This window comes from Gossypium raimondii, chromosome 12 (genome assembly GCF_025698545.1).
Source record: "Gossypium raimondii isolate GPD5lz chromosome 12, ASM2569854v1, whole genome shotgun sequence".
In the NCBI taxonomy this organism is placed as follows: domain Eukaryota; kingdom Viridiplantae; phylum Streptophyta; class Magnoliopsida; order Malvales; family Malvaceae; genus Gossypium; species Gossypium raimondii.
In genome coordinates, this window is record NC_068576.1 from 6,211,809 (window position 1) to 6,333,774 (window position 121,966).

The 121,966-nt window shown below is 33.7% G+C and overlaps 6 protein-coding genes, 2 long non-coding RNA genes and 2 other non-coding genes across 20 annotated transcripts; 2 read left to right on the forward strand and 8 right to left on the reverse strand.

The window, feature by feature from the left end:
• Positions 1–763: 763 nt before the first annotated feature.
• LOC105762325 (uncharacterized) lies at positions 764–2,160 on the reverse strand. Its single transcript, XR_001123839.2, has 3 exons — positions 1,953–2,160; positions 1,734–1,829; positions 764–900 (listed from the first exon to the last, which is right to left on the reverse strand). It is a non-coding gene; the product is annotated as an uncharacterized LOC105762325 (long non-coding RNA).
• A 35,343-nt stretch (positions 2,161–37,503) lies between these two features.
• On the forward strand, positions 37,504–38,457 carry LOC105761941 (uncharacterized). Its single transcript, XM_012579872.1, has 2 exons — positions 37,504–37,800; positions 37,897–38,457. The coding sequence occupies exons 1-2, from the start codon at positions 37,504–37,506 to the stop codon at positions 38,455–38,457; spliced, it is 858 nt and encodes a 285-aa protein (XP_012435326.1).
• LOC128035656 (small nucleolar RNA R71) lies at positions 37,561–37,667 on the reverse strand. Its single transcript, XR_008192208.1, has one exon. It is a non-coding gene; the product is annotated as a small nucleolar RNA R71 (small nucleolar RNA).
• A 2,785-nt stretch (positions 38,458–41,242) lies between the features above and the next one.
• On the reverse strand, positions 41,243–41,346 carry LOC128035762 (small nucleolar RNA R71). Its single transcript, XR_008192311.1, has one exon. It is a non-coding gene; the product is annotated as a small nucleolar RNA R71 (small nucleolar RNA).
• A 13,572-nt stretch (positions 41,347–54,918) lies between these two features.
• LOC105763036 (shaggy-related protein kinase kappa) lies at positions 54,919–60,022 on the reverse strand. Of its 2 annotated transcripts, none has more exons than XM_012581062.1 (13): positions 59,746–60,022; positions 58,581–58,822; positions 58,319–58,411; positions 58,157–58,216; positions 57,793–58,065; positions 57,371–57,445; positions 56,983–57,039; positions 56,763–56,903; positions 56,632–56,682; positions 56,051–56,146; positions 55,878–55,961; positions 55,657–55,759; positions 54,919–55,420 (listed from the first exon to the last, which is right to left on the reverse strand). In XM_012581062.1, exons 2-13 carry the CDS (start codon positions 58,725–58,727, stop codon positions 55,332–55,334), a joined length of 1,269 nt encoding a protein of 422 aa, XP_012436516.1. In that variant the 5' UTR covers positions 58,728–58,822; positions 59,746–60,022; the 3' UTR covers positions 54,919–55,331. The 2 variants fall into 2 exon arrangements, with proteins under 2 accessions (XP_012436516.1, XP_012436517.1); XM_012581063.2 differs by having other exon boundaries at positions 58,581–58,854; positions 59,746–59,982.
• Positions 60,023–62,554: 2,532 nt separating this feature from the next.
• LOC105763037 (regulator of nonsense transcripts UPF3) lies at positions 62,555–68,788 on the reverse strand. 4 transcript variants are annotated; one of them, XM_052625426.1, is made up of 14 exons: positions 68,602–68,788; positions 68,347–68,505; positions 67,666–67,772; positions 67,228–67,323; positions 67,016–67,114; positions 66,785–66,864; positions 65,941–66,054; positions 65,550–65,697; positions 65,292–65,365; positions 64,599–65,028; positions 64,282–64,374; positions 64,089–64,198; positions 63,959–64,012; positions 62,555–63,105 (listed from the first exon to the last, which is right to left on the reverse strand). In XM_052625426.1, coding segments are annotated over exons 1-13 (1,551 nt in total). In that variant the 5' UTR covers positions 68,604–68,788; the 3' UTR covers positions 62,555–63,105; positions 63,959–63,973. The 4 variants fall into 4 exon arrangements, with proteins under 4 accessions (XP_052481386.1, XP_052481385.1, XP_012436522.1 ...); XM_052625425.1 differs by having other exon boundaries at positions 62,555–63,152; XM_012581068.2 differs by having other exon boundaries at positions 62,555–63,155; positions 68,602–68,787.
• A 10,816-nt stretch (positions 68,789–79,604) lies between these two features.
• LOC105763038 (KH domain-containing protein At1g09660/At1g09670) lies at positions 79,605–82,888 on the forward strand. Its single transcript, XM_012581071.2, is given in 8 exon segments — positions 79,605–79,634; positions 79,637–79,746; positions 80,100–80,185; positions 80,691–80,830; positions 81,026–81,160; positions 81,237–81,353; positions 82,037–82,180; positions 82,284–82,888. Coding segments are annotated over 8 exon segments (933 nt in total). The 3' UTR covers positions 82,455–82,888.
• A 118-nt stretch (positions 82,889–83,006) lies between these two features.
• On the reverse strand, positions 83,007–86,198 carry LOC105763039 (elongation factor 1-gamma). Its single transcript, XM_012581073.2, has 8 exons — positions 86,079–86,198; positions 85,915–85,963; positions 85,230–85,379; positions 85,060–85,120; positions 84,927–84,979; positions 84,721–84,822; positions 83,660–84,170; positions 83,007–83,577 (listed from the first exon to the last, which is right to left on the reverse strand). The coding sequence occupies exons 2-8, from the start codon at positions 85,921–85,923 to the stop codon at positions 83,198–83,200; spliced, it is 1,266 nt and encodes a 421-aa protein (XP_012436527.1). The 5' UTR covers positions 85,924–85,963; positions 86,079–86,198; the 3' UTR covers positions 83,007–83,197.
• Positions 86,199–93,936: 7,738 nt separating this feature from the next.
• LOC128035574 (uncharacterized) lies at positions 93,937–98,063 on the reverse strand. 7 transcript variants are annotated; one of them, XR_008192048.1, is made up of 8 exons: positions 97,045–98,060; positions 96,903–96,958; positions 96,255–96,309; positions 95,537–95,604; positions 94,735–94,838; positions 94,576–94,659; positions 94,342–94,448; positions 93,937–94,221 (listed from the first exon to the last, which is right to left on the reverse strand). It is a non-coding gene; the product is annotated as an uncharacterized LOC128035574 (long non-coding RNA). The 7 variants fall into 7 exon arrangements; XR_008192046.1 differs by having other exon boundaries at positions 95,537–95,615; positions 96,903–96,921; positions 97,045–98,058; XR_008192043.1 differs by having other exon boundaries at positions 95,537–95,615; positions 97,045–98,058.
• A 17,531-nt stretch (positions 98,064–115,594) lies between these two features.
• Positions 115,595–118,810, reverse strand: LOC105763040 (elongation factor 1-gamma). The gene is made up of 8 exons (XM_012581075.2): positions 118,701–118,810; positions 118,548–118,596; positions 117,861–118,010; positions 117,693–117,753; positions 117,560–117,612; positions 117,354–117,455; positions 116,290–116,800; positions 115,595–116,207 (listed from the first exon to the last, which is right to left on the reverse strand). The coding sequence occupies exons 2-8, from the start codon at positions 118,554–118,556 to the stop codon at positions 115,828–115,830; spliced, it is 1,266 nt and encodes a 421-aa protein (XP_012436529.1). The 5' UTR covers positions 118,557–118,596; positions 118,701–118,810; the 3' UTR covers positions 115,595–115,827.
• Between the last annotated feature and the right edge of the window lie 3,156 nt (positions 118,811–121,966).

Here is a 121,966-nt window from a genome sequence, read left to right on the forward strand (position 1 = left end):
GCGTTTAGGGTATGTTTGGTTCACTGAATCCTAGATTACATTTTGTAATAAGATTACGGATGAAATGTAATATTACTTGTTTGATTCATTTGGCTGGAAATAATACTCAAGTGTTTGGTTGATAAAATGTAAGATTACCTAAAAATACATTGTAATATTGTCATTGTTATAGAATTTTTATTTTTACAAGTTCATTTTACATTTGTTAATATCAAAATTTTCTTAAAATTATAATAAATTAATAAATTCATTTTATTACACCTTGATTCAATTGAATCACCCTAAACCTAATTATGATAACTTATTTATATGGTTTATTATAGAGGATTTGGTTGCTTTTAATATGAAAAGAGAAATGAAACTAAATTTTTCACAAAGTAATTATCATATATATATATATATATATATATATATATAAATGTAACACCCCTTACTTGGAGTGAACCGATTTCTCACAAGTAAGGAATGTCACATTAATACACCAAGTTACTCAAGTCGATCATTAATACACTGAGCTAATGTCGCGACATTGAGTACTAGATGGTCGCGACACTGGAGACAGATTGTCTAGAACATGTTTGAAACACTTAAAACAAAATCTAAACATTCTTAATTCATTCCACAACACTTCCTAAACATTATCAAACATGGTTCCCATCAAGACATCATATAATGCCACTTAAAACTAAATTAAACAAGTCCAAGTTTACAAAATCTGCATGGAGAATCAAATACTATCAAATGTTTCCATGAAAGTTCATTCACAACATTGTTAACATGACCTTATGTACATGCCATAAACTATTGCCAAAAATCGAAACGTACTCTCTTCCAAGCCTTGGTTTGTAATGAGATGAGTCAGAATTGATCTTCACTCTAAAGTTTCAAAACAATCTTCACCTATGCGTTAAAGAAACAATGCGTTAAGCTCATGTAAGTATATCAAGAATTAAACTTTGCATTTTAAATTAATCCATTACTATATATATATATATATATATATATATATATATATATATATACACCTTACAAATCAATATCATCACACATGAATTCAATTCATTAATAACTATAATGAGGTACTAAGTTAACAACTTTGTGAATTACTTACCATTATCATCATTGTAATCACTTACCTTAAAAATCTATTGCCCAATTGTAGATTCCATAGAACCTATAGGATAAAAGTCAATAGATCGCACGGAAGTGCCATTGTCAATTGCACAAGTGTGCTACTGTCACTTGCATCATAGTGCCACTATCATTTGTGTGTATAAAAATTTTCCTAATGGCATACCACTTATATCCTACTAGTTCTCATTTTATTTACTTGGGCATTTAAACTATACAATTTATTTACATTTTCTCAACAAATAAAATATTTCAAACTTTACTATTTTTACAATTTAGTCCTTATCCATATAAAATCAACAATCATCAAATTTCACTTGACGTCTATTTTTCAACATTTAATATTTCACTTAAATACTTCATATCATCATCTATTTCACCAATCTAACTTTTACACTCTTTTCAATTTAGTCCTTTTCACCAATTTCACTACACATACACTTTTCAATTCATAATAAGAATACAATTTCACATTCAAATAAATTCCATAAAACAAATCATCATTTTCATATGCAAATATTTCTCATGTATAATACTAAACCAATTTATCAACTTTTCCATTTAGGGTTTAATTAAACAAGTAAAATTATTGATATACTTACAATCTAATACTTGGATGAGTCATTTTCTTCTTCTTCACTCTTTTGCAACTCCCTTACCTTTATCCCTAATCTGTGCTTCACTTCTCATCTCTTTCTCTTCAATAACATAAAACACATTCACAATATTTAATACCAAAACAACAATTACATACTATTCCCATGCATTTAGATGAGATAGACATGAAATCCTAAATAAATAAAAAAACTTCATCATCTTACCTTCCTTCTCAAATCCCTAACTTTTCTTTTCTCTCTCCACAAATATGTATTCTAGCTAACTTCACAAACGACTTAACTTGCCATGAAGTTGTTCTTGGGATTTCACTAAAAATCCATGGAGGAAATTGGAAGTTAAAGCTTGAAAGGGTTGGTAATGAAGAAGAAGGGACCAAAATGGAAGAAATTGAAAACTTGTTAAAAATGGACGTGGGAGAGAAGGTAAAAAGATGATGATGGTTGACTTTCTTTTTCTACATCTTTCCAATAAAAAATCTATCAAAATTCTTTTTTTGTATATTTAATTAAAGAAAATGTAACCATAATCATTTCAAACAAATGGTCCCAATTCACTTTCAATCTCATTCACGTTCCCATGTACTTTTCATTATTAAAATTCTGTTCTAGTCATTCCTCGGTTTTTTCATCCATCTAATCTGGTAATTTCTTATTTTAATTTTTACACTATTACCCAACATTTCTTATACTTAAATTAATTTCTCTAAATTCAAAAGTCTTATAATATCCAATTACCTTCTTCACTAATTTAAAAAATTCTAACATGTACAAACTCCAAATCACATTTCAAAGGGTGTTAAGAATGTTTATTTAAAATGCAACGTTCTTCCATAAATACTAATGATTTTTGTTTCTTGTTTGCTTAAGTTCATCCAATATGTAATCGCAACTTGAAAATCGGCTATTTGCTAAGTTTATGATCCAATGGTGTGTACAACTTTGTTTGCTTAGTTTTTTTTATTCTTTCATTTACCTTTGAATTTTTTGATGAGATTTGGGAACATGATTCTTTGATTCACTATTGATTTTTTTATTATTATAAAATATGGTAAATTCGGGAGCCCTTTGCCTTTAACTTGTTCTAGTTGTGCTATCCTATATAAGAAAGAAAGAAAGAAATCCTCATGTTGTCATATGTTTTGCAAGGAAATAGTAGTGAAAATATTCACTTGAAGATATATCATCATCATCATCATCATTATCATATAATGTTAAAATATAATCATACGATTAAGGCATAATAACTTATTTGGCCCTTCAATTTTATAAACATAAAAGGTTGTTTTAGTTTCCATTTAAATTTTCACCTTTTAGCCCTTAAATTTACGTTATTTATTAAATCACCCCAAAATAGATGGAAAAGTTAATGTTTACTAATTTTGCTAATATGTCATACAAACCCTAAACTCTACTTATTTTTTAATAAGATATAAAGATGTTAATTACATAAAGAGATGACTTTGTACAAAAACAATAAAAGTAGGACGAAATACAATTTACTTCTAAAATATATAGGGACTTCTTTAGAAACTTCCCTTTTCTTCCTCCATTCTCTTGCTTTGCCCTTCATATAAGTTGTTTTACATCTCTATCTTTTGCTACAAATTAGCAAATTTTTAAATGATGGCATTCCATTAAAAATCTGGAATAAAATTTATATGAAGTCAAATATTTAAAAAATTTAAATGCACAAAATGGTAAAATAAATTATTTAAAAACATAGTGGATTTTTTAATAAAAAACAAATTATGTAATAACTAAATTAATTAAAAGATAAAAAAGTATTTAACAATAATAATCCAAACAATCAAATATACCACCTTTAATTCTCATTTGTGTGATCTATGTGATGAAAATTTCTTCTTTGCCCACGTACTTCGCACTATATATGAAAAAAAATCTGCAAAAAAAGCATGAGTGAAAATTTTGTTAATATAGGAGCATGTAAACTAATTCGGAATATTGAAAATTTTAAGCAAACATTGCAAACTCCAATATTTTCATTTAGTGTTATGTGTCAAGTAGAGTTGATCATGGGTTGAGTCGGACTGATGTTAAATTTTAGGCTCATTTCTTAAGCCCGGGTTTAGTCTAAAAAATAGACCTAAAATATTGACCAAGCCCGACCCAAATAAAGAAAATATTAAACTCGAGTTCGACTTGTATTAAATTTTTTATATAAAAATAAATTTTAAAAAAATAATACATCAAATATATATATTAAAAACATTAAACTAAATGCTTCCCAACAAATTAAAAATTCACTAATATAATTGCAACTTAGCAGGTAAATACCTCTAAACTAGAGTAAAGTTAACAAGAAAAATAAGAGTTATACAATATCCAAATAATAACAACAAAAATAGTAGCAATATGATAGCAAAATGACAGCAAAAAAACAAGAAATAGTAGCAGGAAAAAAATTTAGACAGATTCGGGTGAGCCGGGCCTAGGCTAAAAAATCTTACCCGAGACCCGACCTATTTAGAAAACATACCTTATTTTATGTTCAAGTCCATTTTTTAGGTCTATATTTTTACTCAAATTCTTCCACTTTTCGAATAAACCTTCATACATAAACGAATGACTCGATTCAAGATCAATTCTAATGGAAAAGTCGAATTTTATTCTCTCTACATCCAAAATCGGCTATTGCATTCGGAATGAGATTTGCAATATTTATAGTGTAAAATAGGATTAATTGGAACCTAGAAGAATTTGCATTAATTAGTATTTTGACTACATTAATTTATAGAAATAGGTAATATATAAAACTGATTGTTGTAAAGTACGTTAAAATGAGCAATACATTACATAATAGATTAGTCAACATCATAAAATTTAGAGAAATTAATATAATATATGAATATGGAAATGATTGTAGTCAAATATATGGAATTGATTAACTAACAACACAAATTATGGAGAAATTAATTAGTACAAATTACGAAATGATATATTAATGGAAGGTAATTATTATGCGGGTGAATTAATAGAAAATGTCAAATTTTTTAATATTTATTGGATTAGATTTTTTTAATATTTGTAGGATTAGGTCAATTTTCTCATTCTCCCTTAAACCGGTTTAGGGTTTCTCTTTTAAGTTTTTAGGAGGCATATTAGAGTTTGTGGGATAAATGTTTAGGCTTTAAGTCATTTTAATGATATTCGAGTTTAAGGGTTAAAACCCTCGAGTTTTTGAATTTAGCAATTCAACTCCAAATCTTAACACCAATAAATTTTTTATTAAATTTGCTGGAGTGATATTTTAATTTTTGTGTTAAACATATGGTGATCATGTAACAAAAAAAACATTCCAATAGACGTAAATTTATTAGATAATTTTGTAGCTAATATGGAATTTAAAAATAAAAGTTTATTCCAACACATCATGCAAAAGAAAATTTTTGTTAGAAAATATTTTGTTTAAAAATTCAGATAAATTTTTTATCAAAGTAATCAACAATAATAACTATTTGAAGTAAACATTATAATAAAAAATAAAAATAAAAATAGGACCAAATAAATCAGTCTATGTATCAATATTATAGCTTTACTTTTATGTACACATTCTCTAATTATAATTGTATTCAAATGAATTGTACAATTGATTGAATTCTTAATTGTGTTCGTGTTTGAGGTAGACATTGCGAAAGGGGGGTTGACAATGGGAATAAATAAATATGTAAAACCTACTTGCATGCCCTAAAAATATTATCCGGGAATCCCTGGATATCTAAAGGATTCTCGCGTGAGGAAAACTTTTCACAATATGCAAACCTTTTGCCTTAGAAGCATGGCCCGCAAAAATATCATTTGAAGGATTCCTGGGTGAGGAAAACTTAGCTTTACAATTAAGATTTACATGAGAAGTACAGAAAAAATCATCGGCCTGGTTAGACCAAATGTGTGCCAGACTAGATAGGCGTCAGTTGCGAGACAAATTTCTTCTTCGTACAAGTTGTGGTTTCGACTCTTCATCCTATTCTTCATCTTCGTCGATTGTGGGACGGGTTTCTTCTTCGTGTTCATCTTTATCTCCTTCATCCGTTGTTGAGTGAGGTGTGCTCCTACTTTGCCATTGTCTCTCCTCCGTTCTAGGAACAAGTGCTTGCGAAGATTATCCACCTTGGTAGAACAATGATGCCCGGGGTGTTTGTGACACTAACGACGTATAAATGTATGGTGTCCCAAAGACTAGTGGCATAAAATATGGTGGAAATGTTGTTGGTGGCACAAATATCACCGACGAATACATCAACGACAACGGATACATCATCGTCGGTGGATACGTTGAAGTCATCAGACTGTAATATGCTAGGGACGGAGGTGGTGTAAAAAACCTTATACCTGCAGAAGGTGTAGAAACATGGAACAAATGTGGTGTAAATAACATACATGAACCAAAATAAGTAGAGCCATACTGACTGGGAGAAGGTGCGGACGGTGGTGTCTCTTGTTGTGTTGGTGCCGATGATGGACCCGCTTCGGCACCTGCTTTAGACCTTGGATTCCTAGGTGGTCGTCGTGGCCTCCTCAAATGAAGTTGGCTACGCCTCGCCTCCTCCAATAGTAGATATGACTTTTCATGGTGTCTAAACCATGGCATGTATGATGGATTGACAACTAATTCATGAGCAATAATGCGTTTGCGATTAGGCAAAAAGGCAAACCTATGGTCCCAAATGTTGATATATTGCTTGTGGAATTTAGCCTAATCTTTCTAGGTTCTCCCCTGCAAGTCAACCTTGTGCAGGTCTCCAATGTCTTGGGGTGGCGGCAAATTCATTTCCCTAAATCCAAACTGCTGCATAACTTGATCAAATTCATGCATCTCCATCGTAGCATAAACTATTAATGACACCTTCACGTGCCAGATGTTGGGATTCACTAAGAATTCAGATGGGATGCATGCTTGAGTTCTCGAATTGGAGCATGACGTCCATTCAAACTACAGTAAAAAATAATAATTTCAATTATATACTTACTAATAATTTTTAAATCCTTACATCAATATTATATAATTAATTTAGAAATTCTAACATTCACTTCTAATCATTGATGTAATAAGAGTCGTATATCTTGAAGCTTCTCCGGTAGTCCTACATAACTCGACCCATGGTTCCACCTATTGAAATAATATGTTAACTTTAAAAGTTAAAAATTTTAAAAAATTATTATGGTAAATATATTATCTAATAAATTTTACCTTGTTATGAGTGATAATGTATAAGGGTAGTCAACTCGAGGACGTAAAAATAGCAATCGATACCATGTGCATGATTGCAGTAGGAGTATGCAATCACCGATTTTAATTTTCTATGGTTGCATCACCTGTCACATCTCTCGGTACAATGTTACCAACACAGTTGATCCCCAACTAAGTTGACCCACTTCTTTTAAGTCCACGAGTTGTAGCAACCACCTTCAATGTACAAGATTTCATGTCAGGCATTAGAAGACCCCTGATTATCTTAAGGATGCATGCCTAAGCATATTGTTCCCTTTCAAGTGGACTCGACTGGTGTGTCGTTGAAAACACAAAAAATAACCTATCCCTAAGAAATAATGAAAATAATAGTATAAGGGAAGTAGGGTCAAATCCTCAGGGACTGGATTGCTATAACTTCTTGTTCTTCAAAATCTCGAGCAAAGTCGTGCCCAAGAAAAACGACATTCCTGGAAAAAATTAAAAAAAAGGACAAAATTAAAAATATGGACGAATTGAAATTGTAAAAAGAAACAAAATTGAGGAAAATGATTTTTCGATTTAAGGGATTCCAGGCTCCGGTTGTCTTGATCCTCATTGGGTTCAATCCTAGGCTTTTAGGTGATCCTTCTCATAACAGAATAAGCCAGTTATAGTGGAAGAGGACGCCTACGATCACCAGCTCCAATTAGATTTTAGACTTACAATTTAAAGGAACCCGACTCTAGCCAATCGTCACTTTTATGGGACCGTCTTACATTAGATCATCACTTCTCAATGGCGAATGCCACGCTATTTTGTCTCTTGGGCTCAACAACCACCGACGCAGTAAGCTAACGAACTGATTGTGCAACCTTCCCAAAACATACAAACTGGCCGCTTTTGCACAAGATGAAACGATCACTTTTGGAAGGACATGGATGGAAGCGTCAGTCCTATAATGCAAAGAAACGATGATTACTCGTTGAGAAGGCTAAATGCGAATTCTAAGCCTCATGAACCTCTTTTTGGGGAATGTCGACAACCTTTGGCTAGATGAGTTTAGTGACTCATGCTTTTTTGGGAAAAAAAGAAATAAGTTTAATCAAATGGAATTTAATTGAATAATAAAAGGAACAAAAAGCTAGGGCTTTTTGAAGAGGGAGCTTTTACAGAAAAGATGAGTGTCAATTTGTGTCACTCCATCCCTTATTTATAGTACATAGAAAACTTAGTTTGTTCCTATTTAAACTCTAAAGGATAAATGAAGATAAAAGCTGAAATTAAATCTAAATAATAATCTTAACAATAATCCTAATAAAATTCAAATTTAAATAGAGTCTTATGTTTATAAATCTCTTCTTTGAATTTTTGCCCCAAGTCTTCCACACATTATATTTTCGGCATCACTTCTTTCCTATTTCGCATGCTGACCCATTTTGTCTTCAAATTCACGCTTTTTGCCCCCAAATTTCCTTTTGCCTCAATTTGGTCCCTACAAGATAAAAAACCATAAATAGCACAATTTAGTAGAATCATACTCAAAATATATTTGCAATTAACACATAAAAGTATGTCATTTTAGAGTATTATCATATTCCCCGTACTTAGCCCATGCTTGCCCTCAAGTATGGTTCCTATCCACTGTGTAATTTAGATTTTATCATAAAAGAAGTATCACTCCAAAGTTTTATAAAAATTAGGCATAATGCATACGAAAAATAAAGGGAAAATTTAGCTTGCTTTAAGTAAAACTTGAAAAAGTATCCAACTTAAACACACAAAAATTAAATCGTCTTGGATTATTTCATGAAAATTAGGTAATTTACTAAACTTACCAAGACACCCTATTTGTTTCCACCCTTAGTTCCCAAATACAAATCTTTATTATTATTATTATTATTTCTTGTTTTTCCTTATTTTTTTCTTTTTCTTTTTCGTTTTTCTTTTCTTAAGAATATATTAAACCTTTTGAAGCGAAGAGAGATGACAACCAAGTACCCCACACTGGTTATTCAGCCCAACATACTCCTAATTTATTATATTTATATATGTTTTCTTTTCTTAAGAATATATTGAACCTTTTGACGCAAAAAGAGATGAAAACCAAGCACCCCACCCCGGTTACTCATCCCAACACATTCTTAATTTTTTTGTTTAATTCCTATTAGCGGAGTTTTACCTAACACGTCACACAAACTTTTGAAGCGAAGTAGGATGACAACTCAAACACCCTACCCCGGTTACTCAGTCAGTCACGTTTTAAGCTGCGCTTATAACCACGGAGGCATTAAAATTTATTATTATCATGAAACATAATTTTAATTTTGGAGGACTAGGAAAAAAACAATCAAGTGCCAAAAATAAATTTCGGCAGCTACCTAACAGTCATGAAAATAAATTTAGCATACAATTGTATTAAGTGTCCTCTTTGCATTAAACTTAATCGATTTTACTTAGCTGTGCTTTTTGCATTCGATAAATTTAGACCATGTTTGATATTATATAAAGTTGTTGTTTACACTGACCATTCAACTCTTCATTATCTCCTAACTAAATCAGATGCAAAACCTCGAATTATAAGATGGATTTGATTATTGCAAGAGTTCGATTTGGAAATCCAAGATAAGAAGGGAGCTAAAAATCTTGCAACAGATCACCTTTCCAGACTAGAGAATTCACATCTTAGGAGCTTAATGAGAATGAGATAAATGACTCGTTCTTTGAGGAATAACTCTTGGTTATAATCGATTTTAAATCCCCTTGGTTTGCGGATATCGCAAATTACTTAGCTGCTAACATCTTACTAAAAAGGTGGACACATCATCAAAAGAAGCGATTCTTTGTTGATGTGAAAAATTATTTTTGGGATGATTCTTTTCTTTTTCGTGTATGTGCAGATCAAGTAATTCGGAGGTGTGTTACAAAATCAGAAGCGAGTAAAATCTTGGAACACTGCCACTCAGGACCAATAGGAGGACATTACAGTGGGACTAGGATAACACATAAAACACTTGAATCAGGTTTGTATTGGCCTACACTGTTCAAGGACGCTAACAGGTATGTTTCTTATTGTGATAAATTCCAAAGAATAACTTTACCTACCAACGATGCTAGAGTGGTAGTTCGATTTCTTAAGAAACTTTTTTCTCGATTTGGAACACCTAAAGCGATTATTAGTGATAGGGGTACGCATTTTTGTAACACCCAATTTGATAAAATATTAAGAAGTATGGGGTGCATCATAGAACAGCTACCCATCATCACCCTCAAACTAGTGGACAAGTTGAATTTGCGAATCGAGAACTCAAATGTATCCTAGAAAAAACTGTAGAGTCAAATAGAAAGGATTGGGCGATAAAAATAGATGATGCTTTATGGGCTTATAGGACTGCTTAGGAACATCTCCTCACAAACTTTTATATGGAAAAAGTTATCATTTACCATTTGAACTAGAGCACAAAGCATTTTGGGCAATAAAATTCCTAAACTATGATCTTAAACTTGCAAGTGAGAAGAGATTGATGCAGCTGAACGTGTTAGATGAGTGGCGATCGAATGCTTACGAAAACTTGTGACTATATAAAGTGACACCACGATGCTCGTTTCAAGCATCCCAAACAATTCACAGTTAGAGTTCTTGTCCTTTTATACAATTCAAAGCTCAAGTTGTTTCCCAGAAAGCTGAAATCAAGATAGTCAGGACCATTCGTAGTACAAGCCATTTTTTCATACGGTACGATAGAGGTAACCCATCTAGCATATGGCACATTCAAGGTGACGAATTTAGAAATGATAGAGAGGAGCTTCAGCTCTGCAAACCTTCGTAATTGTGCGCACAGGTTGGTCGAGCTTAGACTTTAAATAAGCGCTTTTCAGGAGGCAACCCGAGTGTTAACACTGCTAATTTTCTAAATTTTATTTCATAGTATTTTTAAAATTAATTAAATAAAAAATTGTGTTTTTTGACCCACATGGCCTGGACACACGGGCGTGTCCTAGGCCGTGTGCACTAAAAGAGGTTCGACAGTGTAACAGCCCGATTTTTGACCCTAATCAGAATAGTGGTTTCGGGACCACAAATCCGAGTTTGAAAAATATTTTAATATTATTTTGTGTGTTTATGATGTGTAAATTTACATGTGTGAAAGTTTCATGAATTAATTTCATTGTTTGTGTGCTTAATTTGAGAAAATGGCTTAGTCGCGTAAAATGAAAATTTGAGGGTTAAATATAAAAGTGTTCAATTGTTATTGTTTATATAAATTGGAGGTTTTATATGGTAATTAAACTATTTTCCAAGTTAGTGGACAGCATTAGGTATAATATATAGTTTTCTTATATTATTATTATAATATATAAATGTTATAATAAGTATATTATATTAATATGTTATAATAAACATTAAAAGAAAGCCATTATCATTATTTTGGATTTTTACTCCATCTTCTACACGAAACAAAAAAAGAAAGAAAATAAAGAAACAAAGCTAAGGTTCGGCCATTGTTAAGCTTGATTCAAGGTGAGTTCTAGCTCGGTTTTTAATAATTTTTATGTTTTTGAGATCGTTGCTTTGAATACTTCAAAACTCATGTCTTAATTTTGTGAATTGTGGATGATTTTTAAATGTGCCATTGATGAATGTTTGAGTTTCATGATGTTAGTTGATAAAATATGAAATATAAGTGTTAGATTAACATGTTTTGTCTTTGAATTTTTCGTGAATTTGAGTAATTAGGGCTAAATTGAGAAAATAAATTTTTGAGGGACTAAAATGTGAAATAAATGAAATGCATGAATTTGTATGAATACAAGGAAGATTCGGTCTAACTATGCTGTTGTGAAATTTTGTGTATTTTGTGTTTTATGCAATAAGAACTAAATTGTAAAAAGCGTAAAATGTTAGGGGCAAAATGGTAATTTGCCCATTTATGTGTTTTTGGATTAAATTGAGTGAATTGTGTGTTAAATTAGTTAATTTTGAACTTATTTAGATCATGAACTGAAGAAAACAGAATTAGATTGAGAGAAGTCGAAAGTAGTCGAGTAGTTGATTTCGTCCGTCGATATCCGAGGTAAGTCGATGAGCATTTAAATGTTGTTAAATTCAAGAATATATAAATGATAAGTGATAAATTAAATTATTTTATTTGTTATATGTTTTGGCCGAATGGGATTATTGAGATAGGAATTTTGTTTCGAGTTTGATTCAATCGATAATCAACGCCTCAAAGCCTCGTACGAACCCTAGGAATGGATAGGATACTTATGTCATGACATAGGACTCTGATATGTGTTTTCGTGTAAGACCACGTCTGGGACGTCGGCATCGACTTGTGTTTACGTGTAAGACCCTGTCTGGGACAGTGGCATCAGTATGTGATTACATGTAAGACCACTGATTATCCGTGTATCCTTTTTAATTCCGAACGGTTCAACAGGCAATGTTAAGTGAAGACCGAATGTGAAATCGAAATAATAATAGTGTTCAGGTATGTATTTATATCATGCTATGGAATTAAGGTAAATTGTATATTGAATTGATGATACAAAGTTATTTGATATATGAACAATATGTGAGCATGTTCGTGCTTATAAGTGATTCGGTAGTATAAGGAGATTTGGCCTATTATTATAGTTTTTGAATTATAAATTGTTAAGTATACAAGTATTTGAGTATTTGTGCAATAAGCTTTATAAAGTTAAATGTTTACTTTTATTTGATTTGATTGGCTTGGTAAAGTGGTTTGATATTAATGTTAAAATGAATAATGTTTGCTTACGACTTACTAAGCTGCAAAAGCTTACTGTGCACGTGTTCTTGTTTACCTTTGTTTTATAGATTTAGAAGTCATGATATGAGCTCGAGGATCGTCAGCAAAGTCTATCACACTATCGGCATCTTTTGGGTATTTTGATAAATTTTTGAACTCGATATTATGGCATGTATAGGCTTGCTTATGTTTTTGGTTAGTTTTGGAACATGTATATAAATGGCCATGCGAAAATGGCTCATCTACTTTTGATCGAATTTGGTGTTTATGTATATGGTCTTTATGGTCATTGAAATGGAGTTTATAATTATGCATATTTGATTATGGTATAAGCTTGTGATATGAAAATAAATGTGATATATATATAGTTTGGACATATTAAATTTGGTTAAGTGATTAGTACATGTATAATTGTTATGCATTGGACGATAGATTGATTGGTTATGAGTTGAACTAAATTACCAAATGTATATATATATTTTTGCTAAATAAAATATATGTGTGGATGATACTAGCAAGTATATTATACTTGTATGGTGTAATTTGGCTTTTGGTATTATATAGATTCGGTTATGATTTATAAGTATAGAGCTATGTTTAATCCATAAACCTTTGATAATTAGTTTGAAATGATATTATTAATTATGTGTATTCGACTATGGTATGAGTTTTTATATATGTGCATATTGAATTCGGTTTAAGAATTTAGCCTTAGCTTGTTATACATGTAATATAATTGCCGTGTTTATGTTTGTGTGTATAATTTTGGTTAAGTAAGTTTATGTTTAACTTGTTATTATGTTTTGATAGTGGGTGATGAATTAAGTTACAAGTATAGTAAGTATAAATCTTACATGGAACTATGAAAGTGTTAAGCCATTAGCTAAATTATTTGATTTGTAATGGATGGTATATTATATGTATATGTATATAATAGCCAAGCTTCATTAGGTTAAGTTTAAGTTTGAATATATTTATATATATATTTGGCCTCATAGGTATTTGCCAAATTCGCTATTATGTGCTTGTATATTTGGTTAAGTGAGCTATTAACTCGTTAATTTTATAACTTGGTTATGTAGCATATTCAGTTATAGTATTTGATTAAAATAAGTTCGATTATATTTTTTATATAATGTTCTAAGGATTAAATAATTTATATGCAATGACCTAATAAGCTTATGTTGACTATATGAGGATTGTGAAATATGGATGGCTGAATATGTCTAGGTTATTTGAGTTAGGTTGAAATGGTAAAATGTGCACTTTTAATTTTCTTGAATGATTAGTATATGTACTTGAATTAATTATTAAGCATGCAAATTTGTTATACTTGATTTGTTTCATTTTTGTTTATGCTATATAAAAACATATTTTATATATAGTGCATTATTCGGTTGTGTATAAAAAAAATCATAAGTTAACTAAAATTTAAAATAAGCTTTGTGTCCAGTAATGCCTCGTAACCCCAATCTGGCGACGGACACGGGTTAGGGGTGTTACAGACAGTGAGTTACACGGCCTGGCGACATGGCCGTGTGACCCACACGGCTAGGGCACACGGGCGTGTCCTTGGCCGTGTGGATCCTAAGACTTAGTTTTAATTTTTTTTAAAAATCCACAGTGAGTTACATAGCTTGGCGACACGTGCGTGTGACCTACACGGCTTGGAAACACGGGCATGTCCTTCATCGTGTGAATCCTAGGACTCATTTTTTCAAAAAATTGATAAAGACACGGCCTAAAATAGTCCACACGACCGTGCGATACAGCCATGTGGAACACACGGTCTGGACACACGGGTGTGTCATAGGCCATGTGAAACTTGGAGCTAACTTTTTCATTTTCAAATCAAGTCAGAGAGTTACACGGGCAAGGCACAAGGTCGTGTGCGAGACCCGGTCGAGTCACACAGTCATGTGGGGTGTTACATGGGCGTAGGAGAAGCGAAGGAGGTTGCACACAGCTGTGCAACACGGCCATGTGTGCCACACGGCTTGGACACACGGGCGTGTCCAAGGACGTGTAAAGACTAGGCCTAAATTTTTAAAATACACATGGGCATGTGACACGGCCGTATGGCCCAACACGACCGTCTCACCCCTTTTAAAGTAAACCCTAATTTATTTTTCCAAGTTTGTCTTCTCCCTCCCCTTTTCAACCCTAGCTGCTAACTTCCCTTGACTCAAATCCACTCCTTTTCGGCCACCGTTGCCGTTCCATTTCCCTTTCTTTCCCTTTCTCCCCACTTCGACGGCCACCCTCACCCAAGAAGCCTTTCCTTTTCCCTTTTTCCCCTTCCCACCAAGCCTCGACCGACCCCCGCCTGCCCCACACTCCTGCACGACCCCAATAGCCCCCTCGCCCTTTCCCTTCCTCCCCACTCCAACGCCTACCACACCTCTCCTCTCTCTAGGCTTTTTTCTGGCTCGTCGAGCGCAAGCCGTCCGCCCTACACACCTCCACAGCCATTCTTTCCTCATCCCTTCCGTCACCCTCCCCTCCCCTCTCCTTTCTTTTTTTTTCTTATTCCTTCTCACCATCCGCCCTACACCCTGCCAAAACCTTTACGCCTCCTTCCGCTCTGACCGTCCACCTACACCTGTCGACCGCCGTACATACCACCGCCATCACAGTCCGTTTCCTCTTTTTCCCAATTTTCTTTTTTTCTTTTTTCTTTTATTTTAGTTACTTCTTTTCTTGTGGTTCACTTTGCTTATTATTTTGTTTTAGTATTTTTATTATTTTTCTTGTTCTTATTTTTTTCATTTTCCTGCTTCTGATTTTGTTTTTTATAGTAGTTTAGTATTATTCTTCTTATTAGTTTTCTTTCTATTTGTCTTTTTATTATTAGTAGTTTTAATTGTCCCTTTTATTTTTCGTTTTTCTTATTCTGCTTTTGTATCTTTTTGTTCTTATTCATGTTGATATTCCTTCTATTCTTATTTTTAGTAATGTTTTATTATAATTCTTATTTTTTCTTGGTTGCTTTGATTTTCTTAGCTTTATTATCATTATCTTAGTATTCTTATTTATTACGATTGTTCTTCTAAGTCTTATTTGTCTCATAGGTTTTCATTCTTTAACAACTTAGATTTTGGTTTGTCAACCATCTATTTAAGCATTTGATGATGCTTTATTTATCGATTTTTTAATAATATTGTATTCTTTTATTTCAAGTACTCCATGACGAAGATTTGCAGCAAGTCTAAAGTCGCCGTCCCCGCTTCGAAAAAGTGGAGGACCCTTGGCGCGACCTCCTCCTCGAGTGCCTCTACCGAGGCCAGCCACCCTTATCTCTGATTTCCAGTGGGTCCCCAGGCGGACTTATTTCAGCTATTTCGAGTGCGACCACTCGACTTAGGCTGATGTATTAATTGGGCCGCTTTGGAGCAGGTCCACCTCGCTAATCTTTTTCGAGCCTTTATTGCCACAGCCCCGTTGGACCGATTCTTCTCTATCATCGAGCCCACATACATAGAACTGACGTTGGAGTTCTGCTCGACATTTTCTCTCCAGCATGCGATGATGACTCATGATGAGCCGGGCACCATCACTTTCAGATTCGGTGGCCTAGTGCGCCATATGAGTGTCCCTGAGTTCGGCGCTGCTTTGGGACTATACATTAAGGAGTTTATGAGTGTCAAGAACTTTCTCCGCCTACATAGGCACATCCACTACTCGCCAGCTAGTTGTTGGACATATCTTACAAAAAGTATGACACCTTATGACGTGAGTCACTCGAAGGCGACTTCTCTCCCTCCAGCTTTACGGTATATTCATGCCCTTTTAGCTCATATTTTGACTAGTAGGAGAGAGAGCACTAGAGTCGTCAGTACTACCGATGCGTATTTTTTATGGAACATGGCCACCAGACATTTTTTTATTTAGGTTACTTCATCACCCTCACTTTCCTCCATCAGATAGACCGCAACAGGAAGGGTCCTATCTGTTTAGGCCCTTATGTGACTCGACTTGCTCGACACTTCGATTTCCTCGACACACTGGAGTAGTCCTCTACACTTACACTTGTCGGCCAGATGTCCCTATAGGGAATATCGAGCATGACCCATATGAGGATGATCGAACGGCTTCATAGAGTAGATCCTCCTCATTACCGATTAGTTCATTTTGACTCTCAGAATGAACCCGGGGACTTTACTAATGATGTCCCTTTGCATCACGAGGACCCACCTCATCCTCCATCTTCGAGTCACCATCTTGTTTCTTCTGCTGCTACTTTAGAGGACCTCTCCAAGCGGTTCACTCGCTTCGAGCAGCACTATTTTCAGAGGTTCGACAGTATTGGCGCAACATTGCAGCAAATCTGACAGTATTGGCGCAACATTGCAGCAAATCTGTCAGCATCTCTATATCTCCTCCTTAGCACCGACGACTCACGACACCGACGCTTCTGATGATGAGGACCATTAAGTTTATTTGTTTTATTTTTATTTTTCTCCTTATGTTTATTGTTACTTTCTCGATTTATTTCGGTTTTATCTTTTGAACTATATTTTTATTTTTTATGGTTGTTTCTAATCAAGTTAGTAACTCCTTAATTTTCTTCACTATTTGTATTTATTTTCTTATTAGTTAACTCGGAATTGTGCTCTACATTTAGATTTGACTACAATTCTGCTTTTCACTATTCTAAGGATTTCATCCAATATTCAGGACAGTTTCAGTTTTCTCCCTCTCTTATGATATTCTGTTTATACTTTGATTATATCTATTTGTACATTGAGGACAATGTACATCTTAAGTGTGGGAGGTTATTTATATAATTATTAGAAAATCCTGAATTATGTCTTGTGTTTAAGTAATTTTCTCATACTTCTATTAGAATGAATTTTATTGATTTGTGAATTTTATTGATGTGTTTTGGATTAAATTCATAGATATTTGTGCATTGGTTGTTTTAAACTTTAAGACATGAGATAATTAAGCATGATAAGTTTATTTTAGAATTAAAACTTTTAGGTTTTTTCCCTAAATTGAGGTATTATCTTGAAGTTTTAAATTTACAAGTTTGAAATAAAAAACCATGATTTTTTTTTTGTGATTTTGAGCCTTTAGAGCATACATTTTTCTTGCTTGTTTTATTATTGGTTATGAGAGTGTCAATTTGATTTGTCATTCTAGAACTTGCATCGATTATACATGTCGAGACCACACCTTGGATTTGATATACTGAGATGATAAAGGCACTTAGGTTTTAACCCACTTATCCCATAAAAAGCTTACCTACATAATTAACCCTTTGTGAACCCCATTGAGCCTAACACATTGTTTCTTGATTTACATATTAATGTTAACCCATAACTCATTTTTTTTGCTCGTTAAGAATTTTTCCCGTTTTATTAATTCCCTTTTTATCGAGATTTGATTTGGTTAATTTCCTAATTAAGCCATTTTTTTATTTTGCTGAATTATTTCTTATTGTAAAAAAATAGAAGAAAAAATATTGATTATTATTTAGTTCTATGTTAATTGAGCTTGAACAGTTAAATTCATAGTTTGAGAATAAGCTCGTGTTATTCTTGAACAGTTTTCGATTAATGTAATTGTTTTTAATTTAGCATTTATTTATTTTTCTAATTTGGTAATTTATCAATTCAATCTCGATTTTAACTATCTTTTTCGGCCTTTCTTTCTCCACACCCTTAACCTAAGCCCCATTACAACCTCTTAAAGAACTTTTGATTTGTGTATCATATCATTTTATAGTGGTGGAGATTTGATTTTCATGCAAGCCTATGGTAATGACTTTTCATGTTTGACTATTGAGTACTTATTCTTAAACCTTAAACACTTTGATTGATTTGATTGAATCTTTAGTGAGGATGTCGATTCTTGTCGATTTTGAATTAAAGGTAATTACTTAGATAAGGGGAAATACCTATGTTTTCATGCTTTAAAAATGTTTGACTTGGATTGTTTGAATCTTTAGTGCTCTTTTAGTTGAATTATCAATGTATGATTATTTGTGAATTATGACAAAACAACATTGATGAGAATTATGAGTTGAGAAAGATTAATTTTAATTGTGATTTGAGGATTTTGCTTGAGGACAAGCAAACGCTTAAGTGTGGGGATATTTGATAAGTCATAAAAGTAACATATTTTAATTCCATTCTTAATACGTTTTTGGATGATTAATTATGTAAATTAGTGAATTTGATGCTCCTAATCCTTTAAATTCATGTTTCTATACTTAGGAGAGCATTTGGGAGCGAAAAGAGTGAAAAACGAGCCAAAATCGAATAAATAAAGTTGTTTTCAGGATCCACACAGCCTGGGCATTTCCACACGGTCTGGCCACACGCCCGTGTGAGCAACACTGGCTGGCCACACGCCCATGTGCTAGCCCGTGTCAATATCACACCATGCTTCCCAGATACGTGGAAAAACATAATTTTTAGGCTTTCTGAGCATTCTAAAGTCTATAAATATTAATTAGAAGAAGATCTAAGGGAGCACTCAGCAAAGATTGAAGAAATCACTCGAAGAACGCCATTGGAATCAACTCAAAAGCAGATCTCCTTCAAGATTGAAGATCTCCATTTAATCTCCCTCGAAATTTTATTGAGTTTCTTTATGTCTTGTTGTTGTCCTAACTTTGAGATGTTTTAATTCCAGATTATGAACTAAATTCCCTAGATACCTAGGGAAGATGAAACCTATGATGAATCTTATTATTTGATTTCTGATTTACATGACAAATACTTGATTCTTGTTCTCACTTATGTATGTTTATTTCGCGTTTTAATATTTTTGGGATATTAATTCATGTTTAATGTACTTATTTCAGTGGAGCAAAAATCCCTGTTTAAGAGTAGATCTAGCATAATTGAGTGGAGTTGCATGCAATCCTAGAAATAAGACAATATAAATCTATCGGATTAGAGTCAAATTTAATAGGGGAAACCATAGATTCAGTTAATGTGACGATAGGGGTTTTAGTTAGAAAGAGATTTTAATTAATCAACTTAGAGTCAGTTGTTTTTTCTCTTGAAACAGATATTAACATAATTTAGGGATTTTTGCGAATCAAGACACAAGTGAATTCTTTCCCGGGTATTGTCTTTCTCATTAGTTATATTCGATTAATTTCCCACTTCATTCTCTGTTGTGTTCGTAGTTAGAATAGTTTAGTAATTTTAGATGTAAAAACAATCACTCTAATTTGTTGGCTAAATAATAGAAAAACGGTAATTACTAGTACTTTTAGTCCTCATGGATATGATATTCCCTACTCACCATAACTATACTATCGTTTGATAGGTACGCTTGCCTTAGTCGTATTTATAGTTAGTTTAGTGACCATCATCCCCTTTCACCGAAATGGCAAGGCGCGGCTCCGCAGCGTCGTTAACCTTGCCATGGATACCTGTCAAGAAAAAGAAACGAGATAGATGACAGAGATACCAGAAACAACCAAAAAATAAAACAAAAAAAATGTAATCGGCTATAAAAGCTGTAACATTGATATGTATTTTTTTATGAGATTTTGAAATAACAGAGAACAAAGAAAACGAAAGGTAGATTATTTTTCTTCTTTTTTTATTTTTTTAAAAAAATCATAATAAATAAAAATATATATAAGACCCTTTTACCTGTCATTTCGCCTTCTACCACCGTCGAAGACCATCTCCGGCCCCGAATACCTCAGAGCCCACTAAGGTTTTGTCGAGGGTTCGATGAGCGTGCAAGGCTGAGAGTTTTTTTTCCGCTTCTTTCTGATTTTTAGAAGGCATTAGCCTTCAAATCTGGCTCCTAGGGGGTTAAATAGGGCTAAAAATCAATTTTTTTTTGTAACTTCGGCCACCAGAGGCGACAGTCACCGTCACTGATGACCGGTGGCCATGGCGGGGAGACGATGACCCTATGGTCGAACTCAGAGACACGTTCAGAGAAACAAAAAAAGGAAAGAAGAGAATTTTTTTTAAAACGCAAGAGAGAAGTGAAACTTTTCAAAAAATTTTGGCTTATATAGGGCCTCGGTGCGACATCGTTTTGGCCTGGCTTTAGAAGCCCCAAAATGGCATCGTTTTGAAGTACGACCCGAATCTCCCCTAGGATCTGCATGTTTTTGCATAGAGAGGATAATTTCTATTTTGGTCCCTTTGCTTTTTTGCTTCTTTTTAATTTTGTCCTATTTCATCTTTATTTGTTTTATTTTTATCATTTTATTTTATTCTTGTGCAATTTAGTCCCTTGACCCACTGTTGACCTTCTGAGGGAAGGACACATTTAATATGGGTGGGTTAATACCCTTTTCGGTCTCTTTTCATTTTCTCATTTCAATTTAGTCCTTTATATCCCTTTTTTTATTTAGACATCAAATTTTGTTGGACTTTCAATTTAGTCCTTTATTCTCATTTCTTTATTTATTTTGCGATTTATGCTTTAAGTTTCGCTTAAATTTCAATTTAATCCCTTATTTGGTTAGCTTTGCCTCTTTATTTACTAGATCATTTATTTAGCACTTAAAATTTATGCATTTTATTTTTATTTATTTATACATTTTATTTTATCAATTTACTATATCATTTATTTATACATTTTATTTTTATTTTATCCTTGTTATTATTGTTATTATTTTATTTATTCATATTAGTACTATGATAGTAATCATGACATGAGTATCGCTATTACTACTATAAATTGATTTTTTTTATCATTATAGTTGCATTGATATTATTCACTAGCATAGCATTTCTTTTGTTTTTATCTTCTTATTTTTCTTCATCTATTTATTTATTCATTTGTTTATTTATCATTTTAACGTCATCATTTCATCTTTACCCACTACCATTTTACTTCATTTTGCTAATCACCATGCCATGTATCGTGTTAAAATATATTTATCCATTTTACTACTATGCCTAAACATATTAAAAAATATATCGTTTTAAAAAAGTTTCATTCATTCTACCAACGTATAGGAAATATTGAAAACCAAGACAATGTTCATTATTTTTGGGATTCGAAGAGTCGAGCTTCTAACTTACGGAGCATGACATCTTCTTAGAACTGAAATAACCGAATATCCTATTTAAAATAAAAATGAGATTTAAGTAAGGATCAAATGGTTATTATTCTTGTTTTCGAGGATTAAAAGCATCATGTCCTAACTTACGGGGTATGATCTTTTCTTCTCGACTAACTCGAAATAGGACCTTTTCGTAAAATTTAGTTTAGTTAAGTGATTGTAATTAAAAAGAACATCATACAAAGAAGGGTCGTGTTTTAATTCGAAATATCAATTTTCGACATCAAAACATCAAGTAATCAACTAGGTACCAATTTTGGGCATTATAAGGGTGCTAATCCTTCCTCATACGTAACTAATTCCCGAACCAATTTTCTGGGTTTTGTAGACCGAAAGTTACCGTTTTAGTAAATCTAACGTTTTATTAAAATGAACGAATTTTGAGGTAATCTGATCACACCTAAATAAAAAAAGATTGGTGGTGACTCCATTTTCGTTTTTAAAATAAAAGTCGATTTCAAAAAAAGGTTTCGACAATGCAATCCACTGATGCATGATAAAACGTGACTTAATCAATGACCAACCGAACATCAAATACACAAAGCGCAACAATGACAATACTCTTGGACGCTTAAGGCAGTACGCACAAATAGGAAATGATGGAAAACCCTTCACTCTACGGCATGTTGACTATATCTGAAGAATGTCTCACTAGTTTTATCAAGCATTTTTATTATTTAATAAAAATAGCAATTAAAATAGAGCTTCACTTAATCATCGAAGAAAAATAGCATTAAATCAATTACTTCGCAAAATAAATTTAGAATGCAAAGAGGCATAAAATAATTTTAAAATATCAAGCAATTAAATTAACCACAATAAGGCAATCGAAATTCAAAGGCAACAAATTGAATTTTCTAAGCGTTTAATGCTTGGATGCGAGAAATCCTCGATAACCTTTACTTTCAATAATTCGTCTAACTTTTTCGCTTCAATATAGAAAAACATACGAATTCATTAAAAACAATTATGAGTTATCAATTCCATGGCTATTAGTGAGGTTTTAATACTTAAACAAAATTTAATTATTCTAAGTCAAATTGAAAAAAACAAAAGGGTCACACGGTTTGGGGTGCTCCACACGGCCTGGACACATGGACGCGTCCTAGGCCGTGTGTATACTAGAGCTAATGTTTTTCAATTCTCTGTCGACACACACAACAATAGAAAGTTACATGATTTAGAGACATGGTCGTGTGAGACACACAACCTCTCACACGAGCATGGGAGAAGCGAAGGATCATCGCACACAGGCGTGTCCTAAGCCGTGTGGATACTGAGCATATTTTTATTTTCTTTTCGAAGAAGCACACAGGCTAAGGTGACCCACAGGGCCGTGTGTGGCACACGTCCTGGACACACGGGCGTGTCATGGGCCGTGTGATACCTGAAGCTTAATTGTCTTAAATTTTGAAGTTACACATGGACTCAGACTGCACACACAGGTGAGAGGCACAGCCGTGTGGCTCAACACAGGCCCTATACAAGACCGTGTCCTCTCTTTAAAACTAGGTTTTTTTTAAATTTTGTTTTGTCTTCCTCTAGTCGCGCCGTGTGCTTCCTCTGTCCTTCGTTTCTTTTAGGCCTTTCACAGTCCCTTCACCGCCGTCCACCTCCGTTGCCATTCGTCATCCCCAACCACCATTCGGCTCCCCCTTTTCATTGTATTTTATTTTATTTTATACTATATTTTTTTATTATTTCATTTATTATTATGATGATGATGTTCACTATGTTTATGTTTAATGTTATTGTGCTAGTTTAGTATTATTATTATTTTTACTGTGTTGATTATGTCTTATTTATTTATTGTTTTTATTATTCCTGTTGTTAGCTTTAGGTTGTTAGTTTAGTATTGATTGTATGTCGTATTAGGAATAGGTTTTAGTCATAGTAGTTAAGTGATCTAGCTGTCACCTTGAGATGAATATGCCAATTTATCTATTTGCTTGATTAATTGCTTGTGATACTGCTTTTTCTGGTTATCTGATATTTGATTTTATCTTTTATTTCAGGTACATCATGACTAATACTCGAGGTAAATCTAAGGTCGCAGTTCCCACTTCAAAAAAGCGGAAGACTCCGAACTCGACCTCATCCTCGAGCCCCACCTCCGGCGCACGCCATCCATGTCTCCAGTTTCCATCAGGTCCTCACAAGAGCCAATATTAGCATCTCCGACAGCGGCCCTTGGGATTGGGGCATTGTATCGACTGGACAGCTCTAAAGGAGATTCACTTAGTCGAAAGAGTGCGAGCACCGATCGAGACAGCTCTATGGGATCGACTTTTCTCCATCGTCAAGCCTAACTACTCAGAGGTTACATTGGAGTTCTGCTCGACATTTTTTCTGCACCACGCGATGTCGAGATATGATGAGCCACGCACCGTCTCTTTCCGGTTGGTATTAATTAATTAATCTAAATTTAACTCAAATCAAGTCATCTTCGTCTACGCCAAATTCTATTTAATTATGTAATTAATCTAAATTTAACTCAAATCAAGTTCAGTTTAATTATTTATGTTTAGCCCAATTAGTATCCATAGGCTTGTACCGGGGCTATACGCATAGTAAATGGCTAGTAATCAAACGAATTTAACTGTTATTGTTTGGGTTAGGATTAAAATTTCAACTAAAATTGACCAATTAGAAAAAAAAAGACTAAATCTAAAAATTTGGTAAAATACAGGGACTAATTGAGAAATACAACCGAATAAATATTAAGTCAAACTAAATTAGTTCAAAATTATTATGTTCAAGATAAGGCTAAGTCTTCCTTTCTTACAAATTTTAGCTTATCCAAAGCTATTTAATCTTGTGAATATCTTGCTTGTTTTTAAATCTACACTCGGTAAATATAACTTACTTAGTGTATAACTGGGATTTTTTTGTTTTATTTGAGTTTAATATGTTTAAAATTTAGTTGCAAGATTTACTAGGTCGTAACATTATATGTCCTAGTATATCGCCCCGGGGAGCTCAAGTATTGTTCGTTAAAAAGAAAGAAAGGTCGATGTGGCTCTGCATTGATTATCGGTAGTTGAATGAGCTGACGATCAAGATCAAGAATCGATATATGTTTCCACATATTGACGATTTGTCCGATCAATTAAAAGGTGCCTTATATTCCTCTAGGATCGATTCAAGGTCAGAATATTATCAGCTGAAGGTGAAGAATAGTGACGTGCCAAAAAAAGAGTTAAACGCAAAGATGGTCACTATGAATTTCTTGTAATGCCATTCGGGTTGATGAATGCGCCTGCGACGTTTATGGATCTCTTGTATCGTATTTTCAAACTCTATCTCAATCAGTTCGTGGTTGTGTTTATCGATGATATATTGATATACTCGAGGTCAGAGGCTGAACATGATAAGTATCTGAGGATCGTGTTGCAAGTGTTCCGCAAAAAGCAACTATATGGGAAACTCAGTAAATGTGAGTTCAGGTTATCTGAAATGGACATATGGATAAATTTAGAATGCAAAGAATCACAAAATAATTTTAAAATATCAAGCAATTAAATTGACCACAATATAAGGCTATCAAAATTCAATGGTCACAAATCGAATTTTCTAAGCGTTTAATGCTTAGATGCGAGGAATCCTCAACGACCTTCACTTTCAACAATTTGCCTAACTCTTTGGCTTCAATAGAGAAAAACATACGAATTCATTAGAAACAATTATGAGTTATCAACTCCATGGCTATTAGTATCGTTTTAATCTTTAAACAAAATTTAATTATTCCAATTAGTCAAATTAATTTGATTGTATATCTAGTTTAAACATATTTTCAATTTAATAATTATTCGAGCACTAATTATCCTACACCATGTCTACATGTATCGACTCAAATAAATTAGCTTTAATATATGCAAATTAATCTAGACATAACTCCATTGAATCAATCTACCGAATCAATTTATAGCAATTCAATTAAATAAACTTTAATATAAGCAAACTAATGTAAAATTTCCACCACATTTACCTTAGCCTCTCACAATTAATTAATTAATCTAAATTTAAATCAACTCAAGTTATCTACAGCTGCACCAAATTCAATTTAATTATTTAATTAATCTAAATTTAACTCAAATCAAGTTTAATTTAATTATTTCTATTTAGCCCAATTAATATCCATAGGCTTGTACCGAGGCTACATGCATAGTAAATGACTAGTAATTGAAAAGATTTAACTATTATTGTTTGGGTTAGGAGTACAATTTCAACTAAAATTGACCAATTAGAAAAATACAAGGACTAAATCTAAAATTTTGGTAAAGTACAGGGACTAATTGAGAAATTTAACCGAATAAATATAAAGTCAAACTGAATTAGTTCAAAATTATTACGTTGAAGATAAGGCTAAGTCTTCCGTTATTACAAATTTCAGCTTATACTGAACTATTTAATCTCGTAAATATCTTGCTTTTTTTTTAAATCTACATTAGTAAATATAACATAGTTAGTGTATAAGTGGGACTTTTATTTTATTTTATTTTTATTATAAGTTGAAAAACAATCTGAGAATCCTTGTAGGTATAGGAAAACTTAATTTTCAAACTCCAAAAGAAATAGGAATTCTCATGTTGATGAGAATTGATATGATCTAAGTCGGTTTATTTCACTTTTTATAGAGCTTCTGCTTCTTCTTCTTCTCTGCCCTTTTCACTGCATTGTACGTACTCGAGAAAAGAAGAAACGATGGGTTTAAAGGAAAATGATGAAGATCGGAGTCCCTTCCACTGCTTGCTAGATGCGGCCGCCTTGGTAGAGAGGCTGGACGAAGAAACGATGAGACTGAAACTGAAACAAGGGTTGAACAAAATTGACGACAACAACTCGTCTGGCGTTGATACCCAACCCACAAACTCTACAACTGTGAGAATATTTGGAACTGATATTATAATTGCTGCCATTGACGAAGACGTGATTACGAACCAGCCTCCAGCTGGTTCTTCAAAGAAACGAAAAGAAATGGTTGAGTCAAGTAGAGCAAAGAAGCCGATGCCGAAACAGCAAAGGAAAAAGCACAAGCACAAGGCTACTTTTGGGGCTGAACCCTGTTTGCCCCAAAGGTTCAAAGAGATGATCAAATGCATGGATGGAAGCGAGGAGAAACTAATTATACAGAAGGCACTTTACAAAACTGATTTGAGCAAGCACCACGGACGTCTCTCCATACCCATGAATCAAGTCGAGGTCGAGTTTCTTACAGATGAAGAGCTGAAACAATGATATATCAAACTAACGCGTTGAGGGGACGCTGCTTTCTGGATCTTCGCTTAAAAGTGATGATCAACCAACACATAAACAAAGGAATCAAACAAAAACAAATAGGAAACTGATTCTTGGCAAAAATAAAAAAAGTAACAATTAACCGAATTCTAAGCTAGAACTTACAATATTAACCTTACCATTGGAAGAAGTAACGAGACTCGCCAACAAAATTCCCAAACAATGAGTAAAAGAAGGGAAACAAAACGGTAGGAAACAAAAAGAAAGAAAGGAAAAGAAATAAAGAAGAGGGAGGAAAAAAAACATAGAAAGAGAGGGAATTTTAGGAAATTTAAAATAATAATAAAATCAAACAAAATTTTCTAAAATAGCAAAAATATATCCTCGCTTCACTTACACAAAGACTCAAACACAGAACTAAAGACACACAGAAGCTTATCCATTGAACCAACAGGCTCACTCTTGACACAGATTAACGCACAGGCTCATTCTTGACACAGAACCAACAGACTCATTCTTGACACAGATTAACGCATAAATAAACTTAAGTCGTCAATTCATTGATAGGGCGTTATAATCAAACAATTAATCAAATTTAAGGGCGTTATAATAAATATTAAGTCAAAGTGAATTAGTTCGAATTAAGAAAATTACTACGTTGAAGCCCGACCCAAAATAAGGCTAAGTCTTCCTTTATTAAGTCAAAGTGACTCACACAGCCATGTGACGTCGACTGTCATTTTCTATTTCACACGATTTCACTAATTTTTTTCAGGTTTTGAGTCACACACCTAACTGTTTTTTTCACGATGATGACACTCCAGTAGCAATTCTAACTCTACACATGACGACAGAACTAAACCAATTAGCAAAATCACCCAAATTAATCTCAAAGTGTTCAGCCTTTGCTCAAATCGAGCATTTGACCCAAAAAATTAGGGCATTCGAACCAAAACATTAGGGCATTCAACCCTTGCATATCAACAGCCAGCTCCTAAATCGAGCATTCGGTTACTTACCCAAAGATGAAACAATTTACAAAGCTCTCAATTCGAATGAGGGTTATGCGTCTCACGATCGTCACCTATCAGATTCACAAATGATTAGATCATCATACAATAGGCCGCCAACAAATATCCTCTTAACTATAAACCAATCTGAAACATCCTTTTTAAAGAAGAAATAACAAACTATACTTACATGAAAACTTACCACTATCTCTGGAAACACCAAATCACACACACCAAACAACAAAAACCAAAGAATAGCAACGACACAAAGAGAAGTTGATTTCTGAATGACAACAATACAAGAATTGGAACAATAAAAGAGGAATAACAAGTGAGTGTTTTCGAGTAATCAAGGAAGGAACTAAAATTATTTTTTAATAGCAAATTGCATTTTTTTTTCAATTTCAATAAACAAATTATTTAATGCATTTTAAACATTTCGAGTATAACATAACTAGCTTTAGAAACAATCTAAATATTTCATATAGCATTTCACAATAAACATCATTAACAATTTATCAATTTTCTATGAGGCATCGATACAAATTCATATTTTAAAATTACCCAAGTAATACAAGATAGAAATACATTCAGACACGCAAGTGCCATAGCAAAGACCAAATGGTCGATAAAAATGGCACAAGCATCAATAATGACAATACACCGATGCACGATAAACGTGACTTAATCAATAACCAACCAAACATCAAATGCACAAAGCGAAACAATGACAATACCCCCAGACGCTCAAGGCAGTACGCACAAATAAGCAACGATGGAAACCCTCTACACTCTACGACACGCCGACTATATCCGAAGAATTTCTCACTAGTTTTTTATCAGGCATTTCTATCATATAATAAAAATAGCAATTTAAATAGAGCTTCACCTTAATCATTGAAGAAAAATAGCATTAAATCAGCAACTTTGCAAAATAAATTTAGAATGCAAAGAATCAGAAAAATAATTTTAAAATATCAAGCAATTAAATTATCCACAATATAAGGAGATCGAAATTCAATGGTCACAAATCGAACTTTCTAAGCGTTTAATGCTTAGATGCGAGGAATCCTCGACGACCTTCACTTTCAACAATTTTTTTTTAATCTTTAAAAAAAATTAATTATTCCAATTAGTCAAATTAATTTGATTGTATAACATATTTTCAATTTAATCATTATTCAATCACTAATGATCCTACACCATGTCTACATGTATCAACTCAAATAAATTAGCTTTAATATATGCAAATTAATCTAAACATAAGTCCAACTAAATCAATTTATAATGATTCAATTGAATAAACTTTAATATAAGTAAACTAATGTAAAAATTCCACCACATTTACCTTAGCCTCTCACAGTTAATTAATTAATCTAAATTTAAATCAAATCAAGTTATGTTCGGCTACACCAAGTTCAATTTAATTATGTAATTAATCTAAAATTAACTCAAATCAAGTTCAATTTTAATTATTTCTATTTAGCCCAATTAGTATCGTAGGCTTGTACTGAGACTATATGTATATTAAAAATGGCTAGTAATCGAATGGATTTAACTGTTATTGTTTGGGTTAGAATTAAAATTTCAACTAAAATTGACCAATTAGAAAAATACAAGGACTAAATTTAAAACTCTGGTTAAGTACAGGGACTAACATGAGAATTTAACAGAATAAATTTTAAGTCAAAGTGAATTAGTTCAAAATTATTACGTTTTCCATTATTACAAATTTCAGCTTATCCAAAACTATTTAATCTTCTAAACACTCAGTAAATAAGTGGGACTTCTATTTTATTTTATTTGGGTTTTCCAATTTTATTATAAGTTGAAAAACAATCTGAGAATCCTTGTAGGTATAGGAAAACTTAATTTTCAAACTCCAAAAGAAATAGGAATTCTCATGTTGATGAGAATTGATATGATCTAAGTCGGTTTATTTCACTTTTTATAGAGCTTCTGCTTCTCTGCCCTTTTCACTGCATTGTACGTACTCAAGAAAAGAAGAAACGATGGGTTTAAAGGAAAATGATGAAGACCGGATTCCCTTCCAGTGCTTGCTAGATGCGGCAGCCTTGATAGAGAGGTTAGACGAAGAAACGATGAGACTGAAACAAGGGTTGAACAAAATTGACGACAACAACTCGTCTGGCGTTGATACCCAACCCATAAACTATACAACTGTGAGAATATTTGGAACTGATATTATAGTTGCTGCCATTGAAGAAGACATGATTACGAACCAGCCTCCAGCTGGTTCTTCAAAGAAACGAAAAGAAAGGGTTGAGTCAAGTAGAGCAAAGAAGCCGATGCCGAAACAGAAAATGAAAAAGCACAAGCACAAGGCTACTTTTGGGGCTCAACCCTGTTTGCCCCAAAGGTTCAAAGAGATGATCAAATGCATGGATGGAAGCGAGGAGAAACTAATTATACAAAAGGCACTCTACAAAACTGATTTGAGCAAGCACCATGGACGTCTCTCCATACCCATGAATCGAGTCGAGGTCGAGTTTCTTACAGATGAAGAGCTGAAACAAAGCAGCAAGGAGGGGATAGAAGCATTGGTGATTGAGCCATGTTTGAAAACCAGGGACATGAGTTTGAGAATATGGGACATGCCAAAGCCAACAGGCCGTTTCAGCTCCCTCTACGTCTTAGTAACTGGGTGGAAATCAGTGGTAGAAAGTAATGACTTGAAGGTAGGTGATGTGATTCAAGTGTGGTCATTTCGGGTCAATTCCAAACTATGTTTTGCACTCGTAATTGTTCCTTGAACAAGGAAGACGAAGCTGGATTTCAGATTGGACTGGAGTTGTTCCAAAATCAAGGCGGTTGTAATTTTATTTGCCATTATTTCTTAATTTTTAGAATTTCTAGTATTGGAAACATCTATCAATCCATGCAACTCTTCTCTTTTTTTTTCTTTTTTTTTTTTGTCAATCTAATTTACCTAGAAATATACTGCTGCAGTTGTTTGTTGACAAAAAAAAATCAATAAAACAAAATATTTCTTTAACAATATTTGGCATGTAAAATGTGTTGATTTAGGGATGTATAGGCATATGTCTCATTATTTTGTACATGATACAAATAGGAAATATATATACATATGTAATTCAATGGCACAACGCAAAGATAATTCAATGTCCCTTTGTACGCCGTCCCAATCGTTGAAGAATCAATTAGGTTGCTGAAATCTTGGCAGGCTGTTGGTCTCTTCAGCTCTGGTACACCTGAAATGCCATTTTGCTGCAGCTATCAATAGATAACAATTAATATTTTTAAGTTTTATGAAATTAAGGAGCAGGAACTCCTACTCCTTATTTGGAACTTTTAGGATTTTTACACTTGAATGTTAAAATCTGCAAACTAAACATAATGTATCTGAACAAGAGATTGAATATCGAAAGATGAACCATTTTTTTGTGGATCATTTCTCATGCATACACATCAAAACATCCGTAGTCAGGAAAGGTGCAATCGAGATATCAGGAAGCACTACAAAGCTCAATGATACTTGAGGCCACTGGTCATAGCCAATAAAATGCCATTGCTGCTTCAGCATCTTCAGCTTTTTTTCTTCTTTGTTTTTTTTTTTTTGGTCTTTTAGAGGTCAACGATTGTTGACTTTTAGGATCCCTTGGATTGGATCTATGGCTTCAGAGATGATCCTCGGATTCATAATACAAGAGCTTGATTTATCCAGGCTAACAACGCTGAGCAATGGTGCCTTTTGTTTGGTCAAATTATATAGATGGCCTTGTACTATTGCATTTTTAGGGTAAAATTAGGTGAATATGCCAATTTTGAAAAAAAAAATTTAAGGAGTTGGGCCATTTTTCAGAAAATTTGGGATACACGCCGATTTCGCAGAGTGACGTTGCCACGTAACCAAACCAGAACCCTAGATCGTCTTTTGCCTCTTTGTCGTTGGTGGTTTGCGAAGCCATGACTTGAGCAAGTCGTTGACCGGTGGCTTTTGCAGCAGCGTTTTTAAGAAACCATTGGTTTCACTATGTTTAACACGCGGTTGAGGACGTGTCAAAGATGATGATCTCGTTTCACCAAATCTTGAACACATTGGTGATCAAGTTGTATTTCTTTTTAGTTCAACACTAATTATACTGCACCATCTCTACATGTGTATCGACTCAAATAAAGTAGCTTTAATATATGCAAATTAATCTAAACATAACTCAAATTAAATTAATCTATCAAATCAATTTACAATTATTCGAATGAAATAAACTTTAATATAACCAAACTAATGTAAAAATTCGCCCACTACATTTATCTTAACCTCTCACAATTAATTAATCTAAATTTAACTCAAACCAAAATATCTTTAGTTACACCAAATTCAATTTAATTATTTCTGTTTAGCCCAATTATTATCGATAGGCTTATACCAATTTATCTAAACTAATTTAAAATTAAGCTACATGAATTCTAGTTACTCTTAACATAAAAACAATCCAATTTAATTTAATCAATTAATTCTAAACAAATTTTAGCTATTTAATTAATTTTAACAATCTTCCGATACATCAAATTTTAATCAAATTAACTGATCAAACAAAGCTTCATAATTCCACCACTAACCAGTTAATCCGAGTCACAATAACATCAAAAATTGCAGCAACCAAACCGATTTTAATGAAATAGGCCGGAGTAATGATCGGCAATTGGCAGCATCTTAGAGCAGCAATTTTGGAGATAATTAACCGCAATAACTGAGGTGGTGAAGGCAGCAATATTAATGAAATAGCAAGCAAAAATGGCAGCAACTTGAAGCACGACACATAAGCAAAATTGAGGCGATAAGCAGCATATCGAATCAGTAAAATTGGAGCACCAAACGGAATCAAAGATCGAGCGAAAGAGCATTGAAGGAAAGCAGCTTACTGGATTGCATAAAGAGCTGCTACTTGGGTGAAATTACAGCAGAGGTTTCGATTTTTGCAGTAGCAAATTTCCTAATTCGTACAATTCCATAAAGTTATTTTTAATAGCAAATTGCAAATTTTTTTCAATTTCAATAAACAAAATCTTTAATTCATTTTAAACATTTCGAATATAACATAACTAGCTTTAGAAACAATCTAAATGTTTCATATAACATTTCACAATAAACATCATTAACAATTAATCAATTTCCTAGAACACATCAATAAAAATTCATATGTTAAAATTACCCGAGTAACACAAGATGGATATACATTCGGACACACAAGTGCCCAAGCAAACACTAAATGGTCGAAGCAAATGGTGCTAGCGTCAATAATGACAATCCACCGATGCGTGATAAAACATGACTTAATCAATGACCAACCGAACATCAAATACGCAAAGCGCAACAATGACAATACTCTCGGACGCTCAAGGCAGTATGCACAAATAAGCAATGATGGAAAACCCTTCACTCTACGGCATGCCGACTATATCTCAAGAATTTCTCACTAGTTTTATTAGACATTTTTATCATTTAATAAAAATAGCAATTCAATTAGAGCTTCACTTAATCATCGAAGAAAAATAGCATTAAATCAATTACTTTGCAAAATAAATTTAGAATGCAAAGAGTCACAAAATAATTTTAGAACTGAAGTTGGTAACGGAGGGTCAGCTGGTAACGATAAACGCTGAAGAGAATATCATTGCATCCGTAACTAGTGACGCACCATACATAGGAGCGGATGACGAGGCAATAGAATGTTCGTTTCGATCACTGGAATTTGTTAATGCAACTTTCATTGTTGAAGAAAATAAGATCCCAGTGCCAAAAATATCCAAAACCACGAGGATGGGTCTACAGTTGACGGTCGAGAAAGGAGCCTTGCCTGGAAGAGGACTCGAAAAATATCTTCAAGGAAGAGTCGATGCACCAACGCTGATGGACAAACAAGACCGCTTTGGCTTAGGGTACAAGCCAGATGCGAGACTGAAGAAGAAGGAACTGAAAAAGAAGCAAGAAAGAATAAGAGCACGACTAAGTGGGGGAGAGGTCAAATGGGAACTGATGATCTTTCCCCATATATCTAAAACATTCGTGTCAGGAGAAATCATTTATTCTGAACAAAAAATGGTAGAAAAAGAGAGCCCGTTAACCAAAACTGCGGAAGGAATGTTGGGAAACTTGAGCATCAATGTCATATCCGAAGAAGAAATTGGGGAAGAAAGCCTATCAGACATTTTCCTTATATCCCTGGAAGTGTTCTAAACAATTGGACTACAGAAGAGATCCCTGTAATTTTTAGAACTACTTCTGAGTAATGTTCAAAACACACTTATTTATCTAAGCCTGGGAGCAATAAGAATCCTTTTGTGAAAAATGCACATGTCCACTATTTTTATTTCAATAAAATAATATTCTTCTATTTTTTCATTTCATTCATACTCATACCACACAGATCTTTTTTTTAATAGAAAATTGCAATTTTTTTTCAATTTCAATAAACAAAATCTTTAATTCATTTTAAACATTTCGAGTACAACATAACTAGCTTTAGAAACAATCTAAATATTTCATATAGCATTTCACAATAAACATCATTAACAATTTACCAATTTTCTAGAACACATCAATAAAAATTCATATGTTAAAATAAATTTAGAATGCAAAGAGTCACAAAATAATTTTAAAATATCAAGCAATTAAATTAACCACAATATAAGGCAATCGAAATTCAAAAGTCACAAATTGAATTTTCTAAGCGTTTAATGCTTGGATGCTAGAAATTCTCGACGACCTTCACTTTCAACAATTTGCCTAACTCTTTCGCTTCAATATAGAAAAACATACGAATCCATTAAAAACAATTATGAGTTATCAATTCCATGGCTATTATTGTGGTTTTAATGTTTTATAAAAATTAATTATTCTATGTCAAATTGAAAAGAAAAAAAAGGTCACACGGTCTAGGGTGGTCCACAGAGCCTGGACACACGGGCGTATCCTAGGCCGTGTGCATTCTGGAGCTAATGTTTTTCAATTCTCTTTCGACATACACGGCAACCGAAAGTTACACCATTTAAAGACATGGTCGTGTGAGACACACGGCCTCTCACAAGGGCATGGGAGAAGTGAAGGATCATCGCACACGGCCTGGACATACGGGCATTTCCTACGCCGTGTGGATACTGGGCATATTTTTATTTTCTTTTCGAAGAAGCACATGAGCTAAGATGACCCACACGGCCAGGCGACACGACCGTGTGTGGCACACGGCCTAGACACATAGGCTTGTCGCGGACCTTGTGATACCTAGAGCTTAATTGCCTTGAATTTCGAAGTTACAAACAGTCTCAGAGTGCACATACGGGTGAGAGGCACGATCTTGTGGCTCAAGATGAGCCCTATAAACGACCATGTCCTCTATTTAAAACAAGGTTTTATTTTTTAAAATTTTATTTTGTCTTCCTCTAGTTACGCCGTGTGCTTTCCCTATCCTTCATTTCTTCAGCGTCCCTTCTCCGCCGTCCACCTCCGCTGCCATTCGTCGTCCCCCACCACCATTTGACTCCTCCTTTTTGTTGTATTTTATTTTATTTAATACTATATTTGTTTTATTATTTTATTTATTACGATGATGATGTTCACTATGTTTATGTTTAATGGTTGATAAATGATAAAACTAACATATTTTAATCTCATTCTTAAAGCATTTTTGGATGATTATTTACGCAAATTGGTGAATTTGATGCTTCTAATCCATTTACTTCATGTTCTTATACTTAGGTGAGCATTTCAGAGCAAAAGGTGAAAAAATTGGAGAAAAAAAGCAGATTCAGGGGTCACACGGGCTGGGCACTTACCCATGTGCCAACCCGTGTCGATTTTGCACCTTGCTTCCCAAACACGTAGAAAAACAAAAATTTTAGGCTTTATGAGAATTCTAAAGTCTATAAATACCAAATAGAAGAAGAGATATGGAGCCATTAGAGAAGATCGAAGAAAACACTCAAGGAACAGCATTAGAGCCAGTTCCGAAGCAGATTTCCATCAAGATCGAAGATCTCCTTTTAATTTCTTCTGAAGTTTTTATGAGTTTCTTTGTTTCTTGTGCTTTTTCTGACTTTAAGATGTTTTTATTTAGAATTATGAACTAATTCCCTAGATACCTAGGGAAGATGAAATATATGACGAATTCTATTATTTAATTTCTGTTTTAAATGATAAATACTTTATTCTTGTCCTCAATAATGTGTGCTTATTTCTTGTTCTAATATTTTTGGGATATTAATTCATGTTTAATGTGCTTAATTCAGTGGAGCAAAAGTCCTTGTTTAAGAGTAGATCTAATATAATTGAGTGGAGTTGCATGCAATCCTAGAAATAGGACGACATAAATCTACCAAATTAGAGCCAAATCTAATAGGGAAATCCATAGATCGAGTTAATGCGACAATAAGGTTTTAATTAGAAAGATATTCCAATTAATCAACCAAGAGTCAATTGCTTCTACTCTCGAAAGAGATATTAGCATAATTTAGGGATTTCTACGGATCAAGACAACAAGTGAATAAATCGTTTAAATCAGATTAATAATAATAGGAGTCTAAGTGGATTCTTTCTTGGGTATTGTCTTGCTCATTGGTTATCTTTCGGTTATTTTCCTAATTCGTTCTCTATTGCGATTTTAGTTAAATTAGTTTAGTAATTTTAGATTAAAACTCATCACTCCAAATTGTCGGGTAAATAATAAGAAAACGGTAATTCCTAATACTTTTAGTTCTTATGGATACAATATCTCTACTCACCTTAGCTATACTATTTTTCGATAGGTACGCTTGCCTTTGTCACAAATTTTAGTTAGTACGAAAAACACACATCAAGTTTTTTGCGTCGTTGTCGGGCACTAAAATATTAGGAACACTTTATTTTTATTAATTTGGTCATTTTTATTTTATTTTATTTTATTGTTTTTAGTTTAATTTTTACATTCTCATTTTTCTTTTATTTGCTTCTAGAAGGTTCTTTTGGTTTATGACTAGAAGAAACTCGTCAGGACCATCACTTTTCGATACTAAAATTGAAAGTACAGCTCACAGAAATCGTAGAGAAGCAAGGCAGAGCCAATAAATTATAGTAGACGGATAAGAGGACCTCATTATTACTGAGGAGATGGACGATAATAAGAATATTCAGCTACCCCCTGCAACTGCATAGCTCCTATTCCTCGAATTATATACGATTATGCCAACCCCACTCTGACTGGGGCTGAATCGAGTATTCTGCGACCCACCATTACTGCAAATAATTTTGAACTGAAGCTAAACACTATTCAGATGGTACAGTAGTTTGTTCAATTTGATGTTTACAAGACAAATATCCAAATTTTCATTTGGCCAATTTCCTGGAAATCTGCTATACTTTCAAGATTAATGGTGCCACTAATGACGCCATTCACTTACAGTTATTCCCTTTCTCGTTAAGAAACAAAGCAAAACAGTGGTTAAACTCTTTACCACAAGATTCCATCACTACATGGGCTCAGGTGACCGAGAAATTCTACTTAAGTACTTCCCACCGACTAAGACAGCCAAGTTGAGGAACGACATCTCTTCCTTTGTACAAATCGATTTAGACACTTTATATGATGCATGGGAGAGATACAATGACTTATTGAGAAGGTGTCCTCATCATGGGTTACCCTTATGGTTACAAATTCAAACCTTCTACAACGGTTTGAATCCCCCAACTAGACAGTTAATCGATGCAGTAGCCGGTGGAACACTTAACAATAAAACACCCAAAGCAGCTTATGAATTTATTGAAGAGATGGTATTGAATAATTATCAGTGGTAAGTCATGAGGACAAAGCCGATGAAAGTTGTCGGTATTTTTAACTTAGATGCGGTCACCATGTTATCAAACCAGGTAGAGGTATTAAATAAGAAAACTGATGGTTTATATCTTTCTACGCAAGTACACCCGGTGATGCAATGCGATACAAATAGAGGTGAAATAAATAATCCAAAATGCTTACCCTTCACTCCTAGCACAGAGAATGAACAAATCAATTATATGGGTAATAATTCTAGGCCTCAAAATAACCCTTATAGTAATAATTATAATGCAGGTTGGAGGAACTATCCTAATTTCTCTTGGGGTGGTCAAGGAAATCAGAGAGCACAACCCTATCCAGGCTTCCAACAACCACCTTATCAGCAAGGGAAAAAGTCGAACCTTAAGGAGATGTTGACAAAGTTTATCTTGGTGTCAGAAACTCGTTTTCAAAACACTGAGGCAACACTAAAAAATCAGCAAGCATCGATTCAAGGGCTCGAGAATCTAATAGGACAACTTGCTAAGATAATTTGGGAAAGATCACAAGGTAACTTGCCTAGCAATACTGAAACTAACCCAATGGAGCAGTTTCATGCAATTACTGTTCAAGACAAAGAAAGGTTAGTTGAATCTGAACAAGAATCGAGGTAAGAAATTGTGGTGAATATTAATAAGGTTGAGGAAGATAAGAAAGAACAAAAGCCGACTGTCAAAGAATATACACATCGAGTGCCATATCCTAACGCGACGAAAAGAGACCACACAAATGAACAATTTGGTAAACTCCTCAAGTTCTTAAAAGAATTACATATTAACTTACCGTTTGTTGAATCTCTTTCGCAGATGTCAAATTACGTTAAATTTTTAAAGGAGTTATGGGCAAACAAGAGGAAATTAGACGATTCATCAACTGTGGAGCTCAATGTAGTTTGCTCGACCATCTTACAAAATAAACTACCTGGGAAACTCAAAGATCCAGGGAGTTTTACTATTCCTTGTCTCATTGGTAGTTTAAATATCGATAATGATTTGGCTGATTTAGGGGCTAGTATTAATGTTATGCCCTATAAAATATTTAAACAACTAGGTCTTGGGAAACCCAAACACACTAGGATGAGTATTCAATTAGCAGATAGAACCATAAGATATCCTAGGGGTGTTACTGATGATGTACTTGTTAAAATAGATAAATTTATGTTCCCTGTTGACTTTGTTGTGTTGGATATGGATGAGGGTAGTGAGGTACCTTTAATTTTAGATCGCCCCTTTTTAGCCACTGCCAAGACTATTATTGATGTTGCTACGGGTGAATTAGTACTTCGTGTAAGTGACGAAATGATTACTCTCCAAGCTCGTGATTCTGTGAGAACATCTAGTGATCGAGATGATATTGAAAGTTCTGTTAATGTGAGTGATAAGCTGTAAAAGTAAAATATTTTAATCTCATTCTTAATGTGTTTTTGGATGATTAATTATGCAATTTAGTGAATTTGATGCTCCTAATCCTTTAAATTCATGTTTTTATACTTAGAAGAGCATTTTGGAGCGAAAGGAGTGAAAAATGAGCGAAAATAGAATAAATAAATTTGTTTTTAGGATTCACATAGACTGGGCATTTCCAAACGGTCTGACCACACGCTCGTGTGAGCCACACTGGTTGGCCACACGCCCATGTGCCAATCCGTGTCGATATTGCACCCTACTTCCCAGATACGCAGAAAGACTCAATTTTTAGGCTTTCTGAGTATTCTAAAGTTTATAAATACCAATTAGAATAAAACTTAAAGGGGCAACCAGAGAAGATAAATGAAAACACTCGAAAAACACCATCGGAATCAACTCGGAAGCGGATCCCCATCAAGATCGAAGATCTCCTTTTAATTTCTTTCGAAGTTTTATTGAGTTTCTTTATGTCTTGTGGTTATCCTAAATTTGAGATGTTTTTATTCAGGATTATGAACTAAACTCCCTATATACCTAGGGAAGATGAAACCTATGATGAATCTTATTATTTGATTTCTGAATTACATGATAAATACTTGATTCTTGTTCTTAATTATGTATGCTTATTTTTGTTTTAATATTCTGAAATATTAATTCATGTTTAATGTGCTTATTTCAGTGGAGCAAAAGTCCCTGTTTAAGAGTAGATCTAGCATAATTGAGTGGAGTTGCATGCAATCCTAGAAATAGGACGACATAAATCTACCGGATTAGAGTCAAATCTAATAGGGGAATTCATAAATCGAGTTAATGCGACAATAGGGGTTTTAATTAGAAAGAGATTTCAATTAATCAACCTAGAGTTAGTTGTTCTTACTCTCGAAAGAGATATTAATATAATTTAGGGATTTCTGCGGATCAAGACAAAAGTGAATAAATTGTTTAATTCATATTCATAATAATAGGTGGAGTCTAGGTGGATTCTTTCCTGGGTATTGTCTGTCTCATTGGTTATGTTCAATTATTTTCCTATTTCATTCTCTGTTGCGTTCTTAGTTAGATTAGTTTAGTAATTTTAGATTATTAAAACAATCTCTCCAATTTGTCAGATAAATAATAGAAAAACGATAATTACTAGTACTTTTACTCATCATGGATAGGATATTCCCTACTTACCATAACTATACTATTGTTCGATAGGTACGCTTGCCTTAGTCATATTTATAGCTAGTTTAGTGACCATCAAGTTTTTTGCACCGTTTCCGGGGACTAAAATATTAGGAACACTCGATTTTTGTTAATTTAGCCATTTTTATTTCTATTATAATTTTTATTTCTAGTATAAATTTTATTTTGTTTTTAGTTTAATTTTTACATTCTAATCTTTCTTTTATTTGCTTCTGGCAGGTTCCTTTAGTTTATGACTAGAAGAAACTCGTCGAGGCCATTATTATTTGACAGTGAAATTGAAAGTATAGCTCGCAGAAACCGTAGATAACTAAGGCAAAGTCGATAGAATATAGTAGATGAACAAGAGGACGTTATTATTATTGAGGAGATGTGTGATAATCAAAATAATCAACTACCTCCTGCAAATCCTGCAAATTCAGATCTTATTCCTTGTACTATGTATGATTATGCCAAGCCCACTCTAAATGTGGCTGAATCGAGTATTGTGAGACCCACCATTGTTGTGAATAATTTCGAATTGAAGCCGAACACTATTCAGATGGTACAACAATTTGTTTGGTTCGATGGTTTGTAAGACGAAGATCCAAATGCTCATTTGGCTAATTTTCTGGAAGTCTGTGATACTTTCAAGATAAATGGCATTTCTGACGATGCCATTCGCCCACAGTTATTCCCTTTCTCGTTGAGGAACAAAGCTAAACAGTGATTGAATTCTTTACTACGAGGTTCCATCACTATATGGGATCAAAAGACCGAGAAATTCCTACGGAAATACTTCCCATCTACTAAGATAGCCAAATTGAGGATTAATGATATCACTTCCTTCATTCAGATCGACTTAGAGACCTTATATGATGCATGGAAGAGGTATAAGGACTTATTGAGATGGTGCCCTCGCCATGGGTTACCTTTATGGTTACAAGTTCAAACATTCTACAACGGTTTGAATCCCTCAATTAGACAGTTGATCGATGCAGCAGCCAATAGAACACTTAACAATAAAACACCTGAAGCAGCTTATGAGTTTATAGAAGAGATGACACTGAATAATTATCAGTGGCAAGTCATGAGAATGAAGCCGATGAAAGAAGCCGGTGTTTTCAACTTAGACGCAATCACCATGTTATCGAATCAGGTAGAACAATTAAGTAAGAAAATTGATGGTTTATATGTTTCTACGCAGGTACATCCGGTGATGCAATGCAATACAAATGGAGGAAGAATGAACAATCCAGAATGTTCACCCTACGGTCCTAGCACAGAGAACGAACAAATCAATTATATGGGTAATAATTTTAGGCCTCAAAATAACCCTTATAGTAACACCTATAATACAGGTTGAAGGAACCATCCCAATTTCTCTTGGGGTGGTCAAGGAAATCAGATAGCACAACCTCCTCCAGGCTTCCAACAGTAACCTTACTAGTAAGAGAAGAAGCCAAACCTTAAGGAGATGTTGACAAAGTTTATCTCGGTGTCAAAAACTCACTTTCAAAACACTGAAGTAGCACAGAAAAACCAGCAAGCATCGATTCAAGGACTTAAGATTCAAATGGGCCAACTTGCTAAGTTAATTTCAGAACGACCACAAGGTAGTTTGCCTAGCAATACTGAAACTAACCCAAGGGAAAAACTTTATACAATTACTGTGCGAGATGAAGAAGGGGTAGTTGAATCTAAACTAGAATCGAGGCAAGAAATTGTGGTAAGTAACGGTAAGGTCGAGGTAAGCCAAAATGAGCAAAAACTGGTTGGTAAAAAATATAAACCTCAACTGCCATATCTTAACACGGCGAAGAGAGACCACACGGATGTAAAAGAAGCGAAGGAGATCGCACACGGCCTGGCATACAATCGTGTGAAGACTGGGCTTGATTTTTAAAATACACACGGGCTGAAGATGCCCCACACAAGTGTATGACACGACCGTGTGGCCCAACACGGGCCTTTATACGACCGTGTCACCCATTTAAACCCTAGCCCTCTTCTTTTTCTCTTCATCTTCCTCCTAACACTCCAACTAACCCTAGTTGCCGATCTACCCACGTCGACCTCCCATTTTCTGGCAACTGTCACCCCCACCCTATTGCTATTTGTCCATTCTTCTTTCCCTTCCCTTTGACGACACATCCCCACTCCCTCACCACCACGCACCTTTACCCACCCCCTAGCCTCTCCCCCCTCCGTGACCAAACTTTCCCCCATCGTCCCCTATACCATGCACCACCACAAACAACCTTACCCTCACCCCTCACAATACCGTGACTTCTTCCCCAATCCCTTACGCGCCGCAACTGACCATTTCCCCCCTCTCCTCCTTTCTTTTCTCTTTCACTGTCGACCAACGCCACCCCCATTCTTCCCCTTTCCTTTTTCTTCCCTCTACAACCCCTCACCGTCTACCCTTCTTCCCAATTTCCTCCCCCTACACCGATCATTGCCAACCCTTCTCTGTCGTGTGCGCCACTCACCATAGCCGTCCAACTTACCCATTGTTTGCTCCTTCCTCTACCCTTTCCATTTCATTAATTAATTATTTTTATTTAATTAATTTTTAATTACTGATTGTTTTATTACTATTATTTGTTTTAATTATTTTTTTGTTTTCTTATGCCTTTACTTACTATTTTGTTTATTTTCTTTTGAATTGTTTTTACTCTTTACATTTAGTATTTCATTATATTTATTATTATTGTTAGTTTTTATTCATGTTATTATCCTTTTAGGTTTAATTTTATTATTGTGCTTAGTTAAATTTGTTCTTTTTATTATTGTTTTATTTTGCTTAGTATTTATTCCACTTGTTATCTTGGGAGTAGTATCTTGCTATATTGGTATTTTGTTTTGGTTTTCGTACTGTGCTTATCCATTATCGATGTAATTTAAATTGTATGATTTTTCTATTCTTTTTTCTTGCATAATTGGTGGTGTTTTATTTATTATTTTTCTAATATTGGATTCTTTTATTTTCAGGCACACCATAACGAACAAACACAGTAAATCTAAGGTCGCCGTCCTAGCTTTGAAAAAATGAAAAACTCTGGGTGCGACCACCTCCTCGGGCACTTCCGCTGATGTTCCCATCCATTCTTCTGATTTTCACAGAGTCCCCAGGAGGACTTATATCAGCATCTTCGACAAAGGTCAACATCTTCGACAAAGGCCATTTGAATTAAGCTGATGTATTGATTGGGCCGCTTTGGAGCAGGTTCAGTTAGTTGATCGAGTCCGCACCATCATTGCTACAGCTTCTTAGGACCGATTCTTCTCCATCATCGAGGCCACCTATTTGGAGCTGACCTTAGAGTTTTGTTCGACATTTCTCCTATAGTAAGTGATGTCGACTCATGACGAGCCGCGCACTATTACATTCCGACTCGGTGGTACGGCGCATCATATGAGTGTTCCAGAGTTCAGAGCTACCTTAGGACTATACACTAAGGAGTTCATAGGTGGCGAGGGGTTTCTCCGATTATACCGACACATCCACTACTCGCTATCTCTTTACTGGGTAGACCTTACAGCTAGTACGACACCTTATGACTCGAGTTGTTTGAAGGCGACTTCTCTTCCTCTAACCTTGCGCTACATTCATGTCATCTTGGCTCACACATTGGCCGGTAGGAGAGAGAGCAAAGGAGTTTTCGGTACAACCGACGCATATTTTTGTGGAGCATGGCCATAGGGCACACCTTTGATCTTGCTTATTTCATCGTCCTAACTGTCCACCATCAGACAAAGCATAGTAGGAAGGGTCCTATCTGCTTAGGTCCTTACGTGACTCGCCTCGCACAACACTTCAGTCTCCTCGACACACCGGAGCAGTCTTCCTCCTTTACACTAGTTGGACAGATGTCCCCGTAAGGATTATCTAGTATAAGTCAAATGAGGATGATCAAGAGACTGCGTGGAGTGGATCCTCCTTATACCGATTGTCTCATTCTGACCCTCAAGATGAGGATGCGGACTTCACTGATGATGTCCCCTTCCACCATGAGATCCACCACATTTTCCATCTCAGAGTCACCTCCACATTTTCTCTTCAGGGCCAACGACTCATGATACCGATGCCTCTGACAATAAGGATTATTTATTTTATTTGTTTTCTTTTTAGTTTTAGTTTTATTTTATGTCTATGATTATTTTTATTTTTAGTTTTAGTTTTAGTTTTAGTTGTTTTATTTTTATTTTCTTAGACTTATTTTGTTTATTATCTTTTAAATTATATTTTTCTTTTGATGGTTGTTTCAAATTGAGTTGTAACCTTTTAATCTTCTTCACTATTTGTGTTTATTTTCTTATTTGTTTGCTCGGAATCATGCACTACATTTAGATTTGCCTACAATTCCTATAACAACCTGTTTTCAATGAAATCAGAATAGTGGTTTCGGGACCACAAATTTGAGTCCTAAAGAAATTTTATTTTAATATTATTTTATGGTCTATAGTACGAAAGAAATATTGTATGAAAATTTCATTAAAAAATTTCACTGTTTACATGCCTAACTCGATAAAAGGACCAAATTGTATAAAGTGCAAAAATTGAATTCTAGTAGCTAAAAGGATTAAATAGCTATGCAATTCAAAATTTGAGGTCCTTATATGGCAAATAGACCATTAAGAGGAGTTATTAGATAAGTGTAATGATTCATCCGTGGAAAATTAAATAAAGAAAATGATGAAATTGGAAAGATGAAATAATTAAAGATGATAAATAATAGAAATCTAATATATCATCATCTTTTCCAAATAAAAACATGGAAACCCTGGCCATTAGAGCTTGAGCTCTAGCAAGCTTATTTTTCCAAATTAGGCATGTGTTCTTGTCTCGTTTTTAGTAATTTTTATATTTCTAAGATCGTAATAGCTTAATCTAGCTATCTCGTGGATTAATTTGTAAACTTATCAAAGTACTAGGATTTTCCATGGATGAATATAGTTGAATTATGAATTTTATGGTAGAAATTGAAAGGTTGTTGATAGATAAACAACTTTTATAAAGGGAATTTTGATGAAATCATATTTAGGGACTACATTGAAAATATTTAAAATTCATGGAAAAATTCTGATTTTATGAAATATATGAGCTTCTAATGTTATATGTAAAAATCGGCTAGGCTTGGAATAAGGATTAAATTGCATGAATTTCATTTTTCGAGTCTAAGGACGAAATCATAATTAATTAAAAGTATAAGGGCAAAATGGTAATTTTTCAAAAGATTTGAATTGAATTTAAATGAATAAAAATTGATTTTAAATTCATTTGTATAGATCCAACTAGATCAAATACGAAGTCAGATTGTGGAAAAGAAAAAGTGTCAAATTAGTAGATTTTTCGTACACAAACACTTGTCGAGATAAGTTCGTGTAACTAAATGGTATATTTATATGATTGAATTGAATATTGTGTATGTGAATTGTATAACTGTCATACATATGAAATGGATCGGATATCCGACAATGCCCGATAAATGTTATGTCCCGTTTAAATAAATAAATTTCGCTGGCTATAGGGTTCCCGCATTAGTTGTAGTCCTGCATATGTTGCAGACACACCACAGCTCGAAAGAGCGTCCCATTATTAGCCCTCTCGAGCTTCCCGTTATATGATTCCTGCGAGCTTCCTGTTAATAGCTCTTCAGAGCATCCCAATCGGTTGTGGTCCTACATGTGTTGTGGACACACCGCAGCTCTTATGAGCATCCCAATAAATGGCCTTCGGAGCTTCCCGATTAAAGGATCTTTATGAACTTCCTAATGAATGGCTCTCCGAGCTTCCCGATATGGCTCGCTTGAACTTCCCGATATATGGCTATCTGGAGCTTCCTGATTAATGGCTCTTCGAAGCTACCCGTTATTGGCTTGCATGAGCTTCTTGAATATGGCTCTTATGAGCTTCCCGTTATACAGCCCGGATAAGCTTCCCGTTAAACAGCTCACATGAGGTTCCTGTTATATGGCTTGAGAGTGAGCATCTCATTTATGTGCTCGTATAAGCATTCCCGAATATGAATTGACGGATTACAATTTTGTACACTCTAAGTGTACTACCTATGTATCCATCGATATTTCAAATAAATTTAACGGGCAAAGTTTTGACATGGGATAATCTGAACTTGAGATGAATTATTACAGAAATGTACATGTTATATGGATATATGATGTGGAAAGCATATGTACATGAAAATTGTTATATGATGAGCTCATCCTTGTTTCTTGATATTCAAATGAAGTACATAAACTAACATGTTTCTTGAGGTTATATGTGTTTAGGCAAATTGCTAAATTTCTTTGGATGAATTTTGTGTGCATATCTTAAATCTAAATGAATGGTAAGTTAATATCCCGTTATACGAACTTACTAAGCATTAAATGTTTAATCTATGTTAATTTCCTCTGTTTTATAGTATTCAGAAGCTCCTTGGGCTGGAAGCTTGGCGGAGATATCTTACACTATCCATCAACCCATTTTGGTATATATATAGTAAATCAACTTTGGTTATAATGGCATGTATAGACTAAATTAGGCCAAATGATGGTATATATGTGTTTGGTTGTGATTAGCCATTGGTATGGCTTATGTTGGACATATTATGATGTATATATGTGTGTGTGGTTTAATCATGCTTGATATATGTTTGGTATAAGTAAGCAAATATGTGTCTTTATCATCATGGTAAATGTGAATACTAAGATACATGTGATAAAACGACTTGTTTAAGACTTGGTTTTGGATTGATTTGAATGTTTTATATTGGCTTGCACATGTGTTAAAGTATTAATGTAGGTGGATGACAAATGGGGTAAGAAATGTGGCATTGGAAATGGCTTATTTTCGTCCACACGGGCAGAGACACGGGCGTGTGTCTCAGCCATGTGTGACACATGGCCTAGCACATGGGCGTGTGATCTGGCCTTGTGTCCCCTGCATCTTTAAAATTCAAAACAGAATGTTCAGGTATTTTCACACGACCTAGCACACAGGAGTGTGACTTGGCCATGTGACCTCTGCACATTAATCATGCAAGTTAGTATGCTCACACAGCCTAGCACACGGGCGTGTGGCTTGGCCGTGTGACCTAAGTCAGTAACCAGCCCAATTTGGACACGGGCTGGGACACGGTCGTGTGTCCCTACTTCGAATACCCATACGGCCTGAGACACGGGCGTGTCTCTTGACCGTGTGAGACACACGACCTGGCCACACGGGTGTGTGTCCCCTGTATTTTAGAAAAATTTTGATATTTTGTGCAAAATTCTCTGAGTACCCGGTTCAGTCTCGACTTGTTTTTAATGTACATTTTGGACCTCAATAGCTCATATAAGGGACTATATGATTGATTTTGATTGGTTTATGAAATGAATGTCAAATGATATGAAATGTCTGAAATTGATCTGTATATTCCGGTAATGCTTCGAAACCCTATTCCAGTAACGAATATGGATTAGAAGTGTTACAATTTCACTTTTCACCATTTTGGTAATTTAATCCAATATTCAGGGCAGTTTCAGTTTTTTCCCTCTCTTATGATATTCTGCTTATACTGTGCTTATTTCTATTTGAACATTGAGGATAATGTACATCTTGAGTGTGGGGAGATTATTCATGTAATTATTAGAAAATCCCATTACAATGAATTTTTATTGATTTAGGATTTTTGTGGATGTGTTTTCGATTAATTTGTTGATATTTGTGCATTGATTGATTTAAACTTTAAGACATGAAAGAATCAAGCATGATAAGTTATTTTTCAAAATTAAAAAATTTTAGGCTATTTCCCTAAATTGAGGTATTATCTTGAAGTTTTAAATTTGCAAGTTTGACATCAAAAACCATGTTTTTTTTGTGAGATTTTAAGCCTTTAGAGCATACATTTTTCATGCTCATTCTATTATTGGTTATGAGTGTGTCAACTTGATTTGTTATTCTAGAACTTGCTTCGATTATGCATGTCGAGACCACACCTTTGATTTGATATACTAAGATGATAAAGGCACTGAGGTTTTAACCCACTTATCCCATAAAAGCCTCCCTTTTTAATTAACCCTTAGTGAACCCCATTGAGTCTAGCATCTAGTTTCTTGATTAACCTGTTAATGTTAACCCATAACCCATTTTTTCGTTGCGACTCTTTCCCGTTTTATTGACTCCCTTTTTGTCGAGATTTGATTTGGTTAGTTGCCTAACTATGCTCTTCTATTTGATTTGCTGAATTATTTATGATTGTTCTAAATAAAAGAATAAAAAGAAAAAAATCGAAAAAAATATTTATTTATCAATTTTTATTTAGTTCTTTGTTGATTGAGCTTGAACAATTAAATTCATATTTTGAGAAGAAGCTCGTTTTTATTCTTGAATAGTTCTTGATTGATGTACTTGTTTTTAATTTAGCATTTGTTTATTTTTTTCTAATTTGGTAATTTATCAACTCGATCTCGATCATAACCAACTTTCCTGGCCTTTTCCCACACCATTAACCTAAGTCCCATTACAACCTCTTAAAGACTTTTTGATTGGTGTGTCATATCATTTTATAGTGGTGGAGATTTGATTTTGAAGCAAGCTTATGGAAATGACATTTCATATTCGACTGTTGAGTGCTTATTTATTGAACCTTAAACACTTTGAGTGATTTGAGTGAATCTTTAGTGAGGATGTCAATTCTTGTCGATTTTGAATTAAAGGTAATTACTTAGATAAGGGGAGATACATATGTTTTTGTGCTTTAAAATTTTCGACTTGGATTGTTTGAATCTTTAGTGCCATTTTAGTTTAATTGCCAATGCATGATTACTTGCGAAATATTTTGAGACATTATTGATGAGAATCATAAGTTCAGAAATATTAACTTTAATGAGAGTTGAGGATTTAGCTTAAGGGCAAGCAAACGCTTAAGTGTGGGGATATTTGATAAATGATAAAACTAACATATTTTAATCTCATTCTTAATGCATTTTTGGATGATTATTTATGCAAATTGGTGAATTTGATGCTCCTAATCCCTTTAATCCATGTTCTTATACTTAAGTGAGCATTTGGGAGCAAAATGAACGAAAATTGGAGAAAAAGAGCAGCTTCAGGGGCCACACGGGTTGGGCACATGCCCATGTGAGCCACACGGGCTGGCCATACGCCCATGTGAGCCACACGGGCTGGCCACATGCCCATGTGCTAGCCCGTTTCAATTTCACACATTGCTTCCCAAACACGCGGAAAAACATAATTTTTAGGCTTTCTAAGAATGCTAAAGTCTATAAATACCAAATAGAAGAAGAGATATGGAGCCATCAGAGAAGATCGAAGAAAACACTCAAGGAACAGCATTAGAGCCACTTTCGAAGCAGATTTCTATCAAGATCGAAGATCTCCTTTTAATTTCTTCTAAAGTTTTTATGAGTTTCTTTGTTTCTTGTGGTTTTTCTGACTTTGAGATGTTTTTATTCAGAATTATGAACTAATTCCCTAGATATCTAGGGAAGATGAAACCTATGACAAATTTTATTATTTAATTTATGTTTTACATGATAAATACTTTATTCTTATTCTCAATTATGTGTACTTATTTCTTGTTTTAATATTTCTGGGATATTAATTCATGTTTAATATGCTTAATTCAGTGGAGCAAAAGTCTCTGTTTAAAAGTAGATCTAGCATAATTGAGTGGAGTTGCATGCAATCCTAGAAATAGGATGACATAAATCTACCGGATTAGAGTCAAATCTAATAGAGGAATCCATAGATCGATTTAATGCGACAATAGGGATTTTAATTAGAAAGGGATTTCAATTAATCAACCTAGAGTCAGTTGCTTTTACTCTCGAAAGGGATATTAGAATAAGTTAGGGATTTCTACGGATCAAGACACCAAGTGAATAAATTGTTTAAATCAGATTAACAATAATAGGAGTCTAGGTGGATTCTTTCCTAGGTATTGTCTCGCTCATTGGTTATCTTTCGATTATTTTCCAAATTCGTTTATTTGTTGCGTTCTTAGTTAAATTAATTTAGTAATTTTAGATTAAAACTCATCACTCCAAATTATCGGCTAGATAATAAGAAAACAGTAATTACTAATACTTTTAGTCCTCGTGGATACGATATCTCTATTCACCGTAGCTATACTATTGTTCGATAGATGCGCTTGCCTTTGTCGTAAATTTTAGTTAGTACGGAAAACACACATCAATGGTATTATGCTAGTTTAGTATTTTTATTAGTCTTATTATTATTGATGTGTTGATTATGTCTTATTTATTGTTTTTATTATTCCTGTTGTTAGCTTTAGGTTGTTAGTTTAGTATTGGTTGTATGTCGTATTAGGAATAGATTTTAATCATAGTAGTTAAGTGATCCGGTTGTCGTGTTGAGATGAATTGCATGCTGATTTGTGTTATTTAATATGCCAATTTATCTATTTGCTCGAGTAATTGTTAGCAATACTGCTTTTTTTGGTTAACTGATATTTGATTTTATCTTTTATTTCACGTACATCATGACTAATACCCCCTGTAAATCTAAGGTCGTAGTTCCGGCTTCGAAAAAGCGGAAGACTCCGAGCGCGACCTCATCTTCGGGCCCTACCTCTAGTGCATGCCATCCATGTCTCCAGTTTCCATCGGGTCCTCACGAGGACCAATATCAGCATCTCCAACAGCGACCCTTGGGATCGGGCCGTTGTATTGACTGGGCAGCTCTACAAGAGATTCACTTAGCCGACAAAGTGCAAGCACTGATCGAGACAGCTCCATGGGATCGACTTTTCTCCATCGTCGATCCTACCTACTCAGAGGTTACATTGGAGTTCTGCTCGACATCTTTTTTGCAGCACGCGGTGTCGAGATATGATGAGCCATGCACCGTCTCTTTCCGGTTGGTATTAATTAATTAATCTAAATTTAACTCAAATCAAGTCATCTTTAGCTACACCAAATTCTATTTAATTATTTCTATTTAGCCCAATCATTATCGATAGGATTATACCAATTTATCTAAACCGACAAATTAAAAGTTAGACTAATTTAAAATTAAGCTACATAAATTCTAGTTATTCATAACTTAAAAACCGTCCAAGTTAATCTAGTCAATTAATTCTAAACACATTTCAACTATTTAATTAATTTTAACAATCTTCGGATACATCAAATTTTAATCAAATTAACTGATCAAACAAAGCTTTATAACTCCACCACTAACCAGTTAATCCAAAGCAAGAATTAACCTTAAATCTAGTAGCGACTCACAATAACATTAAAAACTGCGGCAACTAAACCAAATTTTAATGGCCGCTTACTTGTAACGACTAACAACAACAATATATAGGAGTAATGATCTGCAATTGGAAGCATCTTAGAGCAGCAATTTTGGAGATAATTAACCGCAATAACTGAGGTGGTGAAAGCAGCAAAATTTATGAAATAGCAAGCACAATTGGCAGCAATTTGAAGCACGACACAGCAGCAAAATTGAGGCGACAAGCAGCATATCGAATCAGTAAAATGGGAGCACCAAACGGAATCAAAGATCAAGCCAAAGAGCATTGAAGGAAAGCTACTTGGTGCTGCAAATTAAAGGATCAAGTAGCAGATTACTGGATGGCACAAAGAGCTGCTATTTGGGTGAAATTACAGCAGAGATTTTGATGTTTTGCAGTAGCAAATTGACGACAAAGACAACAGCAAAAAACAATGGTTTGAAGGAGCTGGCAATATTTAAGGCGATTTCTGTTGAAGTTTTATTATGTATTTAAGAAAATTACACAATCCCATATTCTTGAAATAAACCTACCAAGGTAATGTTGAAATAAACCTATTAATAGAAGTATTTGTTAAATCGTGACAATATCTTTAGAGTGATCCTTACACCTCAAGCAACAGTTTCAAATTTCTAACCCTCGGAGTTCTAACAATTTGATGGCTATTTTGGAGTAGCTGAAGCAAATAGCAACAGTAAATTGAAGGATGGTCGGCACCAATTCGCAGCAAACTGAGGCAATTTTGGTCGGCAAACAAGCAAGAAGATGGCCAACAATTTGGAAGCAATAAAACCCCAACGGTGGTGAAAGCAAAAAGTGACAAGGCAGCGGTGGAATTTAGAAAGAATAATGGCAGAGGTTCAAAACAACGAATTTCTAACCCTAAATTTTATGATGGAGATCTTAACAAACGGTAGTAGGGTTTTGAAGCTAATTAAATTAGCATGGACGGCTCAGATAAAATAGAAAGGGAGAGAAACTAAATGGAAAATTATGAATTGAGGACTTCTAGTTTTAAAAGACTTTTAATTATCTTAATATACCTAACAAAAATTCTTAAGAAGATCCAAACTAAATTCTTAATCTAATGTAAACAACAATAACACGACACAACAGACGCCGCTAATATATTGAAAATGAAAAAAAAACTTAATTCTAACTTTAATCTCCTACTAAATTTTGAAAATTTTTGAGGCAATATGAGCTAATTATTGATGAGTGACATTTGATAATGCCAACAGCAAATTATCACTAAAGTAGTTTATTATTTACCTTATTTGATTTGGCTATTTAATGAAGAAAACTTTGGGCCTATTCATGTATTGTTTTATGAAAATACCATAATCCATTTATGGTAACCAATCCATGACTTTTGAAGATTGAATTAGATACAAGTGAATCAATTCAACCCTTAAAATACGTAGATTTGATCGATATTGTATTGTTGATTTTGGAGACCATATCTTCGATTGATTCTGCTTTGATTGTTAATGATGTAATAGTTATTTTAAGGAGTTACTTTATATTCACTTGGATTCTATGTCAGCAAATCGAAATCGATATACGCTTTTGAGACATGTCTAGGTATGTATGAGAGTTTATTGACTGCGTTCTAATCTATTCATTGAGGAAATGTTTTGTGAGAGTGCAAATTGTTATTGTAAACATTATTGAGTGTTTACTGCCAAGTTCTTAGGGGGAGGATTTGGAGGTGAGTATTCTAATATTTAGGTATAAAGGTGAGATCTCTATACTTAGAGAGTGATAAAGTTTGAATCACGTGTAGTATTTGTGAACATAGATGGTGAAATTACTCACTAAGCTAAGTTACGTAGATGTATGAAAATCGAACTGTGTAAACAAATTCTTTATGTTATTTGTTATTTTGTTTGCACAGTTTTCTTAGTGCCAAGCTGTAATGGCCACTGCAATCTAACACTTCCATTGTAGATATCATTTTAAGCAGACAAGTAACTTATGGTAGTAACAAAATTTAATTTAATCCTTAAAACAAAATCGAATGTCAATTTAGTCATGAAATCAAGCTAAAATTTCAAATAGGTTCATAAAAATACTGAAAATCTAAATTTGATAATTTTGTACAAAATTGTTTAATAATTTATTATAAAAGAGTTTTATTGATTTTATATCGATTCGGTACAAAATTTGATACCAAAAATTTCGAGGCGTTATATTCATGTTTTTGGTATTTCCTTAAAATTTTATGTATTCCCTCATAATTTTGACACTCTCTCATGTTTATTGGTGTTCTCTAATTATTTTTGGTACACGCCTCATAATTTTTTGTACTCCTTATGTATTTTGGTGTGCTTTTATAATTTTTGAGTCTCTTCATAATTTTTATAAACCTTCATAATTTTTAATACGCTTTCGCAATAATTGGAAATATAATTTTCTTTAGTGAAAATATTATTTTCATATTAAAATTTTAATGGGATTTTATTGAAGGAAAAATTGGTCATTTTAATTATTAATTTTGCATACTAATATTCAATACTAAAATATTATATATAAGGATAAAATTTTAAAAATAAATAAATAAATAAAACTAATATTTGATAATCCATTATAATTTTTATACTTCTTCAATTTTTTAAAACCCAACTCTCATACTTATTGCTACTTTTTTATAATTTTTGTATTCTCTTATAATGTATTTTGGTATTTCGTCATTATTTTTGCACTCTCTCGTGTTTTTTATATGCTCTCATAGTTTTTTATGTAAACCTTCATAATTTTTATATGCTTTGGAAAAGAGGATTTGGGATCAAAAATATATATATTTAGTTAAAAATAATATTATTTTGCATGTTAATAGGATTTTGTTGACGAAAAGCTTTAAAATTATTAATTTTACATAGTGTAAAAGAAAGAGAAGCCTTCTTTCTGGATGCGGTTGAGTCTGTGATGTCAGTCTATTCAGCAGGGGAAGTTGAGGTTTTAATCGATCGTTTATTTTGAAAATGGCAATGGAACCTCCAAGACTATGCCTTCTCAACCTACTTATCTAGGAGTGGGTTAAAAGGCCTACTCTAGTGGGACTGCCCACTGCTCCTTCCTTGCCACATCGGAAATTCACTTCGAAGCGCAACAAAAGGGAACCTTCTCTCTAATAAAATGAACCACCATCAGCTCACTACATCCTTCCCCCATCCTCTCTTTCTTTTTATTTCCTTTTCAATCTACCTAGATAAATATATACATATTGAAAAACAAATAGATCAACATCATATATAATAAGGGATAATTTCTTAATCCATAAGCCAAACTTGGATCTTACTGAAGAAGAAAGCTGAGATACAGGACGAAAACTTACCAGCAGATGGTAAAATACATATATAGCTTCTCACCATTCTAATATTACTATGGATCACCAATGCATATACATTAAGAACACAAGTTGATACTACTTATAATAATTGCATCCACAAAATGAACAGCAAAACAGCTTCACCAGCATTCAAAGCCTTGCCTCTCCTCCCTTCTACTCACTTGTTCTCTAACACTTCTTTCACTACATCGATGCTGCAAGTCGGGTCAGGGATCTTTTGCTTATGTTGATACAGATCAAATGGCCTCAGATTTGCTAGTAGGAACCCAAGAAACTTGGAATGGTTGCTAAGTGTGCAGTGCCATGAATAAATTCTGCTTGCAAGCATGCTCCGGAATAAGTTTCTTGACAACTTCAGGAGGGATACCAGAGAGCTCTGCCGTTTAAGAGGAAAAAGAGAGCAAGAGGTTAAGACCACTCAGCAGGTTGGAAAGTCATCAGGATATGATTAACCAATTGAACAACGTAGTTACTAGATAGATTTTATCATAGTTCTTTTTTTTTCTTTTATGCTATGATGATTTGTCAATGAGATTTCTCAGCAAAATAATGCAACAACGCATCTAAATGACATAAGATGCTAAGTGTATTTAAGTACCAAGCGGAACTGACCTTGAGGCTTGAAATTGAAGAGTGGTGGTAGCGGACGGCCATTGGGAAGGCGAACATTTGGGTCCCTCAATTCATCAAAGAAAGAGTGAATGCAAGCCTCCAACTAAAGAAGTACCATTACAAGGAGATACACATGGAAACGGGAGAAGAAGAGGCTGATTATTGAATTATATTTTTACCATTACTTATCAAGGAAGCAAACTTAAGAATGTCACACTTACAGCAGTGCATCGCAAATTAGGAGAGTACTGAAAAAACCTACAGACAAGGTCTACTGCTTCTGGAGGTAAACGCTTTTGGAAGACCTGTTGCAAAAATGTAATATGAATTTTGAAAAAGAAAATATTATGACAAAGGCACAAAAAATGGAGAAGAAAAAAGAACATGCATATACCTTGTGCCATGGATGTGGTTTTATCTGGGGAAACTTGAATTCGGTGTAGTTTGGGTTCATGCACTTGATCTCCTCCCTTGTTGGAGTCCCCAAAACCTAAACAACAATTGAAAATATATAGAAGCTTTCTTAGGGCCATCCAAAAGGCACCAACCAAATAGTTATGGTGCAGACTGTATCTGGCAGTACTTTTAACATATTCAAATCCCCAAATACTGAATTTATTTGGTTCAACATTTTTTTTCTCTATTCATCAAAAGGAAGAGTGACACCATAGAAACTCATTTCTAACTTCTGTGAAACATGTCAACTTATATTCGGAGTTTATAAACCAACCCAAGAGTACATTTAGTTTCATTCTTAACTGAGTTTAAGAAAAAGTTAGTCTACACTGATTATAAAAGTTTATGGTTTATTTTATTAGTATCCTTTTGGTCAATCTATAATCTGAGAGTTGTGTTGGGATGTCATAAACTTCAACTGATTTGTCCAATTCTAGCCAATGGTCAAAATTAACAGATTAATCATGCCTCAAGAGCATATACTCCAAAAAATTTATGAGAATTGGTAGAAGCAATCACCTTAATGATTTCAACTAATTGGTCGACCCCGCTCTCACCAGGAAACAGTGGCTGCATGGTAAGTTAGAAGTCAGAAACAACTGACTTATTAAACCAACAGTAACTTATAACAGTATTCTGATTATACAAACCTGTCCAAGAAGCAACTCAGCCATCACACAACCAGTGGACCATATATCTATAGCAGTTGTGTACTCAGTAGCACCAAATATGAGTTCAGGAGCACGATAATATCTCGAGCAGATGTAAGAAACATTCGGCTCTCCCTTTACCTGAAAAGGTTGGAAAGGAACCATGCTGAGGTGATGAAAACAGAACCGGCCACAAAAATTACTATTGTATCAAGCTTACCAGCATTTTAGCACTCCCAAAATCACAAATTTTCAGCTGATGTGTATGTGGATTCACCTGGGCATGAACCATAGCAGTTCTCATCAAATGGAGGACAATTTGAAACCAAATATGAAGCCAGTTTAACATTTTCTTTTTTCCTCATATAAAAAGAAAAAACTAATAAATCCTGAAGCTACCTAATTTATATCAGGGTAGCTCCACATAACTACTATATGTCTAGCAAAGATAAAAAGAATGAAGCCAATAATTCAAATGTCTTTTTAAGGTCAAGAGACTTTACCACCAAGAGTAACAAACAATACATTTATGAGCAAAGAGTACACTATTACATGAAAAATATCTCTTTCTGCGGCAAATACATGATTCCTGAGAAGAAGAGTCTTACAAGTAAGTTTTGAGGTTTAATATCACGGTGACATATACCAATGCAGTTGTGTATATAGGCAAGTGCTCTGCAAATCTGCAAGCCAAAAGAAGACAATTAACTACAGCTTTCTTCTATTCAATTAAAATCTTTTTGCATATAAACTAGACAGAAGAAAGGTATAAAGAAAAGCAAATTTATCTCAAAAGAAATTAAAATATTTGACCAACCTTATGGGAAAGCAATAGTTTGAATTTAAAATTGAAGGATGACTTCTCATTATATTACCATATGAGATAATAACAATACCGGAGAAGTTAGACCACAAATCATTTTTCAAACAATTTTGAACTACCCAATTACCTAAGAAACATATTCCAACTCCATCAGTCCATAAATCAACAAAACATATAAGGATATGCTTCCATAAAACAGGGACGCACCTGATAGGTATAGAGTTTAACATATATTAAAGGCATTCGCGTGTTGATCCGGCTGTAGCTTCTTGCTGTGCGATTAACAGTCTCAGGAACATACTCAAGAACAAGATTGAGGTAGAGTTCCTCCTTGTCTGTTTTTGAGAAAAAATAATGCTTAAGGGAAACTATATTTGGATGGTCCAGCATTTGCATAATCTGTAACTCCCTGTTCTTGTAACGCTTGTCTTGTAGAACCTTCTTGATGGCAACAATTTCTCCAGTTTCACGACATTTTGCCTGCAGCAATCAGCCGACTCACTTCAAGGTTATAATCTATTTGCATAAAGTCAAGAACATATACAGACAGGAGTATAATAGAAGTACATACTTGGAAAACAACACCAAAAGAACCAGTTCCAACCACGTGCTCAGCAATATAACTGACATTCTGTCAATCAAAACAAAAAGTAAAATAATGCGTGTCAGTAACAAAACCAAATAAATTGAATTTCAAAAGAAAATTTGCAAGCTAATTCATTTTTCTTCCAACCTGCTTTGAATGACCATTTCGGCCACCAATGGTTGTTCTAATCACATGCCCTGTTTCAGCACCCACTCCATCAACTACATCAGGTTCACTATCCTGCATGGACAACAAAAGGGGTCACTTACAAAGTATAAAAGCATTTTGCAAAGATTGTGAACTTCTACTTAAGGTTTCAACAGGCAAACTACCATATTTTCAATTAGATATTTTGGCACGTCCAATCCCCCACCCCAACCCCTCTCTATATATAAATTGAGCTGCTTACTCTGTCTTCGTCATGGTCCACTTTGTCTCTCAATCTCATTTCAAGCATTTCTCTCCCCAGCCAATCAACAGAACTAGAAGAACTTTTGAAACTGTTGACAGACCTTGAACTACCTGCTCCACCATTTCCTAGGCTTGCAGAAGCCATAATTCAGCCAGGAAACCTTAATAGATTCTCTAGTATTTGCTATCCACCATATACTCTGCAGTGCAGCTGCCCATCCCGTCCAAGCACCAATCTTCCTAACAGATTCCCGAAATTAAGAGTCAGAAACCTTAACAAAGATAAATATAGAATGATTAGTTAACATAAATGGCCACCAACTGAGATAAAAAGATCTGATAAGAAGAAAAAGAAATGCATCAAGAAAATAGCTTCCTAGACAACATCACAAGAATAAACTCCTCAAATAGAAACAATTATATGCTTCTAGCAGAGGTGAACTTAATCGTTTACATATTAGAACAAATAACAACAAGATAGATAAAATGGAATATTGAAAACATGTTGGAATTAAAATTATCAGTTCTTTGCGTAGGATATAATTTTAGGAATTTGTGTCAAAAGAAATGCAACGAAACAAGGAAACTGGGAAACAAAGAAGAAATATATTCTCAGTCAAGAAACGAACTGTTAAGACAAACAGACCAGAGCTTGACTTCAAAATAGTGAGATCAGCTATATAAATTCATTTCCATGTAAAAGTTAAAGTCTAATGTCGTACTCTCTGAAAGATGCCCTAGATTTACTGTTTTGCTTAATCTTCAGTCAATTATTTTACCTTAAAAAATGAACCTTCTTTCTATTAAAAAAAAGCTTACTTCTTAGCAATTAGTTTCCATAAAATAATCATTGTGATCTCAAAATAATGTAAAAGAAAAATCGAGGACAAAATAGTAACAAAATTAGCAAAAAGTGAAGAAAATTTCACAGTGACTCACAATCACAACGTGAAATCATCCGTCTAACTGGTAACGAGCTTCGATCAGATCCAACCCTAATCTAACCAGTCGAAACACAAGAAACCACACCTATGTCCACTCTAAGGACAAATTTATAGAAGAAAATCCTTAAAAAAGCACTTCTGCTTATAATTAAACCTAAACTATTTCACTTTAAAAAAAAAACAGATCGTGAAAACATTGTTAGCGTTTCGGATACTTACTGGGAAGAGTTGGAAATGAAACTTGGAACAGATCAAGCGCATCTTTCTCTTCCAATCTCCGGCGTCCACTTACGAATTCAAAGCAGCTCTTGCAAAAAAAAAAAAAAAGGAAACTAAGAACAGTTTCTGATCTGATCAAGTATTCTATTTTCTTGATTTTCCTTTTTTTTATTTTTTGTAATTTACATTTTTCTATGTTCTTTTGAGTGGAGAGAGAGATGGGGATATATATATGGAGAGAGAAAGTGAATGTTTGGAGTTTTATGGATGTTTTTGGGAATGAAATTGAGAACTGAAAATTACCTGACAACCTTCATTTAACCTAATAATTATAATCATCATTGCTATTCTTTTAAACAAATCCCTTCACTGTTGCTTCTATTCCGCTTCCATTCATTCTAAATTATTTTTGTTAATCAGTTTAAATCAACTTCTTCAATCCCTCAGAATATATTTGTTTTCCTTTTCAAACTACATAACCACGTAAATTTATACCTAATTTAAAATAACATTTTATCCCTAACGAATCCAACATTATTATCCAATTTAATTACAAATTTCATTCGTCCAACCCTACAAAAATTGGAAATTTATTTTTTATATTTTAATTTATTAGTTTTTTTAAGTAGTGATTTAATAGCAAATTTTAAAAGTATTATCCAATTACATTAAATCTTCAATTTTATAAAGTAGAGAGGTAGAAATTTAGAATCTGACGTGTGCCTAATTACTTTACCAGTTCAATTATTTTGATTTGGAATAAAAATAAGAATAATCATATATTACGCCACCTATTTCTTTAACTAATTTTGTTTATTTCTTACTCTTCATATTATATATAATTAATCATAATACAACTTTTATTTGTTTAAAACGACGAGGAGAATTGTTAGTGAAGCTTTTTGCATTGTTGATCAAAGCTTAGTATCTACAATTTTCTTTTATTTTAGAGGACGAGATAAGATTAAAAGAATTGGAGGCATCAAAGTGTTAAATTGACTTTTTGAAGGCCAAATTTTCATTTAATTAAGGGTAAACTACACCCATGGTCACTTTTGTTTACCTTAGGTTACATTTCAGTCACTTATGTTTGAAATGTTACGTTTTAGTCACTTACGTTATTGTGTTGTAACATTTTAGTCACTGAGCCGTTAATTGTCGTTAATGGTGTAATGGTAAGCTGGCGTGGCACGTTAAATTATCATTTAAAACAAAAATTTTAGGTTAAATTATACAATTGGTCCCCATAATTTTTCGTTTTGAGCAATTCAATTCTTTTATGTTCTTTTAACTTTCATTCTTTATTTTCTTTATTTTCCATTCTCTTCTGCTTCTCCCTCTGTTTTCCTACCTTCTTTATTTATTTTAACATACCAGAAAGTCGAATTGGTAGTGAAGAAAGAAGCATGGTATGGGTTTATGGGTTTTGGTTATAGGTTTTGGTTTATAGGCAAATGATGATAGTCGACTTCCTACTTCTTTTTTCACTGCCAATTCGACTTTCTAATATGTTAAAAGAAATGGGAAAGATATGAAAACAGAGGGAGAAACAAAAGAGAATGGAAAAAAAGAGGAAAGTTTAAAGAACATAAAATAAAAAAAAATTAAATTACTTAAAACGAAAAAATATGGGATCAATTGTATAATTTAACCTAAAATTTTGTTTGAAATGATGATTTAACGTACACGTCACCACTGCTACACCATTAACGCATTTATTAATGGCTCAATGACTAAAATGTTACAACATGATAACATAAATGACTAAAACGTGACATGTCAAACATAAGTGACTAAAACGTAACCAAAGGTAAACAAAAGTGACCTTGGGTGTAGTTTACCCTTTAATTAAAGAGCTACAAGAGATTAAATTAAAATATAAAATTCAAGAAGGTTTGAAAAGGCAATTATACCATTACCTGCTTCCATTGGTAAACCCAGTTATCATGCGATTCTTAATTCGTTTATATTTCATATATGATACTTGTGATTGTATTGAATTTGAATGAGAATTAGGAAGAATTCCATGCAGTTGTTATAGATAACTGGATGGTAAATCTGATTTATTATTATAGACTGGAAATTATCAAATCATATACCTTCTGAATTTAAAATTAGTTGATATGATTAAAATTTGCTATAATAAACTCAAATCAGTGCTTATATAATTGTTTTTTTTTTTAAATTCGTAAGATATTGCATAAAATGATAAAAACAGGAAGGGAGAGTAGCCAAGGCCCAAGTGTCATAGTCATGGGTAAGAAAGGGCAATTATATAAATGTCGAGTTAAGGTGTCCTCCTCCTCCACTGCACATACATATACATACCCTCTGTAACGATATAAAAGTGGTTTGTTTATCTATAAGAAAAAGAAAGAAAAGAAAAACACTAGTTATGGTCCACTACATAATTAAAGAAAAAGAGTATACATATGGACATGTTCTGACCCAACTTGTCTCTAAAATTCTATCTAATTTACATCTCTCTCTTTTTTATTTTCTAAAATTATTTCATTTTTAGATATACGAACGTTGAATGATCAAGATCCAACAAAACATGATCTACAAAAGGAACAGTATTCTGAGGAGCCATTCTGGACTCCTCTGATAGTGCATGAATACGAAGGGTAACGTCTAAACCTAACAATCTATGAATGTACTACTAAATTTACATAATACAGAAATGTGGCGCTCGTTTCGCTTCAAAGGATACTCGTCTTTTTTGTTGAAATACCTTACTCAAATTCTTGTTTTTTTACTATTATTATTATTTTGGCCAGAAAGTATAATTTATTCGAAGGAGAAACACTTGTCCAATTTTCAACCAGCACTTTATTAAGAGAAAAAGAAAAGAAAGAAATCTCGTTGGGCAATCACATCAAATGGCATCATCAATTTGAGTAACATGGGAGGTGGGTTCCCAACGACATTTAAATTTACCATATTCCTCCAAAACACTCAAAAAGTATCAACGAAGTCAAAGAAATAAAGATCCAAAACAAGCTGCGAAGGAGGGAGACTTTCCTTCTCTTGCACAAAACCCACCTGAAAACTTGTGGGGCTGGCTGGCTGCCTTTTATACACAAAGTGCTAACCCTAAACTAAAGTCCAGCAAACAAGACCACACCGCTGCATTTATATTTACAGTTCCAGTTGAGTCCTCAACTGGATAATATCTGCAGGGACCAAGAAAACAGTGGTATCGTGTGATTAGAAAATCATAACCTTCTTCTATTCTCAACCATCTTTCACAAAGATGGAGATTTCTTCACCCTCCCGTGTGTTAATTACAGTGATACCATCTGCAACCTCTGTAGGTCACCCAACCTTCTGCGATAAGATCATGGGTACCAAGACAACCTACAGCAATTGCAACTGCATGCTCAAAATTCAAGTGACCATGCACTCTGCTGCATAAATAATGATACAAAGTGAGAATGACTACAATACCTTGAAATAAAAATAAATGTATGTTGCATCCGACAACACAAATGAAATAGTATGAACCATGCAATGAGGCAACACCCTACCTACACTGGAATTTTCTTTCATGTGGCAAAATGGAAGATGACAGTCCCACTCCTCAAGACAACAATCCAATTCAATAAACCAATTTGTTTCACAGCCACGACAAACAAATTTTACTCGGATGGATGAATTCAAGCAGATTTTAATATTCCATACTCTAGATGAGATTTATGATCAATGTCTCATTCATAATATATTATCAGTAACACAGATTAACATTTCAAGGCACGGCTTCCGAACTTTTTCTTTTATATCACCACTTTTCATAATTTGTAAAACTTCCGTGACAAAAGAATTAATCACAAGCTAATAACAGGAACACACTAATGGTTGCATTAGACCAACTTCAAACAAGTTAGCTATGGTTTGACAGATGTTTCGAGTCTTAAGTTAACTTGGCAACCACCTAACTAATTCAAGGTGAACATTTGAGGCATTACCTGGCAAACGGTTTAGACCTTCAACTAGACTCAAAAAAACAGACTGATTATGATCTAACTGGCCATTCCCTGAATTTCAATACAGCACTCCAACAGGCTGAGAAATCAGTCCAACTACATACTTCCTTTACAAGAACAAATAGTTCACATCATGCTCTAAACTGTGTAACTTTCAAGCTGGTAAAGAAGTGGCCAACAAATTCAAATCATTACAATAAATGCGTTCACAAGAATTAAGTGCTTACCATTTTAAAAATTCACTAAGAACCTGAACTAGATTTCTGTACCCAGACTTGCTTCTGCAAATTTGGAGAATAAACATTAACAGAATAACACTATTAAACATATCAGATATTACAGCACAAATATAATCACCTCATGAGAACCATAGGCAGAAGCATTGCCTCTCTTCCCTGGTTTCCCATCACTCACAACAGATGATCCATCAGCAACTGCTCCGCATCGGCTACCATGTTTAGAGGATCCTGCATAAATTTACAAGAAATATTGATGAAATGCAAACAAACACAAAACAGACAGTTAATCAGCTTCCGAACACAAAGCTAACCACCATCAAAAGAACTGTTACGGCCACTTCTGACAGTTTTAGGTTGCATGCTCCGAACATTAGATAAATCAACTTTAGTATCACCATAAGCCCCTGCCAATTGTATATGGAAAAAGAAACATCAAGTTCTCCCTAAGGAAAATTATGTTTTATGCAGTTCTGGTTTGCTGCTGCTACTCACAGAGCACATAATGCAAAATCCCAAGTGCAAACATATGCAAGTTCAATGTGTCATGATAGCAATCAACTACATTTAGTAGAAAATCCCCAGGATAATGATTATCCCAAGTAACAATAATAGCTGAGATTTAACATACCTTCTGAAGAATCTAAAGGCATCTGTGCAGATTGAGAAGCAGATGATGACAAGGACTCATCACTTGCATATGATCCATCAGAACGGCGAAGGGTCCATACACCACGGTCTGGCCTGTCTTTGTTTCTCCTACGCCTCTCTGGCTTCTCACTACCATGCAAGTCACTCCCGACCTTATCGTCTGAACTGTTAGTATCCTTCAACACTAATTGTGCATGTGAATGCCGAGAAGGTCGTCTGTCCTTTTCCAAATTTGGGGCCTGAAGCTGCTGCTCTGACTGGACCCGAGAAGACTCACGAGCATCCTTGTTTAAAAGTACACCTCTGATAATTCTGCCTTCACGCCCAACATTTTGTTTGATAGGAGTTGAGCCAAGTATTTTTGTAATTGGCGATGCAATATCCTGTTGACGTAACATGCTTCCAGCCACCTGTGCAAAGAATTATAATCATAAGGAATGCAAAATCGCAAAACATGGTGATTGAGAACTATAATTCCTTCCAGTATCCATGTGAAAACAACAATCTTATTAGCAACAATATCACATATAGAATGAGAGTAGCATTGTTCCTTTCTCCCCCAATTTAACCTACACCCCCACCAAAAAATAATAATAAAATAAAATCCTTACCCATTCCCCAAGTATGCATAAATGCACTCTAGAACATGACAAAAAAGGAACAAGAGGCTCACATGAGAAAATTCTCTCTCTTTCCCTTTAAGAAGCAGAACTTTCTTTTTACCAGCATCAGTAATTCCAGAAACTCCTGGAAAAACAAGAATGAGAAATTTAAACTGGAAACATGAAACGTGAGAATGCAACCACAAAATGAAAATTTCTGACTGATTACAATGCCAAATAAAACATACATAAAGCAAAGAATAATAGCTCATTAAACAAAGGAAAATTAGAATAATATATATTAGGCATTTATCCATTATCACCCATACCACTTTCCTCTTCAGATATTTGAGTTCCCACAGGTGTAGCTAAGGTAGCATGCTTATCAGAAAGTTGCTTATCATCCCTTTTGGAAACCAGAATGTAAGCGGACTTGTCTTTGCCACTTGCATTTTTCAAGCTATCCCTTAGAACATACTGCCACCAAAAGGACAAGGAATTAATGATAAAGAAACTTCCAATATCCGACCAGGAAATCCATCAAAACAACTAGATTTATTATTAAAAGGGGAAAAATCAAAAGCAAATGTATCGAAAAATACCCAAATCTACACATCTTTACAACATGAAATTACAACTCCATTACTATGCAAGAGAGAAAGATATCAACTCAAAAAATATTATATAGTTTTTCCCTAAATTAACCAAATATACACATACCACCGTAGTACTACCCCTTCGCTTTTCAGAACCTCTTCTGGATGATGCTGAACTTGGACTCCCACCAGATAACCCACCAGCTCTTTTGCTCACTTTCCCATTAGACAGTGACCTCTGTGATAAAAACACTATTAGAACCAGTAAGTTGCATATGATGAATTGCTGGCACAAATAGCTCACAGAAAAGCACTGAAAGAAAATCAGAAACAAATTAAAAGCATAAATAAAAGGTCCGAACTTCGACAAGTCTGAGATTCAGGCTCTGTAATTAAAAAAGTTAAAAATGAAATCCTCATACTTTATAGATTTAAAAATTCAAGTCTATTTGGGGAAACCGTTAGCATTTTCTATCAAAATTTGCTTGCTATCAAATATGCCTCTGAAGTTTGTAGGGTTGTATGAGTGTATTGATGGTAAATTTGGAAGGAAGTCAACAATTGGACCACAATTTGACATCTAAAAAAAGATTTATTCTTAAAATTTTGAAGTATAGGGACTAAATCTCAAACTCCATTCAAGTAAAGGGACTAGCGGCATATTTTGACCTGAATAACATAAAATAAAACCAGGAAAGGAAAAGTTGGGGAAAAAAAAAAGACAGCTTACTTCAGTCCATTTATCAATATGTCAAAAGGTTGGAGGAGAAAAGTATTGAATCCTTGGATAACATTTTATCATTCTTCAGTAATGATGTCAATGATTGATTTTAAGATCGTATTTCCCTATCAAATCACATTATAGTGAACGAAAGAAAAGCCTATTTGACTGTAAAGGCAAAGCTTGGTACAGCAAACACAACACAGCTCCTAACTTTTGTCAACTATAATAGGGTTGCAAATATTACCCGAGATGCACCCTTAGCAGCTCTTTTCTGTCTAACAAAATCCATTAAAGGTGTAACTATCGGACTATCCTTTGATACACCTGAAAAAAGCCATTGTGGCATAACAGAAAAATAGCAATACATAAAGATAATTTTTAGTCAGTCAATATAACTACAAAAACTTTCTTCTTGTTTTTCCAAAAGGATCAAAATAACAACTTCAGAGATATGAATAAGATTCATCTAACTAACCAGCTCTTTCTGCCTCCCTTCTCTCTAATTGTATCTCGGCACTAGGAAGATTCTCAACTGGCTTTGCAAGGAATTCAAGGAACTCCAAATACTCAGGATCTAGATGTTTATCAAGAAAAACTTGAATTCAAGAAGAGGAAAATAGTGGCATAGATAAGCTTTCACAAATTCCACTTCTTTTCAACTATGATTAAATAAAATCAGCTTATTACCTTTGGATATGGTCCCTTCACGACCATCCTTATTAGAGAACTGCTTTGGAACACGTTGAGAAGGTGCATACTCAACAACAGCTTTGAACTGAGCCCCTGAAAAAGAGAACAGATATTTTACTTTGAAATCTACATGTAGAATCACTTTATTGCAAATAGAGGCTAAGATAAACGGGGTATTAAAGAAAATGAGATATTCTACATAAGCTTGTCAAAAATATCTTTTCCATTAGGCAATCAAGGTGCTCTAACATCCCCAAACAACTCGTAGTTTTCTGAGGTGTGGATTAAAGACAGATTCAGATCATATGCCTATTTGAGACTTAAAAGAGGATTAAGTTTCACCCTGCTGCAATAAAAACTAAAATAGTATAGCTTATAACAAATGAAAGCTACACTACATCAATTTCTAAGAAGTTAAAGGTTCAAGAAGCATACCCTTCTCACTAACAAATACATGACCATTAAAGAACTCTGCAAACTCTAAAACATCCTCTGGCCTCTTGAAGTCCACGTATGCTCTTGAATAAGACAAATTCTTCTGACTACAAATAATTTTGAAAAGTAAAACCATAATAAGATAATCTTTTGCTGTAAGCAACCCCTAGAATTTCCGTTATGAAAAAAAATACAACGTGATAATGCAAGACCAGCTGGATTAATTAGCCTCTCAGCAGTATCTAAACGATTTATTCATATTTGATCGGAAGAATCAAGAACATGGCAAAAACTAGTACAAGACAAGATAAACACTCCTACTAAAGAAAGACACTGAGACTCTGAGTAAGCAAAGCAAGGCCAAACATGTCCCTTTACAAGAGACCCGCAATTAACCCCACAATGGCATAATCTCCACATAAGACACATTGGATATATATATATATATATCGAATCAACCTTTATGAGGGCTGAAAGCAGTAATTTACTGAAAATGCAAAGGAAAACACCCATGCAATTCACTAAAGGAAAATACGGCCAAAGTTAAAGAAATAGAGACCGAGAGGGACTCCATTAACAAAAAGAAAAAATAAGGATAAGAAAATACTAAAAAAGTCCAATGAAGAATATGATCCAACCCACCCCCAAAAAAAACAAAAACGAAAGAAAGAAAGGACCAACCTACTCTTCCCGGGACGAAAGGAGAGCCAGTTGTAACGGCCAGAAAAGGCACTATCGACTTGTTCGAGAAGCATGGACTCCGTGATGGACGGAGGTAAGTGGCGGAGAATCACCTTGGTTCGATCTAAAGTCCCCTTCATGCCTTCAAAAACCCTAACCCTAAAAATCACAAACCACAACAAAATCCCCCTCAAAAACCCTTTAACGAGTTTGAAATTTAAGAAGGAAAAAACGCGAGTGTCGCTGTGAGATCACATCTTCAATGAACGGAATTGGGAATCGACCGATTAGCACATCGGAGCCCTAATTTTTGCGATTTGAAGCCCAAATCGCCATGCAGGAGTGCTTAACACTAAATGAAGAAACATAATAAAAAAAAGGATTCCTAGGAAGAACTTGTAAATTCTTTATTTATAATTTATGATATTTCGGTTATGTCTTCATTCTATTTTAGGCTATTTTAGTTTCAATCTTTTATTTTATTTTAAAAAGTGCCCGGACTTTTGAGTAAAATTTATATATATATATATATATATATGGTTTTAGAAAACAATTAGGGATGATTTTTTTATATTTAGGGTAAAAAGTTCATAATTTTTTTCCAAACGATTAATTTATTTGGTGCATAAATTTAAGCAATTGTTTTCCTTTTGCATCCAGATCTTATTCTCTTATTTTCTCAATTGATTCATTTTATCCTTTCTCAATTTTTCATTCAATTTCTCTTAATTTTATATTTCGTAAATTTTTTTGTTTTTAACTGATTTTTATAATAACAATTCCGTATATTTATTTCTATAACAATTACATTTCCGACATCCAATTGTAAATAGTAAAAAATATTATTAAAATTTTTAATTTTAAGTAAGTTTATTAATAAGTTGTTAACATTATTAATTTTATAATTTTTTTATGTTCATATAATCAAGCCAAAGATCGAATTTCAGATACATACATACACAATTTAATTGTTCGTGTTATTGAATAACACTTGCAAGAGGGGAGATTTTTGCACATGTCTCGTATGCTCGAGGGGACTAAATTAGATCCCACATTTATCAGCGCTTTGGCGGAAAGATGGAGACTTAAGACACACACATTTCATCTTCCGTGCAGCGAGTGTACAATTACACTCAAGGACGTAGCTTTACAACTCAGTTTACCATTGGATGGGTCAGTCATTACAAGGGCAACGGTCGTTGGCAACTGGAGCGCAATTTGCGAGCAACTATTAGATAAGGTGTCGGACAAGTTTTTTGGTAGTCGGATAGAGATGAAGTGGTTGGAAGAAAATTTCAATTATGTCGACAACTCCGCGAGTGCCATTTGAAAGAGAACAATACGCCCAAGCATTCATCTTGAAGTTAATCGGAGGTCTTCTAATGTCTGATAAATCTCAAAATCTAGTACATTTAATGTGGCTACTACAACTTATTGACTTGAAAGAAGCGGGGTGACTTAATTAGGGATCAGCTATATTGACCATATTGTAACAAGAGATGTGTTAGGCGACGCAACCACAAAAAATTAAAATTGGTAGTTGCATACTCATTCTGCTGTCATGGGCATGGTATTGACTATCATTTTTACGTCATTGAGTGAACACCTATTATTCTTTCCCACTCGTAATAAGGTAAAATTCATTTGATAATATAGTTATCATAATATTTTTCATTACTATATTTTTGAAATAACATATTATTTAAATAGGTAGAACAATAAGGCGAGTCATGTGAGTATAATGAACGAGCTCAAAGATATCCAACTACTGTTAGATCAACAATCAGAAGCCGAACTTAGTTTTTGAATTTTTAAATTATATAATATTTACGTAAGGATTTAAAATTTAATATTCAATAAATAATAAAATTTAGGCTTAAGGGTGTAAAAAGCCCGCAAACTTCTTCAAAAAAAACAATTAAGCTCATTTTTTTTCACTCAATTAGGTACTTGAACTTTCAAAATGCATCAAAAAGACCCTCAAAATTTTTCAAAAAAGTAATTATGCCTCTGCTCTTATTAAAATTAGAAAAAAATTAATAATAAATAATAAACTTTAGAAAAAATTATTAAATTTTAATAAAAATATAAAATAAAATAAATTTATTAAAAAATATATTTTTTTAAAAAAATTGTAAAAAAATAAAAAAATTTAAAATTTTATAAAAATCATAAAAAAAATAACAACCCCTAGTTTTTTTAATTAAAGTCATTACGTATCGCAACACAACTAGAGGTGTCCATGGGACGGGTCGGGCCCAATCAAAGTTTTAGGTCTATTTGCTAGGCCCGACTCGAAAAATGGATCTAAAATTTTGCCCAAGTCCAGCCCGGATAAAAATGATAAAAACCGGGCCCAACCCATATTAATTTTTTATATGATTTTTTATTATAAATTTTTAAAATATATATAATACATCAAAAAACTAAAAACATTAAAATAAATGTTTCCGAACAAATTGAAAATAATTTTTTTAAAAATATGTATACTTAAATAACACTATATGTGCAAGTTAACAAGCAATTTCCTCTAAAATAATAACAAAATTAACAATAAAATAAGAGTTATACAATATCCAAACAATAACAATAAAATAGTACCAACATAATAGTGAAAAGGTAGCAAAATAGTGAAAAAAAATAACAAGAAAATAGTAAAAAAAATAGCAAGGAAAAGCAGCAGTTTTTTTTTTTGCATATTCGAGCCGGGATGAGCCCGGGCCAAAAAAGCCTTACCCGAGGCCCAACCCGTTTTCTAAAACGTGCTTTATTTTTTTCCCAAACCCATTTTTCGAGTCTATATTTTTACCCAAACCCTCTCACTTTTCAGGCTGGCCTTCGAGCTGGGTCGGGTGACCTGACCCATGGATAGGTCTAAACACAGCGTGACATGTGGCGAAAAATGATAAAAAAATAAAAATTAATAAAAGTTATAGAAAAATTATAAAATGCTTCTTTTGATACCATAATTTTTATAAAAAAATTTACGAAACTTATATTCTTTACATTTTATAATTTTTTACAATTTTTATGTTTTTTTCTAATTTTTAATAACTTTTTAATAATTGAATTTTTTATTAAAATTTTTAATAATATTTATAGCTTTTATTGATTTTATTTTTTATAATTTTTTTCTAATTTTTAATAAAAGTAGGGGCTTAATTGCTTTTTTTGAAAAGGTTTGAGGGTCTTTTTGATGCATTTTGAAAGATCAAGTGCCTAATTTGAGTGCAAAAAAAAATAAGGGCTTAATTTCTTTTTTTTTTTTAAAGTTTGAGAGCCTTTTTGATGCATTTTGAAAGTTCAAGTACCCAAATGAGTGCAAAAAAAAAAAGCAGGGGCTTAATTGCTTTTTTTGAAAATGTTTGAGTGCTTTTTGCACCCTTAAGTCTAAAATTTACAATTTCATACTATAGTTTGAATGGATGTCATACGTTGATCCGAGAATTCAAGAATGCATCTCGATCGAATTTTTGGTCAACCGCAATATCTGGCACGTCAAGGTGCCATTGATATTTTTTGCGATGACGAAGATGCACGAATCCGATCGGGTGCTGCACCAGTTTATGTTTAGGCAAAGTATTCCGTCGTCACCCTAAGACGTCAAAGAACTACACAAAGTCAACTTGCGAGAGAGAACCGATGAAGATTGGGCAAAATTCCTTGAAAAATATATCTACATTTAGGAGAATATGTACGATTTCATACCTATATGCGAATCAATTCTCGAATTGGAATTGGCGACCTCTATTGATTACATGATATGATTTAGACATCACGGTAAGCCATATCTATTACCGAAAGAGAAAAGGACTAGGCAACTACGTCGTAGGAGGCCAAGACAACCCTATATGAATCTTAGGTCGGAATACATGCCTTGATGGAGTTACCATTAGCTCCAACCCCACACGTGGTACTGATGATTGCCCTACCTCCTAGTCAACATAGTTCAAATTATTTCGGTGTTTTCACTAATCCTATTTTTTATACACAAGCACTGTACCGTATCATGTATCAACACTTTCTGCAGGTGTATTTTTTACACCATCTCCATCCCCAGCACCATATGGAGAGCCAATGCCAGTAACAACACCGATGTATCCGCCATCTTTGACAATTCCAACATTTTATTCGAAACCAGGTTATGCGACATCGTACACTTATCGACTGATAGTGTCGCAAACACCCTGGCGTCATTGTTCTACCAATGTGGTTCATCTTTGCAACCACCTGTTACTCGAAAGGACGATATACGAGGGCAACCTAGGACGACACGATGCTCAAGCACGGAGGAACGACGAGAAGAAGATGATGAAGATAGAGATCGAAGTGAATATGAAGATGAAGAAGGAGTCGAAACCCCAACTACAAAGAAATCTTATTCACAACCGGTATCCATCGGGTTGTGACACACATTCGGTGGACGACAAATTATTTTTTTTTTAAAAATTGTCAGGTAAATCATCATTTACTTTGTTAACTTTTAATTTGTATTGTTAATTTTTTCATGCATAATGTACTTATTCCAATTATATAAAAAAATGTGATATGTTGTATTTTACATCAATAATATACTTATTTACAGTCTAAGAAAAAATTAAAAAATTGGCTATTGTATTTTTCATATCAGTAGTATATATGACAGCCTCCGGCCGTACCAACGTCCAGAGTAGAAATCCTGCACAAAATATATGAAGAAGCGGTGTCCATAAGTATACGAGTCAGGTTGTAATATAGTTACAACGGAGTAGATGAATACTACGAGGATTGTACCCAAGGGAGGCGAATACTAAATTAATTCTAACCTAAGCATAAATAGATCTAATTAGTACTTTAGATGAATTATATTATGATCAAATAATAAATTTATCAAATCTGAGCATGGGTGATTAGCTTGCTTCGGTAATCATAATCAACTGTTGTTTTAGGTTTTCTTGTTCAATCAACTAGCTGATATCCTAGCAGGATCTTTCGATATTTTACTAGAATAATGAGTCGGCAAGAACTACTTATCTCTTGACCTCACAGTCCAGACTAGTTCAGGGTTAAGGTGTTCACGGATAGGTCATACCAATTTTGGATTAATTCCCACCTTAATGACTTCCTAGGGTCGTCAAGCCTAGGGTTTAAGTTATTCATTTCCTGAACAACTGATCCGCTTAAGAGAACCCTACAAAATAGTTAATTAATCATGCCTCCACTCATTAATCCCCCACAAGATGATTAGTTCCTCATGGATCTCATAACAATATAAACTTGATAGAAAGAATAGGCATGAACAATAATTCAATAATTAGAATAGAATGTTGAATCCTAAACTACTTATACAAATTTCAGTCAACTATAACTTACTTTATTACAAATTTGAAACTAAAATACATAAGTAAATACAACGAGTAAATACGGATACAACACAAGGCAATTAAATTATAATGATATCTAAATTAAAACCCTAATTTATTACAGATACTTCAAGTGTGGATTTTTAAGAAGTATTTTAATCTTTGAACATGCCGCCAAGCTTGTTCTGTATTTATAATATCCTAATATGCCCTTTTCTTTGGAGTAATCCTGGCATCATTCCTCCTAGTGCATACTCATAATCAGCCTAAAGCAAAAATATAAACTCATGTAAGCTCATAAGAACTTAGTGAGAAAAATGTCCTTTACCTGCACAATGCTTGCACATTGTTACTGAAGAATTGTTAAGACTTTCTTATTATCCTGGTCTTTCAACTTGTTTCTGACAAATATTTTTCCCAGAATTTCATTCTCCATTCTCTATGGATATCACGCCTTACTCTGAACTCATTACTTACCCATCAACACCTTCAATACACCACTTACCTCTTTCAAGATGATCTTTCATAAGTCTTTACTCATTTCCTTTACAGAGGTCTATATGACCGAAACACCGTTACTCTTGTATTCATAACTTTAAGCCATCGTTTCACCACAATTCATGTTTGATCACATATACAGATAACAAGTGCCTTCAGATATACGATTAGAAAAACCCTTATTTAAAATATGCTTCTTTTATGTTTACTCATCACCTCTTCTACATCTCATCACTTCATTACTCATAGTTGAATCATGGTCTTGCATAACACTTTACCATAGCCCATAAAGACACTGTGCCTTTCTAATCTTTCTAATCACACTTACAAGTCATATTCAATGTGCCAAAACAATTTAAAACAAAATTCGCTACCAGAAATCATTCCTTTAAGGTACACCATTGAAAGCCTTACTATGATATGCCACAAAGGCAATATTTTCAAAATTCACCATATAAGTCGTTCTTTTAGAGTGCGCCACAAGGGTTTGTCTTTTAAATTATTGCTACAAAGGCTATCATTGCAGGTTTCACCATAGAGGCTATCCCTTCATAATTCACCACAAAGGCATTCATTTCATATTGCGCCACAAAGGCTTTCTTTCTTTCCTGACGTGTTTATAATATGGATTTACCTAAACTCATGTTATGTGAGGTTTGCCCGTCATCATCCTGGGACACGCAAAGAACCCCATTGGAAAATCACCGTTCTTTAATTCCTTTCGAAATGTGCCATGAACATAGGTTTTTCCTTCAAGATTAATATCAGAGATTGTGTTTTTAATCCCAACGGACCCCGTTAGACTCCACCGCGGTGAACAGACACAGATTCTATTGACAAGCTCTTCATATTCTGACATTATTTAAGAACGCTTTCATGCATTAACATACACCCAAACTAATTCACATCCCTTCACATTTTTACCAGATGTACTCATACAACCATGCTTCAACATTAGGATACTTATCTCATACTTAAGCTTGACAGATTTCATACGAACTATACATGCCATTCCTAACAAACATTCTTACTATACTTTTCTAGTTTCAATTTCATAGTTCAATAAATTTCCACAAAGGTATCTCATATGAATAGTATACCTACAAGAGTCAACTTAAAGACTCACCTGACAACCACGGACAGTAGTTTGAACTCTAGATCCAACCTTTATCAAGATACTGCAGCAACCACTACTTACAAAATAGGGTAACACAATTAAAGCTCATTCGAGTAACCATACTATCATCTCAAACCCAGATGAACCACATACAAAGCCTTACTTCTTCATTTTACTGTTCATGCACTCATACAGACGTCTCTTTCATAACACAACATGTAGAGCCATAAAACTTACCTTAACATGGAGCAATCACTAATAAAATTCGGGATCTCAACTTCAGCTTAGAGAAATGCCTTTAGTTCTTCAAGCCTTAGATAACCTTACATTAGAAGAAAGAAAAAGAGAATTCCCATTTTCCAAACATAAATATCTATTATTATAATCTAAGTCCTTATTGAAACTTGACAAATGTCACATTATTACTAAATTATCTTATCAAAAGTTTACAACTTCCAAGAAACCTAATTTAATATCCCCTTATCTTTTAACTATATTGGTTCACATTCAGTTGGTTTCTAACCAGCTTACCTTGCAACTTAACTTGCACAATACCACAATTAATGGACGCACTATATCCCTAATGTGAACTCATACTTTCGATACCATTTTACTTGGTCATTGGTTTATTCCAATTAATATAGTAACCTGACAATGAACTTTTATTAACTTAACCACATAATTTTATATGCTCGCTCTATATGCCGAAAGATGTACTTAGGCAAAGCTTATTCGGCCGATCATACTACTTTAGGACTATACGCCAAACCTTGTGCCTGCTAGAATTGGGGTGTTACATAAGAAGCGATTTGTGTGAAGGGAAAAATAAACATATTAGCCTTATAAATTAAGAATTTGGTGAGCTAGTAACCTTTCTAACTCTTTTGTATCTTTTTTATTGAATGAAAAAGGTAAGAAACTTGTAAGTTATGGTAAAGTTCATGGATGTGAAAAAAAAAAATCTTAGATAGCTTATAAAGATAATTTGCATGTTAATGGATTTCGACGGTCTCACTTATGAATGCTATCGTTTTGATTGTCTAATGGTTATTTTGTTTAGCTAACCAAGGAGGAGGCCTAAGAGACAAAGGAAAGGTTAAACAATTGTAGGGTTCAAGCATCCTGGTGTTTTGCCGATGAGTTTCTCAACTGCAACTCTCAGTTTTCATTTTGCATGTTACAGGGTTGTGATAGTTGGGTTATGTTTGTTGGAAAATTCTGCTGTAACATTTGGTGACGTTGAACTTTGTTGTTGCTAATGTTGTCAATGTTGTTTTGTTGAAAGTGAAAGGGTATGTAAACCTCATACCATTGATGTATTGATTGATATTTGAATTGCCCTTATGTTGGTAAGCTGTAAAACTTAGAATGGGAGGCATGCTAATGTCTTCTTGATAGTAAATAATGTGTCCAGGAATAAGATACAATATGACGCATTGGCGTTGTGGTGGGATATTGATTAATGAAGTTCTGGCGTTGTGGCAAGATGTTGATTGAATGATGTATCAGTGTTGTGGTGGAATGATAATTGAAGAAGTATTGGTGTTGTGGCGGGATATTAATTGAAGGAGGACTAGAGTCCGCAAAAACTTCTTCTCGTGGTTATAAATTATGATAGTCCGCGGGGACTTGCCCTCATGTTACAAGTCATGATAATTCGCACTTGACTTTAAGAGCACAAGTGTGTAACCATTCCAGAATGAATCTGCAAACATGATAATCTGTCAAGCTTGAATTCACATAGATTGTTAGCTAAGTATGAGTTTGCAGGATCATTTGTAAGCATCAATTCGTAGGGAATATCTTACAAGTATGATTCCATAATGGCCATATTGTATGTAAGATAGTCAGCAAGTCTTGTTTTCAAGCTTCTAGGCCAAGTTGGTCCAATGAGACTCTGCTATATGAAAGTTAACGAAATAAGTCCGAAAAGTACAAGTCCGCGTGAACAAATTCACATAATGCGATTCTACAGGGCTAAGTTCTCCAAGCATGATTGCATGAGAAATATTCATCAAACGTGAGTCTACAAGAACTATCTGTAAGTATAGATTTGTATAAACGAGTGCAGGTATGAATCTGCAAATCTGAGTTCACAAGTATATGTCAGCAAACATGAAGCCACAAATGTGAATTCACAGGCATGTGTTTGGGGTGTATTAGCCAAGTATAACTTTGCCAAGATTTTTCACCCTGTATAAGTTGCATTGGGTAAATCCACCTAGATATTCCACAATGCGTATGTCCACAGAGAGTAAAGGTGATCGATTTATATGAGCAAAGTGTGTGTATGCGTGTTACTTATACTCATACATGAACTGTTAAACGTACTATTTGTCTTTATGCATAAATTATATTCTTCGCAAGCTATATGTGTGGGCGAGTAAGCAACTTGCAAATTCACTAAGTTCACCTTGAACTTACCATGTTCCTTGATCTATTTTGTCTTCGGGTAACAAAAGCTATTTTGAACTTAAAAGGGAGGGACTAAGCCAGAATTTGCTGTATCTTGCGTGAGCCTAGCAACTTTTGAGTTTTAAACATGTACATATTAGGGGCGATCTATAGGCTTAGCTTATGAAATTGTAAATATTGAAAGTCTTGTTCCAACTATGATGTGTATATATTTAACGTTGGGTAGATGAATGAGGAAATTATATTGTAAGAATAGTATTCGTTTTGGTGTAATCACTGTGAATAGTAGATTGAGTGGTAAAAGCTTTAAAGATAAGACAAACTGTTCGCCAAGTCTGAAATCTATCCGAGTAGCATCCGGGAAGTGTGTTACAGATGACCCTAAAAATAAAAAAGCCATGCGACAAGAAATAGAAGAACTTATCTACAAAAGATTGGCTCTTGAAGTTATCTGAAGTATGCAAATTTAAGAATTTAAATACTGCTGCTATTCTTCGCGCTTGGTTCAATTACACGACGAACCTCGATTTAAAATTTGACGTGGGTTGCTTCAAAATTAAGATCTTCATGTTAGAATGAAAAGAAAAAACTGCAATCAATTTGGATAAGAAAATTTGAGTCCTGCAACTTTGCTTTTATTAGACAAAGAAAGTAGAGCCTTACATGACCAAGGATTTACACTTTCGATTATACGAGGGCTTCAACAGGAAATCAAATTCTAGTCAACATTGCAGACTACACAATTATTTGAAATTATAAAAGGCTGCAAGCGGTTAAAAAATGAAAAATGGCACTTGCTTTAGCCACGTTATATGGAGATTGGAGAAATGGTGATCAGGGAACGGATGAAGTGGAGCATGAAGCTAAGCTGGCAGTGGAAAATGAAATAAAAAAAATTAATTAATTTTGATTTTTTTTTGCATGAAATGAGATATGATGAATCAAAATTAAAAAAATTTATTCTATCAAAGTTGAAAGCTCAAGATACAAATATAATCGAGCATCAAGATGAGACCAATTTTCAAGGTTGTCTCTTTCACAATACGCAGAACATTCGTGTATGTGATTAAATTTTGAGAGAGTATTTGTAGATAAAGTAAATTTATGAATGAATTACAAAGTGTTATATATATTAAGTTAAAACTATTGTGGGTCAAAATCAAAATTATCATGTGTCATAATTAATTTAATTAAGAGATTCATTAATAAAAATAAAATAATATTAAGTAAATTAATAAGAGATAATTAAAATTATTTTGTTGAAGAGAAGATTGATTAAAAAAGTGAAATTATAATTTAATTTAATTAAGAGATTCATTAATAAAATAAAATACTTAAAAGTGATAATATTAAGTAAATTAATAAGAGATAATTAAAATTATTTTGTTGAAGAGAAGATTGATTAAAAAAGTGAGAATAATACAAACAGTAATGATGGAAGAATTTGGATGATAACACCATATCGAGAATGACAATTAAAGAAAAAAGGATTAAAAAGTCCAAACATTTTTATTTCACATGTTTCACGACGACACAATAAAAAGAATTTGTGCATGAGAAAAAGTGAAAAAAAGATAAAATGATGGATGAGGTAAAAAATTGAGAGGGTATAAATGGAGCAAAACAAAGCATCATAAGAGCGTTGTTGGGAGTAGGGCTTTAGTCTCTTTGATTGACACTCTGCTCCACATAAAAAAAGAGGGCAGCAGACTTTGCATCTCTGCCCCTTTTTGCTCTTTTGCTTATTAGCTTAGCTTTCTCCATCTGCCACTTTCTCCCTTTCCTTTCATCAAAGTAAGTTCGGGTTTCCTCTTTAATGTTTATATACGTGTTTCTACGTAGGATTCTTGATTTTGATTACCTTTTCTTTTTCTAACATATGTTGAATGAATGAAGCAGGAATAAGGGAAGGTGATTTATATATATGATGGGGGAGAGGATCCCACCAGGGAGTTACTTTCAGTATCCGCCTTCTGGAGTTCCTGCTTCTCCTCATAGGGCTTCTTCTCTTCCTACAGATCGTGATAGGTCCGATTTTTTTTCTTAATTTGCTTTAATCAATCAAAGCCCATGTTCTGTTTTGGTTCTTTTGGGAAAGTTTTACTCCAATTTTTGATGGTTTTCTTTTATTGATCTAATAATTGAAGTTTCTTCTGCTGATCGATATGGGTTCTTGAAGTTGGTTAAAGGAAAAAACTTTTCTGTTTCTATCTTCTTGTTTTTGTATGATTGATTGTTATGTTTTCAATTGATGGTTATGTTCTTTTGCCCCTCAGGTTCATAGTTCATTTGTGTATGCTTTACATATTCCATTTTATCTAGATATGGTTTTACTTTATCATTGTTATCTTCAATGTTAACTTACAATCTAACAATGGCAGATATTTAGCTGAATTATTGGCAGAGAAACATAAGTTGGTACCTTTTACCCAAGTTCTGCCTCTATGTACCAGGCTCGTTAATCAAGGTTATTGATTTTTTCCCCTTTTTTCTGCAATATAAGATTCATTAGCACTTGCATTGGTATCGTTGGAAACTGGTTTTGATTATTTTTTGGTTGAATGAACATCACACTAAAAGTAAATCTATCTGTATCTATTCATGTTATGCGCTTCTCAAGGATGTAAATATAAGTTTCATTTTACTAGATTGTTATCTTAGATTCATCATCATGAGTGCATTGTTGGTTTGCTTCTTCCAAGAATAAATCTCTCATGTTAACGATATTGAACTGAAATTGTAAACAAACAACAGCCTAGTACAAACTGTCCACCTAGCTATAGTTGATCTACTGTTAGTCTAAACTAGCAACATATGATTTTAAGTTATTACAGGCTGAGTTTATCCTAGACTAGATGGTTGTACTAAAACATGTGGCCTAAGCCAAAAAATAAACCCCAAATGTTCACTTTTACCATTGAGGTAATTTTGACTGCATATTGTCACTTTTGTTTTTTCTCATGTAACTGCAGAGATCAGAAGGGTCTCAAGTCTTACTCCTAGTTTTGTCGATCAAGAGCGATTTGAACATGATAGTCCTTTCAGGTCATTAGGTCAACATCCCAATGGGAGACAGATGGATTTGGAGGGTTGGTCTGTAATGCAAACAGAGGTAATGCTGCTTAATGGTTATATACAAATCTATTGTTTTAAATTAAAATTTTTAATTGCTTACCAGCTTAATAAATTTCAACTGCCTTGTTATTGGCTCCCACTGTGATTTATTCTTACGATGAATAATTTGCTTCTCATTAATATTAAATGGAAGGAAGATGAAATTTGTTAAATGTTGTTATCTTGCTTCCAGGAAAATGGGCATATGCAACGAGTTCCTCCAATTCAAGCTGCATCAGTGGGTTGGCCCGGTTTGCCTAGAGCCCCTACAACACCGATTGTAAAGAGAGTTGTTAGACTTGATGTTCCTGTGGATAAATATCCAAATGTAAGTTATGTTGAAAATTGTTAGTTTTCATTTTCTTCTTTTGTAAGATAATAGGTCAGACTCAGTGCCCTTGCAGTACAATTTTGTTGGCCGAATTTTGGGACCACGGGGAAACTCCCTAAAGAGAGTTGAAGCCATGACAGAGTGTAGGGTGTACATACGAGGCAAGGGTTCAGTCAAGGATTCTGTAAAGGTGAAGTCAGTCATGAATTCTTTTTATTTCCAGCAAGTAATTTTGGTAAAAGAGTGTAGTTTGATATGCACCATAGGTCAAGTCTTAAGCTACTTCTAGTTTGGTCATTTATACAAGTTCTGATTATAATGGAACCGTGCAAGTGTTTTCTACTTTCTCTTGAAAATTGGAATGTAGCTGGTTCTTGGGCTAGTTTAGGAGCATGTTTCTCATTTTTTTCCCTCTCAATGGCATTTTAAATTGTAGGTGATGTGAAATTTGCTCATGTAACTTCATATATGCTAGTAATCTGCTTCTCCATTTGCATATGACATGCTTTGCAGCCGATTTCAGTATCATGTTTAATTGGGTTTTGTTTTGGGCTTTTTGCTGTTTGTCTCTTGTTTATAGTTAATGTGTATTTTATGCTTTTCACTTTTCTACTACAAGAAGCAAAAAGTAAAAGCATCATCGAAATGGCAACTTAGTCTTTTGCATTTTTGGACAAGTGACTATTGTGGATCAATCAATGCAGCGATCACCTTTACTACATAAAGTAACTCCTTAAATACAGTAGTGCATGAGCTAGTTCTGACAGTTTCTGGTTTAAGTATAAGATCAAGTTTTCCTTGGTTGTTTGCCCACTTGTTATCCATTCCTACTTCCTTTAAATTCTCACAACTGGCGGCTGGCTTTTTCTACAGGAAGAGAAACTGAAAGATAAACCTGGATACGAACATCTTAATGAGCCACTGCATGTGTTGGTGGAGGCTGAATTTCCCGAGGATATGGTAAATTCTCGTCTGGAGTATGCTGTTGCAATACTAGATAACCTTCTGAAGCCAGTGGTATGAATGAGCAAAAGCAATTTCTGCTATCTTCTATGGATAGCTAACCCTTCCATTCCATTTCTGTTTTTGTGCTAACCCTTCTCCATTCCACCATTTCCAGGATGAATCCTTGGATAGCTATAAGAAACAGCAGCTTAGGGAGTTAGCTTTGCTAAATGGTACCTTAAGGGAAGAGAGCCCAAGCATGAGCCCAAGTATGAGCCCAAGCATGAGCCCAGGTATGTCGCCTTTCAACAGTACGGGAATGAAGCGGGCGAAGACGGGAAGATGAAGAAATCCCTTGTTTTCTGCTGGTTCTGATCATCAATTGAAATCGAGATGGCTTGGCTTGGCTTTTGTGATGGATGATGTATTTCACCTTAACTTAGGGAGGCTGAGTTAGGAAGATCTAAGTCAAAACTCCCATCAGTTTTTGGGCTGCATATGGGTTTTCTTCTCCACTGATATTCCTTTTCTTTTCCTTCTTTTATGTATTATTCATTGCCCCTCCCATAAGGTTTGACGTCAGTCTGTATTTCCACTAGTTCAAGAATAACTTGTTTCCCTAATTATTTTCGCCTGCTTCCGATGTGCTCCCATGATTCTTTGTACTGACAATTTTACATGCATATTTCTATGTATGCCCTTCGTCATAAGATACAATCAGTCCCTTGTATTATCTTTTACCTTCATAGCAAGTATTATCTCTCTATCTTGTTCATTTTACGTTAGTCTGGTTTTGCTTCCACTGGTATTATGCTTCTATATCCACTACAATTTCTGGAATTCATGGCTGCCTTCTTGCGAAGATTAATGAAAGTATGCAAAGCAAAATGATGCAACCTTGTAAAACAATAGAAACTATATCTCCTTAATATAACATAAATAGAGCATTTCAAATCCAACATCTGAGAACATAAAAACTTAATTGTAATGTTACCTTAATCAAAAACTGAAAACAGCGATCTATAAATAAAACCTGACATGCAAAAAGGTACCAGAAATATAAAAAAGTAAAATTAAGAACATATTCTATCACTTAAAGCACTTGGCATCCAAGAGAGGCTCTCCCTCAAATGGCTCGCAGTCTTCAATCATCTGATTCACCCGTTCCTTCTGGGCTGCATCTGACAGGTCAACCTTCTTCCACTCGTAGAGTTCCATGTCATAGCACTCGTCAATCACAAATTGAGGAATCTCTTGCCCACGGAAAAGCCATAGTCCTTTCACCTTGAATGGAGGGTTAGCACCGATCACCAACATCTTCCCAAATGCATACTTGCGGGCCAAATCCATTCTCTGCAGGAATCCTCCAACCTTGTTCATTGTGACAAATGAAACTGTATTCTCCTCATTGTACTTGTAGTCACAAAACCACAGTGAGTATCCCTCGGGATCATACATGTCCCAGAATCCTGACACGAATCAAGTATCAGATATCACAAGCCCAAACAATGCTTTTAAAAGGGAGTGCTACTGTGAAAACAACAGGGATACCTTTAATTGCAACCTCTCGGAAATTGGTCTTTGTGTTAGAGTAAAGCCTCTTCCAGTCATCCAGTACCATCTTACTTGGAGGCAGCAAATCAAGAGGATTCTTTGGTTTGGGCTTTGGTGCCTCCTCCTCCTCAGCTGCCTCTGCCTTTGCTGCCTGTTTCTCAACCTCCTTTTTGGCTTCTTTCTTTGGTTCGGCCTTTGGTTTAGTTTCCTTTGGCTGGGCAGCAGGCTTCTTTGAAGGAACAGGTGGTAGAGAGACTGCCTGCTTCATTTCACCAAGAATCTTCTTGATTTTTGGCTGATTAACCAAGGTCCAAAAGTACCTCTCAACATGAGGGAACTCCGAGGTAAAACTCTTAGTCATGATCTGGGAGAAACCCAAGTAGAGGTTACATGTCATGATAATGTCAGCAAGGGTGACAAAATGTCCAACAAGAAATGTGTTGGAAGCAAGATGAGTGTTCAAAGCGCCAAGGGCTCTCTTCAATGCAGCAATAGCAGCTTCCTCAGACTACATGCAAAATAAAAATAAAAGATTAAAATGAAATAGATGGGCAAAATCATACGAAGTAAAATGAGCTACTACTGAATTACAAAAATAAAATTTAACTCTTAATATAGATTAATAAATACATCAGAATGGGGGAGAAAACAACCTAGTCTCTTAAAAAAATAATGAGGAGAAAACCCATGCCTACTTGATTATCAATTCAATGGGCATTCCCTTGAACCAAAATTACTTAATAGTGCTTGAGTTGATTCCTTTCCAGAAACTATGCATGGGAAAACACTACCACATTAAGCATGTACTAAATGTTGTCTAACTAATCCTCTCTAAAATAAATAAAACAAGAATCATAGACAGGTAATCAATGCCAATTTTCCCTTCACCATTCCCTCCTTAATATTTTGTATTTCGATGACTAAGTTGCCTTATTCCAATTTTAACATAGGACCTATTGTCTTATAATTAGAAAGAAACAAAGACTAAGAATGGCCCCAGCAAATCAAGCCCAATTAAAATGACAAAAGAATCTGCAAGGAAAGACAGTAGAACTTACTGGAGGAAGGTAAACACCGTAACCAAGTCTTGGATACAACCATTTTGCAATATTAGCATCAATTTCCATGGCTGCAAAATCAATCCATTGCTCGATATGACCCTAAGAAAGCCAAAGTAATACATACAAACAATTACTTCCATGGTTTAAAATAAACCTAACTGATGACAGAAGAAAACAAGACCATTGTACTATAAGAATCTTACATAATCAATCAATGTAGAACCACATATAGGGTTGTTAACCTTTGAGCGAGCAACTGCAGAGAAAAGTATACCAATAAATAAACAAACATTAGAGGAAGAAAATTTAGGATATGGACTCAGCAGATCTTCTCACCATAACGAGCAATGGCATTGCTCTCAAATACAGGACCCTCAGGTGTTTCCAACACAGGAACCTAGAAGAGTTATAAATATCTTCAGTGAACTGACCTAGAAAAAAGGTTACATAACATGTATAAAAAAAATTCTCTAGTTTAAATCTATTAATAGGCGTTACAAGGTCACCTTCCCCAAAGGGTTCATCTTGATGAACTCAGGAGTCTTATTTGACACACCCATCTCAAAATTCTCAACCATTTTGACCTGCACACCACTATATTCTGCAGCAATGAGTGCCTTAAAGGCATTTTTATTTGTTTTTCCTGCATGCAAGACCTGCATGTAAATCAACACACCACATTGATTAGAAGAACCGGTTGATTAAGAAGTTGAATTGAATGTCAAACACCAGTCAATCCCTACAACGAATCCAGTAAAATCCTGAAATTGATCCTTTTCGCCCCATAAATTCTCTTAAAGACCATTCACTTTACATTCTAAACTACTAACCGGTACTTAGCATTTCCATCTACCATACACAATTAACCTAATTGACGTAACATCTCGCCATCCATCTTTCTTCTGGTCAATGGTTCCCAGTTGAAATCGAAGGTGGTAGAGTTAAAATCAAAATCAATTTTTTTATCGTTATGATTAGTATCTACAAATCCATAAACTATTCCATTGATAGTAATTATATAAAACATATTCAATCTGCCACTTCTTTCGCAATGTAAAAAAGCTAGTTACAATTTTCACTTTCTAATTCTACTCGAAATAACTTCCACTTAATCATTAGGTGTCAATTCTTTCAACAGTTAAACCACCAAAAGAAATGAAACTAATATATATACACAGATATAAAGCTTACCAGAGCCATGGCTTGATAGAAAAGAGCGCTACGATTTGAGAACTGAGATCTGGAAAATGAAAAACAGAGAACAAAATAAAAGGAATAAGGAAAAATATTCAAGCAGGAGAACTTGATTCCCATGTATTAAGGAGTAAAAATGAGAGAAAGGATTAAGAAAGAACCTTGAAGACGAAATCGCAGCGAGAAGGAGCGGGAGAGACTGCGGGACAAAGAGAGAATAAAAGAAAGGGGGACTAGGGTTTTTGTAGAGTAGAGCGAGTGTGATGTGGGGTTATCAGTTCGGGTTCCGGTTTAGATCCAGATTTACTAACCCCTTTCTTTTTCCGGTTTTTTTAAGCGTGTCTTTGAGGTAATAAGTGGGTGAGTTACAACTAGCTTAATGGGATTACCATTTCAAGAATAATTAAATAAAAATAAATTATATAAAAAATTCTCATAACCATTGAACCATTGTTTTTCTCCAATTTTCTTTTTCACAACAGTTTTGCTTTTTATGTAATTACACACAACTAATTGATCTGAATCGATTGGATCACTAATTTTTAATTTAATTGTTTAGATCACTCTGAAAAACACTACTTTTCTCAAATTTTTTATCTTGTGTCTATTTTTTTATTACCAATATAAATTAACTTGGAGTATAATGATTTATATTTTTGCTCAGGCTTGAGGTTGTTTGTTTAGATAAAGTGAGTTGTATTTAATTAAAAACTATATTGGTTTGAGTTCAAACCTTATTATTTTTAAAAGATTAAACTACCCTCGAATAATCTAATTTATTTTAAATATGAAAAACATTTTTGTAATTTTTGAGTTGATGTCCGGTTAACTCGTAACACTAACTCAACCAAGGGTTTAAATAATAGTATAGATTATTACATTTTAATTAATTTTTAGAATAATTATGTTTTGGAATTATTTCTAAAAATATGTTTTTTTGGTGCACCTCAATAGTCAACACTAATAACTCATTTCCCTAAACTCTAGACCCCTAATTTCAACAAAGTGTATAATTGTTGAAATGTCCACTTGTTGGTCTAAGTGACAAACGCAAAGCACCAAGATCATTTTTTATGCACTAAATCATCCACGGTGTTATTATATTGGTTTACCTCAAATCAAACAATTTTTACTGATCCCCATTATAACTACTACAATAGAAAATCTTACCCATGCCCCTAAACCTAACATTCAACTCGCTGATTTTTGTTAATCATCGCGCTTAAACAAACCCATAAAAAGTTTACATGTATAATTGAATAACCTTAACCTATCTCCTTAAACCGTAAATCCCCAGAGTTGTGGGTTGAGTAAGCTAGAAACCATGGGGATTTTTTTGAACTTGGCATCTCTTTCAAATAACATAAAAACCCTAACTTATTTTCCTGAAACTTAACCCTAAAACTTTAATCCCCAAACGAAACCTTAAACACTAAATAGAAACATTTAATAAATTCCCATCAAATTCTTTCCTCTAAGGGTTTTTATGTATCCTCTAACTTCAATAAAAAGTAACCTTAACTCTCAGATTCAGATGCCTTTTGTGATAATGGATTTCTTCAAGTGTTGGAGCGCCGATTGAGTATAAAAGCTTCTTTTAACCTAACTTTAAATAGGCTTTAGGGTTTATGATAAACCTTGTTTATGATTAGTATGAAAGATTTCACTATATCAAAACAATGTTTCAACACTTATGGAAAACCATGATCTAAATCAAGAGAGTTCAAGTTTTCCGTGATTGAAGTTAGATTTTGGTTGAAATCATTGATCTAAAAGTGATAGTAGCCAGAATAGGTTGGAGGAAAATAGTTATAAAGGACTTTATCAAAATTTTAATTTAGGGTTTAAGGTTTGAGGGAAAAAGGTAAATATTTAAGGGTTAAAAGATTTTGGTTTGGGGTTAGAAGGAAAAGGTTAAGGTTCAACTATTGTTCATTAGGTAAATTGACTACGATCTTGACACCCATGGGTTGTTCAGTTTTAGTATTAATAAAATGCAAACAAATACATAACAAACAATTGTTCATTTTCCAAAATCAAAGCTAACCACTATTTAAAGATGTTGAGTTTAGTACCCTAAATGTAGTATATTTATTTTGTATAATTGTATTTTTCGAGAAAATTGGTTTAATAAAAATATTCATTGATTACATTAATAGCCTTTGTATATTGTCCTCAACGATTTTGTATGCAAAGAAAAATGGAAATAAAGATTGGTTCACTAGTTATCTAACATTTAACTAATGCTAAATGGTATTACGTGGTCGGATACTAATACAAAAAAATAACTTATATTAGTAGATAAACCTAAATAAGTCCTTAGTCTAGTTGGAAATGAGCAAACTGGTTTAAAGACTTAAGTCGTCTACCAAGTCCAATTGGGGAGATGCTTTGTCTTGAGCATCAAAACGAAGGACTCCCAGAAGATAGAGACATAGATGTCACTGACTGGATTGACAATACATTGGACATGACCTAAGTAGGATAGATCTTAGATTGTTTTATGAATTTATTCACTTGAGACATTCATAGTGTGACATACCTTAATCTTGAGTGGATGATGGACTATGTATGTATGACTCATATACTTTGATGGAAGTAAAAGCCTAAATTCAAATATATAAGGAACCGAAAAATCGGTATATTGCGTATACGACTTCTACAACATATAGCATCATTCACTTTAGTGGAATTCATAGCTCAAATAATAAGTAAATGATATCCTCTCATTGGCATTACATGATAGATGAAAAGTAAACGTGGCCACGAGTCATTTGTCTTTGTGATAAATGACTTGATTACTATTTAACAGTACTAGGGACTGCAAACCCTAGTATATTTAACTAGGGTTGTCGCCCCGCCCTCCAATCCTAGTTAGACTAGGATTATGTTTTTCTATTGAAATAGACTTCTAATAATTCAACAAGGGTTTTAATTCTTCTCCCTATAAATAGATGGAAACGGTAAGGCTAAATACCAAACTTTGAGATATTGTTATTCTGCCCGAAAATAGTGAGAATTTATTTTCTAAGTATAAATTCTATTTTCTAGAATAACAATTCTACTGGTTTATATTAAAGAGAGATTTTCTTTTCCACTAAAAGTAAAGTAAATAATTTCTGGTTCTGTGCTTTATTTGAATTTGTTCGAGCCCACAATCGAAGTAGTTCGTGGTATAGGAATAACAAAGAAGGCCATTCGATTGAAAGCCAAGAATGACAAGGACCCATTTAGTCGAAAGCATAAGTGCAATTTCTGTAAAGGTTTTATTGATATAACTATCACAAATCAGTTTGGTTTTCAAAATTTAAATTTTTCGCTATGCAAAAAAACTGTTTTTAAATCAATTTTTTTCCAACATTCATATTAACCAAGAAATAATAACTAGACTTGTGAAAGATGATACATTAAGTTTGCTTAAGGAAATTGATATTCCACAATATGAATATTGCTTGGAAGGTAAGATGACTAAGTGATCTTTTAATGCAAAAGGAATGAGGGTTGTCAAATCTTAGAACTTGTGCACATTGATATATGTGGCCCCAAGAACGTCAGTGTACGAGGTGATTACGATTACTACATAACATTTATAGATGACAATTCCAGATATAGGTATGTATACCTAAAGCATCGTAAAAGTGAAACTTTTGATAAATTAAAAGAGTTTCGTGCAGAAGTGGAGAAATAACTAGGTTTACCCATAAAGACACTTCGGTTTAATCAAGGTGGAGAATACTTATTGGATGAGTTCTTTGGTTACCTCATTGAGAATGTAATATTATCCTAATTAACCGCGCCAAGAACTACACAACAAAATGACATGGCAGAGAAAAGGAATCGAACCTTGTTGGGCATGGTTCAATTGATGTTAAGTTATTCATAGCTTCGAGTCTCCTTTAGAGATATGTTTTACAAATGACTTGCTACATTTTGAATGATGTACCAACTAAGTTTGTACCTAAAACTCCATACGAAATATGGAATGGCAGGAAGCCAAGTCTAAATCATTTAAGGATTTGGCGATGGCCAGCCCACGTGTTGGATAAAGATGTGAGGAAATTGGATTCACAGATAAAGTTGTGTATGTTTGTGAGATATCCAAAAGGAATAAAGGGTGGTTTGTTTTATAACTCGAAAGAGCAAATATTGATAGTGTCGACTTATGCTCCTTCCTTGAGAGGAGTTACACGAACGGCTTTAAATCTTGAAGTAAAGAAGTACTTGATGAACTTTTAGGAAGTACACAAATCCTTGGTTTCGAATCCAACTCCTAATAATAGATTTGTAAACAATCATCAACATAAGGAGCTTCATTGTAGTGAGAAGGTTTCTCGTAAGCCCGAGTTCTTCTAGTTTAGCAGAAGTGTTTTAAACACTGAGTTTTCTGAATAGGCAGACAATGACCAACTCACATTTAAAAAAATAATGCAGAGTGCTGATTCCAAGCTTTGGGAAATAACTATAAAAGCTGAGATGAATTCTATGAAATCTAGCTAAGTGGATATACAAGAAGAAAATAATGTGAATGGAAAGTGGAAACTTAAAAGGCTAGACTTGTAGCAAAGGGGTATACTCAGAAAGAAGGTATCGATTACGAAGAAACCTTCTTTTTGGTTTCCATACTCAAGTCAATCTGTATATTGTTATCCATTACGACGACTCTTAATTATGGATCTGTCAAATGGATGCTAAGACGATATTCTTGAATGACTATCTTGAAGAGAGCACTTATATGATGCAACCCACTCGATATATAGCTAAAGGAAATTAGCATAAAATTTACAAATTGCTTAGATTCATATATGGACTTAAGCGAGCATCATGCTCATGGAATCAAATATTTGATTAAACGATCAAAACTTTTGAATTTGAGCAAAATATTGATAAACTTTCTGTTTATAAGCATATTAAGGATGGAAAGGTGGTCTTTCTTATTGTATATGTCGATGACATTCTACTCATTGGAAATGATTTAAGTACATTGTCATCGGTTAAATTGTGATTAACCCAACAGTTTAGCATGAAGGACTTAAGAGAAGCTATCTTTGTTCTAGGCATTCGAATCCTAAGGGATAGAAAGAACAAAGTGATAGCATTATCTAGGTACATACATAGACAAGATATTGAAAATTTATACGATAACTGATTCAAAATTTAGTCATTATACTATAGTGGAATAACTTCACGACTAAATAAGTTTATAATTAATAGACAAAAATTTGGACATTAATTATAAATTATTTAAGCCCTAATTACATATGTACAATTGGTCCCCCCACTAGATCGTTGAAACAAAAAATTCATTGCATGTGGAACAAAATGAATAGAAATGAATGGAAATGATGAAGTCAGATAAATGAGTCACATTAACAAATTAATGTGTTTTCTCACCAGGTATAGAAATGACTTGAGAAATTAATTTAAGGTTTTGAATGATTATTTAATTAATTATAATTAAATAATTGAAGTTAAAAATGAAATGAAATTAATTTTCTATTATGAATGCTTTGAATAATGAAATTAAATATACTTCCTCATAAAATCTTTTACAATAAAGTTGTTATAACTTTAACGGAATTAGAATTGTGTTGAGATAATTATTTAATTGGGTAATTAATTTAGTTAATTAAATTAATTAATTAATTAATATTTATTTTTGAAAATAGAAAATAAACATTAGGTTGGATTAAATCATAAAGTGCTAGGTTAAAAGTTTAGGAAGCTCATATAATTGAACCCAATACATGAGAGATCAAATTTGTCCCGTATAACATGTGAGCAACAGCAACCCAAAGGGAATTTAAGAGGGTGTGTTGCCTCCTCTCTCTTAGTTAGACAAAGAGAGTGTTTTCTATTAAAAATAATTGTTGAGTATGATTCTTATTTCAGTCAAATTTGAAAAATAATCTTCTAGTTAAACTCTGTTTATTTGTTTCAATCAAATTCTGATTAGTCTAGATTATTTTATTATTATTTGACCTATGAATTTAGCCTATAAATAGGCTCTTTTACAACTTTAGAAAATACACTCACTAGAGATTAGAACTCATAACACTTTTGGAGAATTTTTGTGTTTACATTTTGAGGGTTCTTTGTTTTTTGGGGTTTCAAGGTTTAGTTTCTATCTCCATCTTTGTACTATTCGTTCTTTTGTCATTATAGTAAAATTATTTTTTCCTGCAGTCTTTTATATTCTTTGGAGGGGTTTTTCCACGTTAAATTTGTGTGTTCAATTTCTCAATTTCTTCCGGTATTTTTACTTGTTCGTTGCTTAATTAGATCGATCCCCAACAATAACATTATTTGTTTAAGCCTTATTCAACCAAGATTCTTCTATCTCTCTCTATAAATAGATAGCACCGTTTGACTTAAAAAACACACTTATTGGTTATTAATTTATCGTTATTCTACCAAAAAATAGTGATAATTTATTCACTTAGAATAAATTATATTTTTTTGGAATTACGATTTTTACCAATTTCTTGAGAGAATTATTTTCCTACTGAAAGTAATAATAATTTCTTGTTCGTTGTTTGGTTCGTGTTTATCGAGCCCACGCTCAACCCAAATCCATCTTGCACAATGTATAGGTACTTTTCGGTAAAACGTTTATTGCTATAAATATCATAAATCGATTTAGTTTTTAAAATTTTTAGGCTGCTGCTATAACTATAAATCGTTATAAGGGATTTTGAAAAACCATATTTTTAAGTGGGATCGTGCGTATTAAATCAAATAAAATTATGAAGAATTTTGAAAAACCACATTTTTAAGTGGAATTGGAAAAAGGAAATTGAGCTACTGAGATCCCCTCTTGAAATTACTTATAAATTCTGAAATTCTTTAATATATTTACCCAAACAAATAAATTCATTTTTATAAATTTAAAAATCTTGATAAAAATAAAACCCCTCCTATAAATCCCTCACCCAAACACACTTTTAAGTACCTATGCAAGTTGAGAAGCAAATGATGACAAGGACTCATCACTTACAAATGATCCATTAGAATGTCTGACTGACATTACACGTGTGTGCATAAAACAACAAATTTATAAAAAAAAATTTAGAGCAAGGTTTTACCGCAATGCAGGTTAGTTGTAATATTTGTAGTGTTACAATGGAACACCGAAATATTCCAAGGATCGAACTTAAAGGAGTTGGTGATTTAATGATCTGCCACGAATTATTGACCGCCTTCGGACATACTAACATCTAGAGTGTGAATATTGCAGCAAAAGATATATATAAATGATGCGGTATCTGCAAGTATACGGGTCAGGTTGTAATATAGTTACAACGAAGTAGGTGAGTACTCTGAAGATCGTACCCAAAGGAGGCTAGTACTAGCTCAATTTCAACCTAAATACCAAAAGATCTAATTAGTACTTGAAATAAGTTATATTACGAAAATATAAATAATCACTACACCAAAACAGGTCTTTAGCGGCATTTTTTAGGCCTTTAGCGGTGCTTTTTAACGCCACTAAAAGTATTTGCGGCGCTTCCACAAGTGCCGCATAAAAGGCCGCTAACGAAAACGTCGCAAACGTTTGCAGTGTTTACAAACAAAAACGCCGCTAAAGATCATGTTCTTTAGCGACGCTTTTCCCACAAACGCCGCTAAAGAACATGACCTTTAGCGATGTTTCTTTCACAAACGCCGCAAAAGAACAAACCTTTAGCGACACTTGTAGCAAAAACGCCGCAAAAGACATAAGCTTTAAAAAAAATTATTTTAATCAAATAACATTTATTTTTATGATAAATATTATATTATGTTTTATTTTTAAATTTGAACTTTAAATATACTTGTTAAGGATAAATAAAAAATATTATTTAAATTAAATTTTCTATGAAAATTTTAACTTTAAAACTAAATATAAAAATTAATGAATTTAGTTTTAGAATTTAAAATAATAAATTAATAACACAATTAAAAATAAGAAAATTTAGATTCCTAGAGTCAAACCATAATGATTTTCTCGTAGAAGTAAGAAACTAAAAAGAAAGAAAACTATGAATGAAGTAGATATCATAAAAAGAAATCCGCAGGTGATTTTCTAGCAAAACATTTTTACATGATTAGTTCATAAAATCCACATCTTCATTATACAAGAGAAAGGACATTACATATCTAAAAGAACATAAAAGGCTTTGCACAAATAGGGTGAAAAAAGCTAGAAAGGAGGTACAAAATTGTACGTCTTTATCAAGTAGGAAGAAGTTCTGTGCAGCTGTTTCTGCATTTCCTGTCATCCTTACAACAGCTTGAACAGCCATGCTAAGAACACCAAGCCCTGCACTGGAAGCCAGAAAGAAAAGTTTTTATGAGAAATAAAGCTGTGAGGAAATGGATGCAATGAGCCAAAGAAAAATTATGGTGAAAGATTGAAAGACCAAGCTTTATAAGTCAACCAAATACCTTCCAGCTCCCACCACAACAATCTTGTGGTTTGGAAAATCATCCAAAGATCAACCTTGTGCTCTTACAGTTCTTAACAATCCAGCAAGTGCAACTCCAGCAGTTCCCTAAGAGAATTAAGTAAGCACAACTTTCTAATATTGGTGGCATTCATAGTGATGCTGCAGCAATCTAAGTTACACTAGAATCTAATCCTATCCATAAAAGTAGCAACTTGCTGGGCCAAGTGCTCACCTGTACGTCATCATTAAACATGCAAAACCTTTCCCGATAGCGTTTCAGAGTTTCAAAGGCCCACTTCATTTGAAAATCCTCAAACTAAATGGGGTAACCATCAAATAAACATCATGGTATAAGCATAAAACAAAAGTCTTACTTCTGAAAGAGAGAAACCTGTACAATAGCCTTAGGCCAACGTGTTAAAACCGCTTCGATGAACTCATCAATAATTGATAAATATTTTTCCCCTTCTAACCTTGGTTGTCTTAGTCCTAAATCTGTCCAAACCCCCAAAGAGAAACATGTCAAAAGAAATCTCCACAATCGGTAAATAAAACAAAGTACCACCAAGCATTTCATATGTTCCATTCTATGAATAACAAAGTAAATAAGCACATATTTTACTCACAAAGCGGGTCTTCAATTAGCTTTAGATTGTTAGTACCAACATCTAGCATAACTGGGAGTATATGTCAGAGACAAATATTGATTTAATAATTAAAGTTCTAACACAAGACAAGAGTAGGTTCTAGGATTTCCAAGTCTATACCTTGTCAAGAATTTTTATAATGAATGTTCTACAACCCAATTAAAGCATTACTTTCTTTAAGCCTGCCTGTTGGTTACTGTGTCTGTATGGCAGGGATTTAGGTTGTGGATGTCTAAGCTTAGGCTTGCTTTATATTTTAAATAAAAATAAAAATCAACAACCAAAGCATGCAATTCATTAAGGATGAGCAAGAATGTGGCTTACATTGATTAAACATTTTTCTAGAGGAATAGATGAGGTATTAATATGGTTAAAATAGCCTAAAAATACAAGAGATTATATGAGATAACTCATAAAATCGATGCCCTTAAACCACATATCACAAGAAAAGCATAAATTTCACAAAACATGGAGAAAGTTGCAAACAACGAACAAAGAGAACCCATTTTATTAAATAACTACACAAATATAAATAAAAGGAAATACCTTGCATCTGAGCTGAAGAGGAATCCAAAAGAAGCAGCAGCTAGAATAAAAGAAGTGAAAAGAGAAGCCTTTTCTCCATCTCCATGGTGAAGGCAACAAATGGTAAAATGAGAGACCATGAAAAAGAAAAGAAATGGTGGCAAAAAGAAAGCAACAGCAGCTTAAAAAACAAAGAGAGCTCTTTGTGACTGTATATATATTAAATACAAAACCCAGAAAAGAAAAAATAATAAAAAATGTATATCTGGTTTTGGTGCTCTTTAGAAATAGTAAATTTCAAATTTAAGAAGTACCCATATTATGCAATTATACTTTGAAGTCAGCTTGATTAAGGATAAAAGATCCATTCCACCATTAGTTTTATAATATACAGCTTGTCATCATCAACTAATCTTCCCTTGTGTTTTACTAAAAAGAATCATTTGTAATTTTTGTATTTCATAAGAATTGCTCTAACCAGTCAAAGAAATCCCTACATATCAACTCATTAACATGATTCTAATTATTTTTGTACTGAGGAGGGGCATTTTCTGATTTATATAATAGAGTTTTTAGATTTTATAAATAGGGTTAAAATAACAAATATGAAGTAAATTGTGAAACTTTAAAAACCAAGGGGTCATAAAGCAAACTATATGGGGGATTTTAAATTCACTTAACAACATTAAGAAAAATAAGTCTGGTTGAAAGTAATGGAGCCAGGAGAGAAGAGAAAAACCTGTTCAGCAATGCTAGCTGCCTCAGCATAAGCATCTTGGATGTTCTCAGCAAGCCTATGAAGAAATATATTAGATATGCCTCCAGCAGCAACAATGAATGGACCAGTAGCTAGTGTTATGAGAACAATCTCCCAACAATTGATAAACCAATAATATGATCAAATTATAACCCCTTACATATGATCAAATTATAAATCACTATAAAGGAAAATTATGCTTTGGCCCCCTCAAAAAATGGAAAAAAAGTATACTTAATCCTTTCAAAAATTATAAAATCATAAACTAATATATGATAAAATATATATTTGACATCTCAGAAAATTACAATTCAATTTTGGCCCCTAAAATAAATTATGGATTCGCCCCTGCATACACAAATGCCATTGCAAAAATAATATCTAACACAAATCACTTCAAAAGATATTGTAATTGGCTGGCCTCTATTGACATTCAAAGAGGGCAGCAACTACATATTCCAATAAAAAATAATGAACCATAATAAACCCAAAGATACAACTTTTAAAACTATAAAAACAATGAACCAGTAATATAAACTTTTAGCTTTGATGCATTTGCTTGAGAGACATCATCGAGTTAACAATTACGTCCAATGAAACTAAAACCAGTAACAGCTAAAATCCAAATACCTTTTGGGGCCATTGCTTGCTGTAAAAAAAGAGTTCAAAAAAATGGCGCATCGAAGCTGTCAGTCATTTAGAAAAAAAATGAAAACCCAAAACAAGAATGATAAAAAAGAATTGAGAGGGTAGCCGGCAAAGGCAAACCTACTTGCAATTGTAGAGACTACCTCACCCATCTGAAGCCGATCTGTTCGAAGATGATCAAAATAGAGAGAAAATACGAAAAGGGAAAGCATCCACAAACTAGCAAAAGTAGATTAAGGTAAAACAAAAGGGCAAGTCAAATTTACTATAATTAAAACCATTTAATCCAAAGGGCTTTGGGGATTTGCCTTTCTATTTTTGCCAAACAAAAAACTGAAAATTTTGTAGCTGAATTACATGCCAAAAATACTCGCCTTCACAAGCCATAAGGGCAACTTAGCTGCTTTTGTTTTTCCGACTCTTCTTCTTCCTTGATGTAAAGCTGCTCGGTCCGATTTCTATTTGAGGGATTTCAGCTGAAGAAAAAAAAACTTTTATTTGGGGGATTTAGGGCGCACGACGGAGATGAGAAGAAGAGGGAGTAATGAGCGGGTAACCAAAAAATCATTTTTTGCAATCCATGTCACCAAACAAACCCCAGTAAATTTAAAAAAAAAAGGCATGAAATTTAAAATTAAAAAAAATAACATGCATATCAGTAGATTCTTGAACCTCTTCTGCTGCAGAAAAGAAGGCATCTTTTTTCCACAAATCAAAACTATTTGCAATCGTCATGTTCTTCACCGTTCAACAGCTTAAAACCCAAAAAATAATTCGCTTTTTTTGAACGCGCATACACACACACGCACCAAAAAAAAAACACTAACAAGAGATTTGAATTTTTTGGTGGGTTTTCATTTGTTTACTTTGATTTCTTTGCTTTCTCTTCTTTGCTAAGGAAATTATAGAGAAAGCAGAGACATGGCTAAGCCAAAGAAGAGAAAGAAAGACAGACAGAGAAGAGAAGAGACGTACAAACGATTCTTTTTATTTTTTTAGTCAATATCGGAGTTTAAGAATTGGGGTTGAGGAAGAAAAGATAGCAATGGGCATGGAGTTAAAAGTTTTAAAGGGCGGTATGTTTGTGATGTTGGGGGTTTCAAGGGAGGAAATTAGGGATTTTAGGGGGGAAGAAAGATAAGGATTTAGGGGGATTTTATAAAATGGCGCAATTTTTTAAAAGTAAAATTGTTTTTTGTGTCATTTTTTATAAAAACACTGCTATTGTTTACTTTTTGCGACATTTTTCATAAAAACGATGCAAAAAATTATTTTATTTAGAATAAAACGATACTGTTTTGCTATATAAAATGGCGCTAATTTTTTAAACTAAAATTATTTTTTGTGGCGTTTTACTGCTCACCTTTTGCAGCGTTTTTATGTAAAACGCCGCAAAAAATTATTTCATTCGGAATAAAATGACACTGTTTTGCTATGCTAAAAATCTCGCTATTTTTAAAGTAAAATTATTTTTTGTGGCGTTTTTTATGAAAAATCTCGCTTATTTTCAGCGGCGTTTTCCATAAAGCGCTGCTAATAATCGATCTTTAGCGGCGTTTTTTATCCAAACGCCGCTAAAAGCTTGTTTTGGTGTAGTGAATAGAGATTTTTGAGGGTTTTTTATAATAATGAAAATATGACAAGTAATTAAGTATTGAGAAATTGAAAAGTGAAATTAATCAAATCTGATTATGGGTGATTAGCTCACTTCGGTAATCTTCATCAATTGTCGCTTTAGGTTCCTCATCAATCAACTAGTTGATATCCTTGCAGAATCTTCCAATGCATCCACTAGAACAATAAGTCAACAATGACTACTTATCTTCTGACCTTACAGTCTAGACCGGTTTGGGGTGAAAGTGTTTACAGATAGGCCATACCAATTTTAGGTTAATTTCCATCTTGATAACTTCCTAGGGTCGTCAAGCCTAGGTTTTACGTTCTTCTTTTCCCAAACAACGGATCCGTTAAGTAATCCTACAAAACAGTTAATATATCATAGCTCCACTCGCTAATCCCCCATAAAAGGATTAGTTCCTCATGGTTTTCGTAAACAATATAAAGTTGATATAAGGCGTAAACATGATAATTGAATCGAAAGTATAAAGTTTAAGAAAAAGCCTGATTTGTATTACAAAGAAGAATGAATCCACAAAGTTTAATCGTATCCACAAGTCATATTTCCTGAGATAAAACAAAGAACAAGTTGAAATAAATCTAAAACCTAAGAAAAGATAAATACTAAACTAAAAATAAAAAGAGAGATTCTAAGCTAAGTAATCAGTGTCTATAACATGTGCCAAATGAGCCTATTTATAGATTTGAGGTGATCGTCGTCCTTAACCCTAGGTTAGCTGACATTCCCGAACTTTAAGTTGGATTGTGCGGACCAAAATGCCCCCTGGCTCGTATTAATTCCCATTAAGAGTCGATGTTGCGACACATCAAAACCTGTGTCGCGACATAAAAGTCAGTATACTTTTCTTCAAAGTGTCTTCAGGGGTATGTCGCCACATCCTTAGGCTGTGTCGTGACATCAAAGGCAATCTTAGAATTCCTCCATTCTGCTCCCTATGTTGCAATATCGAATCCTCTGTGTTGCGACATAGTGACTAGTATCAGTTTAGCACGCCTTCTAATGGTCTCCTATATACTCACAAAGTTCATTAGCTCACCCTTAGACCTCATTCGACCCCTAAGGTCAATAAAAGACTCAATTTATACATTTTATTGAATTTAATTAAACTTACTAAAACATAACTAAAATCTAATGATAATGCTTATTTTCAAGCTCTTAAAGTGCAAAAATTAGTTTAATCTACTACACCCAATTATGACCGATCAATTATATTATTATTTACATCACTTTTTACACATAATTTTAGCTTGTTTAATAGTAAATAAAATTATCTTAGTATATATTTATGTTTTCATACTTGAAGTAATGATGTATGCTTTTTAGTAGTTTTTATTACATTTTAGATATATAAATATGGTTGCATGGTCTTGTAGGACAATCCGGGAGCAAAAGATGCATATTCATGATGGAACTGTTGCCTATGTCGCGACACCAACACACCGATGTCGTAACATCAAAGACAAAAGCAAAAACAAGTCATGGAGCGAAACTGCTTGGTATGTCGTGACATAGCCTTACTATCTTGGAGAGAAGACCTAATAAATTGTACATAAATTGAAACCTTGAACTCTTCCTTATCCTTGGTCTTTTAATACATTACAAAATAGACGTTAGGCTATAGATATTGAGGGTTTAGGAATATACATCATGGTGGTTTCAAAAAAACTTAGAGCGAAAAAGGAAGAAACAATATGATACAATGATTATAGGTCAAGCAAAAATGTGCGAAAAAGAAAAATATAGAAAAAGTAAAAGGTAAAAATAAGAAGAAAAAGTACAAAATAAAAGCAAAAGCATTATGAGTGAGAAAAAAAAGTAAAATGTCAAGTGGCAAAACAAAAAGTCACAAAAGTGAGAGAAAAACTCAGTCATCAATGTACAAAAACTCGTTGAGCCAACCATAGTTATTAGTATTATATTGTATCTTCCTTCATGGGGAGATAGGGAAGGTGAGAGAGGGAGAAAAAAGACGGTGAGCTTGAAAGGGGCACCTAGAGGGAGAGAGGGAATAATGTCATGTGCCTAACTATTTCTAGCGTTTGAACTATTTTGAGCCATATCTTTCTTTGAACTCGTACAGTCCTAAGCCTCAGAACATTACAAGCCTAAAAGACCAATGTGACTTAAGCGTTCTCTGTGCATAATCTTCTAGTATTGCTAATGTAATGGCCTAAATTCAAGGTTAGCGGAATAGTGGTTTCGTAACCATAAATCTGATTCAAAGAGAAATTTATTTTAATATTTTGCATGAATATTGATATGATAGGAAAACCGTATGAAAATATTGATAGAAAAATTTTACCGATTTAATGGTTAGTTAGAAAAAGAAATTATTGAAGAAATTGGGTAAAAATAAGGTATCGGGACATTGATCTCAGAAAGCGAGTCGAAATATTTTTATAAATATTTATGAAATGTAAGTGTGGTATTAAAATTTTGTTGTAAATCATGAGATATATTAAATTTTGTGAGACAAGGTCAGAATGAATTCGAATTCCCCTGTTCTAAATTTGAAAAATCATTAAAAATTGGAGAAAAATATTTAGGGGGTTAAAATTTACATATTTAAATTATTAATGAGTCTATTTTTAATAGAAACAAACGGAAATATCATCCAAATTTTGTACTAAGAGATAATTAATTTTTAGCAAAGAAAGGTCGAAGTTGTTAGACAGCAGAACAAGGGTAAGTTTGAAGATTTTACTGTACTCATTGGCTGAACCAAAAATTCTGAAAATTTTATGCTGAAAAGATATTTGACTGTAGTTTCAGAAACACCAACCGGTTTTTAATTTGGAATTCTGTAACTTGAGATATAAATAATTTAATGACTACGACTCAAGTAGACAACTTTGAGTGAACTGTAAATAATAGTGGAATTATAGAGAATGTTACATATGAACATGAAATGTATTAAATTGATGATTAAATTTATTTATTTAGATCCAGAAAATTCAAATATGAAGCTAGATCGAGGAAAGGAAAAAGTTTAGGATTAGTAGATTTTTGTATACGAACAAGTATCGAGGTAAGTTTGTGTAACCTGAATTATATTCTTAAATGCTTGAAATGTATATTATTAATGTGAACATGATTTAAATGTTCATTGTATGAAAATTGATGAGACATTGATATATTTGATAAAAAGGGGGGAAAATTCCGGTTGAATAAAAGGAAAATTCGATGGATCTTTAAAAAGGAATTGACGGTAAAGAAAATATCTATCTCGGACAGGTGATCCTACCCTGATATAGCCCTCTCGAAGAATATGTGTCAAATAGATTTAGCTCAGACGGGTAATCCGAATTAGGGTCTGAATTTAGCCTGGACTGGTAATTCAGATCCAAGCTCATTAGAGTAAATTGTCGTTGTAGGGGATTTAGCCTAGACTTGTAATCCCAACAACACTCTATAAGTTTATATTACGAGGGATTTAGCCTGGACTAGTAATCCTGCTGTAAGGATGAAGTTCGCAGGAGTGTACTCTCTGAAATGGAAATGTGTGCACATGAATATGAATTGACGGACCCGAAATAGTACGCTAAAAGTGTACCTCTAAAAATCCATTGAAATTCTGAGAAATTCAACGGGATAAATATGAGAAATAATAAGGGTAATAGAAAACATGGAATTGATGAGCTCATCAATCATTAATCTTTGTATTGAACTCATATGATGCTATTTGATTAATGTTTTGGTTGAGTTTGTGTGATAGGTAAATGGTAAATTGAATGGATGTATGAATATTTATTGTATTGTATTGGAAATATTAGGTAAGTATAATTCTTGTTACATGAGTTTACTAAGCACAACGTGCTTACCCTGTTTCCTTTTTCCCTGATTTGTAGTATTAAGAGCTCGAAGGTTGGATTCAGTCGGAGACACATCACACTATCAACTTCAACATTTTGGTATATCAAGAAACTTTATTTTGGAATCACTGACGTGTATAAGTTGATAAAGTAAATGTTAATGTGAAATGAATGTAAAGTTAGCCATTGGTATGGCTATGAAATCCTGGTTTTGGTATGTGATGAGGTTATCTTATGGATATGCGTAAATCTATCTTGAAAATATGTTGAATTGGGTTGGTTGATTTAATTTGATATCGGTGTATGTTTTGGGCTTCGGAGGCTCATCTAAGGGACGTCATAATATGTTTCAATAAAAAAATAGTATTTAACTCGTAATAACGAAAAAAATTAATTTGGAAAACTCTGGTAATGCCTCGTACCCTATTCCGGTGACGAATATAGGTAAGGGGTGTTACAGCTAACAATTGTACTTAATGAAAAATTTTTATTCACATGGTTGTATCTACTCAATATCTATTTGATTTCTATTAATGGTGATATTGTTAAACATTTGGTTATAAGAATTGCTTCTAATTTATTAGTAATGTAACTTTGTAAACTAATCTTAGTTTACTTTAAAAAGTTTTCAATGCATCGAACTATCAAGATTAAGTTGCATGTGCGACAAAATTTTTTATAGATTTACTATTTGACAACCATGTTCGTAGTAGTAATAAATTCCAAGGGACGTCTTCTTTTTGCATACTATATGTCTAAACTTGGTTAGCTTGAGGACAAGCAAAAAGTTAAGTGTGGGGGAGTTAGGTGTGAGATTCTTATTTACATCCATCTTCACTAACTTTAGCTTGTTTAAATAAAGAAATCAAGTCATTTTCGTATTATTTTTTTTTCTTTTTCCCATATATGTGTTTTGGTTGCTTGAGGACAAGCAACAAGTTAAGTGTGGGGGAGTGATCTACCAAGAATTATACTATTATTTACATCCCTTTTTATACATAATTGTATCTTGTTTAATAGTAAATCAAATATCTTAGTATATATCTATGTTTTCATACTTGAAGTAATGACATATGTTTTTTAGGAGTTTTTATTACATCCTAGATATCTAAATAAGGTTATATGGTCTTGTGGGACAAATCAAGAGCTAAAGATGCATAAACGGGCCAAAAATGATGCCTATGTCGTGACACCAAGACACCGATGTCACAACATCAGAGACAAAAGCAAAACAAGTCTTGGGGTGAAACTGTTTGCTATGTCATGACATAGCAGGCACCATATTCGATTTTGCAACACTACATGCCTATGTTGCAACACCACTTCTGCGCAGTCCAAAAGTCCTAGTGCGTGACAGTTGCATTTTTTAGGGAAATTAGGAGTATTTTTCCTAGTCAAACTCTAAGCACTTCAAGGATAGTTTAGGCACTTTAATATTCTGAGTTTAGCCTATATAAAGGCCATTGTAATAAGTTCAAACACACAATTTTAAGGAGACAAAAATTATTCTTAGGTTTTTATTTCATTCTTAGTTTCTACTTAGTTTATTTTATGTTCTTGTAATCGAAAGATCCTATTTCAAAGTGAGAATTTTGCGAGCGGAGATTGTTCGGAGCCATACTTTCATCGATAAATCTATGAGCATCTCTTTCCTTTATTTTATTCTTTATATTTCTTTCTTTAACATTGTTAATTGAATGTTTGTGTAAAGATTAGAATCAATATACTTTATATATATTTTGCATGTTTCAATTGTACTAATCTTATTAATTGATTGATTGATAGAGTTCATTTGGATTGGTTAGATTTGGTTGAGTGTTATTAAACCCTAGGATTGACAACCCTAAGAAGTCATCTAGGTAGGAATTAACTTGAAATTGGTATTGCCTACAAAGCATCACTTAGCAGATCTATGGTTAGAGAAGGAAGAACTTAAACCCTATGATAGACGATCCTAGGAAGTCATATATGTGTGAATTAACCCGAATTCGATATTGCCTATCCATGAAAACCTTACCCTACCCCGATCTAGACTGCATCATTGAGAGGTGAGTAGTTCTTGTCGTCTAGTTAGGTTAGTAGAAGTTGAGAAGCCCTGCTAGGTTAATTAGTAACCAACTATTTAGATCCCTACATCAATAATTAATTAGGTAAAACAATTGGATCTAGGCATAAGGAACTCCCGTAGTCGAAACAAGGGATAAGAGAAGTTGATACATGAACTTAGGAGTACATTTAAGTTTAGTTCAATTTATTTGGTTATTATTATCATCTTACTTGCAGATTAACACTACTAATTCGTACCTTTAGTAGATTAGTAGTTATTTTCGGTAATTTTCTTAATAGTAGTTTTGTTTTCCAAACTGCACAATCTTTTGAATACTTACCAAGTATTTCATTGTAAACAAACTATATTACAACCTGACCCGTATACTTGTGGACACCACCTCAATTCCATATATTTTGTAACAGTATTCATACTCTCAATGTTGGTATGTCAGGAGGCGGTCATTTAGCGATTTCTATTCAAAAGTGCATGCAAGTAAGGAGTCTAGCTAGCTACTCACTAATTGCTATAGTACGATAAACCATTAATGAAGTTAATTAAAGCTAATTACTTATCTAAGAGAAAAAGGACTAAATTGTAAATAACGTAAAATAGAAAACTACTAATTACGATAATAGACAATGGATGGTTGATTTCTATGTTGTTAATTAACCTCGAATTAGGGATCTAAATTGCTCTCACTCCCAAGTTGGCTCAATTTTATCTTTCGATTTCAATTTTATCGACTTAGACGAATTAGTTCCAATTTCACCGATTAATCTAGGACTAATGGACGGATGCACAACAAGATTACCTTTCAGTCTCACTTGCCTAAATATTCCCTTAGGGGAGTCACTTCCTAAGTTTTTAGATTTATTCAATTTATTCTAATTTTGCAATTTAGTCCCCGAACTCAAAAACTAATTAAACAACATTTTCATCAACCAACCACCTAGGATTTAGTTACCCATTACCATATTAAAGCTAACAAACATGAAAGAAACAACTATGGAACCCGTTAACATAAACTTGAACAAAAAGATAAAAGCTTTGATTTTTAACTTAATAAATTTAAATAAAAAGCAACTAACACAAAGATAAAGAAACAAGAACACTAAAGATGAGAGCTTTAACAGATGAAAAGAAAGAAAACTCATATAGCATTAACTCGAAGATTAAAGAGTGATTACAACTAAGTTTAAAGTATTTAACATGTAAATAAAAATAAGCTATAGCAAAAACTAACTTAACTAACAACTATAAAACTGAGTAAAACCAGAAAGAAAACTAACAACTAACTTAACTAACTTAACTAACAACTATAAAACTGAGTAAAACTAGAAAGAAACATAAACTAAAACCCTGAAACTATAGAGAAGTAAACTACCCTACTCCTAAGTTAGAAGATGTAAGAAACCCTAAAATTAAAGAGCTTTCTAACCTAAAACTACAACTTTTTTTTCTTTTCTCAACCGAGAGTGGCTTTTAATAGTTGATTTTTGACCCAAAAAATGTTGCCTAAATTTTACACATCAATTTGTGGTAGATCAATGACAAAGGGTCTATACACCACAATTTGGTCTATCTTTGTTTCTCCTATGTCTCTCAGCTTGTCATTACCATTCAAGTCATTCCCAACCTTACCATGTGAAGTACTATTTTTATCCTTCAACTTTAATTGTGCATGTGAATGCCAAGAAGGTCATTTGTCTTCTAAATTTGAGGCTTAAATTTGTTTCTTTGACTGGACCCAAGAAGATTGACTTTGACAAGCATCATTATTTAAAAGTACACCTATGATAGCTTTTCCTTCAGACCCAAAATTCTAGTTAATAGAAGTTGAACCAAGTATTTTGTAATTGGTGATGTCATATCCTATTAATGTAGCATGCTTCCACCCACCTATAGAAAGAATTATAATCTATTCTAAGATGGTAATTCATGCAACAACTCGTACGTCTGGTGAACAGGTTAAATGCTAGAATGGTGCTCTGTCAATTGTTGGATTATCAAATAAAAAGACTTTGGCGAAATATATGGCGAACAGTCCAAGTGTAAGGCATAATGGTAGGCAATCTAACCACCAACTGCAACAAGTTGTCAACTTGTTCCGGAAAGCTGCTAGATTATTTTATTTATCTTTATTTTGATAGGTTAATGTAAACAGTGCTGATTAGACAAAAATCAGCTAATTAGTAAGTTCCATGTATTTAGACTTACCAACTTGTCAAGTTGCAGTTGGTACTTTTCTATTTAAAGCTATACATTTGATTGATAATCTTTGCTCTGTCTTCTCTCTTCCTTTGTATCAAAAACCAACAATTGGTATCTAGAGCCAGTCATCTTTGAGGGCATTTGATTTATTAAGAAAGAAAGAACAACCTATGTTTCTTTATTGTTTTGTAAAAATGTCTTCAACTAGTTTTACACCTCCTGCACCACCAGTCTTTAATGGTGAAAACTACCATATTTTGGTAGTCAAGATGAAGACCTACCTACAGCCTTTTAACTTATGGTAGGTTGTTAATGCAGATGTAGAGCCACCACCATTAAGAACCAATTCGACAATAACACAGATTAGGCAACATAATGATGATCGTGCTAAGAAATTTAGGGATATGTCATGTACTCATAATAGTGTTTCTGATGTGATTTTCACCAAAATTATGGCCTATGAGACTCCAAAACAAGCTTGGGATAAGCTGAAGGAAGAGGTTCAAGGTACAAAAAAATAAGGCAGCAACAAATTATCAACTTGAAGAGAGATTTTGAGAACTTAAAGATGAAGGAGTCTGAAATTGTTAAACAGTATTCTGACAGAATCATGGTCGGTATAAATAACATAAGATTGTTTAGAGATCAATTTCTTGATAGTAGGGAAGTTGAAAAGGTGATTACTACACTTCCTAAGAGGCACGAGTCAAAAATATCCTCTCTTGAAGATTCGAGAGACCTATCAACAATCTCTCTATCATAACTAATAAATGTCTTGTATGCTCAAGAGCAAAGGAGAGTTTCAAGGTAGGAGGAGCATGTTGAGGGAGCTTTTCAAGCAAGAAATAAGGAAGGCTTGAGCTCCTCTAACAATAAAGGAAAGAAAAGTTAGTCAGAAAAGATAGAGAAGTCAAGGAGAGAAGGTGTAAAGAAGAAATATCCATAATGCTCTCGCTGCAAAAGGATTACTCATTTTGAGAAGTTTTGTTGTTTCAAACCAGACATACAATGCAGAGCTTACAAGCAGTTTGGACACATAGAGAAGGTTTGCAACAATAAGGTGCGAACCCAACAGCCACAACTACATCAGAATATCTAGGCTTAGGCAACTAAGGGAAATCATGCTCAGGAAGAGCAAGTGTTCGCAGCCTCTTATTTTGCACCTATAAACAAAATCACAAAAGGTTGGCTAATCAACAATGGATGCACCAACATATGACCTCAAATGAAAGCATTTTCAAAAAGATTGATAAAAGTTGCATTTCAAAAGTGAGGGTTGGAAATGGCGAACTCATACAAGCCAAAGGCAAAGTAGATGTACTGATCAATACACTATCAGGTACAAAAGTAATTTCAGATGTTTTTTTAGTGCCTGAAATATATCATAATCTCCTTAGCATTGGTCTACATCTTGAGAAAAATTATAGTGTTGTTTTCAAGGATAGTGGTTGCACTATGTTAAACTTGTTGGGATAGGAAGTTATTACAGTCTCGATGAAAGATAGGAGCTTTGTATTGGACTGGAACCTAGTGAACTCAAGAGTTTATACCAGTCCAGTTGATGAAACAAAAATTTGGCATAGATGATTGGGACATGCGAACTACAAGTCCCTCAGTCAAATAAGTAGGACAGATTTCGTTGAGAATATGACCAGAATTAAATATCAGAAAGGCGTTTGCGAAGTTTGTCAATTTGGAAAGCAGGCAAGGCTTACATTTCCAGCAAATAAAGCTTGGCGTGCCAATGAAAGCTTCATTTGGTTCACTTTGATGTATGCGGACCAATGAAGACACCTTCTTTGAATGGCAACAGGTACTTTATCTTGTTTATTGATGATTTGACAAGGTATTGTTGGGTTTATTTTTTTGAAACAAAAAATTGATGTAGTTGTAGTTTTTTGGAAGTTTAAAGTACAAGTTAAAAATTAAAGTGACAGTAAGCTAAAAATGATCAGATCTGATAACGGAATCGAGTACACTTCAAATAAGTATGAAAGCTACTATGAAGAAGTTGGGATTCATCACCAGCTCACCTACATTTACACTCCATAGCAAAATGGAGTGTGTGAGAGGAAAAACAAGACCGTGATGGGCATGGCGAGGTGTCTATTAGTTGAAAGCAAGTTGCCAAAAGAATTTTGGGTTGAGGTAGTTAACACTTCAGTCTATTTGTTGAACAGGCTGTCAACCAAGGATGTGAAAGAAAATACTCCATTTGAAGCTTGGTACGGGTATAAGCCTTTTGTTTCTCATTTGAAAGTATTTGGCTGTATTTTTTTTTTGTTCATGTACCTCAGGTGAAAAAAAGCAAAGTAGAAAGGAAATCGTAACCTGGGATTTTTAAGGTGCTGCTATCTGATTCTTAAAGAAATACCAAGATTTCTTCCTCCCTTGAGCTGGAAGTTGCGATTTTGGGTTGTTATGAGGAGATATTTTATGTTTGGGTAAGTAATATGACTTTGTATACGAGTTCTGAAAGAGTAAGTTTGTTAGATCTGGTAAAACAATAAGATAAAGATATGAGGCTTTGTTTGGGGACTTCTAATGTTAGAAATGTTAGTAAAAAGGTACATGAATAAATTTTGATGTGCTTCTATGTTCTGTATCAGTGCTTGCTGTTGATTTCGTGATGAGAGTCTAGATCTAGAGTTTTTCTTTGCGACAAGTTAGAATCATGTGAGTCTTTAAACTGACTCTTGTATGTATTATTCATACTAGAAAAACTGTAGGAAATTGCTTGGAAGGTGATGTGTGATCTTGTAAGTTATAGTATGTTTTGTATGTGACTTAGGAGTGACTATTAAAGGATATATATGAATGTGTGAATGTTTGTTAAGAATGGAATACGTATCTGGTATGAATATGATAGTTCTAGTAAGGCGATGTGAGGTATGGTTGCATCTGAATGTCATGAATGTATATGTGCGTGTCTTGGATGTATGCTGTGAGGAATGTTCTATTAAGAGCAAGTTGTTATTCAAATGGTGAATGTGGATCGTGTCAGTGCATGTAGAGTATGTGTCTGTCTTCACGGTATTGTCTAAAGGAGTCTGTTGGGACTTTAAACATGAATTCTGAAAAGAAAATTCCATGGCCATGGCACCTTCCGAAAGGAACTAAAGGACGAGGATTACCCAATGGGGTTATCTGCCTGTCCCAGGATGATGATAGGCAAACCTCAGGCAACGTGAGTTTAGGAAAATCTATATCGTAAATACGTCAGGAAAGGAAGCCTTTGTGGATAACTCTAAAAAGAAAGCCTTTGTGGCCAACTTTAAAAAGGAAGCTTTCATGGCGAACTCCAAAGGAATAACCTCTATGGCAAATTGTAATATGATAGCCTTTGTGGCGCAATGTAAAAGGAACACCTGTGTGGCGAATTATGAAAGGAATAGCCTTTGTGATGGATTATGAAAGAGCATCATTCGTAGCGAACTTCGAATAGGATGCCCTTTTGGCGTGTCTTAATAAGGCTCTTAGTGGGAAAACTTTAAAAGATGTCCCTTATGGCAAATTTTGAATTAAGCTAATTTTCGTATTCAATCTGGCTTTTAAATGTATTCAGAACACAATCAACAAGGCATAAGTTGTCTATTAATTATACGGTGAAGTATCACATTGGACTATCAATCGATTGGAAGTATTAAATTGAAGAGATATATAGAAATAAGGAATTAGTATGGAAAGTGTATTTAAAATAAGGATTTGAAATTGTACATTTGAAGAAGGTATTTGTCATCTACTCACATGATCATTCTTGAATCACGGTGAAGTGATGGCTTAGAACTAAGTATGGTACAATAATAGTGTGTTAGTTAAGTTGATCTTGGAAAGGAAATGCAAAGATACTTACAAATGCTCGGATGAAAGGCGTGCGTAATGTATCAAATACCCCAATGGAAAAAGAGTTAATTTCTGAGTAAGGCATGATATATATAGTGTATGAAGAATGGAATTTGAGGGAAGCAATCGCCAAAGACAGGTTACTGGGCAAGAACAATAAGATCATCTCATTGAATCATCAACTGTATTGTGTAAATATCACATAGGTAATTATTATATTCCTTACTTAGTTTGTATAAACTTATCCATGTGTATGTTATATTATAAGTTTGATTGCAAGGCTACACCAAGAGGGACGATACCAGGACTACTCTAAAGGAGTGGCGTATCGGGCAATTATGAATGCAATTAGTTGATATGTTCCTTAGAATTCATATATTTTTGTAATAAATAGGTTTTTAAATTAGAAATATTTATACCTTAATTACCATGTGTTGCAAATGTAGTTACCTACTGAACATACTTATGTATTTAGTTTGAAATCTGCAATTGAATAAGTTGTAATTGTTTGAAATTTGTATAAGTAGGTTAAGTTTTTGTTTGTTTATGTTGGTAATGCCCAAGATCTAGATCCGAAAAATCAGACCAAACTCAACAAAGGACTTCTCCTCGGCCATGACTACAATAAGCTCAGTGATGCATTGTCGGCGCAAATCATAGTCTTCCCAAAACTTCAATCCGTCTTCAAACTAGTAGAATGCTTCTTTCTCACTTATATCAGATATTTAAAGCATTAATTCACTAAACTACTAAATAGTGCCTTGTTGAGTAAGCCAGTGCAACTTAGCCCGAGCCTCCTTCTCGGCATATTATGGGTAAAACTGCTTTTTCATCTCCTTTTGGAACTCTTCCTAAATTTTAATTGTAATCCTACCATATTTCTCATCCGTGAACCTACGATGCCACCATAACAGAGTAACATCAGTAAAATAAATTAAAGCAGTGTTTACCTTAGCGACATCATCCTAATACCCATCGACTGATAGTGTTGTTCCATTTCCCACAAGAAGTTGTCCACTTCCCTAGTGGACCTTCCCCCTCAAACTTCTCCGGTTTGGGAACATCCATCTTCCGTTGATTTGGTCTCGAAGCTAACATCTTATTGCTCAAATTAGCCTTATAGATTGTGAGCTCCCCCTTAAGCTCCTTAATTTTTTTCTTTCAAGGTCATCATTGTGGCCTCAAGAGCATCATCCCTCACGGTCAACTTATCCACAATGGAACTAAGCATCCCTTGCATCACTTCCACATTAGAACCGAGAGACTCCAAGATAAATTCCTTGAATTACTCCTTTATCGAGTTTAACTCACTGGTGCGTCCCTCAACTACTTTGAGTGTCTCCCCATATCTCTAATAGGCTCCTCAAGATTGGTCACTCGAATTTCCAAAGCCGACAGCATTTCCCTCTATCAATTAGCTTTGCTAGACCTCCCGTGGGTCTCCATAGGCTTAATTTGATCTTCTACTCCTTTTGTCATCTCAAGTGGCACTTTCAAAACCTTAGCTCTAATACCAACTATCACGGGGCTAGAACTTTAGTCTCACAATCCGTGCGGCCTTAGGCAATTTCTTAGGTTCAAATCCGCCTAAGTTAGTCTAACTCTTGCAAAGTGAAAATTCTTGATAGAAATTCTCTAAGGTGCAAAAAATAAAGTGAAAGCAAATCAAAACGAAAGAACAGAAAATGCCACAAGAAAGCAAAGTACATCGAGTGTTTGAGTAAATGTTCTCAAAGTATTCTATCATTCTAGAAATAATACAAAAAATAGGATAGGATACAATGGAATATTACAAATGAGGGGGAATGCCTCTATTTATACTTGAGCTCCCCAAGCCAACGATATAGATTGAGTTACATTAATGATTGAGATTAAATCCTATCTACAATTGAGATTCTTAAAGGATTGACTTAATCTTTTAAGATTATAAAATCAAGTATTATCATGTTACATATCTTCTAAGATTGGTTTCTTTATTTGCCAATATAGCCCTAATTTTCCATAAATGCTTCACTGGACCACCAAGGCTTCAAGTAAACAGGCTCCTCCACATGCTCCACAAATCGGGCCAGTTCAAATGCGTCGAATGAGCCACGTTTCATCATTTGACCTTCATGGGACAATCCTTGCGCATTCATCACGGGCTCTGATCCGCGACCCATGACATAAGCACATAAATGTTTAGTAAGTTCAATTGACAAGTATTATACTTATCTTGCTAGGTGGACCTACAAATTCATTGCTCAACAAGCTTCATATTCTCATGTTAGTTACTTAGCATAAGATAAGAAAAATGTGTAGGTAACCATGTTCATTAAGACTATACAAGCAAATTATAACATGTCCAATAAGTGTTCATTATATTCTATTGATCACATGTGCACCTATTTCCAATTTATTACAACCTTTCAATTCCAATTCACAAGTTAAGATAATCAAGTTCATACCTTTTTCAACCTTAATTCTTTTCTTTAACCATTTCTTGTCCAATTTCAATTTTGTAGCCCATGTAATCTTAGTAAAATAGGACTCGGGTACTATGAGAAAACCAAAAATGCTAAGCCCAAAGGCCATCACATATCATATCATGTAGGCCTCCGAAGAGGTATTGAAAGTCTAATGGTCTATAACAAATGTTCTACCAAGGGTAAGCTAGAACTGGGTTTTCAGAAAACAAACCACGTACCTCTGAACCTCACACCACAACAAAAGTACTTAAGTGTAAGGCACAAAGGCAACATATAACAAATAGGCTCAAAGGCGACATACACATATAACTTTAATTGACATGTCAATCGTATCCTAACCTTTCTACCAAGTTTACATGAGCTATCATTAACATACTAAAGAATTCACATTAAGTACCATTAAGGCAATTTTTCACATGTATCGTCATTTTTCCATAATGCCACACTTTAATCACAAGAGTTAAGATCTTCAATTGAGGTTTTCATACCACATGAATTTACGTGTTTGTTTATTCACGTTAACATGGTTACGTATATCATAATCATACTAAATCTTAACTTGACATAGTCAATTACCATATTTAACACCTTCTTTCATATTTAATTCTTTGCACAACATAGTTCAAGTATATAAACATATTAACTAGTATATTCCATTAAGGTTCATTAATATACTCATTAATTAATCGTCCATTCATGATCTTAACATGTTATATTCATTATGCATCAAATTAAATGTTGTTGAGCTATTTAACACTTATAAACATTGTACTAAAGACACATAATAAGCAAATATTGTAAGTTCAAGTGAACTTACCTATTAAGATATGGCTAAAATGAATGAAAGATCATTTAATGATCATCATCAATTTAAATTTTAACTTAAGATTCTACTCAAAATACACACAACACATACAAGCATTGAATTAATAATTTGAATCTCCTTTGGTTAGTCTTAGAAGCATTGGATTAATTGAATTCAACACTTCATAGCCATATAGTGGCCATTTTACTTGTTGAAATTCAAGAATGCTTAACCTTTGACGCTTAGACTTTTATATCCAAAATAATTTTCCTATTCAATTTTTGTTCCAACTTTAAAGTTATAATTTCAAGACCTCAAATGATCCAAAAACATGTTTAAACTCCAAAGTTCTCATCATTATCTCTAAGGCTTCTTAAGTACTCAACAATGGTGGTATGAACATCCTCTAACCAATTTTTAATCTACCTTCTTTTCTAACTTACACTCTTCTAAGTTCATCCCAACATAAGCATTGAACTATCATGATCAAGCTTCATCTCTTTTAGTTCCAAGCATTCATCTATGATTATCTAAGGATTTTTCTCATCAATTTTAACATCGAAATGAATGGGCTCATGCTTATCTATTATTTTATGCTATCAATTAAACCAAAATTCAAAGGAAACTTATCAATTTCTTGAAGAGCAACTCACGGCACCATGAAAGCTCCATGAAAATTTTCTTTTTCTTCTTTGTTCTTAAACGATGGAGAATGGATGAGGATGACCATGTAATAAGCTTATTCTCTCACCCACTAAGTATATATACACCTAATTAATCAATTTATTAACCTTTAATAATAATCATCCAATGTTGGGATTTAAGCATGGCAAATTGAGCGGAAATCTATGGCTTTTACCATGCTTCTCCACTAAGTAAATAATTTGTCATTTTAAGGCATTTGATTAATTTTTCATCCAATCCTCCAAACCTTGCTAGTTCACATTTAGATCTTATGCATCAATCACTAATTTATCAATTTAATCCCTTTAATAATTCTCGACAATATTTCATATCTACTTCATTAACTTCTCGATTAATAATAAATTTTCGAAACGGCTTGATCGAGAAATCGAATTATTCCTATCACAGCGAAAAATGGATCATCAAACTATTTTAATTTGATTTATTAATGTCTTTTCCAAATTCGTATTTAATTAATAAATATTCCACAATAACCTTCATTAATTGATAATTTCTCCTTGTATTATAGGAGATTTATAAATATTCATATTGTAGCAAAAGTAAACTCAATTTAAAGTGCACAAGGAAATAGTCAAATATCTCAAACTTCAAGAGCCTTTAATTAAGCCACAATGTGTTCGCACACTCTATTAACACTAGTGAATTTCATTAATTATAATTTGATCATTAGAGTCCTAGCTAAAATTTTATCCCAAGATTCAATTTGTCTTTCAATAAATCCTCGACAATTTTGTGGTCTTAACTCAAAAATTTTATACTTTTGTGATCATTCGTAAAGAACAACTTCAGCAAGTAATTCATCTTTATGAATAGTCATCACTAATTAAATCATACATATTAAATTTGATATCAGAAAAGTTTACAAGTCGCATCATAAATACATAAATGTTATATTTGTATGGTTTTCCACCTCAGCATAGGCTTATTTTAGAGTAAATTTGTATGCGTTTTAGTCTTGTTACAGTATCCAAGTCTAATGCCAAATTGAAGTATACCGTAATAGTAATTATTCTCTGTATCTAGTACTCGAAACTGGTTTTAAATATCTTCCATTCACTCCACAAATAGTTATGGTCTAAAGAAATTTCTGGAATTCATGGCTGCCTACTTGCGCGAGGATTAATGAAATATGCGATGCAAGTTGATGAAATCTTATTATTTGTAATATAAAAAACAAAAACCATACATCCTTAATAACATAAAAAACACATTCCATAATCAACATCTGAGAATTTAAAACTTAATTGTAATGTTGGCTGAACAAGACTCAAAAAGGGGAGAAAAGAAAAATAAGTCCGAACCTGAAAAAAGTGACCGTATAAAAAACCCTGACAGGCAGAACTGTAGCAAGCAACATAAAACCAAAACATATTATCACTTAAAGCACTTGGCATCCAAGAGAGGCTCTCCCTCAAATGGCTCGCAGTCTTCAATCATCTGATTCACCCGTTCCTTCTGGGCTGCATCTGACAGGTCAACCTTCTTCCACTCGTAGAGTTCCATGTCATAGCACTCGTCAATCACAAATTGAGGAATCTCTTGCCCACGGAAAAGCCATAGTCCTTTCACCTTGAATGGAGGGTTAGCACCGATCACCAACATCTTCCCAAATGCATACTTGCGGGCCAAATCCATTCTCTGCAGGAATCCTCCAACCTTGTTCATTGTGACAAATGAAACTGTATTCTCCTCATTGTACTTGTAGTCACAAAACCACAGTGAGTATCCCTCGGGATCATACATGTCCCAGAATCCTGACACGAATCAAGTATCAGATATCACAAGCCCAAACAATGCTTTTAAAAGGGAGTGCTACTGTGAAAACAACAGGGATACCTTTAATTGCAACCTCTCGGAAATTGGTCTTTGTGTTAGAGTAAAGCCTCTTCCAGTCATCCAGTACCATCTTACTTGGAGGCAGCAAATCAAGAGGATTCTTTGGTTTGGGCTTTGGTGCCTCCTCCTCCTCAGCTGCCTCTGCCTTTGCTGCCTGTTTCTCAACCTCCTTTTTGGCTTCCTTCTTTGGTTCAGCCTTTGGTTTAGTTTCTTTTGGCTGGGCAGCAGGCTTCTTTGAAGGAACAGGTGGTAGAGAGACTGCCTGCTTCACTTCACCAAGAATCTTCTTGATTTTTGGCTGATTAACCAAGGTCCAAAAGTACCTCTCAACATGAGGGAACTCCGAGGTAAAACTCTTAGTCATGATCTGGAAGAAACCCAAGTAGAGGTTACATGTCATGATAATGTCAGCAAGGGTGACAAAATGTCCAACAAGAAAAGTGTTGGAAGCAAGATGAGTGTTCAAAGCGCCAAGGGCTCTCTTCAATGCAGCAATAGCAGCTTCCTCAGCCTACATGCAAAATACATATAAGAGATTAAAATGAAATAGGTAGGAAAAATCATACCATTGAAGCAAAATGAACTACCACTGAATTACAAAAATAAAATTTAACTCTTATTATAGATTAATAAATACATCAAAATGGGGGAGAAAACAACCTAATCTCTTAAAAATTAATAAGGAGAAAACCCATGCCTACTTGATTATCAATTCAATGGGCATTCCCTTCTACCAAGATTACTTAATAGTGCTTGAGTTGATTCCTTTCCAGAAACTGTGCATGGGAAAACACTACCACATTAAGCATGTACTAAATGTTGTCTAACTAATCCTCTCTAAAATAAATAAAACAAGAATCATAGACAGGTAATCAATGCCAATTTTCCCTTCACCATTCCCTCCTTAATATTTTGTATTTTGATGACTAAGTTGCCTTATTCCAATTTTAACATGGGACCTATTGTCTTATAATTAGAAAGAAACAAAGACTAAGTATGGCCCCAGCAAATCAAGCCCAATTAAAATGACAAAAGAATCTGCGAGGAAAGACAGTAGAACTTACTGGAGGAAGGTAAACACCGTAACCAAGTCTTGGATACAACCATTTTGCAATATTAGCATCAATTTCCATGGCTGCGAAATCAATCCATTGCTCGATATGACCCTAAGAAAGCCAAAGTAATACATACAAACAATTACTTCCATGGTTTAAAATAAACTTAACTGATGACAGAAGAAAACAAGACCATTGTACTATAAGAATCTTACATAATCAATCAATGAAGAACCACATATAGGGTTGTTAACCTTTGAGCGAGCAACTGCAAAGAAAAGTATACCAATAAGTAAACAAACGTTAGAGGAAGAAAATTTAGGATATGGAGTCAGCAGATCTTCTCACCATAACGAGCAATGGCATTGCTCTCAAATACAGGACCCTCAGGTGTTTCCAACACAGGAACCTAGAAGAGTTATAAATATCTTCAGTGAACTGACCTAAAAAAAGGTTACATAACATGTATAAAAAAAATCACTAGTTTAAATCTATTAATAGGAGTTACAAGGTCACCTTCCCCAAAGGGTTCATCTTGATGAACTCAGGAGTCTTATTTGACACACCCATCTCAAAATTCTCAACCATTTTGACCTGCACACCACTATATTCTGCAGCAATGAGTGCCTTAAAGGCATTTTTGTTTGTTTTTCCTGCATGCAAGACCTGCATGTAAATCAACACACCACATTGATTAGAAGAACCGGTTGATTAAGAAGTTGAGTTGAATGTCAAGCACCAGTCACTCCCTACAACTAATCCAGTAAAATCCTGAAATTGATCCTTTTCGCCCCATAAATTCTCTTAAAGACCAGTCACTTTACATTCTAAACCGCTAGACGGTACTTAGCATTTCCACCTACCATACACAATTAACCTAATTGACGTAACACCTCGCCATCTATCTTTCTTCTGGACAACGGATCCCAATTGAATCGAAGGTAATATAGTTAAAATCAAAATATTTTTTTATCGTTACTATTAGTATCTACAAATGCATAAACTATTACATTGATTTAGAGAGTAACTACATAAAACATATTCGATCTGCCACTTCCTTCGCAATGTAAAAAACTACTTACAAACTTCACTTTCGAATTCTATCTGAAATAACGCCCACCTAATCATTTGGTGTCAAATCTTTCAACAGTTAGACTACCACAAGAAACGAAACTAGTCTATATTCACACATATAAACCTTACCAGAGCCATTGTTTGATATAAAAGGGCGCTACAATTTGAGAATTGAGATCTGGAAAATGAAAAACAGAGAATAAAATAAAAGGAAACAGGAAAAATCTACAACGAGGAGAGGTTGGTTCCTATGAATGAAAGAAAAAAAATGAGAGAAGGAACCTTGCAGACGAAGTCGCAGCGAGCAGGAGAGGCTGCGGTAATAAGAGGGCGATAAATATAAAAGAAGGGGGGACTAGGGTTTTTGTTGAGTAGAGTGAGTATGATGTGGGGTTCTTTATCGGTTCGGGTTCGGCTTCGGGTTCCGGTTTGGATCCAGATTTACTAACCCTCCTTTTTTCGGCTTTTTAAGCGTGTCTTTGGTGTTGCAAGTAGTGGGTGTTCCAAGCATCAATTTACGGATATCCTCTTTTAGGTTAAAATATGCCTATAGTCCTTGAAGTTTTCAACCATTAAAAATTTAGTCCCAGTACTTGTATTTTTAGGAATTTAGTCCCTCTATTTTTCAGATTTCAAAATTTTGGTCTAACTGTTAATACATTTAATTTGTTTAGTCAAATTTGTTTCTGTGACATTTTGAAATAAAAAATTACTCACTTGATAACCATGTAATTAAAAAATAACTTTACAATTAACTTGAATTTAACAGAAAAAATTAATAATATTAACAGTTAGACTTGAATTTTAAAATATGAAAAGTAGAGAGACTAAATTTCTAAAAATATAAATATCGAAACTAAATTCATAATTTTGAAAATTACAATAATTATAGGCATATTTTAACCCTTCTTTAATTATTTTAATGGAAACTATGATTTTTTTCTTAATTATTTTCAAAAAAATTCAGTCAAATATTATCAATTTTCATTTCAATAGATTCAACTATGAAATCAAACTAGAAATCAATAGTAATTAAATAAAAATAAAAATATAAAAATAACACTTAATTATTGAACCGATTGAACGATTTCTTTTTCCTATTTTTTCTAATTTTTCTTCAGTTTACAAGTATATGCTCTATTTGCAACAAACCAATGTAAATAACGAAACAACGGCTCATGCTTGTAAATATTATAAATAGGTATGTTGTTTTTATTCAATATTTCCTCTTTTAATTCGCCTATTGAACATGTTGGAATAAGTAATAGGTATTTTTATGTTTTTCTATTAGTTTTTAAGTTATAAGGGTTAGAAACATAAAATAAATTTAAAACTTAATAAATCAAGATCTATCATATTAAATCATCAAGGATAAGTCAAGAGCAAAACTAGATACGGAAGCATACCTAAATTCATCAATTTTTAAAATCTAAGTATTTTATGATTTTGATCTTTCAAATTAGCACACAAGTAATTTTAAGAAGGTGACTCTCTTTTTCTAAAGATGGGATATTAGATCTATTAACAATTAACTTTTGTAACTTTTATGAATTAGTCCTTTTTCTTAATTAACTACTTAAACTATAAAAATTTTAAACCAAAATTTAACACAACTCTATAATAACTTTAATAACATCAAATAAATAGAAAAATAAAAATATATCTCTGTCTTACTAGTCAAAATTGTGGTCTTGAAACCATTGTTTTTGACACCACTAAAAATGAGATGTTACAAATAAACTTTATTTTTGCAAAAAATAAACTTAATATTTGTAAACTGAAATAATTGAAAATGTATTTATAGCATAAAAACAATTAAAAGTACAAACTCCAATTAAAACCAAATATCCTTAAATGACATTACACCCATATGAGTAGTGTACTCATGAAAAACCTTAGGTGTAGTCCCTTAGTAAGTGAGTCCGCAATCATGGAGTTTGTCTCAGTATGTTTTATAGGCACCTAACCACTTTGAACTTTTACTTTAACAACTAGGAACTTAAAGTCTATGTGCTTTGACTTTGATGTGCTCCCGTTGTTATTGGAATAAAGGACTACCAATTACTGTCACAATTTGCACCCTAATGATAAAATTTTGCATTAATATCCCATCAAAATTGGAGTTTTTATACCTAATTATCTCTAACTTATCAAACCTCTGATATGTGAGCTATTGGTAAATGTGTCCATATTGTAGTAAACATGTAACTGTTTTCTATTTATTTGGACAATGAATAAATAAATAAAGTTAATTTCACTATTATGTCTTTTGTATTTATGTCTTTTATATTTTGCATGCATAGGAAAATTGTGACAAGCAAAAATTAGCTCATTGATTGTCTAAAGTTCAAACTGAAGGTAAGTGGCATTGTAAAGAACATTTACATTGCGAGAAAGATAACTTACTTCAGTAGATAATCTAAATGAGTCCGTAATCCCGTAAAAGAATCAAAGTGAGCATTTGATTCAAATACTGAGAAGAATTATTATGTCGTCTACAATTCCAATTGGGGAGATGGCTAGTCTTGGCTATCGGAGCAATTAGCTCCACGAGTAGAGACATAAATGTACTCATTGGTAGAATAATACATTGGACTGGACCCAAGATGAATTAATTCTGAATCCGTTTGCGAATTAGTTCACATGTGACGTTCATGGTGTGATTTACCTAAATCCTAAGTTAGTCACTGACCATGCGTATGCAACTCATGTGCTTTGATATAAGTGGAGGTTTATGCTCTAAAGATGATTGAGCCCATAATCGATATGTTGGGTACATGACTTGTGTATGGCATGGCTTTACTAGCATCAGTGGAATTCATAACTTAATTAAAGAGTTAATGATATCTTCTTATTGGCATTGTGTGGATTGTTAAATATGAAACGTGGCCACGGGTTGCTTGTTCTCGAACGAGCAATTTATCATAGTCATTTGTTGATGGTGGTCATATTAATCATTAAGAAGACATAATGGTGATAATGAGATAAAATAGGATTGTATTAAGTGAACAGATTTAACTCAAATGAATCAATGATATCATATGAGGGTAACACACACATGACAAGGTTATTAGACAAAGTAGTTGGATGAATTGCTTTCGTAAAGAGTATATAATAAGGAGTTTTCAGTCATGGTACTTCTTTTGGATTGACTCTATGATTAAGTAATTGTGAATTATCGAAACGGTGCTTCTCGACATAATTGTTGTAACACCCATTTCTCGTTCTGTTATCGAAATAGGGTTACGGAGTATTATCGTACAAGTCGAAACATTTTATTTCAATTAACTTCAAAAAATAAAATAATTTCATAAATTCAAATAAGATTCAATGTGAAATAGAACATACATTCATGGGCCTTAAATCAAGCCTTCGAAGCTCTAAAAAAAAGTTACGAACATCTAGGGACCAAATCGAAACGAATTAGAACATTCAGGGAAAATTTGAAATTTTTCAAAATAGGGGTCACACGGTCGTGTGGAACTACTAGACCGTGTGATGTAGGGACATGACCGTGTGGAAAATCGTACTTCAGGCCGTATAACATT

Excerpts from the sequence above, each read along its gene's own strand:
- LOC105763040 (XM_012581075.2), bottom strand. Across the intron at positions 117,754-117,860 it reads AGATGAACCCTTTGGGGAAG|GTTCCTGTGTTGGAAACACC; the intron begins GTGACCTTGTAA and ends TAACTCTTCTAG. Across the intron at positions 117,456-117,559 it reads GTTCTTCATTGATTGATTAT|GGTCATATCGAGCAATGGAT; the intron begins GTAAGATTCTTA and ends TGGCTTTCTTAG.
- LOC105763039 (XM_012581073.2), bottom strand. Across the intron at positions 84,823-84,926 it reads GTTCTACATTGATTGATTAT|GGTCATATCGAGCAATGGAT; the intron begins GTAAGATTCTTA and ends TGGCTTTCTTAG. Across the intron at positions 84,171-84,720 it reads ACGGTGTTTACCTTCCTCCA|TCTGAGGAAGCTGCTATTGC; the intron begins GTAAGTTCTACT and ends TTTTGCATGTAG.
- LOC105763036 (XM_012581062.1), bottom strand. The coding sequence starts at position 58,727 with ATGGCTTCTGCAAGCCTAGGAAATGGTGGAGCAGGTAGTTCAAGGTCT. Across the intron at positions 58,217-58,318 it reads GAAATGGTCATTCAAAGCAG|AATGTCAGTTATATTGCTGA; the intron begins GTTGGAAGAAAA and ends TTTGATTGACAG. Across the intron at positions 58,066-58,156 it reads CTTTTGGTGTTGTTTTCCAA|GCAAAATGTCGTGAAACTGG; the intron begins GTATGTACTTCT and ends TGATTGCTGCAG.
- LOC105761941 (XM_012579872.1), top strand. The coding sequence starts at position 37,504 with ATGGGCTCAGGTGACCGAGAAATTCTACTTAAGTACTTCCCACCGACT. Across the intron at positions 37,801-37,896 it reads ATGAATTTATTGAAGAGATG|GTAGAGGTATTAAATAAGAA; the intron begins GTATTGAATAAT and ends TTATCAAACCAG.
- LOC105763037 (XM_052625426.1), bottom strand. Across the intron at positions 65,029-65,291 it reads AAGAGAGAGAATTTTCTCAT|GTGGCTGGAAGCATGTTACG; the intron begins GTGAGCCTCTTG and ends TTCTTTGCACAG. Across the intron at positions 64,013-64,088 it reads CTGCCTATGGTTCTCATGAG|AAGCAAGTCTGGGTACAGAA; the intron begins GTGATTATATTT and ends CCAAATTTGCAG.